We start from the raw sequence: 127,685 nt of genomic DNA on the forward strand, positions 1-127,685 counted from the left end.
AGGTTGCTCTGCCCTGGGGTGTCTTAAATCCCCCCCTAAACAAGCAACCTAGAAGCCCCTCCACGCAGGTAGCTCCCACCGCCTAGCTGAACCGTCAGCTGCGTACCCCGTTATTCAGCAATAGCAGACCTAGCTTTTTATAATAACACTGATGCTGAATACACACAGCACCAGCAGGTCTCCTTTCCGTGTTAAATACACAGTTGTTCCACTAAGGCTTATTTCAACACAGTTGATGTTCAGGACAACTTTCTTCCTTTCCTATTAAAAAAATCTATCTACATCAAAGATGAAAACTGGATGCTCCCAAAGCTGTGATGAGGTTGTTTTTACAGCTATTTGAGCAGCATGTTATACCTGCTTATTTGAAGATGATGATATTTGTATTGTTGCTGAGAATTCATGCCAAGCATAATTTTGGGACCTTGTGAAGATATCTTATTTGCATATTTTAAGTATTGTTATAATACAAAATTCTTTTTGTGCCTCTTTTCATGGCATAATAATGCCTTTTCCATTGCACGACAGCCTTTAGTAGAGAAAATTTCAAAAAGAGAAGTTTTCTTTTTTTAAAAAAAAAACAGATTTTTAAATTTGATTTTCATCTTGCCATGTTTGGAGCATCCCTTACTGTTCATGACCTGCTCTGTATCATCTGGATGAAAACAGTAATTGCACATAAATATATGTACGTCGCACAGTAATACCTTAATCAAACAAACGAAATGCCTGTGTTCTGAACAAGGAGTTTTCTTCTAAATAGTTCTGGTCTTGTGGGGTTTATGACACATCTGTACGCAGAAGATAGCCAGCACAGATCCTGTGAATCTGACCAGCTTCAGGCCTCCCTCTGCCCTTCCTTCTCTTCACCCTTTGAGCGCTGAGAGGTTTGTTTCTGGTCTTGGATGCGTTGTGCCAAGCCCTAGAATAGAAATAGCAGCCTCAGACTGTGCACCTCTTCTTTGCCTTTGCTGATTAATTTCCTACTTTCCCTACTCCCTACTTTCTCATGCTTCTAGCAAAGAGCTTTCCTGCCTTGCATTTCTGCTGTGCTCAGAAAGCGCGCTCCTGAATCAGCCTCCTGCCTAGGCAGCAGAGCAGCCCGCCTCCAAATTAAACACTGCTGCTCGGCAATAGCAGCAGGCTAGCCTCGGGGCAGGGGGTTTAAAGAAACCAAGCAGCTCAGGTGGGCTTGAAGATGTGCTAATGAGCAGCACATGTTTCCAGTGCAAGTCGGTAGCTACAGGAGCTTTGAAGTGTGGAAAAACCTGAGAGGGAAGGTGGGGGAGGAAGAGAATTAAGGGAAAGATATTATCTCCTCTTTGTAGTCTAATTATATACAAAATTCACTTTCTATGTAGTGAAGGATATCTATATTGTATTTTAATTCTCTGGAAACCCTCAGGTGCTTGGCTGGTGCAAGCTTTTAAGCCATATGGACTCCGGTAGGGTTGTGCCAGCTGGCGTTTGCGGAGAGCCTCTCCTGCCAGGCAGGCTGGCTGGTCTGAGGGCTCCTCTCTGCCCCGGAGGCCGCCCTCAGCCCTCGAGGGTTTCTTTGAGGAGCTCTTTGTCTGTACGAGGGCTTTCAGAACAGTCGGAGTACGTAAATGTCTAGTGGAAGCGGCTAGCAGGACACCTCTGGCTTCCAGCGCCGCGCCGTTACACGCTGCGTGGAGGTGGGCATGCAACTGTCCTATTGAGGGACTTAGCAATGAGCACAAGGACACGCTGGTGGGGCAATGACAGCCGTCTGGCGGGTGGATGGCTGGTTTTGCTGTAATACAAGAGTCCTGTACAGCAGCAGGATTTTGTTAGTCACTTCAGTTTCCCTTCATCAGCTTGCTGTATTCCAGAACTAAGAAAATGAAAACCCGTAATGACACCAAAGTACTGCTGAAGGAAGAGTGTCTCTGTTTCAGGAGAGGCATAAAGACGGTCAGGGAGCCAGCTTTGGGTCAGAGCGGTAGGGAAGTGCTGAGGCTGGGTATTAGGGCCTGGAAATGCTCTCACAGAGAAAAAGCTGCCCTGCGAACAGCCGAGTTAATTCCTACGGGTTCTCACCTTGCAGTGCCTAGGCTTTCCCGAGGAGGCTGCTGAAGCAGGACATCTCCCCTGACTAGGGAGTCTGTTTTACCTCACTTGATGCTCCACAGGAGCTTAACAGCATTAAGCTTGATTAGCCCAATCCAGTGCTTGATGCTTATTGCCAGGTCGAGTGTGAGGGCTTGCTCGTAACTAGGACTTTACGCTCAAGCGCGTGCATGTGCGTGTGTAAGGAAAATAGTGCACGTTTTAGGATTGTCTGGGGAGGGAAGTGAGAGAACCTGCTAATGAGTTTAAGGCTCAGGGCTGTACCTGCAGACGACCTTCAGCCCCTACCTCGGCTCTGTAGGGTGAGGAATCGAGTAGCGCTGCAGCCGGCCTAGCCCACGTGCCTGCAGCGCCTCTCGCCCCACGGCCCCGCGGGTCCAGGGCTGAGCCCTTGCGCTGCCCCTGCGGCGACAGAAAGGAGAGAGCCTTCGGCAGGAGGCGCGGGAGCGGTGTCATCTGCTCGGAAATGAAGTTTCTCGCTTTGCGGTGACGTTTTTGTATTCAGAACTGCCCCGGTGCTTACACAGAGCAGCAGGAGATGGGTATCACGGGGTAATGCTCGATTCTACTGACGTTATCTACCTTTGAGTGAAAACAAGAGGGATCTCTCTTCTTTAGGGAGCACGGTTACAGAAGACCCCTCTCTTCTATCACGAAGTTTATGCATCTAGCAGTTGGCTATTTTAATACGAAAAATTACCTAGGTTATTTCAAAATGCTGGCGGATGAAATTCAGTTTGTTTTTGAGGCTGGATAAACAGTTGGCATGCGCCATCCCTGCCTTTAAGAACACACTAAAAAAACCCAGCATGATTTGATTTGTTTGCACAGTGAAAAAATTGTTCTTTAATCCCTTTGGAGTTGTTGGATTTCATACTCCTGCCAGTTGAACTAATGAAAAATCTTCCGGCATGATGTGTCAAGAAATCCAGAAACACCCCCCTTCCAGTGTCACTTCTCCTGGAGACAACAGATATCTTGAAAACTGTGGAACAAGGGACACAACTCCTGGATCCTTTCACGAAACACAGTAACTGCACTACATACCGTAAAGCCGTGCTGCGATGGAAGTCTTATTATATTCAATCTAAAATTGGACCTATTATCAAACAGGTGCTGTAGGAGTTAAAAAAAAAAATAAATCATTTAGATAGTTTATTTTTCATTCTCAGTTAGATCAGAACAGTAACATCCACTATTTTAAAAATAACTATTGTGATAGTTGTGTTATATGTTAGGTATTCCAAATAATAGCAATTAATTCTTTAATGAATATGAATTATTAGTTCAGAATGTAAACTGTATGGAATAACAACAGAGGTTAATTCAGGCATGTTGCACTGGATGGGCACACTTCTGCCAAAATAGAAAGGGGACGGGGAAGGAAAGAAGTTCTCATTAAGAGAGACGTTTGAGGCTTCACAACAGTTTTGAGAATAAAAACAAACAAACAAACAAAATCACACTATCGAGATCTTAAATGGGCCTAACCCGAACCCCTCTTGGGCTCAATTCAGTTGCTGAAACATATTTACCTAGTGCAGCTTGAGATGCCCTAGGACACTGGAAACCTCCCCGTGGGGCTGCCTGATGTTAACTGAGGACCTACAGGAGAGGCAGTTAGAGAGGCAGGTGAGAATATCTACTTCATTCGAACACAGTCCCCTTCATTCAGGCAACCAAATCAAGCCCAGCCCTTTACTCATGTGCTAACATGTACGTATTTTTGAAATACACCATTCTATTAATGAAACATGGAATTTCTGCGTATTGGTTTAATACAGGAAAGCATCCTTAAATAATGTAGTTACAATTTCCTGTGTTGATCAAATATGTAAGCACCAATTTCAGAGATTTACAGTAGCCAACAATTTTGGAAAAGAAATCTGGCCAAGGATTTTTTACTACCAGATGCATTTGTTTTAGACTAACGTATACGTTTTGGGGGGCAGGTTTAGCTCAGTTGTTTAGAGCGTGGTGCTGCTAACGCCAAGGTTGTGAGTTCAATCCCCGTATGGGCCACTCGCTTGAGGGTTGGACTCGATGATCTCCAGAGGTCCCTTCCAACCTTATCATTCTATGAAGTCTATGAAAATTACATGAGTCCTAAAACCTATTAGAGAAACAAAATACAGACAGGTGATGATGACAGGACTTTCGACTGTACCAATGAAAATGAATTCAAGAATCATAGAATGCTTGAGGTTGGAAGGGACCTCTGGAGATCATCTAGTCCAAACCGTCTTGCTCAAGCAGGGTCACCTGGAACATGTTAGACAGGGTTGCATCTAGGTGGGTTTTGAAGATCTCCAGAGAAGGAGACTCCACAACCTCTCTGGGCAACCTGATCCAGGGCTCTGTCACTCTCAAAGGAAAGAAATTCCTGCTCACATTCCGGCGGAACTTCCTGTGTTTTGGTTTGTGCCTGTTGCCTCCTGTCCTGTGGCATGGCACCACTGAAATGAGTCTGGCCCCATCCCCTTGACACCCTCCCTTTAGATACTTATACACATTGATAAGATCCCCTCTCAGACTATTTTAAACTAAAGAGGCCCAGCTCTCACAGTCTTTCCTCATAGGACAGATGCTCCAGCCCTCTGATCATCTTTGTAGCCCTACGCTGGACTCTCTCCAGTAGCTCCATATCTCTCTTGTACTGGGGAGACCAGAACTGGACACAGTACTCGAAATGAGGCCTCCCCAGGGCTGAGTAGAGGGGCAGGATCACCTCCCTCCACCTGCTGGCAACACTCTTCCTAATGCACCCCAGGATACCATTGGCCTTCCTGGCCACAAGGGCACATTGCTGGCTCATAGTCCACTTGTCCACAAGGACTCCCAGGTCCTTCTCGGCAGAGCTGCTCTCCAGAAGGTCAGCCCCCAGCCTGTACTGGTGTGTGGAGTTACTCCTCCCGAGATGCAGGACTTTGCACTTGCCCTTGTTGAACCTGATGAGGTTCCTCTCTGCCCAGCTCTCCAGCCTGTCCAGGTCTCTCTGAATGGCAGCACAGCCCTCTGGTGTTATCAGCCACTCCTCCCAGCTTGGGATCATTGGCAAACTTGCTGAGGAGGCACTCTGTCCCCTCATCCAGGTCGTTAATGAAGAAGTTGAACAGGATGGGACCCAGTACTGAGCCCCGGGGGACGCCACTAGCCACAGGCCTCCAACTGGACTCCCACTGATGCCACTGATGACAACCCTCTGAGCTCTGCCTTTCAGCCAGTTCTCAAGCCACCTCACTGTCTACTCGTCTAACCCACACTTCCCGAGCTTCTCTAGGAGGATGTTATGGGAGGCAGTGTCAAAAGCCTTGCTGAAGTCAAGCTACACAACGTCCACTGCTCTCCCCTCATCTACGCAGCCAGTTGTTTCATCCTAGAAGACTGTCAGGTTGGTTAAGCAGGATTTCCCCTTGGTGAATCCTTGCTGATTGCTCCTGATCACCTTCTTTTCCTGCACATGCTTGGAGATTTCATCGAGAATGAGCTGTTCCATCACCCTTCTGGGGATGAAAGTGAGACTGACCAGCCTGTAGTTGCCTGGGTCCTCCTTCTTGCCCTTCTTGAAGATTGGAGTGACATTGGCTTTGTTCTAGTCCTCAGGCACCTCTCCAGTTCTCCATGACTTTTCAAAGATGATGGAGAGTGGCCTGGCAACAACATCCACCAGCTCCCTCAGTACCCATGGATGCATCCCATCTGGGCCCATGGATTTGTGGATATCAAGCTTGCCCAGAAGGTCTCTAATCCTATCCTCCTCAACCAAAGGAAAGTCTTCCCTTCTCCAGACTTTCTCCTTTACATCCAGGCTCTGGGATTCATGAGGGCTGCCCTTAGCAGTGAAGACTGAAGCAAAGAAAGCATTCAGTAACTCTGCCTTCTCTGTATCCTTTGTCACCAGGGCCCCTGCCCCATTCAGTAGTGGGCCCGCATTTTCCCCAGTCTTTCTCTTACTACTGATGTATTTGAAGAAGCCCTTTTTGTTGTCCTTGACATCCCTTGCCAGATTTAATTGCAAGTGGGCCTTAGCCTTCCTTGTTGCATCCCTGCATATTCTGATGACATTCTTATATTCTTCCCATATGGCCTCTCCCCTCTTCCACATTCTGTGTACTTTCTTCTTCTGAGTTTTGCCAAGAGCTCTTTGTTCATCTGTGCAGGTCTCCTGCTCCCTTTGCTGGACTTCTTACTCACAGGGATGCACTGTCCTTGAGCTTGGAGGAAGTGATGCTTGAATGCTAGCCAGCTCTCTTACACCCCCCCCCACTTCCTTGTAGGGCCTATATTTGTCCAAATAGGTCTCTAAAGAACCCAAAGTCTGCTCTCCTGAAATCCAGTCCAGGAGTGCAATCCTACTTATTGGTTTGCTTTCTCCACACAGGATGCTGAACTCCACCATCTCATGGTCTCTGCAGCCAAGGCTGCCCCCAACCTTTACATCTCCAACCAGCCCTTCTTTGTTGGTTAGGACAAGGTCCAGCAGTACACCCTCCTTGTTGGTTCCTCAACCACCTATATCAAAAAACTATCATAGATACTCTGTAGGAGCCTCCTGGACTGTTTTTGTTCCTTGCTGTTTTGTCCTTCCAGCAGATAACAGGGTGGCTGAAGTCCCTATGAGAACCAAGGCCTGCGATCATGAGGCTACATCCAGCTGTCCATAGAAGGCCTCATGGACTTCCTTTTCCTTTCTTCTAGGTGGCCTGTAGTAGGCACCCACAACAGTGTCACCCATGTTGGCCTGCCCTTTAATCTTCACCCATAAGCTCTCAACTCACTCTTCAACCACCTCTAGGCAGAGCTCGATGCATTCCAGTTGCTCTCTCACATAAAGAGCAACTCCACCACCTCGCCCTCCTGGCCAGTCTTTCATAAAAAGCACATAGCCATCCACAACAGCATTCCAGTCATGCGAGCTATCCCAGATGTCTCTGTAACAGCAATGAGATCATGGCCCTGCGACTGCACACAGATCTCTAATTCTTTCTGTTTATTCCCCATGATGCATGCATTGGTGTACAGGCTTTTCATAGAGGTAGTTGTGCATACAGGTTTCCCAGGTGGGGTACAAGGGGATCCCCCATAGCCATGTCTCATATGCACTTCCCCAGCTGCATGGACCCACTGGAGGCCTCCTGACTTGAGCTGTGTTTGCTGACTACCCTCTCTCTATAACTCTTTCCTTCCCCACATCCTTCCTAGTTTAAAGCCCTCTTTACCAGGCTGGCCAATCTGTTGTTGGCAGAGACATGTGTGCCTTGCTTAGTAAGGTGGATATCATCTCTCCCCATCAGTTACTGATCTTCAGACAGGGTCCCATGACTGCAGAAACCAAAACCCTATTGCCAACACCAGCGGTGCAGCCAGTTGTTAACTTGGAAAATCCATCTACTCCTTCTCCTATCCTTCCACCTCATTGGCAGGATTGAGGAGGAGATCACCTGCGCTCCCAGGCCCTTGACCACCATCCCCAGAGCTCTGAAATCCTGCTTGATCATTTCCAATTTGCCTTTGGTATCATTAGCACTCATGTGAAAGAGCAGTACAGGGTGGTAGCTTGACGTGCAGACAAGCCTTGGCAGTCTTTCAATGACATCTCATATATGAGCCCCTGGCAGGCAGCAAACCTCTATAGACAAGAGGTCAAGCCAGCAGATAGGTGCCTTCATTCCCCGCAGCATGGAGTCACCCACAACAATCACTCACTTTTTCCCAAGTGTTCCCACAAGACACAGGCTCTGTTGGCCCAGTTGCTTCCCTTGAAGCCAAGTCCAGCTCCTCCTCATCCTCAAGGGCACTAAACCAGTTCTTCAACTGGAAGTGTAAGTCTTCAGGAGGAGTAGAGGCCTTTCTCCTTCCATGAGAAGTGACCAGTTTCCAGCCTTAGAACTAGAACTAGAAAGTGATATATTTGTCTAACAAATCTTCAGCAAAGGTAAGTGTTTAAGTGCTGATATAATCCCAGGAAGCAGGCACTAATGATCATATATCCTTTCATTATCACAACAGTTCAACAGTCAAAACAATTATCTTTTAATTTCCTTGTCAAGATCAAAATATCTCACAAGATACTCAAACATAACTTTTTTGAATGGGGGAAACTCAGCAGAGGGTTTACTTGCAATTTACTGCTTATTACATAATAAAATACGTATTATCCTTAAAAAACAAACTTCAAAGCTAGCACTGGGAATATACCTCTGCAGTTAAGAAGCCAAAGCTGTTTAGTAAAGTAGTTTATTTTTTCAACTGCACTGAAGGGTGTAGAATAGCTTTAACAGAAAAAGGTGCCATGTCCATGCACAATTGGCATCTGCTCAAGTTTCAAAGGTCATTCCATGTTAACATGTAATGTCATTGGCAATACAAATATGGCACTGCATGATCAAGTAGAAGAAAAAGATAGATTGTGGACAGGATGATTTTTTTGAATAACGAAGGATAATAAACTAAAAGTAATACATTTGGAAAATTACAATTGAGGAAATTGAATAGTATGCCTTATAAACCTCTTTACTGAAGTTAGAGTGTGTCATTAATAAAATGCAAAAAAATTTTAAAAAGAAATTTCGTAAATGCATTGCTTTTGGATGTCTTAGGAAGCATTATTTTGACATCGTTAATTGCTGTCTTTTTCTTTTTTGATAAATGGATTATGCAAAATTAATTCCCTCACTATGTAGATTTAATCCACAACACAGGACCACTCTGTCAGAATTGTAAAGTATTTTGAGGTTTCTAATGAATAGATACAAAAAAGCCATACTCAATTAATTTATTAGTTTGAAATTCAAAATTATAAATCAGACACTCTCTTTATCTACTTTATCTACAGCTTCCTGCATTTGACCAAATCCTACTGTAAAAATGCCCGGAGAAAATCATTATAGGATATTTTTGAAGACAGAGTTTTATCATAATATTCCAAGATGTTAAATAACTCTTCTTCAGTTAAGTTAATGCAGTACTCACGAAGAACCTGCAAAAGACAGAAACAATAAAATATATTCCAATGCTTTGGACTAGTAAAAAGGAAAAAAAAATCAATTTATCTCACTAAAATTTCTTTACAAAATAGCTTGGTGATTCTGCTCTACTCAGTCTTAGGTTTCTTGGAATATTTGAAAATCAAATCCTCCCTATTCTCTCTTAGTTTTCCAATGCTAATATTGACTTGGTATACCAAGAGGTAAAATAATCTTCCTTTCTACCCTCCTTGAATGATCTGAATTCTCTGCATCCAGAGAAAAAGAGGGAATAATCCAGTCCCTCAAACTGTGCAAACCTGTATGTATGCAATAATGCTCATGAGGCCCTCTGGGCTTTTAGTTCTCCAGAGACAAATGCTCGGCCTACAAGCACTCTTTCTGAACTCTCCCCTGAGAACTCAACTTGACCAGGGAGCATCTGGTTCAGCAGATGTTAAAAGCCAAGTTACATATCTGCATCTTTCAAAAAATCCACCCAGTGCAATTTGCAGCCACCAATTCTCTGACATGAAAGGTAATGTGTTAATTTCTGAAGATTAAGTCTGGTTTTATAGGCACTTGGGAACTTAAGTCCTGAAAGCTACCATCAACCATTGACTATGTGTCCTTGAGTGCTGTGCCATTTTGTCATTGGTTTTCTAGCAAACTCAGATTAGTTTCCCCTTTTCCCTCTTAACTCAGCATCTGAAACTGCCTTAGGGACCCCTTGCGGATAATACAGTCATGATGCTGTTGTTACTGAAGGTAGGAGAGCGCTGCTATTTCAGTACATTAAGTTACCTAGGAGATAAAGGAATCCATATCCTCTACAAATCCTTTGCTATCTTATCAAACAGCAAAAAAAATCTTTGTAGTATTCTGGAATCAGGGAGTGCGTCTTGATCTAGATCCATGTGGAGGTTATTTGGTTGACCGGGTTTTCTGTGTACGTGTTTTGCTTAAATTGTTGTAGGAAGCTTGATTTCAAAGCCATTGACATTGCTTTAACTGGAAATAGTAATCATCATATGTCCTAGATAAACATGGCAATTTAAAAGAAAATGCAGTGGGCCTGATCTTCATTCCTCCTCTGGTCTGATGAGGCAGTACCTAAGCACTCAGAAAGCTGCAGTGATAGACATAGAACCTCAGGCATAAATATATATGACATAACTACCTTGATACATCTTGCTGCTCAGCCTTCATAAAGGGGCAGGCAGGTATAAAGAGTTCGGCTATGTAGTAGGGCCAGAGTATATCTTGTTCCCACTAAACATAAACAAGTAAAGAATTACAAAAAGAAATTCTGTGACAGGTACAATCTCACAGGTCTTAGACTGGTTCTAAATTATGCCAGGCAACAAGCTGGCTTCCCTCACTCCAGAGGCAGGGGAGCTTCCAATTACACCTTTTAATTCTGCATACTGCAGTTCAGCATTTGCTTACTGGGACTGAGCATCCTGTCCACTGGTTGGTCATTCTCTAAAGCAGCAGTGATACCAAGTGGTGTCCTAATGGATACAGCATCACACGGGTTTAGGGCCCCATATGATCTTTTTTTTTTTTTTTTTTTTTTTGGCAACGGAATTGCAAAGATTTAAAATCTACAACAGATTGAGATTATTATTTCTAGTTAAAGCAATGTCAAAGACTTTGAAATCAATAAAGCTGAGGCTAAACAAAAATCAAACTCCTTATGGATCTAGATGAAGAAGCAATTTCCAATTCAAGGATTACAGGTGCATTTTTGCTGTTTGAGGAGATGCGAATGTTAAAATACTTGCAGAAGATATTGTCCTGCCTAATACAATAATACGATACACACAGAAAAGCAGAAAGAGAAACCAGAGACAGAGACTCTCAAATGATGAGTACTTGAGTTTGCTCTACATTTAGAAGGGAACACACCAATTCACAGGGGTCACACTGGGTCACGGGATCCTGAAGCTGTAGCAGTGACTGAAAGGAGACCTGCCAAGGGATTCATTCTATGCAGTCAACACTCTATTTCCAGCTGCGTATTTAAACTCTGTATAGGGAGAGATTTTCTCATTTGTATCTAAGCTGCTATTGTAGGACCCTACCAAGACCACAGTGCTCAAGGAGGTGTATACATATGTGGAGACAGATTACCATGAGTAATGCTCAGAGCTAAAATCGCAGGCAAAAGCCAGGATGACTTTATACACTCAGGTTCAGTACCATTTTTCAGAAAACTTTCAGTTAGGAAGCTTAGATTAGACTACAGTAATTGTCTGACTGTTAATTGCTAAATGCAACTTACTTGTCTAAAATCTGGAATACTTAACAATCCAGTTCGACTTTCATCGTAAGATTTAAAAGTTCGCCTCATTGGCCTCCAGCAGTGCAGGATCTGGGGCTGAATTCTCAACATTGCACTGAAGAATGATGTGGTTTGTGGTCCAGGACTCAGCTGACAAAGTTGGATGAGAAACACTAGCATTTACTAATATCATGAACACAACCGTGCATGACTATAATGCAGAATGAGAAGGTGTTAGAATGAAATACTGAATAAACCTGTGTTAGGCTGCTTGAATACTTGTTTACAAATTATTGCAAGATACTGTTTACATGAGATTATTTTAACCTGTAACATTTTCATATTCTTGGGAAGTGTAGATGATATACTTAATCACTTTCAAAGTCCTAAATTTTTATTATTTGAATCTGATTCTGAGGTCAGTGTTATTTCTAAGATCTCAGTGTTTTCACATGTATTATACCTGTCCCTGTTTCAACACCCTCTTTCAGTCACTCTCAGTTCTCTGTGGTGTTCATTTTTCAGAGTGAAATTCTTGCTAAAAAGTGACTGAATACATAAGCCAACTGTTGGAGCAGTAGAGTACTTAAGAAAAATAAAACACCACTCCATGTTTTTCCTAGCACATAGAATACCTTGTGACCAATTTTTTAATATTTGTACAGTTCAACAGCTGGAACAAGAGTTAATTTTTATTGGGAAATGTTGTCTCTTTTGTGTTAGCCTCACTAAACTTGTTACATTGTTGAACCTTGAACACATGAAGTGTGAAACTATTCATTATGGCAAAATTCAATCCACTTGTACAAACCCATAATATTTGCGTTATGATTAAGTGACTTGGGAAAAGTCAGCAAGCCTGAATTCACTGACAGTGTCTAGATCTCCTGTGCCGCCCTCTTTCTACAGCTTCATCTCATTCTCCCTCCACACTCTCCTGGTATTATTATAGTAATTGGGTTAAGTCAATAGCACCCCATTTGTGCCAGTTGCACATGCCACTAGCACCTTTACAAATGTCTCAGTGTGAAGGAAATGTACGGTTGATTTTACTCATCTGCTACCTGGACATAGATGCCATGCTGCACCTATATGTTTCGTGAGAGGCCTAGGCACAAGCTGCAGTGTCTTTCTCTGCTCTTGGTGTGTTCCTCCTTCAGAATAAGTAGCTGAGGAAGGAGTGGATACAAGAATAATACAGTCTGCCACTCAGAATACTGAGTACCCCTGTGGTCTGAAGGGAGAGAAAGAGCATTTTACAGTGACTGTAAGAATTCAGGTTGTTTTCATAGCTCAGTGCCAGGGTGCCTCCATGAAGCCCTAGACCGCTGATTCTCTCAGGCTTTTGGGAAAGAGAAGTAGTTGTGGCTGCCACAAGAAAAAGGTTTTTTTTTTTTTTATTATACCTTTTGATGTATATCTGTATACTTATTAGGTGGAATGGGTTGAGCAATCTACGAGGAAATTTCACTTTGAATATTACATTATATAAAGATGCTCAGAACTTGGACTGAACTCCTCATTATGTTTTCTGAATAGAATAAATAAAAATGATTTGAGACAACAGCATAGGGGCTTAAAAATTACTGTGTTATCCACTCCAGAATACTGGGATGGAATTTTACAGCATCACATTTGTGTATAAAGGAAACCTTATGTAAGATAATGAAATTCTTTGATGCAAAACTTAATAGTTTTACCTTACTCTCTCTACTGGCAGTGAATACTTGATATTTCCTAATGATACTCTCTTCCTACCTTGGTAGCAATCTGTTCCACAGTTCCACAGATGAAAACAGTTCAGTAATGTAATTTCTCCATAAAATGCTGCTACTAACCATATCTAAGCTAATTAGGCACAGTCAGAAACAGGCTAAAAATGTAGCAAGCTTGCTGAATGAGCAGATTTGGAATCTGGCAGTGTTCCTACTTCATAACTTGACTGGAAACACTTGTTCTGTGTTTCTTCTGATCTTTTCTGCCCTAGACTGGTACCATGGTCAAGGGGGAACAGGCCATGTGTAGCTGTCTTGCTGGGATTCCCTTGTCTTTTCATTGCAGCTTGTGGAGAGGATATGTATGACGGGGAGAGCTGTAAGGGCATAATGTGTGCTGACTAATCATAGCTATTAGATTCTTTTTAGAGACCATTAACAACACTGCAAGTGCAAGTTTCCTCTGAATTCTTCCTACAGTGCTCATGTGGAGTGGAGGCATAGCACACTGACAGTATCTCCAGCTGGGGCTGTCCCAAGAGACATCTACTGCAATTTTTATTTCTAGATGATTTTATTTAGCTCAAAGAGTCTTCAAACTTCAGCTCCCATGTTTTCTATTTCTAAACGCTATGCAGGTTTTAGCAAATTTATCATATAACCTGGATATGCAGAGCATGATCCCAAGGAGTTAAATCCTCTAACTGAAGGAGATACCAAATGAGTATTAGGCAACTAATATCACAGAATTAAACAGGAAAATGTTGGAAAGTCCCTGCATAAATTGACTATAGATTCAGGCCATGAAATATTCTGTCACTGCAGCAAAAATTGGAAAAAATATATAATTTTAATTTTTAAAAGCTTTATACATACTGGTATTTGCGGCTTCTGTATAATCATCCTTTGTAGCAAGGAGGTTTCCCGGGGCTTTAAAAACAAGATGCAGCTCTGAAGGAAGTCACAGTACGCAAATTTTCCATCGTTCTTGAAATCATATTTTTTTGTAATTTGTTTAACTTCCTCTTCACTTAAATTCAACTTGAACTTCTCTGCTACATCTGAAATAACACAGAAATGCAAAAAATGTATTCATTTTGTCACTCTTAAAAATAGCCCAAAATTGTATTCCATGGACAACTTTTAGTGGAGCTATGTTGGCAGGCAGTGACTGCTGCATAAACATGTTATGCATGTCTTGCGCTGTGAAGAGCTACATGTATATGCGTATGCTTATAGACATGGCAATTCACACTGAACAAGGTTTTAGCTGATTGATAACATGTTATTTTAAATGCACCAGTACTTCTTGATATTAACTGTGATAAAAGTTCTGATACGCTAACAACGTGTTCCCTCACCTAGGGTTTTACATTTGATTATTCAGGTGCATACAGTCTTATTACATGTGCAAATGTCCTATATGAAGGCACAGAAGATCATCCCTCTAGAAGAGAACACAACAGAACAGCAGCATAGCTCAGACGTTACAAGGCTAAAATCCATGGTCTTTCAAAATTAGCAGGCCCTCAGCCACCAAGACTAGTGCAACCAGGATTTCACCATAAGCACATACAAAGCACGAGGAAAAAGTCTGGTAAATATTTTTATTTACATTTCTCCAGTCCCACAAAGGACTAGTGTTTTGGGAGGTGATCAGCCATCCTGTATATATGTCATGAGTACCAACAGGCAAGGTGGTACTCTCCTTTTCCAAGGAATAGCTAATTCCGAGTAAGAATGTTTTGCACCCAAGGCTACTTTAAGCTATTCTTGCTCTGCTATAGCAGGATGGAGCAGTCATGCAGTAGATGCCACTTGCCAGGGCCAGACGTTCCTATGGCTGGGACACCAGAGAGAAAATGAAGCGCATCTTAGAATGAATAAAACGTTTTTCAGATGGTAACAAACCTAGGAAGTCTGACATTGGGATTTCTCCTTGCTTACTGACATCCTTCTCTTTGCACTCTTTCAGTATTCTTCTCCAGGAATGCTTGATATTCTTTCTTATCTTATTTTCTATTGGTTCACAGTTAAGGATAAGTCCAGAACATGCTGCTGTTGTCTGAGGACGGCTGGATGCTGGTATCTAAAAGAAGGAGGTAATGGTAATTTTTCCTCCCAAGTTTTACTGGCTGTTTAGACAAAACACCAAATGACAAATTCAGTTTCTAGTCTTTCATATTGGAGTTTAATGTAGCTTTTAAGCCATTTCTAAGTCTGGTTTGATTTGTGTCTGTGGAACTGCAGGTAAAAATGGTACAATAACTCCTGGTGTCAAAATGACACTATTCATTTAATAAGCCTTGACTACTTTTTCTTGATTTTACTTAATTTGTAATTTAGTTACAGTTTCTCCAAACTATTTCTTGTTAAATGACAGATACTGTGTTCCAAAAAGATAACCTATTTAATACTATCTCACAAAAGACAGATCAATGTAAAGTCACTGGATAATGAAATAATGGTGTTTTGATTTATTACTGGGAGAACCCAAAACTACTGTGGCTACACGCAGCGCTATAGCAAAAAATAACATGAGAGGACCCTGGCGTGTGGTGTTTTTCTGATTGCTTCCTAAGCAGTGCTATGGGGTGAGCTGGAAGCAAAGCCTCATCTTACCACAGCATGATACACGTGCAAGTATTTACACTTCTAGATCCAACATATAATCCCATATTTAGTGAGACTTCCTAGTGCCTTCTTGGGGATGTCCCTGGGGCAGACTTGCTGAGGCCTTACACACCTCTCCATGCAATGCTGCCAGGGCATTTATTCACTCAGAATCAGTTGATCCTTGTCCAGTCAGGATCAAGTTCAGGCTGTCCAGAGGCTTTCCAACAGCCATGAGTTTTAGGAGACTTGAGTTATAGTGTCCAATTTATCATCCACTGAGAGTATGAAGAGTTTTCCATTGCTTTCTGTAAAAACCGGATCAAAGCATGAAGGATGGGTGTAACTAATTGTCCGGACCTTTTAAGAAAGAACCTACAGGTAATGCGATAATTAATTACCAGTGGGCCAATGTTTAGACCAGCCCTCTGGACAAGCTGTTCGTATCTTTAATTTGTTCAATCTTTTATTTCTTTCTTAATAGCTAAACATCTCGTGTAGAAGGAGTAAGAAAAATCCAAGAACATTTGGAGCACTGAATAATTTTAAATGTTGTATTTTTCTGTTGCAAGTTTGGCTGTAGCCAAAGAACGAGGAATACATACTGCAACCTCAAGAAGATTATTTCATTTTCATACCCATAACAATTTTCTCACCTTTCTGTGAATTCCACTACTTGTGGAAGATGACAGCATGGAAGTTCAGGCAACCCATGAGCTTCAATGACATGAACTATAGGTACAGATGCAGAGCTGAAACAAAACTACTGCCTTTCTTATCCACTTCTCCTGCCTCTCTCAGACCACTGGCCTTCATGGCAAGACTGCCAGTTAGACTATCAGTCACTGACAGCTGTAATTTGTCACCCACCAGAAGGCAGAGCAAGATGATGAGAATGTTTTTGGCCAGCAAACATCATTTGGAAAATGGCAACTGCCAGTCATGCCTAGCTTTAGCAGATGACCACAGATAAAGGGTTTATATTTGTTGCTTTTGCAGCCATTGAGCCTTTGAAACTTCACCTGTTTAATTTGTTCTCAAAAATTTGACTGCTTAAATAGTATTGCAAATTTTATTTGCAATAAGCAAGGTAACAAGGTATGTTACTGGTATAAACTAACATAAATTCTTTGACTTCAGCAGAGTTACACTAACTACCTGGCCCAATTTTTGCTGTTGTAACACAGTTTGCAAATTACTATGCTTGCTTATTAACAGATGTTTGTTACAGATGTTTGTTTGCCTGATCTCATGGGCAATTGATAGAAATGCCTTCACTGAGTTCCACGGAGATTATTTTCAGCCTACGCACAGAAATGAAATTCCAGAAAATTCCTAAAATGTCTGTCACTTACTCTTTTTTGCCCTTCCAGAGAAGATGATGTCTTGGGACGTTCACGCTGAGAAGATACCTGTGGCTCCAGCAAGGCACCAATCACTGGCTTGGTAGAAGACGCAGAATTAGTTGCACTGGAAGTGCTTGATGGCATCGTTATAAGTTCTGAGCTAAACTTCTTCAAAAAGTCCTGATACTTCAACCGGCCACCAGCACTGACATCCACTGTGTTCCAAAGATTTTCAAACTAATAAAGATGCAAAAGATGACTTTTGTAAATGATAGTTCAGAAACAAAAACTAGAATCCCCAACATATTGAAAAGAAAGGGAGAAGATGGCTTGGCATAGAAGGAATCCTAGGATCCACCTTATTAAAAAAAATTATGGCTTCTCTGCAGAAGCCTGCACAAGGCTAGGAAAGGAATGAAAATGTATTTCTGCAAGATGATTTTTAATTGAGTTGGGCCCTTAGTAAGCTGTTTAAATGACTAAATCTTGTGATTAGATGCAGTGATTGAGTTGCAGTATAGAAGAGTAACATTTTAACATGATATGTAAATCAAATACATGGTGCACCGATATCCTAAGTACCATTGAGGCAACTTTCTCATGCTATCAGGTGCACATAAGTTCTACTACCATCTCAATAGGCTGTTCAAGTTCCTCAGTTATTGTATTTGCATCACCAATTCATTTCACCCCAAGGGCAAAAATGAGTCATCACAAAAGAACACAGCAGAAAATCTTTACAGCCTTTAGAACCATTTAGTCACAATATATTGTCAGGAACCGTACCTCTATAGTACAGACAGCCTTTAGAAGACCCAGGGACAGTTTTTTATATCCTTACTTCTGTAGCTTGAAGCACCTTTCAAGGTCAAGGTGGCACAACACAGTGCAAGTAATGTGCCTTCATGGTTACCTATAGAATTCTAAGGATGAGGTTGTGCTAATCTTCCACTGAATAGCACTTTATTCCATAAGTAGCTGCATTGAATTAAATGGGACTACTCATGATATAAGCTACTAATCAAAGCCAGGATTATTACAGTGTGCCCTTAAATGAGCTGCATTCATTTTGTGAGCATTTCAAGAGTCATCAGTATGCCTTTTTAGGGCCTTCATTATTGATTTTTAATATAAATCTAATTGGGAACTTCAGATTGCTTTTGATTTGATCTTTTTCGGCAGAGACTTAAACCCTAAAGGAAACTAGTCACCTCTTTGATGCATGTGCCAAGTTGCAGTCAAACTTCAAAGGGCAAAGGATACATTTTGAATTTCCTTTTAACTTTCCCCCATTGGCCTGGCTGCTACCACATTATGAATTATAAACAATTCTATTTTGCACTTGTGATTTTACTTCACACTTCATATGAGGATCTCAAAGTGTATTGCAAACTTCAATTAAATAGAACAATACCCTGAAGAGCTGGGTTAGCTATAGTTAGCAACTCTTTCAACACCCAATGAAATTTAGCCTTTTTGGGGATTCCAAATAGCAATGGTAGTTCAAGCAGAGAGGAAATAATTGCCTGTAATGGAAAGGGGATTTTGGTAGCCAGCATATTAATAAATACCTTGCTTGCAGTGTGTTTACCATCCTCAGCCTTTTCTGGAAAAGGTCACAGAATCATGGGTCTAACATCAGGAAGAAATTCTTCATCCACAATTCTATACAGATTCCTGCTGAGCCTTGCTAATAGCAAACAGTAAGTGGCCATCATCCAGAAAAGGATAAAAGGAGACATCTTCTTTGAAGTCATCCACACTATGACTATTAGTAACACTTTTGTAATGACTCTGAGCAGTGACAACAGCCTGAACAGCAGGGTTTTGGATTAGCAGTGGCAAATCCTGTATCCAGATTGGAAGGCTCTCATGGGGCATCTTCATATAGATCTACGTAGGCATATCTTTGAGAGGCCTGTCAAAATCAAAATATCTCTGGAGATACAGGGCTTGAGTCTCACTCAAACAGAGGCTGCTGCTTATGTAAGTGAAGCTCCTCAGGCCTGCTTCTAGTTGCTATTATGGATGACAGATTCTATCATGATTTTTTTTCTTCACTTGTCTGAGGTTCTTTTAAGTATAAAATAGCTCCTACTTCCCTTCACTTCTTTCCGAGTGCAAAGCAGACACGATCTAGTCTGGAGGACTTTTTAGCTGGATAGACTAGCTTTACCACTTCCAAAAAAGAAAAAAGTAAGAGATTTTTCATAACTCAGTTTGGAGCCTGTGCCTTCTCCTAGGCCAGAGCTCAGCTGTGAGATCACCCTGGAATCTCTGACTCAGCATTTTGCAGGGATGAGGAAGAGTAACACTAAATTTTCACTTAGGTTTCATCTGGTGTTGATACTCTAAGCACAGATATGGCACTTGCACTTGGTGTCTCACCAAAAGTATGACTATTAGGACTACAGAACAAAGGCCATTCATTCTTTTACGTTATTTTCAAGGGGAAAGTGGAAAATACTTTGATTTTCTTCAGTGCTTTAATCTGCAACTTCTCACATGCACAGCGCTGCCCGATATTATGGCAGATTGTGCAGTCCCTTTACTGTAATTACAAAAAGGCCCAACTCTTGTTTTCAATATATAGTCAAAGTTGCTAGGTGGTAAGTACAGGGCTAAGAAATCAGAGAATATATTTGCAATGAGTAAAGTACTGCAATAATTTTCTGTAGTGCAGACATGCATATGAGTTTGGGGGCTCTGTGACTTTCAGTTTGCTGCCAAATGACATTGATGCTGCCAAATGACTTTGATGCTGTTCTGAACATGAAGGTTGGAGTGCTGTTGAGCAAAATCTGAAATCTCATGGTCAAGGTTCCTTCTGTTTTATTATTCACCTAGTCTTTGGACTACAGTGGATCACACTGAAACAACATTAACAAAGATAAAAAATGGTTTCTTTCATTTTAAGCTTAGCAGAAACAGAATCCTATAAAAGATCGGACTCTCAGCTTCCCCCGAGATAAGCACTGTGCATATCAGATAGTTTGTACTGCCAGATTCATGTCATGACTTAATTCACTCAAGCTAAATTCAAGAGTACTGAAGCTCTGCAGAGGCTGATCCAGAGGAATCTTTAATGCAGACATGTCACTGAGAGGTGGCCAGGAAATGTCAAATACTCACCCCTTTCTTTGTTTGAGGAAGGTAGGACAAAATAGCTACTAAGAAAAAGGGAATTGCATTAGATCCCCATGGAAGTACTTTTAATTCCATGCTGAGAATGCTTTTTTCCCCGCAAACCCGAGAAGTGAACTAGCTTAAAACTGAAAAAAGAAATTTTTTAAAATAGCAAGTACCCAGATATGGAGCTTGTGACAGGGAGCTACTGTGCTTTAAATTCACACCTTAGCTATTAGCAATAGCATCACCATGACTTTGCTTCAGAAAGCCTGTGATTATTATAGTTCACAACCATACTCAGAGATAACGAAAAAAATAATCTCCTGCAAATATAGCAACAAATGTTCCTGGAATGATAGTCTTAAAACATTTTCATTTCATTCCGATTGTTAAACTATTTGCCTATACTCAACACTATGCAAACACATTCCTATAGCCACAGATAATTTACCCAGTTGTATACTTAACAAAAAAAAAAAATGTTTTCTTACTTGTTCTTCAGTCAGCAGCAGAAAATGTTGGTTACATATATCCCAGAACTCCTCTTTTGATACTGTGTTGTCTTTTGATGAGTCAATATCTTTAAACTCTTTTGCAATGGTGTTAAAGCAAGCAGTCACTACTTCTTGTATTCGGGAGAGGATGCCTTTCTTTGACAGCTCCCAAGATGATTTAGGTAGAGTGACTTTTTGCCCTTCTTTTGTCTAGACAAAACATACACACAGAATCACTAATGGATCCACCAAATAAATTATCAATCATGATATGGTGTTCAGCCAGTCGGATAGGGAAAAGTCCATGGAGAAGGTGGCCTCAGATCCTGCAGGCAGTAAAACCTCCTTCCAGGAATTCTGGCTTAGACCACAAAAGAGAAAAGGGGCCATATAAAAGTAGCTAAAGGGGAAAAAAAAGAGAACTCTATAAACAGGATCCAACTGGTGACAGGCCAACAAAAGCACAGAATTCCAAGACTGATCTAAACTTTTACAGAGGTTTAAAAAATTGGGTGATTTTACAAAGAGGGCTATTCTATTAATGCAGAAAAATGGAATTGAGGGCTAACTAGCCCAAATATCCCAAATATATTTGTCTCATCTGAATAATCTTTAGCACACAGTGGAAATCTCATTGCTTTAAAAGGGCCATCAGTCTTAAAATGAAGGAGAGGGCAATTATTCCCCCTTCATGTCTAAATTCCAGATGTATTTACTGTAGTATTTTTTTTATCCAGTTATCCATAGTAGTTGAAGGTGGCAAATGTATGTATGTGTAAGGTGAAAGGAGAGAAGTGGTTGGTAAAAGTGTGTTAATGCTAGGGCAAGATGCACACAGTCTTTTTTTCCAGTGTCTGGCTCTCAAATCTAACAGCAGAGTACTGCTTTTAAAATCTACCATTAAACCTCATACTATCTAAACTCCTTATTATGCATTCTACAGGGTGAAAACCCACACTGTCAGTAAATCCAGTAGAAGTTCCTGTGGCAAGCAGAAACAAAAATTACAAAATATGGTTGCCTGGAATAAACCATTTGAAGAGTAAAACAGTACTTAGTTTTTGTATGGACATACTGAAAACACCAAAATCCCACTGTGCTTGCAAAAAGCTACATTTCATAAAAGTAAGCATCAATGAAGTCTATTCAACATTCACTTTCTACCTTTAGAAGCAGCAACAAATTTCACCTTTTAAAGTGGAATCAAGTTTTAGTTATAAAATTAGTCTCAATGGCACAATGTGGAATAATAATAAAAACAAAACATATCAGAATTATGAAAAGAAACTACTTGTTTTCAGAAGTGAAAGCCAACTTTCCACCCAGTGCACTGTCTTAACTAAATATGCTGAATATCTTAAAAGCAAAGTTTTCATAAACAGAAGCGGCAGTCAGTTTTACTATTACTGTGGTAACAGGTCCTTCTTAAAAAAAAAAAAAAAAAAATCTGTTTTTGCTCCAAAGGTATTTCTTCATGGGATGTTAAATGTTGCTATTATATTTTATACCTCCAAGTTTAAGCACATAGGCTTTGCCACCTTCTAGTTCCATGCCATATGAAATACCAAAAGAGAAAAACAGATGGCTTTTGGTCCTGCACTCCTGTTTCCCTGTCACTTCTCACATGATTATTATAACTGAATAGAAAAGAAATTATGTTTCTTACAGAACTACAAGAAACCTGTCTGCTGATCAGAAAAGACTCCACTATCTTCAGACGCAAATAACATTTTTCAATATTAACCATGCTTTACATAAAACATATCAGCAGGGTAGGTATTACAGTTGTATTATTAAGAGAAGAAATATGAGAAGTGGAATTATACATGCAGACCTGGAATCAAGTCCATGCTGTTGTCAGGAAATGAAGACTGCCAGGCATGGTGCAGCACAGGGCACACTTTCTGCCTCTCCGACATTCTAAAAAACTAAAAAGCACTGCATCTCTGTTTTTAATTATTCTAATATGGCCAAAGACTTAGGGAAAATATTACTGCCTGCAATCTTTTAAAGAAACATACTTTGAAAGTGCAAGCTCTCCCAGTTTATTTAATTTGAAGAGCTTTTTGTTTATTCCGTAAGACCTCATCAACTTTGATCTTAAAATTGTTAGAAAGTCAACATAAAAAAAGATCACTTGTTCTTCTTTAAAGCACGGATTGAAAATTAGAAAATCTTTTCTATTCAGTTATTTCATTGCATGTGTACTGCACATTCAGTGTATAGTTATAGCTACACCATCTAGAACTCAAATAATCACCTATAGCTGAAATAAAGGAGCTGGAACCTCAGATTTCAGGCTCTGGCCTGGGGATCTGGATATTTAAGTGCCATTTCTATTTCTGATACTAATATGATACATAGTGTGGGTGTATTTCTTAGCTTTGCTGTATCTTAGTTTAATCTCCTGATTAAAAGGAGTAACACGAATTAATCTGCTTCAGAGCTGTGCCGTTTATGTCCTAGAAGTGCTTTCAAATCATTCACAGATGAGTTTTACTTGGAAAGAAAAAGGGCTTACTTCTCTTTTACCTGATTTTCTGATATTCACTGCAATTTTCTTCACTCATCTCAAACTCTTTTATTTATATTACTCTGGAATACAGAGGCCAGGCCTTGGTAGATTGCTCCTGCTTTATGGCTTCTCAGGAAAAATTACCTGCAGTGCACCACCACCAGTTGCCACATGGTGCCATGGGGCTGGGATAGCTGGGTCACTTGATTGTCCTATTCAGCATCTGGGCCCTGGGGAGCATCTGAGCAGGCAGGAGGCCTCTCACATCTCATGGCTCTTCACTGCCTCCCCATCCCTCCCAACAGAATTAGAGCGTGCCTTGGGAGGACCACGCAAATCCACTTTCACCTCCAGCTTTCACCAAGAGCAAGGGGGCATTATTGTGAGGCTTTTCTCATGAGCCACTTGATGTAGATCACTTGCTGCTCAAGGCAAGGCTATTTTTCTTTTCTTTAGAAAGTTCCGTGCACAGCCTGATGTCCTTTTCTATAAATGGCATAACTAGGCTGATTAGTAATAAAAGAAGGCTCCACCACCCACACCTGCTCAGTGAAACTCCATTCCTGCAGCTCCTTCCTGGTTTTGGAAGATTTATATATTAAGAAAATCTTTTAATTATAAAGTACATCAGTTCATCAAAATAAATTACAATTTCTCTGGTCCTGTTCTGTGCTCTACCACAAGTCTGACCTCAGAAGGATCAGAAGGCAAAGGTCTTGGGAAACTGCTTACACAAGAAGGCCCCTGTATCTTTCCCCTGAAAAAGGATGCATTTTCCTCTTTGTGCATGAGGATGACCTTTGCCAGAAGTAACCATCCTGTTGACAGTTTACACAGTTTGAGAAGCTTGTGTGCTTAGCCTGTGGGCCTGTCCCTAACAACACATATCTTCCAGTTATTTTCCATGAAAGGTTCTTCCCTAAAGATGTGTGGAAGCAGCAGAGTTAGTTGCCTAAGCGTGGACTGGGGTGGAAATGCATTTTGTTCTAGTATTCAAATAATCAGCAATTCACCAGCCAGCCAGTTCCAGCTTTCAGACTCTGATTTAAAAGTTCCAGTGTTATATAGAAGCTTGTGTTTTATCACTGGCAAAAAGGAAAGCTGCATCCTCATCTGGCAATGATCAGTCTGGCTCCATTAACCTGAGTGCTGATTTACGCCTGCTGAGGATTTGATAGATGGTGTGCAACAAGAGCTTGCAATATTAAATGCAATTATAAATAAAAGATGAAAACTCCATTGAGGGTCACTCCGTAATGTACCATTTGACCAACATTTTGCAGCAGACAGATTCAAGTTCTGAGGTCACATTTTCAGGATAAAATACACTTAGCAGTGTTTAGAATTTGTAATGGGATACAATGATTTGATAAAATGATCTGACACACTGAATCAAAGATGACACACTTACCAACATTTTCCTTGCCCTTCCTTAAGAGGAATGAGGCATTTTTCTAATGTAATTAGAATAGCTATGATATTAAACAAATACAAAATAATAAGCAATATAACAATAAATTGTCTATTTTTATATATGAGCTACCCAATCATGCTACACCTAGTAGTGCAAATGTGAAGGGTAGAGGACATCAGTCCTTCACACTGACTTCTCCAGCATGTCCTAAAGAATCAGGCTATGAACAGGAGGAGCCACAGGTGTGAAATTTGATTTGTTTGTGATGTTTGAAAATATATGTTTTGCCTCTCAGATGTCAGTCTGAATTTCACAGGAGGATGAAAACTATCTCAGGTTATGTTAATTTTTCTGCTTGAATCACCCTACATTGAATAACTTTCCTGTGGGAAGACCTGTACACCAGCCTTTGATGGGTTGATTTGATTTTATCAAAGGACCAAAACAACGAAAGGAAGCAGGCAGATAGGTTAGCCAGGAGCTGGTGGGGGCCTGCAGAAGTCTAGTGTTTTTGACATGGAGGAACCAGACAGTCTGTTCCCCTGGGCCACACACAGTATCCTACAGTAGCTCCTCATCTCTTAGAGCAATGCACAGAAATCAGGGTTTTGGTTCAATTATCTCTATTTTTTTTTTCTTCAGATGTGTCACTCCTTCCTCCAAATCCTCACTCCATTCAACTCTCTCTTCCCATATCTCCTCCTAACTTTCACTTTCGTCCATGTTATCTTTTTCAGATTTTTTGCTGTGCCTTCTCTTTAGATTTTTGTGCTTTTTCTCCTTCCCTCTTTATTTAGTCTTACAATAAAGACTTACACTTACTTGTCCTTAAGAATATCCTCCAACAAGGAGAGGTAGGCCTATGAAGTACTTCTCTTTATCTAAAAGTTAAGCATAAAATAAGGAGCATAAAAAATGTCTTCACTCAATAAAAAACACAGAAAATGAGGCAAATGACACTGGGCAAGGTCTATCTGCAACTGAGCTAGTGATAAACAGTGACAAAGAAGCTAAATATTCCCAGGAAGAATGGGTAAGCTTGACTGAATCTAACTCCTGCTGTTGCACAACATCCATCCAGCCACCAAAAGTGACAGTGGAAAAGAATGTCCTCCCCAGAGCAGAGAGAGACCTATGTAGCACCGAATAGAGAAACAGGTGCCCCAGTGATTATTCCCTACTCTCCTCTCCCCACAGCAATGCCCAGCAGGGCTTGACAGCAGCAGAGAGGCTAGTCTACATGCAATGTATTTGATGGCCTGTTCTCAAAAACATTATCCCTGTTTTCTCCTTTCCCTCCTCTCCTGTTAAATATAGAGCAACCCACAAAGGCACTTCCATTCCAAGGAGCAATCTGCTGTTATTTTTTTTTCCTGCCCCTAAATAAGTGCAGAATAAAAAAATTTTTTTTGGTGGAACTTAAATTCTAAAAGATGCATTTCAAGAGGGCTGAAATAGTTTGTCAGAGACTTAAAAAAAAAGCAAAAAGAAAAAAGAAATGAAACTTTCTAACCAGTTTTGGCTGCAGAATAAGAAACTATTGTTTCCTCCAGGTACTTTCATTACTATTTTCTTCATCACTCAGAACAGAGAAGGAAAGGAAGGTACAGCTTCAGCAGGTGTTGTCAGGGGAAAGGATCCCAAAACAGTTCTGGTACAATGAGGGACAGCACACTGCAATGGTGGGGAAGGCAGTGTGTAAAAGAGTAGGGGCAAGGAAGGGAAACTTTAAAACTAGCTTCACTATGGAGAAAGAGTAACATGGGGTTATTCCACACCATTAGGAAAGCTTTGACATTTGTCAGCTTGAAACAGATGTAATACTGGAAAATACACATAAACATGCACACATCCCAAGAGGAATATCTCTTTCAGATACAGCTGTTGTATGTGAGGACAGTCAGCTTGTGATGCTGCTGACAGAGGGCTAGGAAGTGATCAGCAGGCCTGCTGGTCTCTGCTGCTTGTGCAGCGGGTCATGACTGCTGCTGCTGAGAGTAATGGGAGGTGGGAGCAATGGCTTCACCTCTGTAGGCTCTCCACCAGCAACATGCCCAACAGAGATGGAGACAGCCATATAATGCTTTTCACTAGCAAATAATGGACTGGGAGGTACAGTTTTCACAGCGGCAGGCTTCAAGAAGAGATGAGTGCTTGCTATACCAGGGGAATCCTTGCAGGGCTACTAATTCAAAGAGCGGCAGTTGCCTTTCCCCGGCAAGAACAGCATCAAGCACAACCAAACACGCCTGCAGTTTTGCATGCAGACAGATTAGACTGAACTGGTTGAAAATAAGATACACTCAGCTGGCCAAGAAGGCACTCTGCAGTATGAGATAGACTTCAGGAAAGCTCAGAACAGAAAGCTGAACACAAACAAAAGTGGAAAACCTACGGTAGAAACAGGAAGTTCAGGACAAGGCTAAATGAAATTCCTGATTTGATATTGAATTGTTCTGCAATTATTTTCTGCAAAAAAAGTTCTGGAAATCAAAGTGATCTTCAAATTTCATTGTTTTTGATGAAATTACATTTTTCTAAACAAAAACTTTTATTGACTACATTCCTGCTCACTCCAGCTGTTCCCTTTGCTAGCTGAAAGACACGCCAGCAAACCCCTTGCTAGCTCAATTCCCGCCCTTGAATGGGCATGAGACATGGTCTGTTTGCTCTCTCTGCCATCTCCTCAACTTGAGCTACTCTCCTTCTCCTCCCTGCTAGACTTAGAATCATAGAATCAGTAAGGTTGGAAGGGACCTCTGGAGATCATCTAGTCCAACCTCCCTGCTCAAGCAGGGTCACCTAGAGCATGTTAGACAGGATTGCATCCAGACGGGTTTTGAATATCTCCAGAGAAGGAGACTCCACAACCATTTCTCCCAGCTTGGGATCATTGGTAAACTGGATGAGGAGGCACTCTGTTCCCTCATCCAGGTCGTTGCTGAAAAAGTTGAACAGGATGGGACCCAGTACTGAGCCCTACGGGATGCCACTAGCCACAGGCCTCCAACTGGACTCCCACTGATGCCACTGATGACAACCCTCTGAGCTCTGCCTTTCAGCCAGTTCTCAAGCCACATCACTGTCCACTCGTCTAAGCCACGCTTCCTGAGCTTATCTAGGAGGATGTTATGGGAGACAGTGTCAAAAGCCTTGCTGAAGTCAAGCTACACAACGTCCACTGCTCTCCCTCATCTGCGCAGCCAGCGGTTTCATCCTAGAAGGCTATCAGATTGGTTAAGCAGGATTTCCCCTTGGTGAATCCTTGCTGGCTACTCCTGATCACCTTCTTTTTCTGCACATGCTTGGAGATGACATCCAGAATGAGCTATTCCATCACCTTTCTGGGGATGGAGGTGAGGCTGACTGGCCTGTAGTTGCCTGGGTCCTCCTTCTTGCCCTTTTCTTTTTGGAGACTAGAGTGACATTGGCTTTCTTCCAGTCCTCAGGCACCTCTCCAGTTCTCCAGATGATGTAGAGTGGTCTAGCAACAACATTGGCCAGCTCCCTCAGTACCTGTGGGTGCATCCCATCTGGACCCATGGATTTGTGGATGTCTAGCCTGCCCAGAAGCTCTCTAATCCTATCCTCCTCAACCAAAGGAAAGTCTTCCTTTCTCCAGACTTTCTCCCTCACGTCCAGGCTACAAGATTCCTGGGGGCTGCCCTTAGCAGTGAAGACTGAAGCAAGGAAGGCATTCAGTAATTCTGCCTTCTCTGTAGCCTTTGTCACCAGGGCAACTTGACAGTTCAAGGCTTACTAAGCTTAGAGCAAATCACTCAGCAGCCACAGCTCCTGGAAGGCAAAACAGCGAAGTATTTGGCACGTATCACAAGCCCTCCTTTCCTCACATATTCCCCACATTTGTGCTGCTGATTCTATGTAAAAACCTTGCTGTTCTAGACCTGACCGGCACTCCCTGAACTACAACATTTAACAGGCTTTCTTTATTTCTTCCCTTCCCCAACTGAAATAGCTCACACTGGGAAAAGACATATTTTCTTTGGGGGAAGGAGGTGTCTGATTCCCAACAGCCGCTTCCATTAGGCCAGACTGTATTAGCCACTTAATTTAATGTACAAGAGCTCCACTTAGGCCTTATTAATCATAAGGCTGGCAGACCAGTAAGGTTCATGATGTAGATTCCTAGCTTCAGGGTCTGGATTTTTTACAAGTACCCTCAGAGGGTCCATTGGTGGTTAATAGCATCCCACCTAAGACAATGTCCTCTCTGTCTGTTTCCTTTCTCAGTTCTTCTGTAGCTGGTTAGTAACATCAGGGCTAAGTAAAATAATCACGGTTCTTTCTTACCTGAATACTAAACTACAATCATACTGCTTAAAATACTTAGTATTTCTTTAGTTCTTTTTTTGTATAGTATAGCCCTACAGAGCTGTGATTCAGTGGGAACCCTGTTCATATAAATCAGATCAGACCTACAAATGCTGTATGTGTATTCTAGAGAATTAGTCAGAATTTAAAGCTCATTAGCATATGTCAGAGCCATCAAAAGATCTGCACGACACATAAAACATTTAGAAATAATTTCCGCAATGTTTTTTCATCTCTCCTTATTCAGCTGTTTTCCAAGTTTAAAACTACAATTTAAACCAGTATGGCTTTCGGGTTTGTGAATGTTTGCCTTTGTGGTTGTGGGTTTTATTTATGAGGTGCTATTTGAGACAAAAGTCATCCCAGGCTCATACTTTACTAGTTCAGTAAATTTTCCATACTTTAATGATCAAGCTGCATACTTTACTTGTTACTTTTTAATATACTTCAGTGATCAAATTGTATAGTGTAATGATACGTTTTCCTAATGTGCCTGAATGAGTTGCATACCTCATTAATTTAGTTACATACTTTGCAGGCCAGAATTGTAGCATGTTTGGATGAGGTGAATAATTTAACAACCAGCCTTCTCCCAGAACCTGCACAGAAGCCCGTGGATATGTGTGAGCCCAGGGTGGGATGAAATTGCAAAGGCATGGGGAATTTTGTTTTGAACTCAAATGGAAAACATCAGATTTGAGATCATCTGGAAGATAAATCACTGTGAACCTGGTTCACAATTGTTTTTGTCTTTCAAAAAATGTTCCTACATGGATTAATTTGGGATTTAAATGATGAATTTATCCCCTCTTCCCGTGACACAGCACAGAAAAGTGTTCAAGGAGAATGTGTTATACCAAAACAAGTAGTAAAAGCTCCACTCCTTTCATGGACCAAGTACCTCCGGAAAGATGTGTGCCTTATTTTCTGCTAAGTTAAAGTGGAAAGTACTCAGGCTCTTGAAGGACTGTTAAAGAGATTACGAGTTAAAATGTACACTCTTGCAAAGTCTGATCCTGGGAGTGCACAGCTTGTTGAAGTTGTTATGAAGGCTTAGCACCTACTTGGAAAATGAAGAGACATTACAGCAAAATCTTTCCTAACAAAAATAGTCACCTATTCTGAAGTTAACACATAAGCCTGCTAATGGGTCAGTATTACAGCACACAAATACATTCTTAAAATAATTATACAGATATTTTATATTCCATACAATTGGTCTTTGTGCTGGTATGACTTAGTTGAAATTTACTGGAATTATATCAGCCTAAAAGCAGGATAAAGGGTAAAGACACAGCATTTTCTAACCTATACCAAGCATTCCAATGTTCTACACTTGAGAACCATGTAATCTATTATATCTGTATTTTAATTTTAATAAGATGAAAATATAAATATTTTAAAATCCCCAACTATTTTCAAGTAACTATAATTAAATGTAGCCCTGCCACTAAGGACAAAGTAACAGTTGCACTACTATAAATATTAATGCTAAATTTACAGAGAATAAAATACATTTAAGCAACCTTATAAAATTTTGAACGAAACTACACTTTTAATAAACACTCTGGTAAATCTATGCATATTGGTAGCTGACACGCACATATAAAATCTAGAAAACATTCCAAAAGTTGTAACACATTACAAACATTTTGAAGCAGTTTATGGGTCCTCCTTCATTTGAAAACTATGGTCCCTCTCTTTCCTCTCATGAATCACTGAAGCCCTGCAGTTATTTAAAGCTGAACAGACTTTCTGACTTGGATTATTAACAGACTAAGATAAAGACCTCACTGGTTTTTCAGTTTCTGCTTTATGACACAAGATTTAATTACCATATAGTTCTATACGGATTTGTTTTGCACAACATTCTGTTATTGCCATGGTAATAAAGTGGTAGGCCTTTCATATCATAGAGCCATAGAAGCAGTTAGGTTGGAAGGGACCTCTGGAGATCACCTAGTCCAACCTCCCCGCTCAGCAGGGTCACACAGAGCATAGTAGACTGGGTTGCATCCAGGCGGGCCTTGAAGATCTCCAGAGAAGGAGACTCCACAACCTCTCTGGGCAGCCTGGTCCAGGGCTCTGTCACTCTCACAGTGAAGAAATTCCCCCTCACCTTCAGGCAGAACTTCCTGTGCTTCAGTTTCTGCCCATTGCCTCTTGTCCTGACACACAAGACAACTGAAAAGAGTTTGTCCCCATCCCCTTGACACCCTCCCTTCAGGTACTTATTCACATTGATAAGATCCCCCCCTCAGTCTTCTCCTCCCCAGGCTGAAGAGGCCCAGCTCTTGCAGCCGTTCCTCATGGGGCTCCAGCCCTCTGATCATCTTTGTAGCCCTATGGCTGGACTGTCTCCAGTAGTTCCATGTCTCTCTTATGGTTTTCCATTTGATGATGATGATTATTTTTCTCATTTTATTTGCGCTTCAAGAACATATTTTGAAAGTGAAACACAGTTATTTCTTAGAACATGAGATGCAGGCTACTACTGAAGTTCTTTAGAACTGCTATGTAGAACTGCTAGAATGCAGCTTTCACATGCTCAGCCAAATTCAGAAATGACCTGCAAAGTAATGCCATTTGTATTCCTTTACACTCAGACCTACTTACACCCACTTGCCGCTGGGTACCGCAGCCTAAGATGGGTGAAACTAGAGGAAAGGGAAGGACTGTGAAATTAAAATAGGGGAGAGATTGCTTTTACTTGCACCTTTCGATATGCTCCTGCTATTTACAAGTGCACTGAGGATTTCTGCACTTATAAAAGGATGTGAGCATGAACTGAAGAATCTGCTCTTGCAATCTGCACCAAGTGAACAAGACAGAGTGAGATACTGCAGATATAAATCTCTACCATAGAGAAAAAGTTTGGGTGAGCGTGGTACAGTTAACTATTAAGTGAATTTTGGGCTCTCTAATTTGAGTTGTCGCAAGATGCATATTCTGTTGCAAGAGCAACAGAAGATTCCACCCACGACTGCAGTCAATATTTTCTCCATACTTAGGTCCCCTGTACTTATGTCTCCATGCTAACACCTCTTCCTGCTACATGTACCCAGCTATTACTGTTTGGCACCAAGAACCTGGTGGGCTTCCCACTCTATCCACCTCCTGCTCATACAACACCTAACAGTTTGGAGAACAAAATTCATTGGGCATATTTGGGTATCTAATATCCTACATCATCCATCTGGGGCAATTTGGCTGCATCTGTGGTCATGCTTTCAGCTTGCCACACGTACAGACCTAATGCCTATATAAGTGCAAGGCTTAACCTTGGGGAATAGTATATAAGGAGGTTAGGACTTCATGCAGTTCAAGAGAGATCAACAGAAAGATACATGAATTTATATGTTTAGTAGCCAACACATTAGATCTTATCTTAAAAAAAAATCTTAAAGCTTTGTACCTATTCTTACCTCTGAGTGGAATTCGATGTTTTCCAGAAAAATCTTCCAGTTTACTGTCAAATCCTCACAAAGTTTAAGTTTCTTGAGAAGGTGTTTGAATTGTTCGTCTGATAATTTAAAGCAGAAATGGTCCAGTACCTGCCGAAATTCCAGTGTTTTAATTACCCCAGTATCTTCTTTATCAAATATTGAAAATGCCTGAGAAGCAAAAATTCACATTACTTAAGCAAAGCTAAATATTCCAAATAGGTTTCTTTTTTAGTACCCATTTAGCAGTTTACATGGAAATACTTGAGACCTGTATGCCTTTTACAAGCAGGTATTTTATACACAAAGAAACAAAGAACATTTACTGGAATCCTACTTGGTTAAAAATTTATCATTTTTTAAAAACAAAATGCATTTTTTAAATATGGCAAAAATAGCCTGTACTTTTGTGCCAAGTGCATCTATAAACATGCAAATAAACAATAACCTGCAGTAAGCAGAAAGGCATCATATCAAGCATCCAAACATTCCAGAACAGGCAATGGCTAAGACAAGAGAGGAAACAAACAAAAATATTTGAGGGCTGCCTTAAATAATTTTTATTTTAAATATTTTTAATTAAACTCATCTGAGCATATTTATTTGCCTTTTCTTACCCAAAGAATAATAACTCTCACTGCCTGGGCAAGTTTATCTTTCTCTGTCTACGCTATAAAGGACTTGATAGTCCTTCATTCTCATTAGACTAGTTTCAACTCATTCTAAAGGCTTACTTGTTCTGGTCTTGTCTTCCCTTGCATAAAGCACCCTGCCTATCCTTCGTGGGAGTTTTCCAAAAGTTTCCCAGGGGAGAACAGATTAGGTTTATCACAGTTGCAGCTGGAGAGTATTTCAGAATTAGGAATAACTACTGTTCATGCAAGAGAGCAATTCAGTTGAGTGAAAAAAGCACTGAGATCTAGAAAAGCCGTGGTTCATATCCTCTCTCAATCCACCTGGTTGCTATCAATTTACTGTGTTCTCTTGCTTTATTCTGCTATTTACTTATAATATTGTACATATAAATCATTAATGTCATAAATATAAATGAATATTGCACCATTCAAAACTTAAGGTTAAAGTTCTATTAGTCTTCTAGCAACATAGCATATGGGTATAATATAATCTTCTTTTACATTTATAAATAATGGGTTTAAAGATGTATATTTTTATGTACATGAACCATGCTGAGTGGCAAAATAAATAATACAATATCAAAATAATATTGGAAAGGAATCCTTGGAATATGAAAGAGGATCCTTTAGCTTCTTAAGATATTTTGATCTTCACTTACATATTGAAGATCTTATGGAAAAAAAAAATCACTGGGCATACAGTATGCACTGTGCTGAAGTATGGTGAAAATGAGGGGGAAATGGTTATACTGACAGAGAGGACCAATCGGAACTCTTTAACTATTTGGTATAAAACTTCAAAGGTTTGTAGAAATGTTCTTTGAATCTAGCTGGACTCCGTGAACTGTGCTTTTAGTCTTGCCTCTTTCTAACAAAGTATTTTGTTAAAAGCTTATGCTGCATAGTGTCCCTCATCACATATGTAGCAACAAATATTATTCAAAAAATGGCTCAGAAGCAAAGGGAGAACTTTATATACACCTCATATAAAGGAAGTGAGAAAAGTTCTGCTTTTCCATAACATGGTGGACAAACTGTGACTCTCCATGGAGAAACTGTGTTAGTCTCTAAAGTTATTTTAACCACCTACCGGCATTCTAAAAGATCAGATGGATATTTTGCTCATGCTAGAGGTCATCTTCAAATCATACACTCAGTAGACAAAACTGTGACCTTTCCCTTTCCCAAGGCATCCAAGGACGAGAAGACAGATATTGTCCTCCAGAAAGCCTCATGTCCCCCATTAAAATTTAAAAAACACTAACCCATGCTATTGAATTTATCTATTTCTTATTTTAATAATGCAGAGCACAGTAAGGATTTTTTGCTTTACTGTGAAAAACGTAAGGCGACTATATTAATATTTCAGTATCCTGTTTAATAATCATCAGGCTATCTGGACAAAAATGTCAAGATGACCCCAGTAAGTTTATAAACATTACAGGAGTCTCCAAACAGTATGAAAAGAGGTTTATTTAAAGAAACAGCATCTCCTGCGGTAACACATTTTTTTTCTCACCACTGACACCATTAGTGACATCTTTGTTGGAAGTCTGTGTTATTTTTACCTACGTGATAAGAGTCCATAGATTGAGACTTCATAAATGCAGTCATTGATGAAAGGAAGGGTCTACGCCTGTTCTCCTCCCTGTCACTCCCCCTTCCCCTCCCTTATGCTGACAGCAGCTCTCATGTGCCCATGCAAAACTGATTAGGATTTTGTCAGGTTGAAGCTCCCTGACCTGGATCACTGGGCAGGAGCACAAGTACTAGTATTGCACAAGGCAGGTGGGAGGACCACATTGTTGGGGAACGGGGGGTAGTGAGACCATTTTTGGAGGCAGAAACCTGCCTCTAAAGCCCTGGGCTTAAACTGGGTCTCTCACTGGCAGTGCAGCTGACATGGCTCTACAGTTCTTTGTGACAGGAATGTTTCCTTTAGAGTCTTTCTGATTATTCTTACCCACGCTTTAAAACAATCTTACTGTGGCATCAAAAACTATTTACTCCCAGAGGCTACCATGTTTCTGCAGACTCAGACATAACAGTCTACAACTACTTAATATACAGCATTTTTCATTCAGAGGTTTCAAAATTCTAGAGAAAAGTGGTTATTTTTATTGTCCTCATTTTACAAATAGGAAAACTAGGGAACATGCTGCTGACAGCTAAAGCACCTTATCTCTCTATGCTAGAATGAGAAGTGGACAAGAGCACATAGGTAGTTGCAGAGGCCCACCTGACCAGTGCTAACTTCTGCAGCCATGGTAATGCGTTCACATCTGATTGTATGTCTGTATCCTCAGTAGTTGCATGATCCTTCCATCTTACACTGATAAACCATAATGCCTGACTGCAGTAGCACATCATGTCTATGTGTAATAAATCTTAGCTTAAGAAACTCCAAAGAGCTATTTGGAAGAGATGTATTATTTACATGCCTTGCACACAATTCAGAGACAGCTGGAGGAGAATGTCATTTTTCCACAGGCCAAGGTTTTTGGTAGCATGCAGTTAGCAGCAGAAAAGTTTCTAAGCCTTTAGGCTAGTCCTCAGTCAGGCAGAAAAAAAAAGATTAAATAAAATGTGATGACCACATGAAACTTACCTTGTACAACAAATCATAAGATGATGCAACTATTTCTTTTATCTTAATTAGAGTCTTTTCTAAGCTGAGAGCTGCAAAGCTTGCAGGTGGTACAGCCTGCTTTTGTCTCTGTTGGTATTTAGATGCTCTGCCATCATCAATTGCTCTCAGGAAATCAAAATAAGAGAGCTTGCTGTCATGAATGCTGATTCCTAACCTAAAGGAAAAACACAGAAGGAGTATCAATGATTTTAAATAATTATCTCACTGTTGTCTGTACTGATTAATTATGATGATGCATTATTTGTACTTCAGCTGCATTTCAGGATATGTCTGTGCCATCAGTGTTTAGTCCTATCAGTGCCAGCCCAAGCTCTTTCTTAAGTCTCAGACATCACTCCTCTCAATTAATGCAACTACACTCTCAGACACAGATTTAGGGCAATCTACAGATGCCTAAGAGGAGAGTCTGGGCTCATCCAGTGCTTTAGCCTGAGCCAAAGTGCACAATGTTCCAGTCCATCAGCATTCATCTGATGTTTTTTAAGCACAGTACTGTGTTTTGAACTCAACTTACTGCTGAGCTTACCATCATGAGATGTGGACAGACAACATGTAGCCTCTCAACCCTGTCCTAGGATCTTCTCTTCCTGTCACACTGTAAATACAGTCTAACAGGCTCTGCTGAGGTGCAGATCTTCATTATACCAAGCACTGGTACCTGCCTTTACTTTCTATTTTGTAAAAGTACCTTTGGCTTGCAGATTGCAAAGGAGCTCTAAAGTGCTGCTCAAGCCTGACAGTTTGTCATGATTATCACAATTTCTAGAGAAAGAAGCAGTACCACAAGTAATCTGGTAAACTGTTGCTCGACACAAGCTAGTATATCTACTACAGCTCTGTGGTACACTGCATGGGTCTACCAGCTCCTATCTCTACTCACTCAGTTTCTCTACCTACAGTAAGAAACCAAACTGGTTTCCATACAAGTTCCTCCTCATGTTTGTGACAGAAGAACATAACTTTCTTCTGAACCTGTATTTCACTTTGCATGGTTTGGCAGGCAACTAGAAAATTATTTTAGAGGTTCTTGTCCCTGGTGTCAGTAGAAGCAGTTCAAAACTTTTAACCTAAACGGCGGGCAATAAAATGCCAAGTGATGGACAGGACTTAGCCTCACTGTCTCAGGCAGTGGCCCTCCCTCCTTTGGTATATCTGCTGAGCTGCAGAGAAGGGCTGGTACATTCGCCCCAGCAGCTGCTGTCTCTGGCTTGCAAAGCACTTTGCTAAGGAGGTCTGTTCTAACCATTTGTGAACAAGTTATACATAAGAGCCCAGCCCAAAGTTGCTCCAGACTGCTCTCACAACTTCTGAATTTCTGTCTGTCAGCTTAAGCATCTGCTGGATCACTGACACTGCGGAGTTTCACATTCTGTCACATCAGAAATTCAGAGGGTTATGTATCTGACTAGAGATAGCTCCAGGTAACAACAGTGAATATATTTTTGCATCAAATATCAGCATGGGGAAAGATGAGCTCTTGCATTTGATTTTGGAATCTTTTGTAGAGGACTTTGTAACAAAACTAAATTAATTTCTATACAAGAATGCTTTACCACAAAAAGATTGGAATTAAAGCAAGTTTAAAATATGCAGCAAAAATATGAAAATAAAGGTTATTTAGCATCAAAGATTAAGTTGGGATGAATATCCATTTTAACTATAAAATGAAAAAAATACTACTATCTTCCAATGTCCTGTGGCATGTTACCACTCAATGAAATGACAACTGGTACATTTACAACAAATAAAAGGAAAGCTTCGAACCTGTTTATGAGCCCATAGAACTCATTACCACACAGGAGTACAATAGTAGGGACATGTTCTGCATTTGCTTACCCAATAAGTATCCAGTGTAGTCAGTTTATGGAATTTCCTACCATTGAAAGACAGAGAGTCTACAGGCTACATTATACTTAGGTTTTTTTGATATAGACTTACCAACTGCAAAGGGGTTTTTAATAGACTTCATTAACTTTAAACGCAGTTATCAGAACTGTAGATTGTTTACATACATGTAATAGGTAGAAAATTGCTGTGCTGCAGGGGAAAGGGTGGACTTTTTCATGCTTGCACTAAGCTTTCGAATGAGAGTTACGGTCAAAGCAAGTCCTAGAGAGTCAAGCCTTGATAGCAAAGTTGGCCTCCCTACGTAATAAATTTCTTGTGTAAGACTGAATTGCTGTAATGTACTTTTATCATCTCTTTCACTGGGGACCAATGCTTCAGCTACCAATCACCGGAATATCCAGTTACAAAAATGTCTAATTAATGGCGAGAGCCAGTAAAACAAAGAGGACGCTTTATAAAACAGGCTGGAAAAGAAATTAACTACAGATCCAATATCTGCTAGTAAGAAAAAAATATTCAAGAGCCCTGATTTTGCATCTTGCAGCTGCACAGCACTCCCACATACCACCCGTGTCAAGCTGGCTCCAATAGTGGAGACAGTGTGTGGAAAAGGAAATAATCAACACCATTTCAGCAGAGAAATAAATTGCCAAGTGGGCATTAAAATTTTAGTAATAAAACTAAATGCATATGCTAATCTACTCTGTATTATTTAGAAAAGACTATTTTGGATCAAGAAAGGAATAATCTGCACAAAATTACAATGAATAGAGGTGTTTATCATCAAGAGGTCTTTGAGAAAGAAACAAGCAGCAGATTCTTATTAGGGTTTCAATTCATAAAAAGTTGATCACCCAGTTAAAGGTGAACTGTGAAAAGACTTTGTTAATTTTATTTCAAAAAAAGAGTCTGGTCTGGCAAGCTCTAGACCACAAAGCCCAGTGCTGCCAAGAATATGATCTCTGTGGGGCTGGGAAAATCCCTACTATCTAATGCTGGAGCAGGTCCTTTGTGTTCTTCAGCCTCTACATAAGAGAATTTTCTTCTTGGTCATATTAACACACAACATCAAATGCACAGCTTTGCATGGCAGCAGCATTTGAAAATTATTACTATTTTATAACCTGATATAATTCTGTTTCTATTTGGAACAGGACCTCTTTCACGCATTTGCTCTATTAAATCAAAATAAATGAAGAAAACAAACTAGCAAACAAACATACATACACAGAACATACTGGTTTTATGTAAGAAGCCATTTCACTCTCATTATCTGCAGAACCAACAGCCTAGAAAGATTTTTCACTCATATGCAGTTTTAAGCATACGGGTACCTCCATTACTTTTAACAGAGCTTCTAACGTGCTTAATGTTGAGTACAAGCTTACAGCCTTTGCTAGATGTGACCAGAGAGACACGTAAGAGATAATCGTACAAACCCATTTAGAAGACCATTGAACTGATCGTAGTCAAGGAAATAGTTGATTTCTTGCAGTATCTTGTGCAGGTCACATACTGTTATGTAGCCATCTCTATTTTTATCCATTTTTCGAAAGACCTGGTTGAAATCTTGGAAGTAATCCCTAAATTTACTCCTGAAAGAGAGCAATTTTTTTTAGCTCCTTTGTTAAATAAGATGAAAAGGATAAAAACAAATATACAAAATAGAGGTGGAAGAGCAGAGAAGATCTTAAGATCTTGAGCTTACTTGTGTGTATTAAGTTCATATAGTTTATCCAAAGACTGATAAAAAAATTATTGTAATGCCAAATTGTTTCCAAGAAAACTTCATGTTTTCTCTCTCCCTTCCCCCTACTCCCCGCTATTTAATTTGCACACAGAATTGTATAGGTAAAAACTCCCACTGTAAACAAATGACTCTTGGATGATTAACTGATTACTATGCCCATTCAGAACTGCAGACACAAAAGATAAAGAACTATCTTTTACAGTCTGTCCCGATCAGAGATACAAAACATACAGCTGTTAAAATGATAAAGCTTTGATAAAATACTATATACAAATTGAAGCTCCTGAAACTTTGATATAGTAAAAGGAACTATTTAACAAAAACAATTAGACCTGAGCAAAACTGAAGTAGTGCAGGGTCTGATCCATGCCCAAGGGAAGACGTGCAGCACTCCTACTGGCTTATGTGGGCTTTGTAACAGTACCTTAAAACTTCCCAAGACATTACCGTTTCCTGCACACTACCAATTTCAGGCCTTAAAACATTGGCTCTTCTTCTCACTTATTTTCTCACATCTCAATGACATCAGCAACCATTTGATGAAACTTTGGAAACCCAAGCAATATCCCTCCCAGCCTCTTAACTCTTGAGTCAATACATGCCTCTTCACATATTGGCTCAAGAGGACCAGGCAGGCACAGACGTCTCTCATTACCGTACCAAAGTACTGTGCCAAAGTCACTTAAGATTGATGCAAGATCAAAATAGCTGTGAATTATGTCTTGATGGAGATTATCAAGCATAAATAAATTATCTACATATATTTATCACTTACAAGATGATACCCTTATGGAAGAAATAATAAGTTTTGATTTTGGTTAACAACTACAGCTGCACTCCATTTGCTTTGGGACTGCTCTTTTTGACAGCCCTAGGCTACAGTGTGTGGAGGATAAGTTCTTTAGAGAACCCGCATTTGTACTATAAAAGGCTTTCTACAAAGATAATGCAGTTCAAGATCATAACCCACATAATTAAGCATGATTCACTGCCTCAGTCTCTTGCCAAGCCTGTCTGTAGATCTAAGAACTTAGGCCAGTTCACTCTGCTCCCTGTTAAGCCACTGTCAATGGGCCAGTATCCAGTTCCTGTATTTGCTCCTTTGTATGAATACCGTGTAGTCAGTTTTTATAAGACCAGTAAAGGACATGCTAAACTTCCTATGCTTCATATAGCAATTCTCAGTGAGGACCCTCAGAGCTCTGCTGCCTCTCATGCATCTCCTCAGGGGCATCTGATCTCAGTTCTAGTTACTAGTGCTGTCTTTTTACTCACATCATGGCAGAATCCTTGGTTTTCCATTTATTTTCAAGAGGCTGTATGCTCAGTATTTTTCTTACAAGAGCAATATATTTTCCTTGCCAATTGTTTCTCCTAAGAGTCTGTCCTTCTGGAGTTTGTACTTCATATGAACACATAGTAATTTCCCCACAACTCTCAGAACCCTGGAAACACCATTGTTCATAAGAACTACATCAGTAACCTTACAAGATATGAATTATAATATGACTTTTGTGGGTTGTTAGCAATTTATTATATGATTCAGACCCATTTTATCTTCCACTGTCATTTGGATGAAATTGGGAATACTGGGCCTGTCTGCTTGATAAAGTTTAAATGGCAATGAACCATTTTTCAAAGATGTGTTTGTATGTTCAGAAAAAGTTTGTGTCTTTTCTGAGCTTCACAGCCTACTTGAAATGTCTTTCAACAGTTTCAACACAGCTCACCATTGAACTGAGGATATCTGGATTGGATGGAATATACTGAGATCGTCCCTTACAAATCCTTTCAAGTCCTAGCTGCTGAACAGTGGACCGTTGCTAGACAACATTTCTGGGGTGCCATACCCAAACAAATAAAGAGTTAGCATATGCTCTGACATGTTCTGACATTAAATTCTATAAAAATACAATTTCAGGTTAATGCCTAAGTTGCATACCTACAACAAGTTCAGGTGTATCCACATATGCTCTTTTCTTTCACATTTTTGAGACTTATGAGTCCCTTTTGAGCCGTATGAATCCCCTATACTTTGTGAAGTATGTCACATTGTAATACACTGACACTACTACGTTGTGACTTCTAAAGTGTATGGCACTAAACATAGAAAACTAATCTGAATTTGTGATATGGGCTTGGTATGCAATGCCCTGTCTATCCCATAGGTGGTAATCTGCATTGTGTCATCTTCTGTGTAGCCTCTGCAAATCCAGCCCACTTTCTTCCGAAACCAAATAATTTTTTAAATTAAATTTCCACATATTATGTCATTCTCTGTGTTGTTTTCAAGGACAGACTCATTAAAGGCTCTAGAAAGTATATCTTGGATCAATAATTATTTCTCCAGCTTAAACTTCATTGTCACACTGAACGGTTTTAGCCAAAAAAAACAACACCAAAAAGTCACAGCATTTTTATACTCTGAGAGTTAATCTTTCTTTCACCGTGGCTACGAAGTGGTTTGTGTCATCTCTGACCATAACAGATTGATAAACAAATATGTAGCATTTCTTGTAATCATATAGCAGATCCAGGGTCCCACACTCTCAGTCTGTGCCTAAAATCACAGTGTTCACAAGTGCCTTAAAACCACAGGCTAGATTTCCGCTGTTTATTTTTTCAATAATACTGCCTGTAAGCCATCTTTTGACAACTTTGTCTGTCTTCTAGTGTCAAGACATATAAGGTCAGGTGCTGTCTTTATTAATGCCTTAAATTTGGAAACTTTTCCCAAATTGCCAGACCTGTATGTGCATTTCATGTAGCAACTCAAAAGCTAATTGCACAGATTGCCAGGCTTGACATGAACTTTCCTGTAACTTTCACTAGGCTAACAGGTCTCTGGATACCTTATCTTTGTGGACAGCATATTTGTAATGGTCCTTTGGGGTCTTGTTTTCAGTTAATCATTTATGTTATTTCTCTGTCCTTACATTTGTATTTCTGTCTAATCCTCCTTCTCCGACCCTCCTGGGTGCTTTTTCACGGTTCTCTACTGGACACCTTCAGTGTCTATTTTAGCAGTTGTTTCAAGTGAATGGCCTTTCTTATGCTTCCATGTGAAATCTCAAGAATTAATTCTTAGTCAAAAAAGTCTGTGAAAGCAGCACTTCCTGTATGCTGGACTGAAAGTGCATAGTGTTGAATTCTTCACATGCAAGGAATTCTGCTTGGATCCAGTAGAAGGATATAAATTTGTACAAAAGTTTATATGTATTTGTACAACCATATGCAGTCCTTTTCCAGGAGATGTCCTTTATAGGAAAGTGCCTGTCCTGACACATATATTTAGCCTCACTGGTTCTAAGGACAATCTCAGTAAGTTGTCATTTTTCCTTACTGCTGCTAACTGGCTCTTCCATTTTTAAACTTCTCCCCATTCTTCCTGTGTGATCTAGCTCCTTCATAAGCTTCTGTTTCATAACCAGAGGAATATTTGTAGTAGCACAGATTGTTGGGAGAATACAATTTTATATTCTTTGTCTACTTTATCTCTGACATTAAAGACTTCTGGGGACTGATCTCCCTCGTTAATGGTTCCTCCACCAGATTCACTGCTTTAATCAAGCCCAGGGACAGACATATTTTTAGATCCAATATTAGCTTTTTGGGCCCAGAAACCTAAACTTAAACTACTGTTTTTATCTTTTCTTTTCAATTTAAGTTAATACAGTCATTCAGTAGGAATTTGATTCTCAATACACACCCTCAGTTTCAACACTTTTTCTTTATATGCAGAGATTCTTGATTCAATTTTTTTACAGTGTTTTTCAAAGTAACATTGACTAATCAGCAGTTCAGAATTTAAAGGTGTTTATCCATAGTCTGCAGTTCCCTGTTGCAGCTTTTGCAGAGAATCCCTGTGTGGTGTTTCAAGGCACGTTCAATTTGTACATGATCAGTTGGGGGTATGTTAAGTATTCTGTTTTGTTTCTGCTTTTTCAGTTGCAAGGTCCTGCAAAATAACTATATTTTGTTACAGTGGCTGCAGTATCTCCAAATTCCTAGACATAATTTAAATCTGTGAATTTTCCTATATCTCAATTTTGCAACTTCCTGTAGAAAGCTCTGAAGAGTCTCTTTAAAAAACCTTTTCATTTTGCTTTTCCAATAGCCAGCATCTCCTGTTCTCCTCCTGATACTTTCATACTGTCCCTTATGACTGGCCTAGCTTGCTTAATTTACCGAACTCTAAATCCTAGCTTCCTGGCACCTTTTCTTTGGTCTGATCTCTGATTCCAATCACTGTCTGATCCCTTATGACAGACTCTCTCAAAATGTCATGCTACTTAACTGATTCATTATTTTGAGATCAGCTAAAAATTCTTCAAAGAATTCCTCCTTTCGCATTCTCATATAAAATCTATATCTTTCAAGAATTTAGCTTTCCTTGAGAGTGCAATGTTCCTTCAACCTGCTTTCTACAGCTGTATGGTTTGCCCTCTCACCCTGGCTTGGTTTCACACCATTAAAAACACTGATAGCTCCTATGCCTGTAATATTCCAGAAAATAGCTGTGAGCTTCCTTCTGATTAATCTATACTGTATAGAAGTTTCAAAACACCATGTGATTCTTTTCAAGGAGTCTGCAATATTGCCAGTGTGTTTTAGAGTTTCTAAAAGCCCCTAAAGAGCTATCATCTTTTCTCTCACTTTCAAATCTCTTTCTTCTAGTTAATTCCTTCCTCTTTTTCACATAATACTCCTGTTACTATGTGGTATTTGGGTCTCACTCAAAGCAAGACTTGTATTGGAAAGAATACAGACGAATGCTGCAGAGAATGCGTATCAGAGTGGGGCCAATGGCTCAGGCTGGCTTAACTGCCTTGAATCTCCATGTATCTAACTACCGTTTAACCAGCTAAGGCTACCTCGTCCTTCTCCTAGATATGAAACCATACAGAACCAATATCTGCTGATTACATGTCTGGGATTCAACTTTTATTCAGAGGCCTACAGATTTCCCAGCAGAGGTGAAATCTAAAACCTACTGACAGAGAGTTTGCAGCTTAAGAACCAGGGCCTTACAAAGAGAGTGCAAAGGGGAATGATGGAGGAGGCTGGGTGCTGGGCCTCAGTACACCAAAACACCAAGACTGTCATACCTAGCAAGCAAGTTGCAGCAGCCTAAAAGTCAAAAACCACTGATACTGGCACTTTGTAAATTCGCTGAGACATCAATCCCCTACAGCCCCAGAAGAAAAAATACCACTGCTCCTTCAACACTGTAAGGGTATGCTTTAAAGGCTATGGTCCACATTGTATCCTTGCTACAGAAAAATTCTAGAAGCCTTTATGATTGTATGTTACTTCAGCAATATTCTGTTAAATGATAGCTCTTCCTTGCTATTATCTTCCGCTCAAAATTTGCCAATGAGAGGATGAAGCAAAATCAAAACAGTTTTTGAGATTTATATTTTTAGAAAATTGAAGCATGCAACATTTTTTTGGACTGAGTAAAGGTTTCCAAGCAGTAATTATTACACTTGCAGCAGTAAATATGTGCATGGAGCACATGACATTTTAAACCATAGATCAAACTACATTGCCAAAAAGTATTTTCTTGCAAATGTTTTATATTTCTCCTGAAGAACTGGAGAGCCACTGTTCAATGTCTGTTTCTAATTTGGGTTATTCGTTCCTGTGAGTTACAACAAAAAAAATTTTTTTTTAAGGCTCAGTAGTATGTTTTGAATTTTAAGATGTCTAAAGCCTTTGTCTGCTTCACAGTGTATAATCACAAAGCACCAAAATTGCTCCAAAGGGTTAGGATGAGGTTCCCACCCCTTGCAGAAAGCCAGGAGAAAGGACATAGGATGCAGAGTGAAATTGTACAGCATGGCACTGTTGAAGAAGGCTGGAAACTAATTGCTTCTCAAAGAAGAAGAAAGGCCCCAAATCCTCCTGCAGACTTGGAGATACAGTTGAAGAACAGGTTTAGTACACTCCAGGATGAGGAGGACCCAGACCTGATCTCAAGGGAAGCAACTGGGCTGCCTGAGCCTGTGCCTTGCGTGATAAGGCAGAAGAGGGCAACAAGTGGTTATAGTGGGTGACTCCATGCTGCAGGAGATGGAGGTGCCTATCTGCTGACCTGATCCCTCCTCTAGAGAGGTTTGCTGCCTTCCAGGGGCAAGGATACGAGATGTGTCTGAAAGGCTACCAAGGCTTGTCCACTCATCAGACTACTACCCTCTGCTGCTCTTTCAGGTGGATGCTAATGATACAGAGAGCAAACTGGAAAAAATCAAAGACCTCAAGGCCTTAGGTACGGTGGTCAAGGGTCTGGGAGCCCAGGTGGTCTTCGCATCGGCCCTGCCGATTAGGGGGAGGCATGGGAGGAGGAGGAGGAAAATTTTCCAAATTAACAGCGGGCTATGCCGCTGGTGTTGGCAACAGGGTTTTGGATTCTATGACCATGCAACATGGTTTGAAAATCAACAACTTATGGAGAGAGATGGGACTCACCTCACCAAGCGGGGTACATTTGTCTTTGTCAACAACAGATTGGCCAGCCTGGTAAAGAGGGCTTTAAACTAGGTAGGAGGGAGGAAGAGGAGTGTCATAGAGAGGGTAGTCAATAAAACACAACTTGGGTTGGGGGGGCTCCAATGGGTGCATGCAGCTGGGGATGTGCATGTGGGACATAGCTATGGGGGACCCCCTTATACCCTTCCTGGGAAACCTGTATGCATGACTACCTCTCTAAAATGTCTGTACATCAATGCACGCAGCAAGGGGAACAAACAGGAGGAGCTGGAGATCTGTGTGCAGTTGCAGGGCCATGATCTCATTGCAATTACAGAGACATGATGGGATAGCTCACATGACTGGAACGCTGTCATGGATGGGTATGTGGTTTTTAGGAAAGACAGGCCAAGGAGGTGAGATGGTGGAGTTGCTCTTTATGTGAGAGAACAACTGGAAAGCATTGAGCTCTGCCTAGGCGGGGAGAAGGAGGCAGTCGAGAGCTTATGGCTGAAGATCAAAGGGCAGGCCAACATGGGTGACACTGTTGTTGGTGCCTGCTACAGGCCACCTGACCAGGAAGAGGAAGTTGATGAAGCCTTCTATAGACAGCTGGAAGTGGCCTCATGATCACAGGCCCTGGTTCTCATGGGAGACTTCAACCACCCTGACATCTGCTGGAAGGACGACACAGCAATGCACAAATAGTCCAAGAGGCTCCTGCAATGCACTGATGATAACTTCTTGTCACAAATGGTGGAGGAGCCTACGAGGAAAGGTGTCCTGCTGGACACCTAACCTTGTCCTAACCAACAGGGAGGGACTGGTGAGAGATGTAAAGATTGGGGGCAGCCTTGGCTGCAGTGACCACAAGATGGTGGAGTTCAGGATCCTGCAGGAAAGAAGTAAGGCAACAAGCAGGATTGCAACCCTGGACTTCAGGGGAGTGGACTTCAGGCTCTTCAGAGACCTGTTTGGAGGAATCTCATGGGTTAAGGCCCTACAGGGAACAGGGGACCAGGAGAGTTGACTAGTATTCAAGCATCACTTCCTCCAAGCTCAAGGACAGTACATCCCTGTGAGTTAGAAGTGCAGCAAAGGGGGCAGGAGACCTGCACAGATGAACAAAGAGCTCTTGGCCAAATTCAGACAGAAGAAGAAAGTACACAGAATGTGGAAGAGGGGACAAGCTATTTGGGAGAATTATAGGAATGCAGTCAGAGTATGTAGAGACGCGACAAGGAAGGCTAAGGCCCACTTGGAATTGAGTCTGGCAAGGGATGTTAAGGATAACAGGAAGGGCTTCTTCAAATACATCAATAGCAAGAGGAGGACTAGGGAAAATGTGGGCCCACTAGTGAATGGGGCAGGGGCCCTGGTGACAAGGGATACAGAGAAGGCAGAATTACTGAATGCCTTCTTTGCTTCAGTCTTCACTGCTAAGGGCAGCCCTCATGAATCCCAGAGCCTGGATGTAAGGGAGAAAGTCTGGAGAAGGGAAGACTTTCCTTTGGTTGAGGAGGATAGGATTAGAGACCTTCTGGGCAAGCTTGACATCCACAAATCCATGGGTCCAGATGGGATGCATCCACGGGTACTGAGGGAGCTGGCCAATGTTGTTGCCAGACCACTCTCCATCATCTTTGAAAAGTCATGGAGAACTGGAGAGGTGCCTGAGGACTAGAACAAAGCCAACGTCACTCTAGTCTCCAAAAAGAAAAGGGCAAGAAGGAGGACCCAGGCAACTATAGGCCAGTCAGCCTCACCTCCATCCCCAGAAAGGTGATGGAAGAGCTCATCCTGGATGTCATCTCCAGACACATGGAGGAAAAGAGGGTGATCAGGAGTAGCCAGCAAGGATTCACCAAGGGGAAATCCTGCTTAACCAATCTGATAGCCTTCTAGGATGAAACCGCTGGCTGCGCAGATGAGGGAGAGCAGTGGACGTTGTGTACCTTGACTTCAGCAAGGCTTTTGACACTGTCCCCCATAACATCCTCCTAGATAAGCTCAGGAAGTGTGGGTTAGATGAGTGGACAGTGAGGTGGCTTGAGAACTGGCTGAAAGGCAGAGCTCAGGGGGTTGTCATCAGTGGCGTGGAGGCCTGTGGCGTGGAGGCCTGGGTCCAGTCTTCTTCAAGTTATTCATCAACGACCTGGATGAGGGGACAGAGTGCCTCCTCAGCAAGTTTGCCAATGATCCCAAGCTGGGAGGAGTGGCTGATATACCTGAGACCTGTGCTGCCATTCAGAGAGACTTGGACAGGCTGGAGAGCTGGGCAGAGAGGAACCTCATGAGGTTCAACAAGGGCAAGTGCAGAGTCCAGCACCTCAAGAGGAATAACCCCATGCACCAGTATAGGCTGGGGGCTGACCTTCTGGAAAGCAGTTCTGCAGAGAAGGACCTGGGAGTGATGGTGGATGACAAGTGGACTATGAGCCAGCAATGTGCCCTTGTGGCCAGGAAGGCCAATGGTATCCTGGGGTGCATTAGGAAGAGTGTTGCCAGCAGGTGGAGGAAGGTGATCCTGCCCCTCTACTCAGCCCTGGGGAGGCCACATCTTGAGTACTGTGTCCAGTTCTGGGCTCCCCACTACAAGACAGACATGGAGCTACTGGAGAGAGTCCAGCCATAGGGCTACAAAGATGATCAGAAGGCTGGAGCATCTGCCCTATGAGGAATGGCTGTGAAAGCTGCGCCTCTTCAGCCTGGGGAAGAGAAGACTGAGGGGGGGATCTTATCAATGTGAATAAGTACGTGATTGGAGGGTGTCAGGGGGATGGGGACAAACTTTTTTCAGTTGTCCCATGCGACAGAGCAAGAGGCAATGGGCAAAAAATTGAAGCACAGGAAGTTCTGCCTGAAGGTGAGGGGGAATTTCTTCACTGTGAGAGTGACAGAGCCCTGGACCAGGTTGCCCAGAGAGGTTGTGGAGTCTCCTTCTCTGGAGATCTTCAAGGCCCACCTGTCTAACAACCTGTAGGTGACCCAGCTTGAGCAGGGAGGTTGGACTAGATGATCTCCAGAGGTCCCTTCCAACCTTACTGATTCTATGGTCCTATGATTCTATGATGCAGCCTCTGTATAAATGGTAAAGGGAGAGCTTGAGCATGATCACACAACGGGATGTGGGTGCTGCTGCTAGTGGTACCTAGTGGATCCTAGAAATTCATTCCTGGGGAACTGCCTCCCTCAGGCAGAATTTGACAGGTGAAAGCAATCAATTTCCCAACTCATAGAGAATGAATTGGGGCCTGAGAACTATGGGGATGATCAAGATTGTGTTTTGTAGCCACTACATCCGCTCTCCTGCCCAAGAACAGATCTCCTTACACTGACTTTTTATGGTAGAAGGGCATGGTGCCCACTTCTGCTTCCTGTGTCTCATGCTGTCTTATCTCTTTCTGGAGTGGAAGGCTGACAGTCCACTGGATCATGGCCTTCACAGTCACCCTGCAGATAGATTTCATTCTTCAAATGACTCTGGCTTAAGAGTCACTTACATCTTTCCAAGGCCCTGTGTGAAATTTGAGGAGTTCCTCCTCAAAGCAACTCTTTTTGCACTTATAGCTTTCCAGGAGAGAAAGTCACACAGGACCTGCTACCACAGCACCACTCCAACTGGCCAGGAAGTGGGTAAGAAAGTGTGGGAAACAGAAGGGAACATTCAGTGGAATTGAAAGGTGGGAATAATCAATAACAAGACATAATTTTGCAGACCACAAGCAATAAAGCTATGGGTCTTATTCCCAGAAGACAGCACTGACTCCAAAAATTTGAAAAATTATTAACAAAACTGAATATTTTTTCATATATATAAAACAAAAAAATCCAGAATAGTAACAATTAATAAAAACTTCCTTTGTGAAAGGGATATGAAAATCTTATCTGCAGGCATAAACTAATCTTTGTCGTAGTCCAGGATGAGAAAGCCCTAGTTTAGGGGGCGGAATTTTCCACATCTGTCTCTCAGAAGGCTGTTCCACATCAGTCAGAAACATCTGGCTTTGCTTACTACCAGATAACTGAACTACATGGTCTCTGATCCAGTCTGCCAATTTCTGTTTTCCTCCTAATGATGATTAAGCTATCACTGTACACTGTAGGTATTTATTTTTATATGCATGTGTATATAGTTGTTGTCATGGTAGGTTTTCAAAACCAAATAGTTCTAATTTTTTTTTACCTTGTGTGTCTTCCTCATTGATTAAATTACTCTCCACTGCCTCAAGATGAATATCTGCACATTTGGGCCACGCTGTATAATTTCTGCTTGCAGTACAGCCTTTTCACTATTTGCAGTATGAGTTATTAGTTATAGTATTGGAGGTAGGGCCAGACTGCGCTTGGGCTTGCACTAACGGGTAAGAAATAGATAGTTCCTGAGCAAAAAAGCTCTTCATCCAAGTGTAAGATTAGAGACAACTGGCTGGTACAACAAATGGAGTGGAAGAGCCCAGCACAAGATAGTTAGGGCCCAAACTTCACATCAGACAGTTGCAAATACTGTAGTAATCAACACCTACCGCAAACTGGCTGCCTAACCTTCTCTGCTGTATATTATACAGTTTTTTCACAGATTAGTTGATACCTGTGTGTGTCACAAGGGCAGATTACACCACAGAGAGCTGCAGTGCAGATGGGAGAGTTGTGATGCTGGACAGAAAGGAGAGTTTTGCCTTTGACTCCTTCATACTATTTGGGACATTGAAAAATAGCATTTAAAAAGTCAGGATAAAAAGCCAAAAGTCTTAGCTTAGAGGCTTCTCTCTCTCTCTCTCTTTTTTTTTTTTTTTTTGTCTAATGTTTTCTGAAAGTGACTCTTTACCTGCAAGAGATGGTTTCTTGTCTTTGTTTATGAGTGTAACACCTTTACCAACAATGTCATGGGGAATTATCATTATTATTATTAATAATAATGCATTAATTCCTACAACTTCTACATACTTTCCAAGCACAAAAGAAAGCAACTCTGTGCTCTTGGGATATATATTTGTGTATTGCCTTGCTGCTGTGGGTTTATACTTATTGAAAAAAAAAAGTTCTAGAAAGGAGGGAAAGCATGAGCATAAAACATGATAAGCACTCAGGTGATATCTTGTCACAACCTGGAATATAAAGTTTTCATAGCACTGTACTGCAGCAGTGGATTCTCCTGCTGCCTCATTCCGCCGGCAGGTTTGGGAATCCTATTAACAGCAGCAGGCTAATTACCACTGACTCACTAGGGCAAGCATGGATCATTAGACTTCCCTCTGAGTAGGGTATTATTTTGTCATTTGTTTGTCAAATGCTCTTCTCAGGAGTGATGACCTATTAACTCTGTGAGTGTTGATTTTGTTTGAGGCAGCGGATCCTCTTGCTTGGAGACAAGAGGTTTATTTTTCCCATATAGAGCAAAGGTCCATCCTTGTTGTGGCTGTTTTTTTGCTGCTTCTGCTGCGGTATTCACTCACATTTCAAGTTGCTGTTAGAGGGCTGTGAAACCAGCTGTGATTGCTACTTTGCTCTCTTCCAAGAACCAGGATAGAATATGGGACCAAACTATCCTATATGTCTAGCCATTGCAGCTGCAATAAAAGCTCTTGATGATCACATGCACGTAGCTCTAAGCCTACACTGCCAGGAGCAACCTAAGAAGGAGAGAACTGCAGTGTGACCAAACTGTACATGCTTAGTCTGAGCTGACAGCAATGTCAGGACTGGAACCACAGCCTGTATCTATCATAATAAACAGGGAATGTTCTGGCCACAGAGGCTAGCTGGCACATCTCTGCTGGTGAACCTTTTCAGCCACTGAAAAAGAGCAGCTGCCTGCAAACTGCTTATTAGGTATGGTCCTTGAAGCATTCTTGCTCTTGAACTATGCTGGGAGTGATCAGGGAAAATACTAATTGACATGGGCAACAAAGATTGCTCTGGCAGTTTAACTGCATTGATGATCACATTCCAGCATCTGGGAATGTTTGTGGACACTCTGATTTATCAATATAGACGCTTCTCTGCAGTCTATAAAATGAGTAATATACAACCATGGAGAATATTTTAAAAATTGTTTCATAATTCTTGCTGAGCTAGGCTTATCTCCAGAAAAATTGTGGGAATAACACTACGTATAAACCTTGTCCAGCACTTTCTAAGACTCCTTTTCAGAGACTTTTTTTGTAAAATAACACTTGCATTGTACATACTGTCATCTTAACAAACTAAACACAAACATAGAAAGTTATATGCTAAGCTCATAAATAACTTACTTGAGCTGCTCTTTCATTTCATTTACATGCAGAGCTTTAGTTTGCTGTTTCTGCTGCTCCTCCAGCTTTGAATGTTTCTTTTGCTTATTATTATAATGTACTTTTAAGTGTACATAGTTGTCTTCTGTGATATGTCTGCTGAGCTCTGTGTCAGTGGGTGCAAACTCTATCCCCAGTTTCTGTAAAAATTCTTGGTGAGTAAGATATCTTTTTGCATCTGTATCATACCTTGAAAAAGAAATGCTCTTTTTAAATATTCATGTATTCCTCATAGAAAGGCATTACAGATATCCTTAAGTGACTTAGCAGCTTAAATCTCACTGACTTCCCTTCCTTGTAGAGATGCCATACCACACAGAGAATGAGTGAGTGACTTCATAGGAGACTCAAAAGATAGGACTTATGCTTCATAATCACACAGTCATTTCTGGAAATTTTACCCTGAGGACCAAATTGTCAGGAGCATTCTCCAGCTCTCAGTACAGCTGCTTTGCAGTGTCTGACTTGAGACAAAGAGCGTCTGACTTCTAAAACTTCACCCCAAATGTCTCAAACAGGTCACACAAATCTGAGATGCTCAGAACTGTAACAACCCTTCAGCAACCTGTGCATAACTTCATAAACATTTTTCATATTTTCTTAGGTATGAACATTTCCATAGGTTTGTCCTTTGCCGTCCCTCCCACTGCTAGTGCTCTGATGCATGGTAATGCCTAATTTACCCTCAGCTTCACTCTAATTCCTTTATTCAACTTACAGACGTATCAGGCACGTAAGAGATTTTATCTATTCTATAAAAGCAGTGGCTTATGGGAGTGAAATTGTGCAGCAGATGACTGCAGGAAAAGAATACTCTTCAGTGTGCCATGGCATCCATAAGGAAAAGGAATGGAAAGTAAAATCTAATGGAGCAGAAAATAATTCAGAGATGAATCAGTGCTAGGAAAAAAATATATAGATAATGCAGTTTGAAACGAAGATGCAATACATTTGGGTTCCATACGCTGGGGAGAGTGATTATATTTTTTTAAAAAACCTGTAATGAAGGTAGGTTTTTATATAATGTCACATATAGCTGACATCAATGCCATTTTAAAGACTGTTTATAGCACAGCTCCTCTTAGCTAAGAGCAGACAAATGTTTCCCCCCCACTTCACAACAAATTACTTGTCTATAAAAACATTTCATGATATTACTTGCCATCTTTACACAGCATGAAATTACCTTACTCTCTTTTGTTATGTATTTGGTATGTAGCATTTTTCTTTTGACTGAATCACTTTTATTTAGGTTGAAAATATTGCAGGCAAATTTAGTAGTCTGAAAAGGAGAGGCTGGTAGCACTGACTTCAGACAGTTGTGTAATATAGGCATTCTATGAAGCTCCTTGATGGAAGTTCTGTGTGCAGTTCCCAGCTGACCTGAGACACTTGGAGCTGACTTTCACTCAGAATAAACTGACATAGGCATTTCCATGTAGAAACAAAATTGGCGAAAATCAAGTTAATTTAACTTGTGGCACCCAGATGCCATCCAAGATGAACACAGGCATATTAAATTAAAGGGAGCAGTAATACTGAAGTCATATTGTCTTTCAATTCATTGGAAACTGACGGATCTAACTGTATTCTTGATTTTAGTATGATACAGTGTAGCCTCCTATAACACATCCTCATGATCTAGGGTCACATTCATAACAAAATAAAAGTTTTTTTGTGCAGTGTAATCTATTGTAACTCACTGCACTGCCAAAGACTCTGTAATCCTATAAAAGATACATTATTGTAAGAGCTAATCATTTAGAGTTGTCATACCTTGCCCAAAGCTTCTTAAATTCTTCTGGGGTGACTGGAATGCCAAATCTGAATAAGACCTTTTTCAAATCCTCTGGCTGTATAATGCCATTTCCTTCACTGTCATATTCCTGAAAACTCTGGAATGTAAAAGAAATCATCACTAACAAGAATGAACAAGTTTGACAAAACATTTGATATCTCTAAAAGCTTAATGAATAATGTGAATAGAGAAACAAATGGAAAATCATGTAAGTCTGAATTTCATTTTTTAAAATGTTTTTTCAGTTGATTTTTAGTGTTTCTCAGTTTCTGCTATGGTTGTGCAAATCTCAAGAACATATCCTGGTGGACTGACTGTGGAAAGTCTCTTATTGATGGTGAATACAGGGATATAAACATTAAAATTGTCTATCTATCTATGGGTATGCCCACTAGAGAAGCATGCAAGTGGAAGATGAAAACTGGAAAATAACAGACCTGCAGATTTTCTCCCCAAGTTGTTACATACCTAATATGTATCAGATTTCGCTTTTTTTTTTTTTTTACCATTCATCTTACAATCTCAGACAACAAGTACTATTATCTCACTTACACAAACATTCAGTGAAAAATTTAGATTCATTTTTTCCTTCTATTACTCTTCTCCAAGCATTGCAATTATTCAACAGTTAAAAAAATTAGAATTAATTTTGATGAATTGTTTTATGAGAATCCCTTTGGACGGTCACCCTAATCGAGGCTTCACTGTGCTGGGCAACACTAGGTGTGAGCATGGAAATAGGTGTGTGTGTTCGTGTACAGCACCTAGTCAAACAGGCCTCAGAGGAGACTAATTGCTACTCTTACAATGGAACCGTTAAATAAAACCAACAACAGTAAAATATGAAGAAAGTTTTAGAAACAACTATAATAGCAGCTACTATATAATTAACACAACAAAAATTGAACATTATTCAAACTTGATTTTTTTTTACTCACATAGTAAGTTTTTATCATTAATGAGCTATTTTGCAAGGGTTTTTTGAATATTTATAGTATCTGAAGATCAACATTGCATAATGTTCTGAAATATATTAGTGCAGTTTATTTATTTAAAGAAAACATTCTTCTTACCCTTGCTAGGTCATGCCATCTGGTTCTTGCTTTGATAGCAAGGTAGTAATGAGCCTGATCACAAGCTAGCTCTGCATCCGTTATCATCTGGTTTTTTCTCAGAAAAGAAAAAAAGAATAACAACTAGCTATGCTGTATGTAAGTGGAATCTTTAATCTCTACAAGTTTTCTTGCCTTTTGTTGTTCTTCATGGTAGTGGTGATTTCACTTCCTAGTTTTTAAGATACACATTAAAGTCTGTTACTTCACATCTGTGTAAACTTAATTCTTTAAATACTGCCTTATTTCCCTAGCTGCAGGTTAGCAAAGATGCTTTATATTTTGTAATTCCCTATTTATTTTCAAATCAATGTTGTTTCATTCTCCCTCAAACTCAAGAGCCAGCATGGATCATTTATATACACAGAAGGAAATGTTAATTAGTTCAGAAACAATTATATCCTGGAGTGACTCCAGGAAGATTATCCTTGATTTACTTCAATAACTTAGATCAAAACTATCTTTCAGTAAGATAGTACTAACAAGACATAGCTGTTAAGTTTAGGGAGTAAGACCCCGCTTTGCAAACTAACCCAGTCACTGCTTAGCATTACAAGCACTGAACTTCTGAGGGCCTGGTGCTTCTGGGAGAGTCCAAGTATGTAGGGATTAACAGGTGCTTCGGAATAGGATCCAGCAAAGCTACTGAACTATGCAGAAAGGTGACTAAATCAATGTGCTACGCAAGAACACACCAAACTAGGAACTGAGGGGAAGGGATGTCCTATCTCACCCTTCTTTGAAATAGCGCACCTTCCTCTGCTTTAGAAGAAGAGCCCTTCTTTTGGAGCCGACAGCTCTTTAACTTTCCTAAGCACTTTCAGATAGAAAATTGAAGAGAGGCAGCTCACTTCTCTCAACACAAAGCTGCCCATCTCATACTACTTCCTAACATTAGTTTCTCCTCTGGCTGTTGCTTTACAAGAAAACACTGAAGACATACACAGCTTCTTCACCCAGTTCACCAGCATTCTTGGACTGAACTCCACAGAGATCAAGACTGCAGACAAGAGACAACAAAATATTTAGCCTGCAGACTATGTTATACATCTGACATACCCACTGAGTTCTCATACCATGGCATGTGCAAAACCAGAACTTAGGTCCTGGAAATCTGTAACGCTGCAAACCGAGTTACATCTGAACTTCCAGAGCTCCAGGCCTCAATGGCCTTTGCCTATGGCTCAGTTTGGATTAACAAAAATAAATGCCCCATTTAGTATACTAGGTGCCTGGGAACCTTCTGTTTCTCAGAGCTTCCCCACTCCTACTATCTGGGAGAAGATTCCATAAACCTAAACTACTGATCATTTAAAATGGTGTAAAGACCTAGCTGGGAAGCTGTAAGCATTCTCATGGCTTTCAATCACTATATTTTCATTGTTAGATTTCAAAACAGTAACAGTTTTTGAAATGAGAAAGTTTTAGAACTAAATCCCAGATGGAAGAGAAATGAGAGCAAGACATTAATTGATCTCAGACTCCAACTGTTAGCAAGACCCAGTGATGATCACCAGTCTTCTTTCTTGTTTAAGACTCATGTTCTTGATTCACTCAGTTGTCCAATTCAGGAAAAAAGAAAAACAAACCAAGCAGATAAATATTACTAGCATCTGAGCCAACAGTAACACTGTAAGAGACAAATAAAAACTGGGAAATAAGCCTATGTGTATATATCACATCTTCATTGCCACAGCAGAGATGAATTGCTGCTCACAAGCTTTTTCAGTCCTGCTGAATCTTGTCATTATTTTTATCAATTTATCTCTGTTTGCACAGTTAAATATAGTTTCACATTGAGTTTTTACAATTATTTTTTCAGTGCCTAAGTGCTGTTTATCATTAAAGAAAAACTCAGGCCTTAAAATTCCAGAGATTTTAGACAGTATCACTTCTCAGAATAAAGGAGGCTGCTGCAATAGTTTCCCTATTCTCCACCCACTCTACAGCACCTCAGCATTTTTGCACACTTCATCTGATCTTATCTACCCTCAGTGCTTTGGTGGCAAAAAGATCTGGATTACAGACCCCCAGATTACTCTAATGCACGCTGACAATGATACTAGTCTCAGAACTGATAGGGACTGTGGCAGGCAGGTAATATATTTACTGCTCCTCCACTCAAAATAACACCCCCAAACTGTCTGTCCAATTCTGCATGTTCAAGAGATATAGCTACATTGTTCACTTTGGGGGTTAGCTCAGCTCTAAGTCTCTAATTCCGGTACCAGTATATGTTTAATCTTATGGTTTTGAACAGTCTCCAGGGGTAATTTACTCATTTTAACTGAAGGTTGGACTCAGTAATTTATTTAATTGAATCCTGTATCACTGATAACCTTACAGAGCTACCCAACCTCAGTTTGACAAAGATATGTTTTCATCTTTTTTCAATTACATCTAATACAAGCTTTCATACAGCATATTCATTTCTATAAACATATCAGATTGATGTAAGCACTACACAACTTTTTCTTTCTTACTTGGGAGGTGGAATCAGCCAAGGAGGTACCTCCTTAGATTCTTGGGTCTGGAACAGTTGACAAAATTCTCGATAGTTTAATGTGGAGGTCAAGTTCATTCTCAACATACCAAGTAGGCGCAAGAACTCCTCATCTCTAAGACTAAACAGAAAGCTGTCCAAGAGGTGTCGAAAGTCAAGCATGTTGACAATACCGTCATGGTTACTGTCTGTGTTACGGAAGGCAGAATAGGTGTCCTAACAAGGAACATCATTGACTAAATGTATTTACCATGTCAACTACATATTTTAAAATATAAATAACAAATGTTTGCTCTAGAGTTGTTTTGACAGTAGGCAAATAGTTTAAGGCAGTTTGAGAATACAAAGCATTTATAGTACACCTTACTAAACAATGCCAAACTACTACTTCTGCCAGTATAGGATAGTCTGCAGTAAACCACAGGCCTATTGCTTTCATTTCATGCATGTATAGAACTGAGCAAAAGCAGTGAGCCTCAAAAAGCCAGCTGCCATGCAAATCTGCAAACTGGCCTCCACTTCCTGTCAATTCTATATTGAGACGTACCTCATTTCTGCCTTTTGTCTTATACATGCTTGGAAAACCTATTATGAAGAGAGCAATTAATTTTGCAGCTAGACAGCTTCCCCCATCAAAACAGACATAAAAAGTTCAAACACCTTTAAGAAGGGGGAAGATTTTCAGAAATTACTTGTTAGCATGATCAACTTTGCTCGGGACTTCCAAGTTAGTTTGAAGAGAGGATCCCTTTCCTGATGCTGCTTTTTCCAGTTCTCCCAGGGAACAGTAATGGAATGAACTGAGCAAAAGGTTAATGCCTGCAGCTTCTTTCCTTTTGTTAAATGTGACCTCTCTTATTCTATGTATATCCCTGGTGGGATTTCAAGGAGTACATTCTAATGGTTATTACAGAAAATAATAAGCAAAAAAAACCCCTATTGTTGATAGACTGCACTCATGCTCCTGGAGTATTTTATGAAGGAGTAGTACAGAGATATTCTATGATAATCACAAAATCTGTAAAAGCTATGCTTACAAAAGAATGGGAAAAAATAACTCAGCTTTTAATTTCTTGGCAAAGGCTGCAGAGAAAACAGTTAGAAAAAACAGTTTTTGCCTTGAAAAATGAATGTATTTGAACTGAACTTTTCTGAGACAACAGAAAACATGAAACTCATCATAATTTCTAGAGTCACTTTTCTGACAGCTCCCCCAAACCAACTTTTAGAACAAATATTTGTATCACAATAACAACTAGCTTCCCTGCCAAAAGCAAACCATGGCTCTATGTGTTTACCCCATAGACTTCCATCAGCTTATCATTAAGCTGACTGAGACATTCTTCAGCAGTCATGTAGTGATATTTAGCATTATTTCCTCTGTGGTTTGGGCTGTGACATAATGTAGCTCCTGGCCCATTCAATCTGGCATCTGGAGTAATGAAATCAAAGCACAGCAAGCATTGAAATGTTGATATTAAACATATCTGATAAATAGCACAGCAAAATAACATAAACAAAACAAGAAAACTGAAATCACGGTTTTTACAGCCCAAACATGATAAAGTGCAATAGCCGTATACAGTATTAGTAGTGTCCATGTGATTTCCATGAATTTTCTCAGCTGCTACGCTTCTTCCCAATACAAGGTAAAAGAAGCTTCTAGAGAGTAATCTTAACTAAAGAAAGCATAGCTAAGACAAGGTCTTTTCCTTTTGCTCTAGCCTTCTCCGGTTCCTGCTTGCTTTGAGGAAGGAGGATATCAGACTGGAGGAAGAGAAAATAAATACTAAGCAAGCCATGATTTGCTGTCATATTGCTTGTCTCTGTGAGGGAACACTGTCTGCAGCTCCTGCAGACAGTATCAGAGAAAATAATTCCTCACATCTTTGTCTGTATAGCACAACTGCTGCATGCTAGACCACCTCCCCTAGAGTAATTCTGTTATGGCTAAACACTCCGCTATTTTCAACCAACACAACGTATTTCAGGAGCTTTGCCATCCTACTTTCCAGTTCACCTACACAGTGTCACTCCAATACTAATTTGCCTGATGTTCAGGTCTGGCAAGATTCAGTCCTGCACAAATGGCAGCTTCATGTTGTCACAACTTTAACTTTCAATATCTCACAGCCCACAGGATCAGGAAAGGGAGACAGCCAGCTTTCCAGCAGGGCACACAGCATGTACTTCCCTTCCTGAAGGGCTAAGGTATTTTTAGGCAATAGAAAAGCTATTTTGGTCACTGTTTGAGATTTTTCTGATTCCTTCTGCTCACTGTGCTATGATACTCTAGGTACCTATTTTGCTTTTTGGGGAAAAGAGACCATATAACATCTTTTAAAGTCTCTTCAACATTTTAGAGTTTTTCTGCAACATATGAGCCATATAGAGACTATATGGAAAAAGCAGAATTGTCACTGGGCAGGCAAGCAGAAAGGATTTGCTGGGAATGTGCTCTTGTCCATGAAACCCTCGTACTACATCCCACTATCCCATCTCACATGGACACGAACACTGTTCATTCGTATGTTTGCATTGCTGAAAGGGCATTTAAAAAGGTATCTAAAAAGGGTATTTTAAAAGATTATTGAAATCTGTATCTGTATTTGCTTGGGTTGATATAGACAGCAGTTCATCAAGAAAGACACTAATTCCGTAAAGCTTAGCTACATCTACTGTTCCCTTGCAGCAAAGTGGTTTAAACAGATGAAGCTATAGCAAGATCACACTCTACAACACTTGATCTCTCAGACATTTGGATGAGAAGAAAACATTAGCACCAGTAGTTCACCCAGCTGATTAAATGTTGTCACCATCTTGTAGGCATGGTTTTCCTCATATGTTTAGCAAATTTCTAGTATGCTTTATAATAATTTTAATTAATCCATCTCAGATTTTTAAAATGGGAAAAACTCTCAAAGAATAGCATACATACATACTGACATTCCATTACACCAGGTAATGACTACTCGGTCATTTCCTGACTGAGTGGAAAAATCCTAAGTTAACAGACCTTTCTAAAGGAATCTATTCATGGAAGTGAAGACAGAAGTAACCTACAAACAACAAAAGCCTGTACACCTACTCCAGTGATACCACTAAACTGTATTCACAGTGTCATGTTCTGTTTCTTACAATTTTACCCTGTAACCCTCCTCCCCCCAACGCACACACTATTCCTCCCTTTTTCATTCCTGGTCTCCACTACGGTGTAGCCAGGAAAATTTCTATTTGTGTTATCTTCCCACAAAAGTCTATTAGAAGAGAATCAGATCTCTCTATCAGCACTGTAACTACAGCCGAAGGGGTCAGAGCTTCTCTTCTTCTCCCTTGCAATTAATTACAAATCACTGAAAAATAAGTCACTTTTTTTCTTTATCTTCTGCTTTTGAGCCTTATATTAAATGTGGGTTGCAGTTTCTTTTACAACTATGAGCTTTAGTAACCTCCTGAAAGAAAAGCTGTGATTCTTATGACTGTCAAAAGGAAAAGCTTTAAATACAGACAAAACTTTTCTGATTCTTGACTTAAACCAAAGTGTTGTCACATTTGCTTTCAATCAAGGTTAACTTGTTTCAAGCATCTTTTACTAGGCTACCAGATGCAAATATTTTGATGGGCAGATGATTAGATGACCATATGCACATACTTCTAAACACTAGGCCTCAGTTGAAGAAAAACCTGAATACTATGTCAGCCCTGCCACAAGTAAGCTCTCCCCCATTTCCTAGGTCTAAAGAGAAGTAATGACAGTAAAAAATAATAGAAACACTGTGGGAAAAGTAAACGGACACCTTTGAGAAAAATAATAAATAGAAACATAATATAGAAATTAAAACTGGCCTTTTTGAAGTCAGTGGCAAAACTCATATTGACTTCTGTGGCACTAGAATGTTATGAAGATAATCTAGATTTAAAGAATAAAAGAAAAATATATGAAAGAAATGAGAAACAAATAATTACTTACTAGACTCAACCTTCACCTAGCGTTCCAGCCTAAGAAAATGCATTCAGATTCAATCAGTCTCTAAGAGTCAAAATTTGAAAGCGTACTCACACTGCTGTGAAATCAATGAAATTACTGATGGAGTAAGGCAAGTAGCTAAACTGAAACAATACGCTCCCACAGTACAAAGATATTTCTCCAAGTTTCACTCCTCAGCAGCAGTAAATCAATGAAGATCACATCCTCGTTATATGTATGGACAATACACCTGTGTCTACACAATCTCACTGAAATTCTTCATACTCCAATAAAGCTATTACATTATAGACAACTGCATTTCAGCACCCTCTGGTAGCAAACTCCCTTAACAGCTTTATCATTCAAAAGCAATACCTTAAATTAAAACCACAAGTGAGTAAGTAACCAGGTCACATCATAGAGCTCTAGTTAGATATGCTGCTACTAAAGCCTATCACTAAAGGCTTTCTAACAGATCTTTTGTACCTGAAAGGATAAGTTTCTGTTTCTTGACCTTTTAGACAGAAAAAGAGACGTTGCTGAACAACACTACTATAACAAGAGTTCACTATCAGAACTTGGGATACAACACAGTCCCAAGACTGTGAACAAGAGTAAGAAATGCTGGGGAGAAGGGTCTACATAAGCAGAGAGACCAGTTCACTACTTTCTGCAGTCTAGTAGTAAAACTCCATCATACCTTTCCTGGCCTTTACTTAGTCCACATCTCACATATTCCAGTTTCCCTCAAGCCCTGGGTTAGATACGCAGCAGGGTAACTAGATCAGGAATCAATGAACTATGAAGAGAAAGGTCATCAGTGTCCTAAAATTCATACCACTGATCTGTTCCTTATTTCAGCATTAGCCTTTCCTTGAAAGAGAAAGTTCTGCATTTTCCAGGAAGGGTTTGTTTTATACTGTGTTGCTGTTAAAATTCCTTTACCTTCAAATATTGCCACAAAATCCAGATAACTCAACCCTCCATCTAGGAATCCTAACTTTTCTGTTAGTAAATTAAATTGATTGTCATCCATTGGCATGCTATGATCCTCCAACATCTGCCGGAAGAGAAATAAAATAAGTTATATAAGTATCTATTTTGTTGTTTAATGCACTACTTTGAATAATAAATGTTTGGAGGTTTTATCCCATAGCTCAAATTGAAATAACTCTAAAAATTGTTTGCTCTTCCTTACATATACAGTAAAACATTTAACTGTAGACCTATTCCATATAACTTCATTTCCATACAGAATTGAATTGAATTTGCAGAGAACAAAATCTGACTGTATCTTTGAGACTGGCATTTTAAGCAAAAGCATTGCATGCCAGACAAAGATTAAACTTCACCTGGGAAGAGGAAAGTGCCAGAAGCCATCACTTCAGCTCATTTAGCAGACTGTGGAAATTTGCCATTTGTAGAATTTGCTAATACCACTTTTCCCTACAAGACCATCACAACTGATTCTTGGACAAGGAATGCTGCAAAGTGGGCTCAGGCCCCTGAACTATATACAGCTACAATAAGGTCGAAAGTGGGATTCCTTCTGGATACTGCTCTTCAAAGTAGATCCAAGGATGCATTTTATGTAATCCATTTTGGCAAGGACCTTTCAGACCACTTTACATTCTTCCCGTGTCCCCTTCTGGGGACCTGTATCTCCATCAAATAGGTACAGTATTCTGGAGTACTAGCAACCAGCCATTATACTCTTCTTCTATTACCTGCCAGTTGACTGTAGCGAGGTTTTCTACTCCTTCTCCCACCTCCTGTTTCCCTGAATAGATCCAGTTGCAGCCCTTTCATTTCCTTCAGCTGCTTTGTAACTCCTGATTTGGGCATATCCTTTATAACTACCCTGCACAGCTCTGTCCTGACTTTCCAATTGTTTCTACAGCAATTACTCTTGCTATTATATTTTAGTTAATTGTACAGATTAAAAGAAAAAAATCATTAAATTGTTGAAGAGCGTAAGGAGCATTAAAAAAGAAAGAGAATAATTAGCAAATTATCACTCCTTTCAAAGAATGTAAAGTTTCTGGATAAGCAAGCACATTTTATGTGCAGTTGAACAAGTCTTTGCCATCAGATCAAATTCTTAATAGTGGTGATAAGGAAATCTGGCCATACAAATCCAGTCAAAGCTGGAGAGAATCAGTCACAATAGCAATGGGTGACTACAGCCTCAACTATTAGCACTTTCATCTAGAGAGAAAAAGTGATAAAATTCTGCCAAATTGCATACAATATTAAGTTGTATTAAAGCTGAGACTAGGTCATTGTCCTGTGCTGAACAGCTCACAAAATGTATCGTTTCTGTATATTTAAAGGAAGAGGAATTGATGACTGCCTTATAGTGAGGAAACACTGCAAAGTGGAGAAACATTCAAATTGTTGATGTTACCCAGGCCCCCTGACAGAGCTTCAGTGGCCGTCCTCCTGAATATGAACTCTATTAATAATCAGCCAAGTCCCAAGGTGTGAAGACAAACTCTGTGCCTATTTGCCCAACTCTCAGGAGAGCCAGGTCAGTGAAGCCAGAGGTACCATGTTACCCCACAGTAAAGGAGGTAGAGTTCTGCATTCCCCTTAACTGACCCTCCTCACACATTTCACACTGCTGTAAGCTGTAAAGAGAAACACAGAAAACTGGCAGTATTGGTATAAACCTACTAAGATTAAGAGGTGCTTTGATGTCTGCAGTTTTCAGTTATTCAAGAATACCAAGAATACTCATCAGAGGAACCTAAGGGTGAATTCTGCCTCCTCCCTCCCTCTCTAACATAGTGTCATACAAATAAAATGAGCTTATCCACTTCCCAGGCAGACAGAATTTGCCCACTTCTACTGCTTGGGCTAGAATAACAAATCAGAAAACTAGTTCCCTTTTATAGCTATGACTGCCACATTTATAGCTACAACTACCACATTATACTATTTACTATTTGAGTAACCTACTCTACCTCTGGAGCACAGCAACTGGCTGCTCTAGAAGAGTCCTCTGTTCTGTGGATCAGAGTAGCACTTTGTAAATCTGACATTAAGGTGGGAAACAGAGTGGGCATCATATCTGTCCAGCTACAGAATCAGGATTTGGCCAAGAATACTGAACCAGTGGAGAGCACTTAAATTTTGGTAGACACTCAAAATGCTTTACAATCTACTCACCAGGACACCCTAGGGGCAGGTTATATTCCCTGAATGTTGGTACCTAGTGCCGTTTGCAGTAACCTGATATATCTGAGACATTCGTAAGAGGCTGGCAGATGTGACAGAGGGAGACATACATTCTTTTGAAGCAGCAGCTGGAGTCCAGGACAGGTACCCACAGTGTCCATAATGGTGCTACACACCATTTCCTGATGCTCTTCATTTATGGCTGAAACTACCACTTTTGGAACACAAAGCATCTGTGCTCCTGAACAATTCAGGGCAGGTGGTGACAAACATCTCAGCAGAAGTGTCAGAGAAACTGAAGCACAAGGAATTTAAAACTCCCAAGTTGGAATTCTACCTGGACAATGAGGTTAAAAACATCTTTCTTTTGCAAAGGGGGTGGAGATCTTTAAAGACCACGAGTGAAGAGTGATGGAGAATTTTAGTTTGCATTTTACCAGAAAATGCACATGCCCAGACAGTTCCCTGAGACATGAAGCAGCCTGTCACATCAGTTCTAGTGTGGAGTCCTTTTCAATCACTCTCTCTCACACCAGATAGTTCCCAGGCAACATCCTACCCAGTTGAACTCTGCTGACTTTGCAGGGTCCAAGGGTCCATCCCTGGATGCAGATATATTATGTTTTTCTATCCTTTGTGCATTGCCAAAACTTAAGGAATTCATCATCTGTAGTGCAACAAAAGAACAATGAAATCACAAAGACTGACTGTTTAACAGTTTCTGGTGTTATACAAATCTCTTAAACGTGAGTTGTGCATAGACAGTCAATGCAGAAGCAAGAGCAGCAGATTGAATAAGTTCGTTCAGCCTAACATTGACAAAAAGAACATTACTGCCTGCATTAGTTGCAGACAACAAAATGTGATACCTAAGAAGCTTGTATAAGTGTTAATTGCAGTAACCAAAGCAATTGTCCCAAAGGTTTGAGCCACAGATGTCAAATCTGTACTGGGGCATTGCAGTTTAACTATATTCTTAATAAGTGTACTATTAATAATGAAATACTAAGAAAAAGGAAATATGTTTTATATGTTTTTTCTTCCTCTTCCCCTCCCCTTACTTTCAAATCAATTTCACTTCCAGCACACAACTACAGAAAGGTATCCACTTGAGGGTAAGAAGATGCAAGGCTGAATGCAGCTACAGTGTTCACAGGGGAAGGCTCTACAGTAACAGCCTTTGCCCTGTCATATGATGTGGAGCACACACCTCATGGGTCTATGCTGAGAAGGGTAGAAAGGAAGACTATAGCTCTGTCATCTCCTTTGAGTCATTACATTTGCCCCTGTAACAGCAGCTGGTGAAAATAGGCACAGCCTATGGTACATGGATGGAAAGATGACGTTTATTACTGAATCACAGTAAAAAAATGCTTGGGACAAACTGTTCCAAGAGCCTATTCCAGCTATTTTCAAAAGTACATATCTGTTTTGACCCTTGCTGACTCCTTATCTTCCCTCAATACCTGGACAAAGGACAGAGTATGAATTACTGTCATAACACTACTCAGCAGAAGCTCTTTGCTTAAAATTAGGTGGAGCAGGGAAATGTTACTGCCATCATATCTCTTTTCCTGCCCAGTGTCAACTTTCAGAAAAGCATTTTTTATTTGAATTGTGAAAAGAAAGAAATGTACAGCTGGGTGCCACTAGCATCACAGCTACAATCCCAAATCCACGACCTCACAAGTCCATCCAAAGGACAGCATGCAGAATTAGCTATGCAATCAAAGCTGTGATGGGCCCTGGGAACAGCACAGAAAACCCTACCTCAAAAAAGAAATATAAAAAATTCAACTGGAAGTCTTGACAAGTAAGAACTATATTATTTGAACACATTCTCATTGTTGTAGATCCTTCTAGCACTGAGATGTTGTACCAAACCAGCTAACAAAGTATCTGAAGTCATCCAAAAATCAAATAATTACATTGCAAAACGACTCTTGTTGGGGACCAGTCTGTGCCCTAAAATGCTATTAGATGGCTTGAGGTTTCCCTGACACTAGCAAGTACTGCAGATCCAGTGTCAATGAGCTACTACTAAGCAGTTACAAAGAGGGCTTAAAGACTCTGAGTTAAGGTTAAATAATTATTTAAGATATGCCCACTCACTTTGCCTGAAGGGTGTGTTGCAGAGTCTCATTCTTCTCTCCCCAGTCCCAACTCATAAACGTTCCTTTTGACATATATGAGAGTGGAAGTTTTCAAGATGCACTGCTGCTACAGGATGACAATTTTTTGTATTTTTAAAGGAAAGCTGAGATTCTTACTCATATAATAACCTACATGAGGCCTGTTTAGCTAATTAGTAACTGAAACAATCCTGGAAGATTTCACTCTAGCTGTTTGAACCAGCACAACTCTAAGGCAATAATCATCTTTCTGGGAAAAATACAGAACAGAGAAAAACATCTAACATTTTCCTACCTTCCGAAAACCAATTTTAGTAATTTTCCCATTTGATTGCTTGTTGTAGGCAAGAAAGCTGTCTTTAATAGTTGCTGCCTGTTGTAACACTTTGTCCTTCAGCCTTTCAATTACTTCATCAACAGTTCTATTCTTGGTATATTTGTTAGTTTGATCTTCAATCTGTTTCATTCTAAAATTGAAAGATTGTGCATGCAGACAAGTCACTTATTTTTTGTAGTTTCAAACATTTGATTCAGCAATAATGAACAAGACTGCATTAATGACAAACAAGACATTGATGTGTGAGAAGCTCCTTTGATGCAAAAAGATAGGTTGATCAAATTAAAGCACATGTTGATTCCAAGACCAACATTGTGCAACCATTTCTTAGGTATAGTTTAGTTTACAGAGAAAAATAAAAGATGAATGATACTGCTCTGAAGTATTTATTTTGCAAACCCATGACCTCCAAATCACAGACTTTTAGTTAGTTTGTCAGACTACATCAGGTAAGGAGCCATATATATCCTTTAATACATACTCAGGTGCCATAAGAGGGCTAAGCCAACGTGAAAGATATTAATGAGTCTTTCCATTGATTTTGAAAGGAGAAAATGTCTCTTATGAAGTCTTCTCTCTTCCTGGGAAGATGAAACTTCCACTTCATGGATCCCAAGTAAGTCATCTCCACTTTTTTTCCCTAGTGAGGAATGGCCAGAATACCTCTTTCTCTCCCAGGGTCTATAAGAAAGTCTGCAGATATGGACTATATACTTTTCCTGATGAAATACCACAACCTTCATCAGTAAGCCATTAAAGTAAGTCACAATCAAATATTTAATAACTTACAAAGATAGAAAAGAAATTAAATTAAAGAGTATGTAATGTGTCCCACTTATATCTATTTTACATCTGCTATGGATTTACTATAGCCCATGAAAGGGGAAGTTAAAACAATTATTATTGTTAAGTCTGAGAGCATGTATTACCATTTAAGCGAAATGCAAAATTATTCAGTAGTCTTATTTTTATAGATTTATTAAGTGTATTTTATAGTATTCCCTAAAATTGAAATTAATCTTAAAATTTTAACTCTCATTTTGAAAAGATGTTCATGAAGAGAGTTTTGCTTTGACCTGAGCACTGCACAGAGGATTAACTCTAAACCTCCCAAGAGTGATCAAAAGATGTCAGTGATTGATGATTCCCTCCTGGGGATGCTGGATGGACCCATCTGCTGAAGGAACCTGGTCTCCTCAGATGTCTGCTGTCTTGCCTCAATGCAGGAGGTTGCCAAAGCATTACCAGATTTTCCCATCCCATCCCACTGACTATTATTATAGTGTTCTGCTTATCCACAAAAGGCTTGTCATGAATGACCCTGAGAAGATGAAAAAGTAACCACAGTGCAGGTGAGGAAGATAAACTCATCTGAGTTTATACCATTCCATATACCATACCAATTAAAGTTCAAGATGGTTTCTTCTGCGATGTCATCAGGAACACCACCCTCCTTGGCAGGGATTTATACTTCCACGGTCTACTGGGTAAAACTAGAATCAACCTCATCAAAAAGTGAACAGCTCTCTGTATTTACTACCTCAATAACCTAGTAGGGAGGCCTTGAATTAGGATTAAAGACAGGAGCTATCATAAAAGCACATGGGAAAGTATAAATTACAGCAACTAAGCTGGGGGCCTAAAAATAGGTGAAACTGAGTTAGATTACAGTGTCAGAGAAAAGAGAAAAATTGATAGAATGGATCAAATTGATCAAATATGGTGGTTGTCTGTATACGAATATAAAAAACCTATATGGCATAAGCAACAGGAGCTGGAAGTCTAAAAATAATCTAAACTATAAATTAATGGATATAATTAATGAGATAATTCTCATGACTTAAATAAGCAGTGGACTTGTTACTGACAGACAGGTGAGCTTATGAAGATGGATATACTGTCAAGATATTACATCAAGACTGTTAGTAAGATTCTTAGATATTCAATAAATTAAACATTACTGAGAGTTCTACTTGTAAAAGCCTACAAAAATATGGGTGCTAAAATTGTGGGTTGCCTACTATGCAACACCAACAGGGAGAACAGGATTTGAAGCTTTTGGAGATTTGGAGATTTTTCTGAGCCAAAACAAAAAAGAGGCAAAATCATCCAGGGAAAGGAGCTGGTTGTAATCAGCTGGGTAATGATTACAGCAGAATAGAGGTTGTCCAGAATCAGAATGTATCAGTGACATTCTGCTGATACCACAAAATCTAGTGAAGGGAAAGTCTTTCTAAATTTTATCCTAACTAACACAGAAAAAAACTGCTTGAAAAGGTGAAATACAGCTCAGGCAAGAAGGATGATGGAATGACATAGTTTATGACCCTTACAAAAGGAAGAAAGGAGGATAGTGAAACAAGCAATAGATTTCCACCTACTCAAGCAACCATGATCTCACGTGAAATGGATCTAAAAGGAAAACGACTTAAGGAGAACTGGCAGTGCGTAAGAGAAACATGTAACCACAGCATAAGAGAACAACATGAGTATATATATAATGAAAATCTGAAAGGCCATGACACAACATGAGATTTGATATCAAAAATATCAAGAATAATAAAAACTCATTCCATTAATGCTTCAGTAAAATAAAGGAGGAACCAAAATAATTTTGGCTTGCTATTCAACAGGAAGAGAACACTATCAACAGCTAATATTAAGGGATATGAAGTATTTAAAGCTTTTGTTTTACATTAGTCTTCAATAAAGAAGTCAAATGTAAGCAAGTGGCTTGAACAATGAATATTAACAAAAAATAAGGAAAGAAAATATTATAGAATACTGCTATTTATTCAAATTGGTACTTAAAAAACTGGTTAAAATGGTCTCAGATTTGATACAGAACTTCCAGAATTATGCAGAAAAGAAAATACACTACCTACCTTATAAAAAGAGGGCAGAAGAACTGGAGAGTTACTGACATATTTCTAAGAAAACTATTCCTGCTTTCAGGCAGTAATTACACAGTCACAAAGAGTTCAAAGCCTGTTAAGAGACACAAGAGCCACTAGGGATTCTTGAGATCTACCCTGATTTCAGGGAAGCTTATATTTTAAATCATACTCCCCTCCAACCTGCACCAATTCTACCTTGGTTTCCTAAGGAAACAGGAATAATGCAATCAATCTTTTAATCCACATCTGTCAGCCTTCCTCCCAGAACTGGAGCCATCAACCAATTTCAGTCAGAATTGAGAGGGGGTAGGGGTCTTAAGATACGCAGGCTTACAAGTTTTGTGTAACTGACGGTCATGAAAAGGAGAGAGACTCCTAGCTGGGAAGGCAGGGAAACTCATGCCATTATCTGTTCCATTTGTTAGCAGCTAGCCAAGCAATCAGCATATGCGTTTCCCTGGGCTAACCACCTGCTGTCTCTTGCCCAGCTGCCACCTTGAAGTATTCAGTGAGAAGTATCATCTTTATCTACCTTCAAGTAATAATCTGTAAGTACATTTACCCTGTGTGAGATGCCAAACCCCACTCCCTGCACATTAACAGCTCACTGGAGCTGCATGTCAAAGTTCTTCACTTAGACATAACAACCGCTGATCAATTTTAAAACATCACCTCTGGATGCTATAATGCTTGCTAAAGGTATGGATAATCCTCCAGACAGTGGCTCAGTAGACACTGAGGACAGAAATTATTAGGGGGGCCACTATCCTGAGTTTAGTGTACTGTGTCCTGTTGACAGAAATGTGATCTATGTGATTCATTTGCTTTTTTTATCTGGCCAGCTCTCTGCTCTGACAGTCTTTCCATAGAAATGGCATTGGACCTCTCAGTAAAACCAACCTCAGGAAATCTCTGAAAGATCTGTTCCTATCAGTAGGAAAAGAAATCTCTCTTGACCCTAAGAAGACTGAGGGGGGATCTTATCAATGTGTACAAGTACCTGATTGGAGGGTGTCAAGGGGATGGGGACAAACTCTTTTCAGTTGCCGTGTGTGACAGGACAAGAGGCAATGGGCAGAAATTGAAGCACAGGAAGTCCTCCTGAACGTGAGGGGAATTTCTTCACTGTGAGAGTGACAGAGCCCTGGAGCAGGTTGCCCAGAGAGGTTGTGGAGTCTCCTTCTCTGGAGATCTTCAAGGCCTGCCTGGATGCAACCCTGTCTACCATGCTCTATGTGACCCTGCTGAGCGGGGAGGTTGGACTAGATGATCTCCAGAGGTCCCTTCCAACCTTACTGATTCTATGATTCTATGAAATGAGAGCCATCCAACATCCACAATGTGAAAAAGAGAGAGGTAACATTAAGATTAGTTGGGTGCCAAAATTTTATTTGAGCAGTTTCAGGAGGAGGGCAAAAGCCTTCAACTCTAGGCTAAGATGTATAGAAGGTGTTGATACCAGAATTGCCTTGGCCAGGCTGCAGTGATCAGAATTACCAATGACACCACCAGACAACATCAGAACAAAAGAAACAGGAGGGAAGATGTAAGCTACTGCTCATACATACAGAAGGAGGAACTCATCTGACATAGATTCAAGATATTGACCAATTTAGGAACCAAAAATCTGAAGCTTCTGTTTTGAATTCTTCCAAATGCCTATGTCTGAAGCAAATAGGTCAAACATGGTAAGTTCCCAGTATAGTAATCAGCTTTCTGCACAAGCGATTGACTCACTTTTGTGCTGTCCTGACAGATTCAAGCCATCTGCCTGAGAACTGATGCCATGTGACCGGCTGACAGTTGTCAGGCAATAGTTCCAAACAGTTGACCACTTCTCAACAGGCAGAGACTGATAGCACTGTATAAAGCAGTTTAATGGCCTCTCAGCCAAAAGCCACTTTAGCAAGAAGGCAAATTACTGCCTTTTAAAAAATATCCTAAAGGGCTCCTAATCTTCCCAAGACCCCACTGTGACAGACAGAGAAGGATGTCTCAGTGCCTGACAGGCCTGAGAGAGTGGGCAGTATGCTTCTCTTCTATTTTGCCTTGCTACAGCAGAGTTTGGCAACGGGCAAGAAGTGGACTGGTGAGTGTGAGCTGTCCTTTGCAGGGTCCTCAGGAATCCTGCTGCTGGTTCCTCATATTGCCAAATATCCATTGCTAATTACTTTATGTTAATGACAGAAACATAAAAGTCATGGTGGGCCTACAACCCATTGTGCAACGGTGTTGCTGAAGGCTGTATTAAGTGTGGCCCTGAAACCGGTATTCAGGGTCAGAGTTCAGATGCTGTTGGTTTTTGCCCATGTTTGGTGTCCCTACAGCATGCAGTCTTCTTTAAAAGTGTGTAGCAGTCCTGTGGCAAGGCTCCGAGGCAGCAAAATGGAGACAACAAAAATGGGCTTTTTGAGCCATAGGAATAAGCTGTCAGTTCTGAGAATGTGTGAATACATTGACAAGGCAATCTTTAGAGCTGCTTAGAAGGGGATTCACACAGAGACTTAGGAAGCATACAAAGACCAGACAGTTGAAGAGGAAACAAAGAAATCTGACTAGAAGCTGGGGCAAGGTGCATCACTGACAGAATTTCTGGCTTCAGATTCCTCTGTATTGAGAGCTGTTGACAGCAATGGGAGCTTTGCACATAGCATTTTCTTATATAGCATCCTCTTTTTTATGAAATACTACTCTCAAAATGAGGGAAGACAGGCCATGAATGTGCTTCCATGGACTAACTCTAACCCAACTCTAATCCTAACCTTAACCCAGTGCTCCAGGACCAGGGTAAAGCATTATCTGCGCTCAAGTGAAAATATATGCGTTTGGAGCCTGAGTATGCATGCAGATTTCCACACAAAAATAAAAAAAATATTTCTGAAGGAAGCAAAGCTCATTGCATTACAAGAGATGCTTTTTTTTCCTTTCTTTTTCTTTTCTTTCTTTTTTTTTTTTCCTGGCTTATGCAGGCATTTCCATATATTAAAAGGTAAGAAGTGAAAAGAATCATTGGCTCATATATCTTTGTAACCTGGCTGCCAGTATCAATGATAAAGATTCAGCCGGAGGCTGTAGTGATGGCTTGCAGAAGTAGCAGACATCAGATGGAGCAGAGTTTCCAATCCTCCGAGAACATTCAAATCCAGTTCCTGAGTAATGAGCTAGACTGGTTTTACAGAGGATCACAAGCTTACACTTCAGATGTTATCTAGAGGGCAAACCTCCAACTGTTGAATGATGCAGCAAGATACAGTCCTTGTGGACCCTGTAAAGCGAGCTCAGCCATTTTTGCCTGAATCCAAGAGTCTTTGGTGAATGAGCCATACATGTTTTCTCTCCTGATTGCATGCTTTGAGTGTTGTACAAATTTGAATATATCTCTGTGAAATAAGAGATCAGTCTAGGACAGTACTTACTGTTAGACAAACAACATGTAATCTCAATCTTTCTGAAAGTATCTTTTCCATACGTATTTTTTCTTTACATTAAACAGAAAACTGTATTAATAGCATACCTTTTTGAAGCATCTGTTGCTCTTTGTTGGCTTCCCTTTGATATACATGAGCTGATATCAATTAAGTCATCAGGAGGAACAGCAACCTTTAAGCTATTCAAAAGCATGTTGTAAAAGATCCCACCAGAAGAACTATCTTGATATTTACAGCATAACCTGGATAAAATAAGAATTTGAAATAATTTGGGAGATTGGGAACAATGCATAATAGAAATGCCTTAAGACAAAGATGATCAAAGGAATATATTTGCTTTCCATATACAGTTAAGGACATTATTCAGAAGGCTGTCTTTAGGCCTTGGAAACTAGCTTTCCTAGACTACTTTTGTAGCCTACAGAGAAATCAGGAACTTAAACTCTGAATGATTATCTGGAGGAGTTCCTCTAAGCTCTAGAAGGAGCTTAAGGAGACAGGCTTCTCCCGCCTATAGTTAGCCTTAGTGAATACACAGCATCATTAACACTTGAATTAAATGATGGACAACTGCAAGAGATCTGTCTCACCTGACATTGGTCTGTCAAACTTGGCTGCAACAGTGGAAGATGTAGCTACAAAGAAAGCTACTGCACAACCAAACCTAACAGAAATTATGAATGAAAGCCTCTGCTTACCATAACTTGCAGCCTGGCATATAAATGTAAAATTAAATCACTAGCAACTTAAATTAATAATCCTGACTAGTAACCCTAGCAGCCCAGGGGCAGACACACTCTCTGTTCAGCCCCCTCTGTTACACTGACAGTAACTTCCAGCAGAGAGGTTGGGTGGGTAGCTCTCCAAGCCTGTTAAATTACCCCCTTAAATCAATCCTGTATAAATTAGAAGACCTCATGAATCAGAGCCCTTGTCATCACTATGTCACTGCTTCAGTGAGCTGTTTAGCCTTCCAAGATTTAATTCGTGTTTATAAAGCTTTTGGGTATTCCTGAATGAAAGTAGAAGGCTCCTGTACTTGTACTGTGGAAGCAGAGCATTCTCTACACTCAGCTTATCCCAAGTGCCAGCTCTATTTAGAATGCCCACTAAAAAATACCTTAAAGAAACACTTGGCACTTAACATATCAAATGCCCCAATGCCTTCTATCTGAAATAAATAAATAAATACATAAATGGATAGACAAATAGATAGATGGATAGATAGAAAAAAATCTCCATTTCTTTTGAGAAGTCTAACCCGTAACATACACACTGCAGGAGAGAAATTGTCAGAGGGATGAGAAGGAGAGGAAAGAATATCAATTTTCTAGTATTTGCTAAGCCCTGCTCAGTTAAAATAAGTAGTCTTCACACGGAAAATGTCTATGAACACCATAGAGCAACATCTGCTTTGTGAGTACAATCCATAAAAGGCTTCCAAATGCCCTTAAAAAGTGTTCCCTCTTTTCTCCAGTCTGAATGTCATCTCACAGGAAGCCATCTGGGACAACTACACCAGTTATTCTGCTGCAGCCATAGCAGTATTGTCCTCAAGTGCCTCTGGATGAGTCACATCAATGCAAAAGACCAAGTATAGTAGAAGACCCCCAAAGCAGAAGTATCATTTCAAATAAATAAGACTGATGTAGCTGAACCACTGGAATTCAGAATATAATTCAGTCACTTCATCACCTTTTGCTCCAAAACCCTGCGTCCCTTAAAGCATCCATGTTAGATCTCCAATATGGTTATGACATTCCCAGCACAGATGTGATAGTCTTAACCCAGTATGTGTGCATTTAAAAGAGTCAATTACATCTTCTTATTATTTTAAAATACAGCATCTTAAATGTGGCATCTCTTGCCACCTTAGAGCAGTGAATGAACAGTGCCATCCACTGTTTCTTTGCGTAATCCACAATATTTTCATAGGGTAGTTTTAAATAAGGTTTAACATAAAAATTAATACCATATTTGAAAAAAAATAGATGGATAAAAGAATGTGAGTAAAAATATATTTTTTAAAAGTCAGGCTAAGTCACTGAATGACAACTTTAAAAATAGATTATCACCAAGTAGATTTTTCAAAATATCTCTTCCGCTGTGGATAAGCCATTCTAATTTTTACTTATTTATTTTAATACCAAAAATTTCTCCAATCAAGCAGACCATCTATTGCCTGGCTGAGTATAAATCCTCTTATTATAATTTCTTATAATAAGAATAAATTCTTATTACAATAATTAAACTTCTTCCTCAATGCAGTCATCTGCTCTCTGGAACATGGCCCTGATACATGATATTGCTAAGAGCAGGGGATTTTTAGAAATGTTTACTAGAGAAGAATTAATAATAAAGTGTGAATGATACTGTGTTCATGGACTGAACATGATCAATACAAGATTATATAGCAATTGATTTCCCTGAATGTCTCTGACAATGGAATTCAAACCTTATCTTTTAGACATATATTTAAGATGCTGCTCTTATTAGAAGATTACAACCTCACTCCATCTATGGTGAAACATGTCTGGCTATGCAACACACAGACTGCTGCATTGTTCAGCAATGCTGCAGTTCAACAATGCACATATGAGAATGTACTCCATATTCACCATAACAGGAATCCTAAAAGCATTAGACAAACTTCTTCCAGTGCTTTGCTAGAACAAGATCTTAGTTGCTAGATTCTGCTAAGCAGATTTCACAGGACTTATCGTGCATCCTTTTAAAACAAAGGCAAAATACTCATTGACCACAATGATGAATGAATTAACCCCCCCCCAAAATTGCCTTTCATTGCCTTTCTCTACGCCATTTTTCTTACAGTGAATGCTCTGAATTTCAAGTAAAGGCCACTTTACAATTCAAAGTGGCAGTAATTCCTGACTTCTCTTACAGTAGAGATCTTTCATTGACACAAATAATGGTAGAAACATTATTTAGAAAATTGTATAACTGCTGAGTCCCAGGTAATTCAAAGGATAATTACTTGTTCATGATCAATGACCAGTGATTATATAGCATACAACACAGAGCTATAAAACTGACAGATGATAAAAGCATGTAGTTATAACACACTGCACTGGGAACATGACTTTTATGAACCCAATGTATAGCACCCAAAGTTTCTCTAAGATAGTTACAGAAAGGAAAATGCACACAGTGAAATTGGTTTTGCTGATCACACTCATGCTCATTCATATTTCAGGATCAAAGATTATTTTCCAAAAGCCATTTTCTATTGATGCTGCTGTGTTTGCTCTTCACTCACAATGATCAGCAGGACACTGGGTTGTAAGGGTCAGACTGCAACTGATTTCTTTGATTTTCCTATTATGTTATCAAAGGTAGGAAATAATTCCACATCTTCCTGAAAGTCACTAAGTGTAAGTAGAGAAAGCTAGAGCCTGTGGGAGAGCAGATTAAATCTGATTATAACCTAACTGAACTGTTATTGCAATAAAATGCCTAAATTTCCTGCTCTTTGGACATAGATATTTTGACTGTATGCTGCCCATGCTCCCCAATATAGGGTTTCTGCCAATATTCAAAATGATCTTTCATGCTGACAATGTTAAAATTAATCTCCTTGCTCCATACAGCAATAATCTCCTGAGGAAAGACACAACATTAATTTAATTAATTTTTTTATTATGTTCTGTTTGGAAATACTAAATAATATTTGATAATGGCTTGGATCTCCACTACATCAATTGTTCCTTTGTAGAAAAGGTCTTACCTTTGAAATGGTGAAATGCCAAACTCACAAGAGTTTCCAAGACAAAATTTTCATGGAAATAAACAAGGGATTTACTATAAGCTGATCACATATGGAATGAAGCATCTCTTCCATTGGCTTTTTCTTTTCTATAAGCTCAATGCAAACTGAAATCCTAACTACTCCAGCTCTGGCTATCACATTCAAAGACAGGCAGAAAGATGCAGTAAGAAAAGAAATTACACTAAATCTGTTACAATTTATACATCATCAACTTACTTCATAAATTGTTGATCTGACAAAGAAGGACAATACATCTGTAGAACTTTTCTTAGATGACTTCTGCTAATAGTGCCAGTACATTTAGGATCATAGGATTGCAAAGTCTTATGAAAATCTTTCCAGTTTTCTATGATTTTATCTGGAAGGATCTCTGTCACCTAAGAAATGAATGAATTAATAAGGGGGGAAGGACAGGAATCCTTGAGGTTAAACTATGATAGTGCTACCACATGATAAGAATGTACTAAAATGACAAACAATGTCAGAAGATCAACATCCACTGAAAATGGACCATGTTATTATGTATGGTATTCCAAACTACAGTAACAGAAGCAGTCTTCTTGATTTGTTTTGTTCCATTAAACCATTTATGACCCATCTAACTTAAAACAAAGTTATATTCAATTAAAACAACTTTAGCTTACTGAATTCAAAGCAAGATACAACATCAGGCAGGACATTCACTCACCAGCATTTACCTCTGAAAATGTTTGTTCTGAAAACTGAATGAAAAGTGGCTGTGTAAGAAAAGGTATACCTCACTTCATACACCTGCTCCTCTAAGTGACTCAAGAGTCATGTCTACCAACTGATAACAATGCAGTGTTTTTACTGTTTCTCCCCTCAGTCTTGTAAAGCAAAATTCACTAGGACTGAATGAGTTGCAAATGGCACTCATCCTACTCAGGGCATAATTTGAAGACAATAGACTTGCACGGGGGACAATAATGACAATATTTGGCTTACTGAACCTGCTTCAGGATCTGTCTGTAGCATTAGCAATTAGAATAAAAGTGTCTTTTCACTTGTAAATTGAATACATTAAAAACAGGAGCTTCTGAGAAGAAACAAACACAGAATCTCAATTTAACAGAGAATCTCAGCGTAACTGCAGATCTGACTCAGGACTGCACTATGCCAAATCTCCAGTGAGTGGAAGGAGGCAGACGTCTGTGTCATTTTAGTTGTCTTATCTGGCTGGGAGCCCAGATTGTTTACAGGTTCTGGTTTTGCCCATTCCTGCTTTTAGGTCTCCCCTGACTGAATTGTTCCCTAAAGAAATAATAAAAACGCAGAGATTTCTTGGATCTCTTATTTGCAGAACCTATAACCTGCCTCTTCTAGAGGATAAGCCATGCTGATGGAGCTGGCATCACTACTCAGGAGACCAATGGAAAGGATTCCTGGACACTCAGGCTATATTGCAGCTGCTTTCATAAAGAGGTAGCTGCAAATTACCACAGAGTTCAAAACTAACCTACTCCTTAGAGCAGAAAATCACTCTCCAAGTGTGAAATCACAACCACCAGGTTCATGTCATGCACAGCTACTGTCTCATCCCTCGTGGTATTTCATCCCTTGGTGACCATGATCTACAAGGTTTAGCATTTCCTTTACCTGCATTCCCTCATGCTATCATTTACTTCATTTATGATGTTTATTTAAAATGACAAGAATGGTCAGTTTTCTGTGACAATCTCTAATAAAGAGCCTAACCAGCTCAATTTAAGTCCAACTTAGTGTGCACATCAGTTGCATACGCAGGCAATGTCAGTATTTGTGCTTTCCACAATATGTCAATTTTACAACTACTAAAGTTTGTCCCAGAATTTCACCCAGACCATTATTCTAGTCAAAAGCAACTAGAAGGGGCTTGAGCTGCTGCATCAAATGTAGCTATTGTTGGAGCCCTTAGAAAGGAATGCAGCCTATTTCAGTTAGTAACATCAAAGTATTTCAAAGCAATGCATACTATTCAGGACTCTTCAATGGGACCTTCTTTTTGTGCATCTAGTATCTCTCTTGACACTGCTGGATTCCTTTGATATCTCTCAAAAACACTAACCAGACTAGCTAAGACAAAAGCTAAACATGGAATTAGTCAGTTGACATATTAATGCAAACATGAAAGAGATTTGATATAGAAAATTATTAACAACAGGTTCTTAATACTAGGAAGCAAATATGCGAACAGTAGCTTAAGTTATTTCTTAGTAGAGTTCAGTAAGCAAAAAAGGATTGAAAATATTATCTTTCTCTAAGGAAACTGACATACTAAACAGAAGTTTTGATTGCAGGATCCAGCAAATAACCTATCTGTACACACGGTGAATAGTTTTAGAGGAAGATATTAGAAGAAAACTACAAACTCAGAAGATGTCAAAGCTGTACACAGGAAAATATGCAATCTTTATGTAGCATAGAGCATATATTTTGAAACAACATAGTATTATAAAGAATAACAGGTAAAACAAGAAACATCTCTTTTGCAAAATATCAGCAAAATAGATTTGACACCCAAAAGCTATGAAGTTTTACTACAGCCTCTCATCTCTCGTACACATGTAAACAAGCCAATGATTCTGAGGGAATTTTCAAAATCTCCAATAACCATGAGACTGATGCTTTTGAAGAACGCTTTCCAATTGATGCTTCAGAAGAAAAGAGTCTAGATGTGACAATTATGAAGATTTACATTGCTAGAAGTACATGAACATACAAACTTAGATGAAGATTCTATACAGAGCATAATATTTTACTAAAACATATTCTGGCACTTTGTTGCAGCCATTATAAAATAGGCTAACCTTAAAGAATTTAAAAAAGGAACACTTACTAGATATTCATTTTCTTCAACTAAGTCTAAAAATTTATGACAGTCAAGGTATCCAGTCTGTTCTGGATCAACTATTTGGATTAGCTGCTGGAAATCTTTATTTTTTATTTCAGGTAAGAAGCAATCTAAAATGTGACGAAGCTCATCTCTTGTGATCTTTCCATCTCGTCTCTAAGACAAAAAAAAAAAAAGAGGCATATATAAAAAAGAGCAAACAAACTTACTAAAGCAAGTCTGATTCTAACATGCTATTCTACATCTCTAGATCATCCAGACCTACATTAACTGATAGCTCTATAGCTTTTCCAGGAGCCTGCATACTTTGAATCTAGCACTTCTACTTCAGTTCCCAGCGAATATACAAGTGGAGCACTAACTGGATGGAAGACTAAAGCTACGGAAATGAAACTACAATGATCTTTGGATAGATTATGTAGTTTGCTGGTAAACTGAGCCACAGGCGAATGGTTATGTGAACTGGCTTTACACAGACCAGCTCACATTCAGGTCAGCTTATTACCCACTTTTCATTCCTTAATTGCTCTGCTCACACAAAGTTGTATCTGACTGAAAAAGGCTTCTGCGTCTGAGTGGAGTCAACTCAGGTCTCTCTTTTTCTGTCTCTGCTTCCAGAAAAACCAGCTCTGCTGTATGGATGCTAGCTTATGCCCTTATCACATTGTCATGCCAATGGGTACTCACTCAGGCTGTAAGGTAATAGGCAATGGATGTGTTCATGAAATGAAACCAGGATATTTTTATGTTGCTGCACTTAAGGCACAGCTTTTCTCTCAGTTCCCATGGCAAGTAATATCCATAATTTATGTGGGAGAGTTTTAAATACGTGTACCAACTCTTTTTTATGACTATCTATCTATTGGATTTTATAGTATCCTGTTTGTTCTTGGACTTTTATTTTTTTAAATTGTTTATCTTCTCTAAAGAAACCTGAGGATGGGGTGAAAGAAGAAGAAAGAGTGGAATAAAGACTTTGGAACAATAAAAGAAAAATTAGGAGTAAATAGTTCCTCCAGTGATTCAGTTCCTGGCTAAGCACTAGATAAATATCTTTCTCTTCATAAAATTCACCCTAAGAAAATTCTGTTTCCCTTTAGTCCCCCACAGAGATCCAGGGTGGCAGTAATAATATAGAGGATGAACAATTATTTACTTCATCAGCTGGTCTGGGAAATACTTTAAAGTTCTGCAATCAAAAGATAATGGTCTTGTGAAACTACTATCTGGTATTTGAATTTTCTTTAGAGACTGTTGTGACCGCATTAAATCTTATGGAAACAAAACTTGGCAATATACCTTCTTCCCCTAGTTTACAAGTTAGGGAATCTGCTACTGAAGCTACAAAGATAGCTTGTACATCACAAGAAACAAATGTACACGATGACTATGTCTTACCTATGAAGATGAAATATCTGTTACGATGAAAATAAACCACATTTTGTTCAAAGTTTAGATAATACAAATAAGAGAAGGCATACTATATCAGCCTTTATTAAGTAGATTGCATTTGCTTATTTGGCTACCTTACAAATTTAATTTTATTTGTTTAAAATGGTTTAATTTTATTGCCACTTTCATTACCTGATACAAGTCAATCCAACATAAGCAATGTCAATGGGGCTGCACTGATGTATTCTAACAAAAAATCATGTTTTGCGTAAGTATAGATCATTCTTACATATACTCCTTTCAGTGTGAGAGACTCCAGATGTTAGGGATGAAGTGGTTCTATCTTCAGCCCGTCTTTCCACTATCTCAAATACCTCTGCCTTTGTTAACAATTTCATTCAATAATGCCCCAGTCCAGTAAACCACTTATAATCATGCAGTAAAGTGCCTTGCTGAATCATGGCCTGAATCCTGTAGGTGTTATTATTATCTATGGCAGTGTATGAAACTGATTTATTTTCTTATAAATTGCTAGGTGAATTCTTTCTTTTTGTGGCCATATATATACGTACATAAATAAAATACTGCGGAGCCAAAGAGAATAGTTTTTATGTAATTATAATAGAAAGGAATTGCGATATATCATCTATATAAAACCATCCAATAAAAAAATGCCAATAGTACTTCTAAAGAAAGATATGCCCAGTGCTCATTTTGCTTGTGTCAACCAGACTGAAAGCTTTAATTTTTTTAGTCTATTATTTGCTCATTCGATTCGGAAATATAGACTCTACAATTTAAGAAGTGCAATATGTAGCAAAGTAATAAAAAAATTCCATCTGTCCACTAAAGGCACAATCACACAGTCCAGTGTATGGAACATACATATCATGACATTCTATCAGAAATGACAGGGAGGCATTTTAACAGAGTTCAGTACATCATAAAAGCTACAGAACTGGTAAGGTTATACTTTATTAAAAGTTCATTTTCAAGCACCAGACATGATAAAGGAATCCAAGCTCTATAAAAAAAATCAGATGAAGATACTTTTAAAAAGCGTGAACTATGCAACTGTACGCTCAATAGTGTGTCAGCATCACACATATATTACTGTCTACCTGTTAGATGACAAGACTGTAAACACAAATATTTTACAAATACTTGATGGCACTTTCTGTTTATATTATATAACACGAGCCTATAATAATTACTCTTTAGTTCTGATTCTAATTAACTTCACCTTCATACTGATTTTATACTTTCATCAAAACAGATTTACCTTTCCTAGAATTTCTTCGTGCGTTCAGGGACCAGGAGTATATATATTCATTGCTAAGCAATGTATTTGGACACAGACATTTATGAAATCTCCCTTTTTATTTCAAACTACTAATCTCAAATGATTAAAACATGATGAAAGTGTAGTCTTATCCTGCACACATTTATGCCGATTTTTAACTTAAATTTCGGTCACAACCAATTGGACTCCTTCAGCATGTAATATTAAATAAGTAAGTATTCACTTTCTGCATTATTAAGGTATAATACTAGAACTAGTAACCATATGCCTTTAAAACTTTTACAACTGTGGGAACACTAGTTTACCTGATGCCAGGTTTCAGCATTGGACAGAAAATAGGTTAGTTTCTCCTACAAATTACATGCATTTAAGGACTTCTGTTAGGAGACTTCTCAGTATTACTTGAATTCCTTGTCTTGACATGAAAAATATACTCCTTTTTTAAAAAGAGACTAAAATAAAAACATGTGCCAATTATTCAGGCGACTGGGACACCACGTATAATCAAGAACAAGAATTATCCAGCAAAGTGGACATTCATTAGAAAAAACAAAACAAAACAAACAAAACAAAACAAAAACGAGCAGACTCAATGAGTTTCTGTGTTTCAGACTTTATGGGAAACCTTTTTCTGAAAACATTTGATGGGAGGTGGGGGCTAGAGGGTTTGTATGAGTATTAGTTCCTTGAAATTGAAATATTCATGTAACAAATTTTTTTCAATGATCTTGGTTTTACAGAAAATCACAAAATATTGTAAGACTCACAAAAGAACATCAAAGGGTACTTCACTTATCCTTTTGTAAAACATCGATCTGACTCAACATTTTAGAGTGAAATGAGTAACTATAGTGACAGGGTACATTACAAATCTAGACTGCACATTAGAAAATATGGGTTTTAGGTTAAGACTTAGTTTTCAAAATATGGATTAACACAGACCAGTAGCATTTTAGACTCCAAAAAATCAAGAATAATTCAGACAAAAATCAGTTGGAAGAAAAAACTAGCAGGCAGTTGCTGGCAGGCTGGGCAGTGATGTGATGAAAAATCACAAGCCTGTGACATAATCCTATTAAAACCTTTTAGATAAGAACATAAATTTGCTTTAACTCTGGGAATAGAAGAAGTTTAAGTTCAAATTTATTTCTGTCTCCTGAAAAAAAGAAGAGCAAGAAACTTACTTTGTTCACTCTCTGACATGGGGAAATTGCTTTACTTGGTTTGCGTATTTTTTGTAATAGCTGAAAATCCTCTCCAACAGCTATATAAATATTTAGGAATGTTTCAAATTTACACACATTTAGACATTAAATGATGACATCGCTGGTGAGATCACTGCTCTGTTGAGCCATTGCATAGAGGAGCTGAGCAGGAGAAGTGTCATTTGCTAAATGATACTTTATGTATCTCACTGTAAAAAGGAAATTTGCCATCCAGGAAGACTATTTCTCTGATCTTCACATGACACCCAAAAATGCTCCATACTGTTCTTTTAGCATTAAGTATCAAAGCCAGCAGGAATCACATTTCATCTTATTGATAAGGAAATCAACATTTCTGGGAGCAACCACACTTCACAAGAGACTGTAGTAGGCAAGGACAGGAGGAGATCCATTTGGTCCTGGAGATGGGTAGCCCTGACCAGAAGGAACAAGCGTGGAGAGAAGCAATGAGGAATCAGGTTTGGAGAGGAACCCCTGCATAATCAGGACATCATGCCCAACACTGAGATAATGAACATGGGGATGGCAACAGCCCCCATCTCACACATCTGGATCTATAGTCCTTGGTGGTGGCAGCAGATTAAGCTGTTCAGGACCCTGACAGAGGCAAGGAAGACACTTGGGCCATACTGGAGCTGCTGTCCTGGGGCAGTCTGCTGCCACAGACGACTGCACGCCTTTCTTATGCCTTTTGGCACACCATTTTAAGAAATTTTCAGCCCTGTGCTATACATCTTTCGTATGCATACATATGTATATATAGACGTGTGTATGTGCCCATGCATGAACATGCATGCATGCATGTATTATCAGAGTAAACACAACTCTGTGTGTGTGTGTGTGTGTGTGTTTGTGTGTATATGCACACACACAAACAGATATATAAACATATTTATATATAAATAACCTGAAAAAAGTCTAAAAAACATCAGATGACCACAGGTCACTGAAAGACAAATGAAATAATAAATAACAAAAGAAGAAACCATGGACATAATATGATTATTTGGGAATATAAGCACAAGCAGAGAAAAAGCTTACTAGTAAAGTTCTGCATTGAGAAATGGAGAAAGAACACCAGAAGAGATGAGGAATCTTGCTTATAAGAACAGTAACTCTGAAAGACTTGCAGGTCATAATAGATAATCAAAGCATAAATAAATTGCCAGTTTTTATGAATTGCATAGATAAATTGCCTAAGGGACTATGGCAATCTTTGAATGTATAAGCTGGGGACAGCTTAGCCATATCTGGAAAGTTATTTATTTTTCTGATACTAATGCAACTTCACCAAAAGCACCATTTCTCATTTCTGGCATAATATATCATGAAATACTAGGAGAGGTTCAAAAGGGAGCCCCAGGGTTGATTAAAGAAGTGGCCAGCATAACTCCCAGTGAAATTCTAAGAAGTCAATAGTTTTGTTTATCAGAGAGGTTGTTACAGAATATTTTCTCCCAGTTTGCACATATCTAAGTTTAAAAAAAAACCACAACATGGACTCTCTGAGCTAATATAATGCAAAACAAAGGCAGGCAGCCATCAGGTAACTCCAGAGCAGATATAAGACATAAATGACTGATTGTCATTAACCAAGACAACACCTAAAAATAATTGCTCTTACTTCAACAAGCATCAGGAATGCCTGCTTTAAAGAGGGACAAGCATCTTGGATGTATCTGCGCAACTTCTGAAGGACAGTGTCACTGCAGAGAGTTTCATCTTCTCCTCTAACTGGATTTACTCTGTAACAGGAGAAAGACAGTCTTCACTATTTTAATCTCTCACCTTCTTCTGCTCACTGTGTTCTTAGAGCAGGAAGAATATATCATCTCATTAAGACTCAAGGTTCGAATAAAAAATAAGAGTGTGCACTTCGAGAAAGCATTGCCAAAAGATTATTTAACTGAATTTAATCAAGGATGATCATTCAATGAATACATTTCTCTCATTTTCAACGAATATGTATACTACAAGTTACTCAGACTAACAAAAAAAGAAACTGCCTACTTACTTATGTTTTTTTCTCATAGGAATTGTCTGCCTGTTTTCAAAGGCACTCCCAGGAACATGAAATTTTTCTAAAAATTGCTGCCAAGCAATTTTACCTGTGGCTTTCAGTCCATACTTGATTAAAAAAAATGAATAGGAACAGTTTTTAAAGTTTTTCTTTTAAAAGCACTATATATTCAGAGAAGAATTTTGAATTAGAATATCACAACTTCATTATAACATTAATGTATGCAACATTCATAATTAAGAGTAACCTTCTATAGCTTTTTTTTGTTACTAAATATGCAAACTGAGCCAACTTATTTTCTCAATTCCAAATGTCTAGCTGTGGAAGTGAGAATTCATCTAACCAAATGTATGCATCTGTACCTCACTCTAAGTTCCCTTTATAGTCATCGGGAAGAAACAGGAACTTTCAGGGCAGGATTCATTACATCCAAAAGCAGACATCTAAAACTGGTTAGATGAATCCTGCCCATTGTTCCTCTCCAATGACTATAAAATAGAGTCTAGGAGAAGCAGTTCAGATGTAGATGTTCACATGAGAGATATCTACAATGAGACAATATTTAATGCATCTCATTATTTACACGTAACAGTCAAGAAACTAATTAAGGCAAATAGTTTGATTATTTTTTCAATCTTATGATTCTGGTTCTATCTAATTTGAAATTTCTGAAGGCTTTGGAAGTGTTAAACTGTACTAAAAATCTGGGTAGGTTAACTAGTATCACGAGTAATTATTTTTTTAAAAAAATAAAGATCTGATGCAATGCCCCCCCCCAAATCATTGGCATATCTCCTATTCAGTTTCAATGGTACAGCAGTACAGCCCAAGTGAGCATGGCTAAATGTGCCCTCCTTCACATAGTGCTCTCCTGTATTATCAGAAATATGCTGACTTCCTACTCTAGTCATCTCAGAAAAGTTTTTAAAACTGCTAATGCTCCTCAGAATGGTGGCAGACGGTGTTCAGAGTATTTGCTAATCCAGGATACATAAGACAAATCTAAAAAATTACCAAATGTACTCAGAGGTTTGTAAGACTTCTTGGATCTTTTACAAAAAAATTCCAATCTTTGGACCTCATAACAGTTTCTCAAGCTCAGCCAATAAAACAAAACCCCAAAGTTACAAGAATCCCAGCAGTTGCTCTTTGGCCCACCAAAATGTAACAGCACAGAGCATCTTCTGGCAAGAGATGGAGCCTGACTTTTTCCAACAGTCCTGCCTATGACTAACATGCATGCAGCACAGTTCAGCAAGTCCAGCAGCTGATGGATAGCATATCTTAGACTACATAAGCAATGCAGGGCTCCAGAGTCCAGAGCAGGCTGGGCAGAGCAAAGCACCCAGGTATCAAGGTAAAAAAAACAGAAAGACAGAGCTGATATTTGTTTTTCACCAGGAGAGCCATTTCATTCCCCGCAGGAGGGGCTTTGCCAAAAATACTATTGAGGGAAGAGTTATTAAAAAAACTCTGTGTGAAGGAGAAGTATTTCATATCTGATTATTGTCTTGGATGAACGAGTATGAAACAAACAGTATGAAATAACAGATGATCTTTAAAATTAAGGCTGAGATAACAACTGTTATTTTGAGCCCCCAACTGAGATCCCTTCCCATTCAAATATCTATGGTCTACTAAATCACTCAAATCACACTATAGAGAGCAATTCTGCACTGAAAATGAGCAACCAGCCAAAGCTGCGTCAATCAGAGTAACAGACCTCTCCACTTCTGCATCTACCTCTTTTCTCAGAAGCCACGCAGTTTCCACATAGAGTTTGGCAAGGACAACTGCCAAAATGCTGGGAGCTGAAGTGAACTTAGGAAGAAATGTGAACACAGATATGTGAAGAACTGACATTATTTTCTGTGGTGCTGTTAATCAATCCAGAAGATGTAGTGTTTTTCCCCCATTCTGCAGGTTGGTAAAAGATCTATTCCATGGGTCCGTCTCTTTGTGGCTGCTCAACACAACACTTTTTTTCTTGTAGCTTTTACCATAGAAAGGGATGAATCAGACCCTCATACAGGAGCTTAAGAGGAACTCATTAGCGTAAAGTTTTGTGGATCAAATTGAGCAAAGTCCTGTTTAGACAAAATGCTCACTAAAGTCAGTGGGAATAAAACCTGAGCAAGGACTTTGGCATATTTTGTTAATTCCAAAGCAATCTCTCTTCAGAGTCACCACACTGGTCCTCAGATTTCAAGCTCTGTTAGAAAGGCAGTAAGTATGGTATGCTGATGCCATCGGTGGAATAAGTGGGGCACAGAATGATCACTCCATTGCAGAGGCAGGAAAAATACTACATTTTGTGGGTGCTATCCAGTATTTAACCTACTATTGTATACCAAATTAAAGTAATTAAAAAAAAATACTGCACGGTTTTTGGAAGTATACTTTTGGTCATCTTCTATTGAAAAGGAGTATACTTCCAGAAGATTTGACTGATAAGGGCTGTAACAGCATGGATATCTGGTGAAATCATGTGATGTATTGTCTAGTAGTGATCTAGTGATCTGCTACACAATAGTATCCACTGAAAAATTTTTAATCATCAATACCTTAGTGTTACATAAATAAAACATGACAGTAATAAAAAACGTTTAAAACTATCTCTGCTGCTAGTTTTTCTCAGGTTTTCAGTCCCGTGTTATATTTACCAAAGTCCCAACCAAGTGACACAATAACATTATATCCCAAATAAGGGCCACCAATTAGAAGTCTGAGTGGCCACTAGAAAAGGAAGTCTCATAAGATGAGGCCATCCTTTGGGAAAGCCTTTATACTGGTCACACATGACTTGCTCCCTCAACCCACACTCACACGCCTGCACTTGTGAAAAGACATAATGCATAGAATGCTCCAAAACACAACCAGAATATTTTCCATGTGGTAATACTGAAATGTCGTGTAATTCATTCTTTCTGTTTATACAACTCTTTCTATAACTTCAAGTTCATGATGTTTCACTTCTGAGTGAAAGAATTTTCAAGAGCAGAAATGATGGAATTCAGGGAATTTGGGAGTCAGATGAGTGATGTCCTTTAAATGAAGTACACCTCAGTGGTCTGCCTCTGAAGTATTTGATCTTGCTGTAGCAGGGACATACACTGAGAGATAAATGCTTGGGTAATCTGGTCCTAAACCAGTCAGGGATTAAATCCTAGCTGAAGTCTAGGGCAAAACTGCATCAACTTAAATAGGCCCTGAATTTCACACCAGGAACCCATGAGATGTAAATACATCAACTATAAAATGCTGTCATGTATTATTTCTTATAAACAGCTCCCTGCCACATCTCATGCCATATTATTTAAATTTAATTTTTAAAATCTTGAAATCACATCCCTTGCCCGTCAATTGTTATTATATTTATTATCAGCTACAATGAAACTATTTCATTATTAGAATGAGATAACTATGAGAAACTTTTGCTGTTGTTCTATTCAGCTGGTGGATCTTTCAAATTACATTATCTGAGAAATACCCCCTAAGAAAGACGGCATACATAGGCTTGCACATTTCTGTTTACAGCATCATTAAAATGCCACTATATTTTTCAAAAGTTAGAGAAAGCTCTAGTGGAAGAACACATACAGAAATCTTTTCACTATGCAACTGCTCTAAGAGCAAGATTTCCTTTAAGATTTAAGCTATCAAGTGACATGAATTGAAAGAAACTGTAATAGCAATTTTTTGACAAAATAATAGTTGATCATGGTTATATCACATTGTGAATGACTAGAGGCAAATCAGATTTATCTGCTGAATGCACAAAGCAATATGGTTACTGCAGATGATACTCTCATACAGCACCTGCTGCTGTAAAATATATATCTGCAGCGAGGTCTTTAAAGCTAACTAGTGCATAAAAGAAAAAATCAATTGATTATTTTCCTGGATGATTCTATACTTCAAGCAATTTAAATATGTAAACTATAAGTTGTGGAATTCTTAAATGGAAATATATGATCTGGTTATTGCCTTCCTCACTTTGTAGGATTTGGGTGCTTTGCCCTATTGTTGTAAAAGCTCAAGCAATATTTTGGAGTAAAAATGCTGTCTAAGAGTTAAGCTGTTTTTCTTCTTCTCTTTTACTAGCCATATGCCCTTAGCACAGTTGCCAACAAGTATGAAGTATCTTCTGGCAGTTTTCTTCTCTCAGTTTTTGGTTTCTGAGGATGAAAGATGAATCCTGAAAAAGGCTGGTCTAGATTTAACCAAAAGCCACACAAAAAACATCCACTTCTATGATAGTTTGGCTTTAAAAAAGGAAATATGGGTTTACAAAGTTAGTCTGCTTAAGTTCAAGGAAATTCTATCAATCATATCTCAAATGAGATTTTAGAAAATGCGCTGTAACCTAAATAGAGGTCTGCTGAGATCCTTGAAGCTAGGCCTGAAAATCTTTTCTATTAGTTTTTCTTCTGTATACTATACTGCCCAAAAGATGATCTGAGTTTTGGTGATAATACTATATAATACCACAATTAGATGCCTGATTAAAGTAAACTAGTATATTGATTTGAATCTAGTAGTTGATGTGATTCCTCAACTGTTTTTATATAAACATTTACAATGTCAATGCCTAAGTTCAAAAGATTTTTGTCTCAATATAGTTTAAATTCAAATTTCCAGGGATGAAATCACTTTACTCTGCAGCTCACAAATACCCCTTTTCTGTGTTTTTCAGTAACTATGAACAGGGCACAGTGAAGGCTTTCTGCATCAGTTCATTCACTGACTTTAGTTCATTGCCTCGCCACAGAAGCATCTTTAAAACAGCCAGCCTTGAAGAGTTACACTATCACTGTGCAGATACAGTGCAAACAGTGAAGCTGTTCTTCCAGCAAATTCTCACCATGCCACATCATTATTCACTTGAATGGAAGAGAATAATACTTCCTTTAAGAAATTAAATACGAATTTCAGAACAATAGAAGTAAGAAAACAGCAACTTAAAGCTGCTACTTCATTAAAACTATATACCTTCCTGCACAGGACTTGGCTTTTTTACACATTTCTATCAGTTTTTACACACTGTACTTTACACACTGTAACACAGGCACAAATGAAATGAATTAATGATGGTAGTCACTAAAAGCAATAATAAAGTTATGAGACAGCAATGCTAAAAAATGTCCCCTAAGAAAATAATATGGTTCTTACCTATTCATTAGCTCTTGAAAAGTTTCATTTGGTAAAGGAAATATAAAGCCATTTATGACCGACTTTAAGTAATCCAAAGACACAAATCCACTCTGACTGACATCAATTGCTCTGAAGGCTTTTTCAATGTCCTGATAGGCTGAACACAGCTGTAATGAATACAATTTATGGTGTTTTGTTCAGAAAAATCAAGCTCATGAAGCTTTTAAAACAATAATGCATTTTTTACAAGACCTTTTCAAATGTTCTTCTCTCTGAACTGATCAAATAGGTTACCCTGGCATGCTCTGACCGTCAGATGTTTAATTAATAAGCTCACTACAAAACAGTATTCCCAATCACAGACTCTCAAATGACAAGTCAGACAAGTTTCTCAGAGAATAACTCTACCTCAAAATTCAGGGCTAAAAATACTTGGTGGATCAGCTTGCTTGATAACATCTTTCTTAATATAACTTTAAAACCATCCATTGCATAACCTCCTATCAAGGTTCTCTTTATTAAAATGGGTCGTTAGCACAATGAATGCTGGAAAATGTTGGAAGAAATGGAATAGTTAATATAACTGCTGTAAAAACATATTACACATTTCCTCAGTTATTTTTTTAATTCATGGGCTGTTGCAAAGCAGCTATGTGGAAGTGGTTTTGCTTATGAGACTTGTAAAATGCCTGAAAGTTGACTTACTGCAGATTTTGATAAGGCTCATGAAAGAATAGGAAGACTGGTTTGTTTTTCTGAAATGTTAGCTCACACTGGGTTGTTGAACACTGCAAGGATCCCTGAGGCTTTTCTTACCTTTCCCTCCCATTTTTTGACAAGCACCCCATCTGCTTCTAAGCTGATTGCTGTTTATTCAAAACTGCAGAAATCACAGAGTAAAGATAATGTATAGAGAGATTTTAGAAAGCCCAAAATAAACATCAAGGACTAGGGAGGGTGAGATGTATTCTGCTTCCAATCCAGGTCTTGACTTCCCTATTAAGGATCTAAAAAAGGAAAAACAGTCAAGATATCGATGTCCCTGAAACCTTGTGTATTCTTCCTCTCCTATCTTTTCAAGGCTGAGAAAGCACAGTTACAGGTCTGTGTATCCGAGTTTGTAATAAAATACACAATCCAGAAGTCTCAGCTTCTGCTTGCTTAGTGAAGATTTTCATGACATAAAAGTGCATGAATGAGTGTTGGAAAATTTGGTTTCCTTTCACCTTCCCATTGAGCAGCTGGAACATAGGTAATGTAGTGACAATTATGTTCCCCCATCATACTTAACTGTCTGTGGTAAAACCACATCTAAAGGCATGCAGAAAGGTCATTTGCCATATCTATTCTAGCTTCAATCTCTTTTCTAAGTTTGCCACCACATATGAAAAATTTGCTTCTGTAGCAGCACTCGCCCACTAATAAATTGTTTCATGCAGGACAGAAAATAATTGTCAGACAATGATAGCTAGTCATCAGAGTTAGTCATTAATTACTTTGATCTGACAGAGTGATCTAACAATTCACGGTATGAAACACCTTAGCTATCAAGCTTCAGTGTGCTTCCGTTTTGCTTAAGCCTTAGGAATACGGCATTTTAATACATACGTTTTTAATGCTTTGAATCTAGTAAGACTGGAAAGTGCGAAGTAAAATACAACTACCGCTGCTACCAAAGCTATCTGGCTTTAAAGTAAACAAGAAACACGGTGCATGAAATTTCTTCATAAAAGAAGCTAGCTTCCAAACCTGGCAATTTTCTTTTCCTGTGATGTCTGGCTCAGCCTCTCCATCTGTGGAAGTATTTCAAGATATTAAGGGCACTCTCTTACCTTCTCCCTAAATGCCCTCTCGGTGCTAGCCAAACTGCAGTCTGTCACAGCGCACTCTGCTGGTGAAGGCTGCAGAAGATTTTTCTGTTTCCGCTCCTTTATCTTCCGGCAGGTTAGTGCTGTTAAGTAAAACCGATTTTAAAAGAGTCTGCAGCTTTGTCAACTTAAAAAACAAACAAACAAACAAACAAAAACAAAAACAAAATTCTTAAAGGTTATTTTTGTTATCTAGATAAATATTTTTTAAAATAAATAAATAAATTTGAAATACAACTATCTTGTATTTCTCAAACTTGATCAGTAGGGAAAAAATAATGTAACAAATCAGTGCATTTGTAGTAATCATTTTCATTTTACATTTCCTTGAAAACATTAATTCACATCACTCACAATCTTAACAGGTAACCTTATTGTGTTTAACAGCAGAAAGTACTACCAGAAACTAATTCTATCTCAGGATGATCCACTCTCCAAAATGTATTTTGGGGAAGGTTATGGAAGACAGTTTTGCTACAAGTTGTTGATAATAAACATACCTACCAACCTTGAAACCTCTAACCTACTAACCTCTTTTCTTTTCCATTTCATTTTCATATGCCTATCTCACTGTCCTTTCTTAGCTCCCACAGTCTTGGAAGAGCTTTTAGTTACTGTGAGTCAAATATTCCTCCTCAATGATTCCCCATCCACAGGAAAAAAGCAGTCTGTGGAATATTTCTTTCAGCTGAAATGACTGGCTCTTTTTGTGGTAGTGGTTTGTTGTATATTGGTCCATTCAATGGGCTTTGTTGTATATTGGTCCATTCAATGTGCTGTTGGCAGGTACCTTCGCTGGGGTAAAGGGACTGCTATGGATGTGGTATATTTGATTCACAGCCTAGCAGCAACCAGTATGTTGGACAAGACTCTGCACAAAGAAATGGCACAAAAGTCTTTCAAAGTTATTCCCCTGGGGCTGCGTAAGAAACAAAATGCCGTTCAGTATGGACAAGGATACCAAAATATGACTACTCTGCCCTTAAGGCGTGCTCTCCCTCTGCTCTGGGTGGCCTGATCACACAGGTTTTTCTTCCTATTCAACTAAAACTACATTTTTAATTATTTAAACTTATGCAGATTATTTGTGTGAACCTCAATTCTATTTAAAAATGTCCTATTCAGTTTAGTTTTAGGTGAATACTGACATTTATCAAACAGTATCACCCAGTTTTGTACCTCAGAAACGTGCCAGAGAGGTTACCATTGATTTAGCTGTATGATTTTTAAACCTCCTTTTAAACTGGTGTTGTTCAGCAATTTTTTATAAGTACTCCACGCGGACAAAGCTCCACTTCTCAAAGCTCATGGGATGACAGAGATAAGACTGGAAAGCAGAGGGCAAGAGGTGAAATGAGGCTGAATTCAAGGAACTGTGAGGTACAGAGTAAGACAGGGCTGGAGGAACACCTCACAAGGCCAGAGTGGGAAGCGCTCAATGTCCGAGGCATCCTATGGTGGAACAAGTGGGGAGGTTGTGTCCCAGGCCCCATTAGGCAGCTGGGGTAATTATGAGGATTAATCAGGCTCAGTTCTAGGTACTGCAAAGGAAGAGGAGCTGAACTTCCTATGGTTATTTCTCAAGAATGTCAGTAGCCCACACAAGGAAATAAACTCTATTTTTGCTACTTATATTTGCTTTTACTGATTGTTACTGTCTTTGATGGTACTGCATTACGAACCTCTATATAGCCACACTGCAGTCATTTAAAATTGTCAGAAGACAAAGAATCATTAAAAAAACAGATATTCTAACTTTATGATTTTAAACCAGTTAGGCTTTCCCTAATCCTACTGAAGCCAAAGTGAACTGGCAGCATGCAGGACCTTTGAACATCAGGCTATCCATTTAAAGTTGTTTCAGAAAAACTTCCTGCCACCCAAGGGATGAATTTTTGTCAGGAAATGGATAATCACAATTCAGACTTCTGGACTGTGGGCTTCTCTTTTCTAGATCAGTATAGATTAGTTTATTTGGTTGTAATTCTCTTCATGAAGTGTTTGAGTAAAAGAAAAGGAGACACTGAAGCTAATAGGCTCAAATTTTAGCTCATGCTGTTTAGCCTGCAAAATACAGGTAATTCTTTATTGGCTTTCTTCTGCAGAACAAAGCTTAAATGCTGGGTTTTTTGAAAAAAATAAAAAGACATGAGAAAATAACTAGTTGTTTAGTCTAGAACCTGTGAATAATCCTATGACAAAAATATCATGTGTGAACATGTGTGATGGAGAAAACACCTTGTTAAAGATACTAAATTAAATTTTAAGATATGCAAACATATTTACATTATTTTGGAATGTATTGAAATGGTCTTTTAAAATTTTTTAACTTGAGCACCTTCTTAAACTCACACCTCCATAGGTCTGCACATTCATGTGTAAATCTGGTAGATTTTTGCTGTATAACACCTCAAACACAACCTTTTCCATCCACGTACAGGACTAAATCTCTTCGCTGACTCCAGTCACCCAGCAACTGAATTACTGAAGCACACTTAGTATCACTGGAAAGATGAAAAGCCCCCAAATTTCCTAAGATTTTCAATTATTTTCTGAATACATACCTGGAACTTGGTTTTCTCTACTCTTTTCCTTAACTGTATCTGTATTTACGCCAAAATTCTTCAGAAATTCTTTATAATCCACCACATTAGAATCTCTAACACAGTAATGGTTCCACAGCCTAGAAAACAAGACATTTTTTACAGGACATTACTATTCTAAAACATGTTTGTAGTGAAGTGCAGCAAAAAATAGAAAAATTATGTACAAAAGAATGTAAAAAATGAACAAGCAAAGAATGACATTTTTTCTGCATTCCCACTGCATTCTTTTCTGGCCTCCTTCCTCTGTCCAAGATTATGTCTAAAGTATGTGAGCTGTCTGCATAATATCATTCAAATCCTACATACAGTGCCATTTGGTTGGCCATCTACATGAACATGAATTTTAATGTATCTGCACAGAGAAGTTTTGCTTTTTATAATATAAGAATATTATGATATTCTTAAACAAATTCCATGGAAACTTACGATAAACCATACCTAAACACTGTAACAACTTGTCTGGGTTTTACAGCAGCCTGGAAATTCTGCAGCAGCTTCATTTGGATTAAATGTGAACTGAACTTTGCAATTAGAAGTCATTTCCATGTGGTATTAATTTTCACAGTTTGGAAATTAATCTCTGGTTGCAAGAGCTTATTTTCTAGGTATTTCCTCTAATCTGCAGTGAAGTTGATAATGCTGTTGACAATTGCCATTCTCAGATTTTAGTCAATTGCTTGGAAAAATTGGGCCACTGTCGCCTAGTGTTCATTCACCAGAATGATAGTTTGTTACAGATTTGAGGTTCAACTTATCATAAGTTACCCATGGCTATCTCTGCAACCCCCTTCAGACGGCACTGCTGTGACTCATGCTTTTATTTTATCTTCCTAGTCATGAAACCTAGGAAGATGCAATTTTTAAAATGGAAGTTAAAATTCTGTTGTTTAAAATGGGTCCATTAAGTCTAGAGCTAAAATGGCACCATTAGAACATCGTGTATATCACAGGCAAATAATTTTCTCCCAACTTCCACTCTCAGAATTTACTCCCATAATTTATGTCTATATAAAATAAAACTTGTGTTTGAGCAATGCACGTCTGACAGAAATGCATCTAGCTAGTCTTGATGAATTTGTTCCAAGGACTAATAACAGCTAAACTGAGCACTTTATTTTTCATTTGAATTGTCTAGCTAGTGAAGATATTACACTAGATGATGTAGTCACTTCTTAAACTCCTTTCTCCTTTTTTGAAGGCTAACCAGATTGTCTGCTAACATTAACCTCTAAAGCAATCAAAACATTCCTTGAATCATGATTGTGGCTTTTTTTTTGCACAGTTTTCCAACATCCTGGGCATGACAGCACCTGATATAAGACCATGTTCTGGTTTTGAGTTTGCCAATATATGAAAACACAAGTGCCTCCTATCTCTGCTTAGTACTTTTTCTCGATATTTTGAGGACTTTAACCCTCTCAGAGCCTCATAGTAGAAGACTATGAGTGGAAGTTTAGCCTTTTTACCAGATCAGCAAGTCATCCAGCAAATTTTAAAAATTTTTGACTAAAAATTAATTTAAAAAAATATTACTTATGTAACACTAATATTTGACTAATAGTCAAACAGACTAATAGACTAAAGACTAATAGTATTTATTGTTCTATTTTAGAAATCTATGAAAAATGTCATTGAAAACTACAGTAGCCACAATTTTTCCTGGTATGTGTTCTAAAATCTCTAAGTCTGCAGTAGGCTTTCTAATATGCCATGGAATATTTTTATCATATTTTGACTAAAAAAAAGAAAAAGGCAAGTTATACTCATAATGAGCTTATGGTGGGAGGACCTAGAATTACAGAAGTATTAGAGGTGTTCACACAAGATAACTCCAGTTTACATGGCAATCCAAGCTGCTTCTCTAGTCAACCATTAGCAGCTCTTCAGAGTGGTGGAGGTAATTCAAGTCACATAAATTAAAGTTCCGTCAGAGAAGCACAATGAATTAAGACTACTCAGCTGAAGTAATTAGTGCCCTGAAATGTCTTGCCTTTCTAATGGACATTGCACTCCAGAGCAAGGATACTGGATCTGCTGCATTCTTCAGCCCAGTCTATTTGTGGACAGCAAGTCATCTCAGTGTAATCACCAAACCTGCAAATCCGTATGCATGTCACTTATTTTTCTCTGCTGAGACCACCTGGAGTATTCTCATCCTTAATGTAAGCACATAGGTAAGTATTTGCATGATCAGAACCTTGATTACATCTAACTTTCTCTATTTTGCTTTCAAAAGATTCCAGTACAGTCTCGGAGTCTCATTGTGAGAACAAGAATTAAACAACATTTAAGCTCTTGAGAAAGAAGACAAATCCCACCCATTTAATAATCCACTACTTGCATTAATATGGAGTGCCAAATTCTGCTTTCAATTTATTGGACCATTCAGGTGATAAAGAGAAGAGAACCTGGTCAGTCATTGGGCAAATGCCATTTGGGACAATTAAGCAGAACTGCACTGTAACATCCCCTGTTTTCCCCTCTGTTCTTTGGGTTGTGTGTCAAGCTGCGAAGGAGTGATTAGCTGTTAGGGTCACCATAGTCCAATCACTTTTGTGAGGTACTGAAAGACAGGAATTCTTGATCCCAAAATTAGATAAATTAATGCATTTGAGAAGTCATTGATGTGCCTCTTGCCTCAGTTTCCCATCTGTAAAGCTGTAATGATAGTACTGCCCTACCCATGGGGCTATGTTGGTTATCACAGTAAACCATATACCTTTGTTTTGATACATGTAAGCTGTGAATATATGTATAATTCCTGGAGGAGTTCACTTCTTTTCCCCAGCAATTCCTCCATATCCTATTTCACCCCTCAAGCCTCTCTTTATGTCTTATCAAAGGGTGAGGATTATCTGTGAATTTATTTTCAGGGAAATTTTAAAGGATGAAGATTATTTTAGCTTTGAGTTGTACATATGGAAATACAGAATGAATACATAGACAGTACTTTGACATCTGTGAAGTGCGATAGAAAACATATAATAAAATGCATAGATTCACTTCCAGTTTGAACAAACTTTTCATGCATACATTCAAAATAAAAGGAATACTTTAAAAACATTTGTGTGATTGGATTATTTGAACACTGACAGTTCTATTTTACAAAAATGCAATGAGAAAGATCGGGTTAATAGTATACCTCAGCAACAGGAATGACACCTTGGCACATTTTAGGAGTTCTAAAATTCTCCCTTGTCTACAGCTCCATTTTTGATCTACCAAAATAACCCAATACACAACCAAAAAACCCAGATATACACACAAATTATTGTGGCCTTAATACAGAACAGAAATATTCTTCAGTCATTATCCTACATTAGTGACAGTTTTCAGCAACTGATGGAGTACTCCATTTTCTAGCACATGAAAAGCTGCTTCCCATAGAAACTTTCTGTTACTACTCCCAGGCAATTTCTGCTGTTTTGAACAAAGTGCCTTACTATAGATCAGCATATATCAAGGCTGAAAAGTCAATCCCATTTGATAAAGAAATAGAAATACAGAACTAATTGCAAAAATTGTTCAAAATTGCACTTTGCCAGCACTTCTTTATACTCCAGCTTCTTACACAGGACCTGAAATCCCCATGAATAGGTGAGGATCACCATCATGCTTTGCATATCCTTACAGAAGGGTTCAGGATACACCTGGGACATGTGTGAGAGATTGAATTGCCACCAAAATTGGGCCAGAGTCTACTATGATGATAAGAATCAGTAAGATTTTGCTATTGCCCTCATCTGGGCATATAAAGAGAACACAAATTACATAGCATCATTCTTGAGTAACCTATGTTAATATGCCTTAGAAAACAAATTAGTGATCCTAATCATCACAATGATTAGTTTGTGATTCTGTGATTCTGTGATTTTTTAAATGTATTGACATTATTCCCAAAGACCTTTAAACACTGACAGCAATCTCATTTATCCTTCTCTATAAAAGGAAGGCAGAAAACAAGCACTACCACAGGGTGATTCAGAGATCCCAACTCATGGTCCTCCTCTATACTACTCTCTGGAGATGCTGTTCTCTTTTCACTTACTGTAGAGGGTACCTAGGCTGATGAGCCTCCAGTATGTTAAGTTAGCCTTTGAATTACCTTGCCCTTCCTGCCATTAAATGACTTCCTTATTTTTTCCTGACTTCCCTATTTATTTCCCTATTTATATAACATAAATTAATTCATAGGTTGTCACATGAGAAAAATACCTGCTTATCTTTAGACCCGCTTATGTTTGACCACTGTTTCCTCTATACACCCAGGAGGAAAGCACTAGATTGAACCCAGTTGAAATCAAGGAAAATACATTCATTAAGGGGCATTGGATCTGACCTTCTCTAAGGCCCTGTTCTTGCAAACACACATTCTTTCAGAGTACATGAATCCAAGCCACATTTAACTGTAATGCTAGTTTTGGCTCTCATAGGCTGAAGCACCCATTCCTGTACAGCCATAATATCCTTGAATCAGTGCCATGAATACAGCTGGACTACCTAGATCCATGAGAGATCTTTGCACAATTTTTCATTAAAAGCTAGAAGGTATGTATCTCAGTGCTGAAAAGACTATTATACAAACATCCACGGGGAAGGTAATATTGTTCTATACATTTTAAAGTTTTGTTTTGCTTTTAATTTCAGTTTATATTCCTGAAGAATCACTCTTTATTAATAATTTTCAGAAGACTGAAACAATTCACATTTAGTAAGTGCAGAAATGGGTTCTGGTTTCCCAAGTATCAAAATATGCTAATTATAAGTACAGCTACTTATTATTTTTCTACTTTCTATTTTTAATGCATACAAACACCCTTTAACTGTTAAAATTCAAAACTAAACAAATGTACTCATTCTACTTTTTATGAATCCAGCCCATTGTTCAAGAAAAAGAAATCATTCTTTACACAAAGATTTGCTCTGAAAATGCTGCCAAAGAAAATAACTTTGAGTTATTTGCTGCATAACTGCCACATGAGTACATTAAGGGTGCCTAGGGACAGCTTCGTCTTGAGCACATGACTTTTAAGAAAAAGCTTTTAAGTTCAATACTTAAAAATTGCTGCCATATCCCTTTTCTTTCCTTGATTTTTAAATTAACTCCATTTATCAGATACAGAGAGAAATCAGATGGATTTTGTTCCTATATTTTCAGTCATTTATCTAATAATGAGGTTTGTATTGCTCAGCTGCAATGAATTAAAGACATCATTGAGATTGTTAAGGTAATAGGTTTGTGTGTGTGTGTGTGTGTGTGTGTGTGTGTGTATGTATGTGTATATACATATACATATACACACACACACACATATATATACACACACCTATTTCCTATTTTTATATATATATAACATATACATATATATGTGTGTGTGCATATTTATATATATATTTCATAGGTATTGTTTCCCAGAAAACTGGAGAATGTCAGCACTGGTATGAAACCTGAATAACTTGCCAGCCCATTAGGATTAGATGATCAAGACTGCCTAACTTTGAAAGCCTAAAATCTCAAGACCTGGGATCTGGACTTAAGGAGAGCTATTTTTCACATAATCATGTAAGTCTTCGGATGAGAGGTCCATCTGCAAAGTGTTTGCCTCTTCCTAGGTAAGACTGGGTTTCAGAACCAGTAGACTTCTGATTTTTTTTCAGAAATTTTTTAATATCCTTTTGGTGAAGTAATACAATTGCTCTGTCTCTCTAGAGTTGCACTGGCCAATCTGAAATAAATGCTATAAGAACAAACAGTGCTCTCTAGCAGGGTTTGTGGATCCCAAACACATCTCTTTAAAAAAGAGTATTTTCCCTAGATCATCCAGTAAGTGTCCCCAGACCAGATGTTTTATGGGCTGTGCCTTATGTCAGGTTCCTGAGAGCAAAAGCCCTCTCAAATATTATGGGACCAATCCAAAGTCCATTAAAGTTAACTGAGAGACTTGACATTGTGTCCCAGAATGACCATAAGAGGGTTTATGGGAAAAAATATTTGTTAATCAATCCAAGGCAAATATTCACCAAGCTATGGCTTGAATCAGAAACAGCTGCAGAGTCCAGAAGCAGAAATAAATTCAGGAGACCACACTGTGAAGGGGCAACAGGAAGAAAAGTGGCAGCAGAACTTTATCCAAGTAATAATATCGTTTTCTTTTTGTTCTAGATCACTGCAGGAAGAAACACCTTAAGAGAATTATGTTATACTGTAATTCAAAATTAGAAACCTGAAGGACAACAGGGGCCAAACCTTCCATAAAATTCATTTCATCTAAAAATCACAGCCATGAGCCCATACTGCTGAAGCTATATTGTCCAGAGAAACATGATAAAGATATCAGAGAAATGTGGTCTAGCAGCTAGCTGAGCAGCCAACACTCTAGAATCTCCCTGGACCCACAGCTTTGAAGCATAGATTGTTTAGATTTAAAGAAACATCACTGAAAACCTCAAAAATAAAATATAATTTATTTTCTTCTGATTAAACTGACTTTTTAGGTTGCTCGGCTTGCAATATGACACTCCAATCTTCTGCTATAATACTGTTGATATACACAGTGTGAGGAGGGGAGCTGAGTGGGAAAAGGGGGGAATAGATACATCTAAACAGTCTAAAAAGACTCTTAGCATTTACTTGGCCCGCCTACTTACCTCACCCCAGCATGCTAAAAAATCCTAAGAAGCCCAAGCATTTTTGTCACACTAGGGTATAATTCTTGTCAGGGAATTTCCTGGATGATAATTCAGAGAATCTAAATATTCAATGGGAGATACAAAAATCTGCCACATTTTGCTTAGATTTTTTGTTATTTGCTTTAGATTTTTCCTGTTTCTCAGCCCTTGTCAACACTCTCAACAGTCCTGATTTTTGGGATGGCTGAGTGAATCAATAAGGTTCCTAGTCTGTGAAAAAGAAAGCATTTTTCTTGCACAATTTATCAGGATCTCAGAGGAAGACAAAGATATATTTGAAAGATAGCTGAGGGCATTTAGACAGGAATTTCTTGGGTTTCCCGTGCCTCCTCAACCAGCTATGACATAGACAAAATAAACCTAGTTAATATGACCTAAGTTTCTCACTTGGACAATATTCTTTTAGGGCATGACGATTACAGGAAATACATGTTTTGTGCATTAATAAACATGCAGATAGAAAAGCAGATTTGCCAGTACACTCCTCTGTTTTATGTTGTCCTTGAGATCTAACTGGATCAGTGCAGAATTATTAGCACAGAAGTCAACTTGACCCATGATTTTAACTGCACTTTCAGAGGAAATGCCTTTATTCCTTTGACTGGGCATTAATATCCTTCCTTAAATGTATTATTAGCATTAATGACCTTACACTTTTATTTTGAAAGCAGAATACACTTTCAGTTACTTTATGGTCCATCCATAATACGAAATTCAGGTATAGTGTGAGTATACTCAAACACTCTCAATTTTAATAGGCTTCTTCAAAAGAACATCACGGTAGTTTTTACGATATTCCACCAGTAACAAAAAATGCTAAATTTTATGTCTATACTATTTCTGATATTCCATTGTTTCATACAGAGGTGACTCTGTACCATTATTTGTTAAGCTTCAGAAATTTATCAGACTAACTTCATCATTTTAGAGCTTTAAATCTTCCAAATAAAAATTTGTGATCTTTCTTATTATTTGGTACTTTTGAGATGTAATAACATTTTTATAGATTTATTACTTTTCAGATTGCAATGCCAAACACAAGGTTTATTGTCAAATAAAGTATCATTTTGTATTTTTCATTGCCTGTGTTAGAATATTATTGCTTCTGTTCTACTATTGCTCATACCAAATTATTTAATTGGTTTTGTTTAGATCTAATCCTGGAAAGTATCCCAGCCAGAAAATATACATGTAGTGAAATAGCGTGACTAGGCAATAAGAATGGACTAAAAATTATTTTGGAAGTTGTTCACAATGAAAAAAAAAAAAAGCAACCAAATAAAAAATCCAAACAAAAATCTTCAAACAATAAAATACTATTCTAATTTACTTCATTTTCTTTTAGGCCCCTACCGAGCAAATAATATTTCCTGCTGGATTTCATAGAATCCAAATCCATGAAAAGTCATTCATAATTATATGAAGTAAACCTTCAGAAACAAAGAGTCAGACTCATGTTGATTTAGGGAGGTTTGTAGCTATTCTCCCTGCATGTCATTGGCATCAATTTACCAGCACTGTCCTCACTTGATCTCTTTCAATAATCCCATCACAGTGGCTTTAACATAGAGGCACAATCTTAGAAAACCCCTCAACACAGATTCTTGGAAAAACTCCACATTACGCTCCTCAGATAGGTACTCTCTTTCTCTGTCATGCCAAGGCCCTGCTGCTTCCTGAATCCTCTACAGCAGTCAAAGAACTGGCTATTTTTCCTTCTCACTTCTCTGCTCTGAAAGAGCATGCTCTGCTATAGCTTCTGTCAGGGAAAGCTAGCAGAGGCACTGAATCCATAATATTTGAAGTATCATATGGACTCCTAATATTAATAATATTTAACACTGAAGAAGCAGAGCAATCTAGTTTCCAAACACTACAAAAACTTCACATAATCTCTTGGAGGCAAGCAAGTATTATCCCCCTATACAAAATCACAGACTCCAGATCAAAAAGGTTAAGTGGTATGTCTGAGTTTCACATTCAATCAGGTGCCAATCATTGAATCTGGGTTATTGTGCCCCTAAATCAATCGACTGCTTGCTTTCTGGCTTTACCCTTCTTGGAAGCAGACTCTTGAGTTTCCATTTCACCATATTATTTTATGTGAAAATCATGCTATGGGATAGGGAAGCAGATCACAGTATCACACTTCATGTAAGAGTTTCCTATTCACTGCTTCGAGCTGCACAGGATGTAAAGGAGTGCCATGCTACCATTTTATTTTAAATAACAGCATCCTCCTACCATGCAGGTAAAAAACCAGCTGTATTCAAAATACCTGCAGCGATTCAGCAAAAGCATGAAACAGTGGATCAGAGTTGCTGCCTTTTTCAAAGGCAAAATTTCACCAGACACCTGGTAATCAGGATCTTTTTTTCTGGAGAGAGGCAATAGCTCTCAGCTTTCACCACTCACTGATCTCAGCAAGAGTGGGAAGCCTCTTCCCATACAGAAGCCAACCGTTCCAAATCCCCGTGAAAAAATAAGGCTCTTGATCCAGAGATCAGGTCTGTGTCCTGCACATGAATGTTGTCTTCACTTGGACTATTGGTTCTGCTGAATGGTATTTCAAGAAGGTTTTATATATTTCATGTGTCAGCCAAAGAAACTGAAGAGGTCAACCAACAGGCTCTTCTAACACCTCTTGTCAGCAGAGTAGGGAAATTCTTTCCTCTGCTCAGTACTTCTTTCTCTGAAAGAGCCTCTGGGGCTCTCGTTCTCTCTTCTGTTCAGCTTTCGATCAGAGTGGAACAAGTAGGCATCAGCATCTCCATTCAGCCTCCTCGATCCTGTTCTGGTCTGAAGCCAAGAAAGTCCACCCCATATGTCATTCTCTGTGAGACTGCATTCAAGAGGAGTCCCAAATGTCTCGCCACTATCTTTACCACTACCACTGTCCCACTTCGAAAATCAAGCTGACTGAAGCTGGGTTAAATTCTGATGCAGAACTCATTCTTTCTGGAATGAATTACTGTCATTTTTATCCTTACATATTATTGCATTCATTTAGTTAAGAAAGCTGTAGGCTACAGCTTGCACACAGCAGACAAACGGGCAAATTAGCCTCCCACAAGCACCCCCCAGCCAGTGTCATCCAGAAGATCACAAAGGCCCCACCATTTATTAGTATTCTCACAGAGAAATCTTAGTTGTTTTCTTACTTACTTTTCAAATTCTGAGTCCTTCATCCTAAAACAGGTGATCTCAAGAATATGCTTTAGTGTGTGCCTTTTTATCTGTCCTGAATGGTTGTAGTCAAAAAGTCTGCAGTTCCTGATAATGCTTTTCACATTCTTCGCAATCTACAAATTACAAGTGATTTCAATAAACAGGAAACTAATACTGACACAACTGACACGACTGCAAGCACCGGAAAGCATTGCTAATACATAATATAAAATGTCATTTTATACCTTTTTCAATAATACAGAACAACCTTTCCTGGCATAGTAGGAAATATAACAATAACACTCCATAAGAAATGAATATTTTGCATTTATTGAATGTCTAAGGCAATTTCCTTTTAGAATGGCACTGGTAAACTTGAAAACTCTTTTACGCAAAGCAATGAATTTCAGATACAATTCATATATTAAACAGTAGACAAAAAACGTGCTTCCTTCAATGAATGAAACCTAGACATTTTCTAGAAACCAAATATCAAAGATCATAGCAGGTCCACATTTCGTAAGTATCAATGCCTTTCATAATATTAGTTAATTATTTGTGTTCTACATATACTGAAACATTCATTTTTTTCTCTTCATTTCAAAAATTACCAAAAACAACAACAAAAAAAACCCACAAACAAACAAAAAAAAAAAAAAAAAAAAAAGAGATGAGAGGGCTAACAGAAAAAGGATACCGGGGACAAATTAATGAATATATTAACATTTTAGCAATTGCAACTCCCTTCTCTAAGTCTGTTAAAACTCTCTGTAATCTGGGCCTTAAAGTACACCTACAGATAGAAAATTGACCAAAAAAAAAAGGAATTTTCAAGGGTTCTGTGCTTATTCTGTTCTATGCTGAATTTGCTCAGAAGCCTTGTTTAAAAATATCACTTTGTAACTGCTACTTCTGCAAATACAACCTGGGAATTGAAAGTCAGGCTGTGTTCTTTCTGGCTCACATAATAGCAGCAATAATAAAGATTCTGCCACTGCTACTTACTCATTCATTCAGATGCGGCTGCCTAAGCCAGAATTAAATCCAGCTCAGTTGCATATGCTCTGCAGTGCTACCAGGAATAACAAGGAGGAAAAGTAATTGGAGGAAATCCTGATCACAGTGAAGTCAGGACTTCAGTGGAGCTAGGATTTCGTATCTTATTTGTTTGTTTTAAACAGAAGAGTTGAGATTCCAAATCTGGTACTCCCATTACTGAGCACTTATACAGAGTGATATAGGCCTATCTGTGGCTGTAACTACTCACTGAGGTAAGCAAAGGTTGCTCAGAGAAAGTAGCTATGAATCAAAGCAACCAGATTTGACCACTCCTTGGCAACTCGGCCTGGGTAAAAGGGATGGAAGAGGACAAAATTTTTTCTCTGGCTAAAAACAGAATGAAAAACAATTTTTATTCATAAAAAATGTTTTTTTTTTCCTACAGTGATGTATTTAAGATGGCATGACCAAATTCAAATAAAAAATGATTAGGCTTCACCAAACTAGACTAGAATTTGTCTTGCCATGATTGGCAAAATATTTCCACCATAACTCCAAGCTTTTCAAAGAGAGAGAAATGCAAAAATATTAACTAATTTCTCCCTGTATACCGGTTTAACTGAAATGGGCTATTTAATGGATGAAGCACAGGTTTGGACACCATGTTGTCTGGCACTTGCATTTTTCTGCCAGCTAGGTATGACAGGTTAAATAAGTACCAACTAGTTTATGCTACCAGAATCTTTCAGCAGAGATACTAGAAACAATGTTCCTGCTTGCTCTCCAGAGTATTAAGGCTATCACAGCACTTTCAGCAACCACAGGGCCTTGCCATAGTGTCTTTGGCATAATGTTCTCTGTTGTCACTGACATGTGCCAGCTGGCTGCTGCTCCCCACCCCAGCAGTGACTGCATTTCAACAGCATTTATGCATGTGAAGCACTTGGGGATCCCTTGGGAAGGGAGAGAATGAATATTTAAAAGTATTTTCTTATACTTCAGAAGCACAAAGGGTATCCACTGAAAATACGTCCTCCATAGATATTGTAACAGCAAGGACTTCCAAACGTACTCTTATGCAGACTGCAATTTACTGTGAAAAGATTTCCTGCCACAAGTTCATTTTGCTAGCAATGCAACTGCCAGCTACTATATATCAAGGCATTTCCCTCAGCAACTGCATGTCCCATAGATCGCTACTTGCAAGGTCTCACCTGTGTCGTGTTGCTTCCGTCTCCCAGCCTTCATGGAACCTGCCTGGTGGCTCAAGATATTTGGCAAGGGCAGGAACGAAGATCTGGAAAGGGGCTTTCATGCACTCCTGTTGCCTCAACACATACCCTCTCTCTGGCATTGAATGAGTTAGAGAGAGACTTTAGGGGATGCCTGAGACAAACAAGCCCCTAGCATTATGGATAGGAGAACTGTGCTTTCCAGAGAAGGCAGCAGGCTGGATGGGGAGGCAGGGATGTTCTGCACAGATGTGCTGAGATGGTTTGCCTGTCAAGGGGGATACGTATGGGAGAGACTGAGACAGATACACTCTTTCTTCTGCAGGAAAAAAAAAAAAAAAAAAAAAAGCTGCTTGCCCTTGACATGAGGATCAGAAGCAAAATCTGTGTGTTCAAACTTGCAGTTGCTGCCCCTCATTAGAGTTGTTCTGTCACTCTAATAAACAACATATGGGAAATCTGGAGATTGTTGTTTGCCAAAAAAAAGCAAAAATAGTAAAATTTTAGCTGTAGGAATGGCATATTCTACAGAAATATGCTGTAAGGAGTAAGTTGGGGACACAGTGGTAAAACACGCTGCCTTCTTCCATTTTTGTGAAAATGTGTCAAAAATGTACAAATTAGCAATGAAAACCCCATGCACTAACACCTGGCACCATCTCTGGCAAAAGGACTAGAGCTCAGATGCGCTTTCAAGGCAAAGCAGGCAACACAGGACAGCTTGGAAGCTAACTGCCCCTGTCACTGTTCCTGAAGGGACTGCTGCATCACATCTCGTATCATGGGGTCTCCAAAATAACATTCCAGGAAGAGAAGGAGGTGCATTCCTCCATGTGAGCCAAACTGCACAGGGCAGGAAAAGCAAGACCTTCAGTCACTTCGCTTCCACAGTCCATCTCAGGACACTCTGTAGCAGTCTCACTGTCTGAATGTCTTTTTCCTTCAGCTAGCACACCCATGCAGAGATACACACTTAGATTTCTTGCCCTTCATAGCATTCTACTATAAAAGGCATCAGTGGAAGAAGAGGGTAGGGGAAGCTTTTAGAGTTATGAGATATGCATCATTACCAAATGGAAGATTTCAATCTGCAAAGATCTATCAATCTAGTATATTAAGACAGAGATACATGTATCATACTTTGTTTATTTTGTTAAAAAATAAAGAAAATAAATGCACGAAAAATATTCTTCTCTTGCTATAAACACATCAGTGCTCATTTTCTCTATATTCTACTTCGGGCCATTTTGTGTAAAATCTTTAATTAAAGTTTTTCTTTGAAATTGTCATCATCAAACCAGAAGAAAGAAAGTAAAAAACGGAAGGACACAGCTGTGCATATACGAAGTGCTATTCAGTACCAAATGAATTGGAACAAAATAAGTATCGTGACTGTTATGCTCTTAGTTTTGGCTCTGTATTCTCAGTAGCACAGTCTAACTTGTCACTTTATATTGATTCCATCTGTTTACACTCTGCAGAGTATTGGCTTCCTACGGTGAACATTTCCTATTTACCAGCTGGTAAAGATAGGCCCAAATCAGATAGAAAAGAATTAGACTATTTTCAGATCCTCATAAATGTAAAATCAAAATTAATGGGGGAGGGGAGATAAAAGTAGGGGGAGTGAGGAAGATATATGGGGCCTGATGCTTTTTCATACCAATAGCCCTTTATACCCCTTGAACAATTTTTAGAGACCTTGAAATACGTGTAATGAGGATACATAATAAATAAATTTCCAGGCCCATTTTTACATTTCACATTTACAGTAAGACTGTTCATGTAAAGTGCATCAATTCTAGTACTTCAGTAATCTTTAAAGAGAAACAATTGGGGTCTCACACAAGCTAGCTAGTAGTGAGACTTTCACATAAAATAGATGTGCACATGCAGAATAGAGCCATCTCTGTATGCTGACAAATTGAGTTTTCATTATTTCCTTTTCTTGCTTGCTGGATTACTTTCTTAAGGAGACAGTATCATTTGGAGGTATGGATTCACCTCCACAGAGTATTTTTGCTGTTATAAAAAACTATTCTAGGCTGCAACCGTTTCTTGAACACCGGCTTATTTTTTAACATTCAGGAACACTATGTCACTGAAATCTAGGCTCCTTTCTGTGATGGCATGTCCTTTTGCAAATATTATTGGGGACCAAATTCTGTTCCTATTTTTGAAGTTCTAGGAGCCAAATCAGTGAAATTTCACTCAACGCGGAAGAAGAAGACAGGTTTGGGTGCTTGGGAGCTCAGCAGCCCTTTATTGAACAAGTCTCTACTGCACCAAGGCAGCAGCATGTTGTCAGGACATCAACTGGCCAGGATCATGGAAAAGAAAGGTCTGGGGTTCTGGAATTATATGAAAGTACACACATAAAAAAGTGCATAACTATTGCAACTACACTGCTGCCTTACTTCCTCAAACACTCACTGAGTCAGTAGAGAAGAGCTTTTTCATGCACCATCATTCATATACCCAGGCACACATCTGTTTAGCATTTGGCCCAGCTTCCTGCTGGGAAGGCTCACAAAGCAGCACTGGGGATTCTAAACATTGTGGCCATTTTCCTACAGTATTTTCTACAGCTGTTACTTCTCTTCCTTGATTTTTTTTTAAACTTGCTTTTCCCAAGATACTGACCTTCAGTAGTAACATTTTATTGCATATAACTAGAAATGATGGAGACACTCCTACAGTCAAAGCTAAACCTAAGAGCTTTGCCGTGGCATTCGAAATATTCAAAATTTTTTCCTAGCTTATCTTTGCTTTACTAAGCAGGTACGGTTAACTACAAAGGCAGTAAGGTGTACTTTCCACAAGTACAACTGATAACTTTAGCATCATAAAAGCACTCAAGGATGTGTTTGGATCATTTGATTAAATGAAATGTCAGCACAGCTACAGTGTCTAACTGCAGCAGAGTCATGAGAAATCCAAGGCTGTCTGTCAGACCTCAGTTCCCCTTTGCTTTTCACTGACTTGCTGTTTTCCTGATCTTGGAAATTACTGTAGTTATAAGGCCTAAATAGAGGTATATGTGCCCAGGTTTATGTGCCAGGAGGTCCAAACATGCATTTCTTTTTCTCCCTACAAGGAGAAAGCTGGTATTCTTTATTTTATGGAGGGCATTAAGACTTTTGTTCTCTCTCTTTCTATTTTTTTTTTAATGTGCACACACAAATTCACAACCCAGTCAAAGTAACCAATATAAATGTATCCTTAACCGATGAGGGGCATTCAAATGGAAGCACAATATGGTTTGGCTTGGGACTAACTACTGTGATATTTCACTGATGAATATTTATTTCGAAAATTGTATGAGTTCTCAAGTGTATCTGAACAATTATCTGCATACATGATACACTTACATACCTTGAAATACTTATTTAACTGAATTGTTCCTGAAATATTTATGTAGTAGTAACCTCACCTTAAGTTAATATTTTCTGTTAATAGAGCTATTATATATATTTTTAGTATATTTCACAATGTCCTTAAAAAAACATACTACAGAACCTTGTAAACTAAATGCGCCAGAAATCTAATTAGGACTTTGGAGGATATTTTCAATTCATAAATTCTATAATAAGAAGATATTTCAGCTGTTTCTTTTGTGATAGGAAATACTTAACATGAAAACGTAAATGTTACTCTTCAGTTAGCTGCATATAGCCAAATGAATAAAAGCTATGGCATTAATAATAACTACATCCAGCTATGATTGATAGACTTTTCTACAGTGAGGAAAGATTGTCTTGGATACAATCTGTCCTAACAGCCTTGCGATATGTTAATATTTTATTCAGACTAGAGTGAGGATATATTCAGATGTCTTTCTCAATGTAAGGGAAGCAAATGGGTTGCAAACACTACTGCAGCCCTGAGGTGCAGTAACAGCTGTGAAATCATGAAGATTTTATTTCACTCTCCCAAATTACAGGACAAGCCCATGCCAAGCACAGCAGGAGGTTGGGTTTTCCTTGGAATTTACATCAGGTTATGTTTAAGGTATGTTTTTCTTCTATGAAGAGTCTTGGGGTAGAGGCAGCAGACTAATACAATGCTCTAGAAGGCATGCAATACTTTCCTGAGGAGCTCCGTGTCCTTGAAAATAGTAACTATTATCAGGCATGATATCTGGCATTGGGTTAACTTAAAAATATCCAAATATAATGCAAGATCACCATGGTGACAGATAGATTTGGTGGCTGAATACTTTTAAGTAAAAAGAATGTAAATGCCTAAGATGCCATTCTTCTGATATGATAAACTATTTTACAATAGTATTGCAAACAGGTAAACAATTATGGAAATTGTACTGCCACAGAAAATCTGGTTTCTTAAATAAATCAGGCCTTGTTATTTGAGCCAGAAGCATTTAGTAATTGAGAAATAAAATCACAGTGCGATTAACACAGTCCTATGCCAGAGATCTGTTATAAGACAGCTCAAAAGAGAAGAGTGCTTAGGTTTCTGATGCTAAAAAGGGATTCTCAGTGAGGATTAGAGCAGAAGCTTCCAAAATACTACTTAGTATTTTAGCATCATTAAAAAACAAACAAACAAACAAACAAAAACAGTAACAAAACCCAAATGCACCATTTTGACCAGATCTGCATTACGGAACCACATGGCAGCATCCTTCTAAAGATGTTACTAAATTAATATCAGTATACCATCAGCACCAAATATTTATTATTATATCTGAAGTGAATTACTATACCAGCACTTAGCTGGTATTATTACCCTGGTCAACATACTTTCTCTTTGAGGAGGGATTCCAGTTGACTTAATGTCATCGTTTGGCTACTTCGGCTGTTTTTCAACCTAAAAATAAATAGTATCATTAAAAAAGATTAGATGTTTGTGTAACACACACATTATAGTATTGTTGAAGGCCACTGTATTGACATCAGTGGGATTTTTGCCTTAGCATGTGAAGAACTACAAACGTATGACAATGGCTTGATCTTGCTTTCATTCTAGCTGTTGTTCACAGCCCTGCACTGCTTCTTGAGAAAATGTCCACAAATCTAGATCCCTTTGGGCAGAAGACAGATGTGGCACCCATTACTAGGAACTTTTAAAAATCTATTTAAAATAAAATAATAAAAAAGATACTTTAACTTGCTTTTGTTTCTTCTTGCAATTGACTTGCATCAAGCAAGAGAACAGGTCATTTTCATAGTCAATTAGTGGCAAAGTTTACATTCACAAAGGGGTTCTCTGGATGCTAAGTCCCATTCAGTGGTTTCAGCCTCAAGCACCTTCTCCTGAAATTTTATTCATATCTAACATTTGTGCTTTAAAGTCCTAAAAGCCAAGCTCTGCCATAATTTCAGCCTCTGAATTCAGTGGAATTGCCCAAGTTCTAAACAGGAGAGAAAATAGCTCTAATAATTCCTCTCAGAAAAACTTCTTCGGAAAAACAGCACCTATCCTGCCCTCTAGTGGTGAAATTATATATACATATATTCACAGCTGTAACAATCCTATCATTATTTTTGCTTCCCTACATTGCACATATTTTCAGTGAAATTCTCTAACAAACAAGATAGCTGAAAGATAATATCTTATAAGCATGACCCTTACCATCTATATTGTAGTGAGTTTAAATATAAATCAAGAAAAGTATCTTATATATTCTTCCTGAAAGTTAGAGGAAGATCTAACTCCACATATATAATAAGAACAGATACTACACATGATCTTAGCCAAAAGGCCAAGAAGTGAATACGCTTTACCATTTTTAATATTTCCATGTAATTAAGAAAAGATTAAGCTTTTACCCAATGAAAGATCCTTCATTTGTTATTTAATTAGTTTTCACTAATTAATTAGAATTTTTTAAGCTCCTCTGTTTCAGAGAGAGAGTAGCTTAGGTCCCTCCTTTTTTCAGCTTTTCTTTTGCTGCTCCTCTTCCTCCTCCCTCCTTTCAAAGTCCTAATCCCATTTTTGTATCCTCAGTATTACACTCTTTCATTCACTCTTTGTGTGAGAGTTTTCTTGGCTTTGCACTTGCTGGGAACAAAGTTGGACTGGAATTTACATAATATTTTCTGAGGCAACTCTTTATTGAAGCCCAGATCATACAACCCCACAGTACAAAATGAAGGAAAAGGAATTTCCCTGCATATCCCCTCTGCAGAATTCCATCCTTTACATTGCACTGGGGGTGGGGAGGAAAAGTGTGGTGGTGCAAAACATTAAGTGGTCCACTGAGAAAGCTACTGTAAGAGTATAGAATTTTTTTATTTTTATGTAGAGTATGGCTCTACTTTCCATTTTACTTTTCAAATAGCATTCTTCATTGAAATAGAAGAATCCCAGATCACACAAAGTTGGTGTTTCTTCAACTTTAGTGTCGACAAGTTACTTGCATTGGAAGTGAAGAGGCAGGCAGGTTATTTACTTCTAAAGGAATTAATCCTTTAACATTGTAACTCTCCCATTACTGGGACCTTTAGCTTGGTTTCTATATTTCCCTTAAAGACAAGGCAAGCTGCGTAATAATTTCTAAATCTCTAATAAATGCAATTGTTTATAATTTCTTTCAAACACAATAACTCTTAAGACTCATAAGACTTAAAGGTTAATGTATTTCCATTAGCAGATCAACGGCTTAGCGAATCATTCCCTTCCCTTTGGCAATCAAATAACATTCCTATGGCAACTACACCAATTATGTATTCAGAAAAGAAAAGTTTTAGAAAAGCATTTATTACATCTCTATCTCACTAGAAGCTCAAGTGAGAAGCTCGATTCTGCTTTGAAAGATAGACAACAGGCAAGAGATTCACGACTACAATTTAGGAGCAATTTGAACACATAATATGAAACACTTACCTTTTTAGCATGCTGGGACTCTTGGCAACTTCAGTGAACTTTGACAGGAAGTCAAGATATGGCACAGTAACTTTGCCAATGTTGGGGATCTGTATTTCAATGAACATGGATAAGAACATGGATAAGAACATGGATAAGACCTGTAGCAATAACAGATACTTTACTTCCATTTGCAATACTAATTTATTCTTTTCTTAAAGAGACAAAAATAAATAACCTTGCTTTTCTTCTACTCATCATACATTAATCAGCAACTTGTCCAGAATTAAGTAGAGCATGAATTTAATATCTGGTAAATCCCCCAACAAGGAGTTATAGCCTACAAGTCTTTCCATCATGTAAAACAAGGATTTGTCATTTCTCTGCTCTCTGATCTTTTACATCTATTTGTGAAAGTATATTCATTTTCATTAACATCTGTAACACATTCTTCTGTTGTTTAAAAAGAATATTTAATATATTTTAAGTGTATATGTGTCCCCATACTGATGATTTACTATTAGCAAAGAATTTAACATCAATCTTAGCTAAAACGGAGATAGCCTTTTACAGACTGATTAGTTCAAAATGCAATTATAATAGTCCAGCTTACCCACACTAAACAAACAAGAGTCAACAATCAAACTTATTAGAAAAACATATAAACCTTAGTATCTCTTACACTTTCTGGACAGAAATTTAATTGCACAATAACCCTGGTGCAGACTGTGCTTAAGAATCCTTCCCTGTTTTGGATAACTGTTAGTCACAGTATCATCTGAATACCTGATGTTCTATAACGTCCACTCTGTCTATGGTTTATAAAGTGGCAACTACTGGAAGTTAGCCAAGAAACTCCCAGTACAGACAAAAAGCACCTGGTCTCTGATTCAAAGTTTACAATCTAATCTACCCACATTGGTAACACTGCATGTATATTAGTTTCAGCTGCAAGAGTTCTTTTTTTTGTTTTATTTTGCTTATTAATCATGGAATCTTCTAGTAAATCGCAACTCTTTCAACTAGTGAGACCAGCCACACAAATAGAATCCTCTTACAAAATACCAATGGTCAAATCCAGTTAACATTTCTTTTGCAAGTTTTCTATTGCTTTGATTTGAACTACTCACATAACGATATGATCGTATTAGCATCTCTTTCATAATACTGGTTTGGAACCTGCTTCCATTGAAACCTGTGGAAATTTTGTTCTTGACATCAATAAGAACAGCCTCTAAATGATTGTAAACAGCAATGACATAGCATACCTCTGCCAGCATAGCATCAAATTCAGCTTGTGTTAGAGGGAAAAGAAAAGTTTCAATCACTCTCCTGAATTCACCCTTTGTGACTGTCAAGGTCCGACCAACATCAAGAGTCTGAAATGCTTTTTTCAGTTCATCTTCTTTTTCAGCTGTCTTTTGAAGTAAGATCTGCCCAATGTCCTGGGAGAATAATGTGGGATCTGGGACAGAGCTCACAGATGCAGCTGTAAAATACATTAGGCAGTCATCACACACTCCTAAGCCTGGCAAAGTCACATATTTTTCTGAGAATTCAGTATAAACCAGTATATTCAGTATGATCTGCATAGACATACAAGCAGATCAAGCAGATCAGTTATTGTTTATCCACTGATTTAAAAGCAATAAACAATTGTAAGTATTTTAATAAGATACTCACATCTTTTCCTGATACTATAGCCAAAACAAGAACTTGGAACATTCAGTTATGTGCTCAAAGTTAAAACACAAATAAAATCACAGTACCTAAGTACATTCTTTGACAAAAGCCCTCCCCTTTCAGACTACAGATAGGACCCCTTCACCATGTAAAAGTTAGAGACTTTTTTCAGTTATTGAGCCTTGTATAAAGATATCATCTACCAGCAGAGTCACCATTCATTGTCTGCAGGTGGAGTCTACCACTCCTAAATCTTTTAGAGCAAGTCAGCACTCTGCTCCTAAAAAATACCTGGCAATGAAGAGAGAGTGAAACTACTCGACAGTGCAATGTAGCATACAGGGATGCCTTCTATTACTTCAGACACTTCTGGCTCTCATTAGACCTGAGTAAAAATTAAACAAGGACTAAAAGATTCGGCCTGATGTTTCTTTTGGATTAATAATGAGCCAGGTTCAGCCACAGCTATGAGTATTTAATTACCTACCACTTGAATCAATGGGAGTTTTTATATACAAATCTGAACACAGAGGTGATTTCATATGCATTTACCTTTTTTCCATACTTTAATCTAGGATCTGCTCTCAAACAACATGTAGTTGCCTTCAGAGGAAGCTTTGTTTACAAGAAGGAAAATCGCAAAACATGGCTTTTTGTTATTTACAGCTTTGCTGCAGTTTTACAGGAGCCAACTTTTTTCTTATGCTCATCCCTTTCTTACAAAGAAAAGATACAATCATGGATGCCTTGTACATTTCGTTTTTACTTTGAGCAATTCTGACAAAAGAAAGCATTCAAATTCACAGCTGGATACAGCTTTGGTGAAATCAATAGAGCTGTCAGAGTTTACCCCAACAATGAATCTGACCCTAAATCTAAAACTACATGGCAAAGAGAGAAGGAAAAGTGACATGAACTGTGATGGAGGAAGCCTTGCATGATAATAATTTAAAAACACTTGCAAGAGAAATGTCCACTTTGGGATTAGCAGCAAATCCCAGATTGATTGGAACAAACTATAAATCTTACTGTTCCAAAAAAATGAGCATTCTGTGGTAAGTGTATAGCCATTTCAAATGATTTCCTAAAGGATAAGATGTAGATCAAGTCTGATAATGTATAATAATTGGCAATAGTTATCTTGTATGATTCAAGAATATGAGTGAGACAGAGGTCTAAAGCAGGAATCTCTCCCTCATGATCCAATGGACTGCAGAGAAGGGCCTGTTTCCCTACCAGTATGCAAGCAGGAGGAAGAGAAGGCAGATGAGAAGGGCCATGGCTCCCTCCTCCACCCTCTCTCCATAAACAGAACAAGACTGATTTTGCTGACGTCCAAAGGATCCAAGGAATGTAGTGTATCTTCTCTCAAAGCACTTCACAAAATGTGCCTCGGACAGCCCTACATGGCACAAGGTATCTTTGGCCACGGCAACTTGCAATGCTGAAAGGCACCACTGACCCCAAAGTAAATAACAGGACAGAAAGGATTAAGGGGGCAACGCTACCAGCAAGTGAAGAGAGAGAATTGCTTGTCCTCTCGGCAATTGAAGGATTTTGATTTAAAGCCCCAAGGCTATGAAAACTTAGATCTCAGTACAAACCCTCACCTGATTTAATTGATTTCTGCCTACTGCCACACAATGATGCTCTGCTTTGTGTAGACTGAGGTCGTGGGGTAAATGTGATTCCTTGAGAGGAGGGATGTAAGGCACTTAAGTCCTCTGCATTTGCCACTCTGGCCATGGTCTCCCTGGATTTAAAACAGAATTATGAGAGTACATTAAAATACAGGACATAAAAAGAAGCAGCATGGCTGGCAACAGCAAAAAGAGAAACAAAAACTGACTTCTTGACAAGAAGCCTAATCTGCTGATAAAAATTTTGACTGTGACAGTATCCAACACAATCACAGAAATTTTTGACTCAGTTCTAGCTGACTAGCAGTGACCAGATGAAAAAGCTCCTGCGTTGGTGCTTTCAAATGCACTGTTTAGAGTAAGAGACATTAATACACTCATTTACCAAATAACAGAGAATTATCTGTCAAAGGGTTTTTGGCTATTATCTTTAAGGTTACAGACATTAAAAACTCAACTTTTTAGTTAAAAAAATGCTATTTTAACTAAACAGTTAAGTAGCTTACATGTTTATTATAGACTTTTGCAGGAAAAAAATGCATGTACCAGACACCAGCTCATTACACTAATTACTCTATTTTATGAAGCGCTATTAGTATTTTCCTCATCAGGAAATCTGTGGCAAACTACACAGTAAGTATAAACAGAAAAGCTAGCAGAGAAAATAATTGGACAGAGACAGTACTGCATGGCATATGCAATGGTTTCCTAAGCATGGCTCAGTGGTGACCCACTAGGCAATGTTAAGTGGTCTGCATCTGCTCCGTGCACCCATACAACTCAAATAGCATTTAGGATTACAAATCCATTCTGTGAACTTTTGCTAGAAATTCTGAGAACTGACACCGCTCTGTGACTCAAAATTTTGGGAACTGCTGCACTATGGCTTATTCAGATATGCTGAGGCATTTGTCTTTGCCTCTTTGAACGTGTCTTAAGTGCTAATAAGAGTAAATGGATCCAGGTGATGGTGCTGTCACCCAGTCTCTTACACACTATTTTATGGTCATTAGTCATACAAATACTTTCAAATAGTTTCAGTCTTATGCACTGCAACTCAGGGTAATTCTACTGATACTTACGTAGCTAACTCAATCTGAGACTTAGAAGGAAATATTTTAGAAGTCTGAGGCACTGTTTTCCTTTGTATAAATGCAATTTGAAACCAGAAATTTGGCTCCTCCTCAGAATGAATGACAGAGAGTAGAATATTTCTGTCCCTCTCTGATACGTGCCAGTCAACTGCATCTAGCTCCTGCCATTCAGTTACTACAGTACAAAAGGCAAATGTTAGTGCAGGAAATTCTTTGACTTCTACAGCACTTTGAAAATCCAGCATGTTACATACAAATAACAAAAGCCATATAGGAAGTTTAGTAAATTCCCTGTAAGGAGATGAAAAGTAAAAACAAAGCAAAGGCAATACAGCTTAGTAAAAATGGTGGGACAAGAGCAAGACTTTACTAGTCCCCTAGTAAAAATACAACACTGTACAGCATATCACAGAGACAGAAGAGCTTTCTCTCCCTGACCCCAAGCCACAAAACAAACAATATATCACACCTCAAAAGCCTTAAGTTTCCATTCCTTAATTCAGTGCTTTGGACTACTACCAGGAAGAAAAAACAAATAACGAAACCCTTTCTGATAACTTGAGTAGTCTTACTTTCATGTTACCAGATAGAAGTTAAGTAGATCTGAGTAGAACATCCCTACTACTTAACAAGTAGCAAATTAAGCTGTACTGAGTCCTGTCCCTGGGCACTGCAATTTCATTATTTGCACAGTCAAATTGTTAGAACAGTCTCTAGACTGGTTGTGACCCAAACCATAGCTTGGGTCAAGCAGTTTCTTGGGCACATTTCAGGAGTTAACTTAGCCAGGAACCATTCCCAATGGGCTGTTTGCATGCAGTCAGCATTTCAAAGGGGTTTTATAAAAGGATGAGAAACGTTATCAGTCTGGATGTGGACTATTCCATGCCAGTTCTTCTCAGTGTCAGGAAACAGTCACAAGCACACTTAATTTACTAGCATAGCCCATCCACAGCAGCAACCTCTGGAAGAAGTCCTAACTCTGTAGCCATCCCTTGAAAGAAATTAACCTCCAAACATTCTTTCTCCACCGTTCAGGTAGAAAACAACTATTGCCTGTTCTTCTGATACATGAGTAAGCATCATCATTACTATAATTATTTGACTGATACACTTGCAATAGCACCATGCAAGTTTGGCTGCCTGGAAACTGTAAACAAGGAGGGTCTATTTCCCAGAGTCCAAGAGAGCACAAATTACCATGTTAAATTAAAGTGTTCTTGGCTGCAAGATCTATCTGCAAGAACTGTCATAAATCTGAGCAGACAGCAAGAGCATTCGAAACAAATGTAAGCCTACTCTGCTATTCCCTTTCTGAGCATCACCAAGCTCTATCTCAGGTACTGGGGTTTTGACAATAAACAAATTATGCCAGCTATCTGTATTATGCCCAAGCTAGAGAAAAATTCAGACTCTTCAGCGCTACTCTTCCCTATTTACTGCTTTCCCAGACATCTCTGTGGGTTTAAATCAATTTGTTAGCAAAAGAACCGCTCAAACAGCAAAGACAGCAGCAGCTATGTGACTTTGTAATTTGGCTAGGATTAAAAAAAAAAAAAAAAAAAAAAAAAGTTAAAAAAGTTAAGAAGAAGCACAGCCTGCTGTTAATGAGCTCATTAGCAAAACTTGCTTTTGACTTCACAAAATCCGGATGCAGCCTTAAATGGCTCCTGTGGAAAATAAATGCAACTGGTGGTTTTTTGGATTCTTGGACATTTTCTGGTGGAAGTAAACATCCATGTCCGGCCAATGTAGGTCTTCTGACAATAGGCTTGCCTTTCTAATCATCTTCCACAGACTCCTCAGAAATAGTCCATGGACCTTAAGGTCATAAGGAGTCCATATACTCAAAGTCAAAGTTTACTACACAGAACAGTTAGTTTTATCAGATACTGAGTTTGGTTCTCTTCTTACTTAGACCGTCTTTACACCAGCAAAATACCAATGTGTGAATCAGGAATAACACAGCTTTACTAAATAGTTCCTGATTTGTCTGTTACATGGAATTCACACTGATGCATACAAATATAAGCCATGGATCTGATTTATGACATCTTAAGCACACTCCTACTAGCCTTAGGGAAAGATCTTCATCTATCATAAATCAGAATAGCTCTGCTTGCTTTCCTGTCTTTAAGAGAATTACAGCATTTACAGCCACTGAGGGATTTGGCCCTTATTTTTTCCTCTTTTCAACAATTTAACTAATAAAAGCTGCTCAAGTGTCTATACATGACGTTCCTGCATCTGAGCCATGTTTGACTATAGTTATAAGATAGAGGGCCTTACAGATGGATATATTTCTGGCCAGTTTAGATAGAAATATAGAAGATAGTTTCCTCATTATCCTGTTAATAAGAAACTGTTTCAGACAAACAATAGGATGTGTCCTCTTCTTTTTTTACAAGGATAAATGAAGCTCTGCTTCCTTGCTTTTTATATTTATTTCTATAAGCTTCAGTATTTTGTATTGTGTTTGGCAAGGCTGATAAGGGAAAATGAAGGTGAGACTTGTTAACTCTTTTTTTAAAAAAAGCCTAATAAACTCTGTTTTATATAACTTAAAAGAAATAGATAGCTGCAACCTTACCTTTTATTGTTTCTTTCTCCTTGAAAGAGTGCCTAGTCTCTGTAACTGTAAGAGAACAATTACTGTTATAAGTTCTGCCATGCATAAAAAGAGTGAATAGTTACTGGCTTTAGCAGTTTGTTGTTCTTACCCATGGGGCAACATCAAACGACTGGCAGCAGAGCCACATTAGAGTTCAAGCTACAGGGTGATCTGAAATAGGCTGCCCAAAGACTTCTACAGTCAGTCACTCTGGCATCCAAATGGTAGGTGAAGCAGAGACTTCTTGAGAAGTCACTGTTATCTCCCACCTAACAACTGTTTTTGGTGCTTCCTGTCTCTGGGATATGTGGCATCTTTGCCCATGCTTTTTAGTCACATGAAAGATTCTGATATGCAAATCACAGGCTATCCTTTGTATACATAGTGTCTTCATATTACCTTATTTTTCTTATCTCCCTATCTGCAACTATGAAATCTTTAATTAATGTATTCTCAGTCTGCAGTTGCTACTCCTCTCTATTCTCTTTCCATGGCTTGGGGGGAAAGGTTGGTTCTAGAAATCTTGTCTACGCAGAGCCAGGTTTTGTCCTACTTGCAGGCTGAACAAAGAAGTTTTCTTCTCATTTTGTACAGCCGCATGTAAACCAGGGAAAACAGTAGCAGCACTTGCTGTGTGGGAAATGCAAAACAGTACCAAAAACACATGAAAGACTCTCTAGAAAGAATGATCAACTGCTTCAATACTGTATCCGGTCCCTCAAGTAGGTTCAGCCTACGTGACACACTAAGGCAGAGCTTTTCAGATTCTGGCACACGTATCACTCATGCAGACAAATCACCTCCAAGTGCTCTGTCCTTTGAAAGGTCTAATGTTAGCCAAGTGGCTTAACTTTCTCACTTGTGCCTATGTGTATCAAAGAAGGTAGTAAAGCTGGAAACATACCTCCTTCTGCTCAGGCAGGAGATCTGGAAACTTTTAGTTTTGTAGTCAGTGGTGACAACCTCAGTGCAACCAGTGATGGTTCTTAAGCAAATATGGTACTTCCACTCCAAAATTCAATTCTGGTAAGTAACGCAAAAGCCTGAGACAACCTACAGGATGCATACTTTGTTTGGGTAAGAGAATTTTACATATTATAAGGTCAGGGACTATATAATTTAGTGTTCCAAAAGCAGACATTCCCGAAAAGTTAAATCCAATCTGCAACATTTTGAGAGAGGAAAGTTCAAGCCATTCAAAAGCACACAGGTCTCCCCCTATACTGCCCTGTACTTCATCAACGTGAACAGGTCATTCTAGTTCTCATGACGTGCTCTAGGATGGGATACAATAATGGACTACTGGCCTGTCTAGGTCTTGGGCTATAAAACTTCTCTCTTCCAGGTACTTCAGAGGAAAGTGAAAGAAGCCCTCTGGACAAATGAACAGTGGAATAACTTACACATAAAAAGTTTTCTTCCCAATCGGGGGAAAATAAGAGATAGCCTTCCCCCTGAGAGCAGGATCATTTATTTACTTACTTCGGTTGAAAGAAAAGGGGGGGGGGGGCTTGCTGTCCTTCCCGCAGCCCTACCCTGACCCACAGCGCGGCCCTGTGGCCCCACCGCTGACAGCGACCGGGCTCGCGACCCCGCCCCCAACCCCCGCCGGCCAACCGCCGCCCACAGCGGCCGCGCCGGACACTCCACAGCTTGGGCCGGGCCTACAACCGGTCCTTCAACGGTCCTGCACCGAGCTGAGGCAGGCGGGCTCCCTCCTCTCCTCCGCGGCCCCCCGTTACCTGCCCGCTGGCGGCGGCGGCGGCAGCCCGGGGGAAGAGTCGGGGGAGGAGGGGGAGCGGCCGGGCCGGCAGCTGCCCGGCTCCTTTCGCGCTACCCTGAACTTCTCCTGTTGCCGGGACGCCGTTGCCGTAGCAACAACGGCGCTCGCTCCCGATTGGCCAGCAGGGGCCCAGGTGCCTTGGCAACAGCAAGGCAGGCCCGTATTGGAGCCGGCCCATGAGGGCAGGGCGCCGCCGTGCCTTTGCCTGGCGCGGCGGGCTGGTAACGGGCCGCCGAGGGAGCGCCGCGAGGCAGGGGAACTCCCGCGGCTGCAACCGCCCCGCGGCGGCGCTCCCGGCTGCTGCGGAAACTTCTGGAAAAACCTCGAAGGGGAGAGTTTCCCGCCAGTGCCGCGGTGATCCTTTGAGCACAAAGCTGGGCCCTTCAAGGTTTGATTCAGCACTGACGATATATGTTTATCCTGGGGTGGCAACCCATGTAGAGTATCAGAAGGGTGTTCTTCACTTCAGCTCTTTCTGTTAAAAGACATTGCAAGTATTTATGCGTGTAACCTGGCTTTTTTACGTGCTGCCTTTGAGTTCAGTGGGACTACTCCCGTAAGTGATGTAATGAGCAAAAGTGGGTAAGATTGCAGAAATGTAATGGCTGTACACAACATCATAGTTACCATTGCTAGAAGAAAAATAAATAGTTTCTAAACAAATACTTCATCTCAAAGACTTCATTTGAATTGCTTCAGACTACTGAGTAAACAAAGTGCCCATCTGATCTGCACTTGCAATGTTAAAAGGCTAGTGTTTACAACTTGGCCTATATCATACTTTTGTTTATGTATCTTTTATGTCACGTTTGGAAGACTGATGAATACACAGGCTTCTGTGAGATCTTTAGTAATAAAAACAATTCAGAAATAGTCTCTAACCTTGATTATTTTTACGAATGAACAATGAACGTGTCTGAAAGGGTCTGCCTCTCAAGTGTCAGTGGCTGAGGCAGGCTGGTTAAGGAATTGAACTTGAAACCCACTATGGATCTTCCTCTGTGGATTTAAATCCTACTAACTATGGAGTAAATGGGCTGTGAATCCCAGGAAATAAAAGTCTCTTACAGTATTTACATGATTTTCTGTGCCAGTAGTGTTAGGATAGCCTTTCTTTGGGGTTTGCTGCACCAGGAACAAAGTGCAAAAGTAAGTGTTACATGCATAACTGAGAAAGAGAGAGAATCTGTAGTGGTGCAAGTGCAGGCTTTGAGCAGGGAATATGTATCATCATCTTTGCTACCTGTGATAAGTTTCTGTGTATTAAGCACCAGCCATGTGTTTGTGTGATGTATAGGCAAAAGGGTAGTACTGTCTTCCATGTGGAGCTTGAAATCAAAACTTTTTGCTTAGTTTTTACTTTGTTCTAATTGGTTCACTCATGCTGAGTTCTTAGTTTTCACATAGTTTATGCGTGATTCTTTTCCAAAGTTGTAAGAGAGCAGATGTAAGACCTGTGAGGGTTGAAGTCTTAGCATGCTGTTACACCAGCTGTGTTACTGTTATCTTCGTGTGAAGATTAAATTGTCATCTTATGTTCATTGCTGGCAAAAGCTGAGTATGTGACAGAGATGCTGACAGCGGATTTAATGTCTGGGTGGCAGTTGCTTTGAGTATCACTCATGTGCCATACGTATCAGACAAGTCAGCATATTAGTGGTGGTGATTGGAATCAGTCTGAGAAGTCAGCTGCCATTACATTATCGTTTTTTCTGCATCTTGCGTGCTGTCACACAGCATGTCTTACTGCAGCATTCCCGCCTACAAAACAACTTCCTTTCCAAAAGTGGGGTTTAGCTAATTCATTCTTGTTTTTCACAGGTGAAATTCAGTCCTTATATGAAACTCACTGTTCCTAACTACAGACTGTATTTGGCTGGCCAAAGAACTCTGACAATTATTTGGGGAGACATTAAAAGTTACAACCTTCAAGGCAGGGGCAGCTCAGGAGGACATGCTCTAGCTCCTCACAACTCCAGTTCACAAATCAGCCTGTTGCCATCCATTTCAGTTTAAGTTAATATGTCAGGCTATAAATTACAGTAGCTGAGGAGCCAGCACACATTTGCTTCTGCTGTCTCTCATCCATGGTGGCCATTTCTGGCAAAGAGGCAGAGTGCACAGCTAAAGATGGTAGCTTCTAAAGCTACTCTAGCATGCATTGCCAGAGCTCGTCATCCATGTGCAGTGAGAACTCCAGAAAAGTTGTTGCTTGGCTTTACAGTTTCCTCAGTGATGAAGTACAACAGTCCAGAAAAATGATACTACCACAACTCAGTTTAATGAGGGAATGTCATTTAGGTTCCTGCAACTCAGTTTAATGAGGGAATGTCATTTAGGTTCCTGCATTAGCACAAAGGCTTCTTCCGTCTTGTCTCTGTGCTATAAACAACTTCACTGCCTGTGAAAAAACTGTAGTAGGGAGTCCTACCGTTACTACCCCTTACTAAGAGACAATAGCGCCCACATGTCAGGGTCACAGAGTACAGAAAACAGCCATGCGTTTTTTGAACTTTTTTGCATTACTTTTAAAGGCCACACAGCCCGAATGTTTTCAGAAGGACTGGATGTTACAGGCGCCTATGATTCAAGCTTGAGATATAGAACGAGGCTTTGTTCCAGTCTGCCTGAAGAACTTGCCATTGCTCTCCCATTTTTTTGAGAGATGATTTATATGCAGATAGACCAGGACAAACAGTGGAATTAGTATTGTTGACTTCCTTGTCACTCCCTGAAGACAAAACAGCTATTTTTACTAGAGTATGACTCAACCCTTGAGAACTAAACCCCATTATGCTGAAAGCTGTGAGTTTTAAATGAAGGTGTTCATTTTTGCAGGCTCCCTCTTCATTTTCAGAATAAAGCATGGTTATTGTTTGCAATTATTTCTGCCTGATCTGTGCCTTCTCCGCTATCTTGAGTAACAGAAATAGTCATCTGCATACATTTTATGATTCAAACACTAGAGGACATCAGTCTGCAGATCCTGTCCTAAAGAAATCAAATGGATTATTTAGTGATCACACCCATGGCTGAGAAGGACACAGTGCAATTACTTTTAATCATTTCTATTCTTTGTCCTTTTCAGTGGTCATTTGGTTTTTGATTTAATAATTGATTCAGCTGAATCTCTTTTTAACCTTCTTCTACTGATTGGAGAGGCAAATGCTGTTACTTAATCCTCCCTCTTAAACCTTTGCTTGTAACTACTCAGTGGAGTTGTTTATAACCCAGGCAAGACTGAATGGCTTATGATAATGGTGACTCAGGCTTATAAATCCTTGTAATTATAGTCAGAACTGTTGCTGCCATGTCATGTTTTTATGATTACACAAAAGGACTGAGAATCTTTAATGATTACTCATTAGTTTTCTTGTCTTTCCCCTTTACTTCCAAACTTAAATGCATGGACACTTAAACCTTTCACATAGGAGACTATGAAAATCTTACCTAGATTAATTCACCTTCAGTTTCCTCATGTTAACTTTTCAGAGAGCTCAGGCTGAGGCAAACAACTGCTGCTGGTATATTAAGCACCCCACTGGCTGGACATGCAAAGGTAGATAGCCTGGAGAGTGAGCCTCACCTGGGCCACAGCAGTGCTCATCACAGCCCTAGGGCTTTCCAGGGCTGCACCAGCATCTGGCCCTACTTCTGAACAGCCTCAGGATGACTGTTTCATAGCTCCCAGTGATGAGGGGAAATAGGACCTAAGCCTTGGACCTGTTTCTGTACTGTAATGAGACTTCTATTTCCTTAAAATTGACAGCTTGAAAATCATCACCGAGCCTTTTGAGTAATGCTTAATATGCACCTGCGTGGTTATGGATTGATCCTGTGAGGTCGTATTAGTATGTGGATGGTTTGCACTAATGCTGAGGATATTCAGTGCTTTATAGGAAATGGGTTTATCCATTGCTGGTTTGAAATACCACAGCAATGGAGCCATCCAAATCCTCCTTCCATATTTTGCAGATTAGTATCATTAAATGGGTTCTGAGCTATGTGATTTAACTATGATGACTCTCACCAGAACTGACCCCCATTTGCTGTTCTAACTTTGTAAGTTACCTCAGTAGAAGAAACTTACCAAATTTGAATGTTAAGGTGAAAAAAAACTACAGTCTGTTCATTTTCTCTTATTTTTCTTTCTCATTTGCAGTGTATCCATTATCAATGAGGCATGGACATTCACGGACAATTTGGGAGACTATGTCAAAGTAAATGTATAGGGGTAGGTTTGTTTGGAGAGAGAGACAGACCTACAAAGCACATTTGGACAGGTCCTGAAGGTTCAAATTGTCAAAATATGAAGGAGCTTACTTCCTACCAATTTTAATAGAAACACTGAAATGCCTTCAAGGATCAGAGGCGTAAAGGAAGAACTTCAGTGTGTCTTACCTGG

At 39.1% G+C, this 127,685-nt stretch overlaps 1 protein-coding gene and 1 pseudogene across 1 annotated transcript; both read right to left on the minus strand.

Annotated features, from left to right (window-relative positions):
* Positions 1–8,947: 8,947 nt before the first annotated feature.
* On the minus strand, positions 8,948–115,971 carry EFCAB6 (EF-hand calcium binding domain 6). Its single transcript, XM_062568906.1, has 29 exons — positions 115,600–115,971; positions 114,491–114,579; positions 112,405–112,471; positions 105,408–105,544; positions 95,511–95,629; positions 92,911–93,029; positions 91,097–91,245; positions 85,529–85,649; positions 79,969–80,139; positions 77,349–77,509; positions 66,979–67,150; positions 65,111–65,218; positions 62,317–62,431; positions 58,703–58,836; positions 57,385–57,620; positions 55,845–55,901; positions 54,863–54,959; positions 53,768–53,886; positions 52,054–52,180; positions 40,568–40,710; positions 38,917–39,072; positions 35,588–35,783; positions 32,327–32,515; positions 20,638–20,850; positions 17,027–17,254; positions 14,970–15,147; positions 13,935–14,119; positions 11,344–11,493; positions 8,948–9,070 (listed from the first exon to the last, which is right to left on the minus strand). Exons 1-29 carry the CDS (start codon positions 115,969–115,971, stop codon positions 8,948–8,950), a joined length of 4,431 nt encoding a protein of 1,476 aa, XP_062424890.1.
* LOC134135800 (U2 spliceosomal RNA) lies at positions 113,250–113,378 on the minus strand (annotated as a pseudogene).
* Positions 115,972–127,685: the final 11,714 nt, after the last annotated feature.

The sequence above is a fragment of the Rhea pennata genome, chromosome 1, assembly GCF_028389875.1.
Source record: "Rhea pennata isolate bPtePen1 chromosome 1, bPtePen1.pri, whole genome shotgun sequence".
Classification (NCBI taxonomy): domain Eukaryota; kingdom Metazoa; phylum Chordata; class Aves; order Rheiformes; family Rheidae; genus Rhea; species Rhea pennata.

What these genes read in the sequence shown, in the direction of transcription:
- EFCAB6 (XM_062568906.1), bottom strand. Translation starts at nt 115,971, where the DNA reads ATGTATTTTACAGCTGCATCTGTGAGCTCTGTCCCAGATCCCACATTA. An exon ending in AGTCAGCAGAGTTCAACTGG is followed by an intron (nt 62,432 to 65,110) that starts GTAGGATGTTGC and finishes CTCTTCCGGCAG; the next exon opens with ATGTTGGAGGATCATAGCAT. An exon ending in AAGGAAAATATATTGCTCTT is followed by an intron (nt 39,073 to 40,567) that starts GTAAGAAAAATA and finishes GCTCTCTTTCAG; the next exon opens with GAGTAAATTTAGGGATTACT.